The sequence below is a fragment of the Momordica charantia genome, assembly GCF_013281855.1.
Source record: "Momordica charantia cultivar OHB3-1 chromosome 10 unlocalized genomic scaffold, Mcharantia_2.0 BLBB01000010.1, whole genome shotgun sequence".
Lineage (NCBI taxonomy): Eukaryota > Viridiplantae > Streptophyta > Magnoliopsida > Cucurbitales > Cucurbitaceae > Momordica > Momordica charantia.
Genome location: NW_028275158.1, coordinates 8,409,097 through 8,549,975, shown reverse-complemented (window position 1 = coordinate 8,549,975; position 140,879 = coordinate 8,409,097). Strand labels below are relative to the sequence as shown.

The 140,879-nt window shown below is 35.9% G+C and overlaps 16 protein-coding genes, 2 long non-coding RNA genes and 3 other non-coding genes across 27 annotated transcripts; 13 read left to right on the top strand and 8 right to left on the bottom strand.

Annotated features, from left to right (window-relative positions):
• The first annotated feature begins 8,643 nt into the window (after positions 1-8,643).
• LOC111012914 (diacylglycerol kinase 1) lies at positions 8,644-15,246 on the top strand. Of its 4 annotated transcripts, none has more exons than XM_022287229.2 (13): positions 8,644-8,972; positions 9,876-10,083; positions 10,167-10,289; positions 10,453-10,581; positions 11,017-11,102; positions 11,717-11,813; positions 12,690-12,738; positions 13,459-13,541; positions 13,896-13,963; positions 14,213-14,287; positions 14,385-14,472; positions 14,568-14,684; positions 14,804-15,246. In XM_022287229.2, the coding sequence occupies exons 2-13, from the start codon at positions 9,889-9,891 to the stop codon at positions 15,140-15,142; spliced, it is 1,449 nt and encodes a 482-aa protein (XP_022142921.1). In that variant the 5' UTR covers positions 8,644-8,972; positions 9,876-9,888; the 3' UTR covers positions 15,143-15,246. The 4 variants fall into 4 exon arrangements, with proteins under 4 accessions (XP_022142921.1, XP_022142919.1, XP_022142922.1 ...); XM_022287227.2 differs by having other exon boundaries at positions 8,645-8,972; positions 9,879-10,083; XM_022287230.2 differs by lacking the exon at positions 8,644-8,972 and adding an exon at positions 9,143-9,215 and having other exon boundaries at positions 9,879-10,083.
• A 3,417-nt stretch (positions 15,247-18,663) lies between these two features.
• On the top strand, positions 18,664-19,534 carry LOC148208488 (uncharacterized). The gene has a single exon (XM_088117785.1). It carries the CDS (start codon positions 18,878-18,880, stop codon positions 19,142-19,144), a length of 267 nt encoding a protein of 88 aa, XP_087973911.1. The 5' UTR covers positions 18,664-18,877; the 3' UTR covers positions 19,145-19,534.
• A 6,246-nt stretch (positions 19,535-25,780) lies between these two features.
• Positions 25,781-31,826, bottom strand: CNGC4 (cyclic nucleotide-gated cation channel 4). The gene is made up of 7 exons (XM_088119001.1): positions 31,233-31,826; positions 28,832-29,047; positions 28,447-28,760; positions 28,243-28,351; positions 26,709-26,945; positions 26,547-26,633; positions 25,781-26,464 (listed from the first exon to the last, which is right to left on the bottom strand). The coding sequence occupies exons 1-7, from the start codon at positions 31,695-31,697 to the stop codon at positions 25,949-25,951; spliced, it is 1,944 nt and encodes a 647-aa protein (XP_087975127.1). The 5' UTR covers positions 31,698-31,826; the 3' UTR covers positions 25,781-25,948.
• A 4,466-nt stretch (positions 31,827-36,292) lies between these two features.
• On the bottom strand, positions 36,293-39,474 carry LOC111012800 (uncharacterized). Of its 2 annotated transcripts, none has more exons than XM_022287067.2 (6): positions 39,288-39,474; positions 38,695-38,759; positions 38,548-38,577; positions 37,836-38,439; positions 37,396-37,653; positions 36,293-36,642 (listed from the first exon to the last, which is right to left on the bottom strand). In XM_022287067.2, the coding sequence occupies exons 1-6, from the start codon at positions 39,324-39,326 to the stop codon at positions 36,568-36,570; spliced, it is 1,071 nt and encodes a 356-aa protein (XP_022142759.1). In that variant the 5' UTR covers positions 39,327-39,474; the 3' UTR covers positions 36,293-36,567. The 2 variants fall into 2 exon arrangements, with proteins under 2 accessions (XP_022142759.1, XP_022142760.1); XM_022287068.2 differs by having other exon boundaries at positions 36,293-36,639.
• An 11,907-nt stretch (positions 39,475-51,381) lies between these two features.
• Positions 51,382-53,044, top strand: LHCB3 (light-harvesting chlorophyll B-binding protein 3). Its single transcript, XM_022287054.2, has 3 exons — positions 51,382-51,581; positions 51,679-51,840; positions 52,375-53,044. The coding sequence occupies exons 1-3, from the start codon at positions 51,459-51,461 to the stop codon at positions 52,882-52,884; spliced, it is 795 nt and encodes a 264-aa protein (XP_022142746.1). The 5' UTR covers positions 51,382-51,458; the 3' UTR covers positions 52,885-53,044.
• Positions 53,045-54,474: 1,430 nt separating this feature from the next.
• LOC111012789 (uncharacterized) lies at positions 54,475-56,684 on the top strand. Its single transcript, XM_022287056.2, has 4 exons — positions 54,475-54,661; positions 54,835-54,889; positions 56,043-56,192; positions 56,380-56,684. The coding sequence occupies exons 1-4, from the start codon at positions 54,622-54,624 to the stop codon at positions 56,507-56,509; spliced, it is 375 nt and encodes a 124-aa protein (XP_022142748.1). The 5' UTR covers positions 54,475-54,621; the 3' UTR covers positions 56,510-56,684.
• A 439-nt stretch (positions 56,685-57,123) lies between these two features.
• Positions 57,124-57,195, top strand: TRNAK-UUU (transfer RNA lysine (anticodon UUU)). The gene has a single exon. It is a non-coding gene; the product is annotated as a tRNA-Lys (tRNA).
• A 68-nt stretch (positions 57,196-57,263) lies between these two features.
• Positions 57,264-63,405, top strand: CCDA (cytochrome c biogenesis protein family). 2 transcript variants are annotated; one of them, XM_088119077.1, is made up of 13 exons: positions 57,264-57,476; positions 57,558-57,645; positions 58,021-58,155; positions 58,826-58,881; positions 59,384-59,535; positions 59,645-59,730; positions 59,816-59,847; positions 60,393-60,554; positions 61,465-61,537; positions 61,618-61,718; positions 62,521-62,613; positions 62,830-62,876; positions 63,283-63,405. In XM_088119077.1, exons 2-13 carry the CDS (start codon positions 57,558-57,560, stop codon positions 63,353-63,355), a joined length of 1,098 nt encoding a protein of 365 aa, XP_087975203.1. In that variant the 5' UTR covers positions 57,264-57,476; the 3' UTR covers positions 63,356-63,405. The 2 variants fall into 2 exon arrangements, with proteins under 2 accessions (XP_087975203.1, XP_022142907.1); XM_022287215.2 differs by having other exon boundaries at positions 57,267-57,476; positions 59,405-59,535.
• Positions 63,406-64,168: 763 nt separating this feature from the next.
• LOC111012867 (cotton fiber-like protein (DUF761)) lies at positions 64,169-65,976 on the bottom strand. Its single transcript, XM_088118162.1, has 2 exons — positions 65,194-65,976; positions 64,169-64,836 (listed from the first exon to the last, which is right to left on the bottom strand). The coding sequence occupies exons 1-2, from the start codon at positions 65,834-65,836 to the stop codon at positions 64,427-64,429; spliced, it is 1,053 nt and encodes a 350-aa protein (XP_087974288.1). The 5' UTR covers positions 65,837-65,976; the 3' UTR covers positions 64,169-64,426.
• Positions 65,977-73,182: 7,206 nt separating this feature from the next.
• Positions 73,183-76,166, top strand: LOC111012803 (monodehydroascorbate reductase). 2 transcript variants are annotated; one of them, XM_022287072.2, is made up of 2 exons: positions 73,183-73,307; positions 74,363-76,166. In XM_022287072.2, the coding sequence occupies exons 1-2, from the start codon at positions 73,215-73,217 to the stop codon at positions 76,040-76,042; spliced, it is 1,773 nt and encodes a 590-aa protein (XP_022142764.2). In that variant the 5' UTR covers positions 73,183-73,214; the 3' UTR covers positions 76,043-76,166. The 2 variants fall into 2 exon arrangements, with proteins under 2 accessions (XP_022142764.2, XP_022142765.1); XM_022287073.2 differs by having other exon boundaries at positions 73,221-73,307; positions 74,305-76,166.
• Positions 76,167-78,476: 2,310 nt separating this feature from the next.
• Positions 78,477-80,192, top strand: LOC111012775 (uncharacterized). Its single transcript, XM_022287036.2, has 2 exons — positions 78,477-78,728; positions 79,657-80,192. The coding sequence occupies exons 1-2, from the start codon at positions 78,578-78,580 to the stop codon at positions 79,950-79,952; spliced, it is 447 nt and encodes a 148-aa protein (XP_022142728.1). The 5' UTR covers positions 78,477-78,577; the 3' UTR covers positions 79,953-80,192.
• A 1,769-nt stretch (positions 80,193-81,961) lies between these two features.
• LOC148208487 (uncharacterized) lies at positions 81,962-83,485 on the top strand. The gene is made up of 4 exons (XR_015788516.1): positions 81,962-82,150; positions 82,552-82,622; positions 82,942-83,022; positions 83,244-83,485. It is a non-coding gene; the product is annotated as an uncharacterized LOC148208487 (long non-coding RNA).
• LOC111012900 (uncharacterized) lies at positions 83,343-86,356 on the bottom strand. The gene is made up of 7 exons (XM_022287205.2): positions 85,748-86,356; positions 84,945-85,022; positions 84,785-84,819; positions 84,603-84,658; positions 84,047-84,145; positions 83,721-83,811; positions 83,343-83,611 (listed from the first exon to the last, which is right to left on the bottom strand). The coding sequence occupies exons 1-6, from the start codon at positions 86,141-86,143 to the stop codon at positions 83,753-83,755; spliced, it is 723 nt and encodes a 240-aa protein (XP_022142897.1). The 5' UTR covers positions 86,144-86,356; the 3' UTR covers positions 83,343-83,611; positions 83,721-83,752.
• A 1,718-nt stretch (positions 86,357-88,074) lies between these two features.
• LOC111012860 (phytohormone-binding protein CSBP-like) lies at positions 88,075-89,169 on the top strand. The gene is made up of 2 exons (XM_022287156.2): positions 88,075-88,264; positions 88,772-89,169. The coding sequence occupies exons 1-2, from the start codon at positions 88,084-88,086 to the stop codon at positions 89,056-89,058; spliced, it is 468 nt and encodes a 155-aa protein (XP_022142848.1). The 5' UTR covers positions 88,075-88,083; the 3' UTR covers positions 89,059-89,169.
• Positions 89,170-89,308: 139 nt separating this feature from the next.
• On the top strand, positions 89,309-91,838 carry LOC148208486 (uncharacterized). The gene is made up of 2 exons (XR_015786991.1): positions 89,309-89,820; positions 89,917-91,838. It is a non-coding gene; the product is annotated as an uncharacterized LOC148208486 (long non-coding RNA).
• Positions 91,839-108,515: 16,677 nt separating this feature from the next.
• On the top strand, positions 108,516-109,930 carry LOC111012882 (phytohormone-binding protein-like). Its single transcript, XM_022287181.2, has 2 exons — positions 108,516-108,723; positions 108,806-109,930. Exons 1-2 carry the CDS (start codon positions 108,543-108,545, stop codon positions 109,105-109,107), a joined length of 483 nt encoding a protein of 160 aa, XP_022142873.1. The 5' UTR covers positions 108,516-108,542; the 3' UTR covers positions 109,108-109,930.
• On the top strand, positions 109,850-109,922 carry TRNAF-GAA (transfer RNA phenylalanine (anticodon GAA)). The gene has a single exon. It is a non-coding gene; the product is annotated as a tRNA-Phe (tRNA).
• A 14,008-nt stretch (positions 109,931-123,938) lies between the features above and the next one.
• On the bottom strand, positions 123,939-124,620 carry LOC111012916 (uncharacterized). Its single transcript, XM_022287232.2, has one exon. The coding sequence runs from the start codon at positions 124,397-124,399 to the stop codon at positions 124,193-124,195; it is 207 nt and encodes a 68-aa protein (XP_022142924.1). The 5' UTR covers positions 124,400-124,620; the 3' UTR covers positions 123,939-124,192.
• A 424-nt stretch (positions 124,621-125,044) lies between these two features.
• On the bottom strand, positions 125,045-125,117 carry TRNAF-GAA (transfer RNA phenylalanine (anticodon GAA)). Its single transcript has one exon. It is a non-coding gene; the product is annotated as a tRNA-Phe (tRNA).
• Positions 125,118-125,787: 670 nt separating this feature from the next.
• LOC111012884 (phytohormone-binding protein-like) lies at positions 125,788-126,432 on the bottom strand. The gene is made up of 2 exons (XM_022287182.2): positions 126,225-126,432; positions 125,788-126,142 (listed from the first exon to the last, which is right to left on the bottom strand). Exons 1-2 carry the CDS (start codon positions 126,403-126,405, stop codon positions 125,841-125,843), a joined length of 483 nt encoding a protein of 160 aa, XP_022142874.2. The 5' UTR covers positions 126,406-126,432; the 3' UTR covers positions 125,788-125,840.
• A 5,816-nt stretch (positions 126,433-132,248) lies between these two features.
• Positions 132,249-139,468, bottom strand: LOC148208485 (uncharacterized). The gene is given in 7 exon segments (XM_088118769.1): positions 132,249-132,877; positions 132,880-132,918; positions 132,921-135,408; positions 135,410-135,683; positions 135,928-136,459; positions 136,462-137,545; positions 137,642-139,468. Coding segments are annotated over 7 exon segments (6,873 nt in total).
• Between the last annotated feature and the right edge of the window lie 1,411 nt (positions 139,469-140,879).

The window sequence follows — 140,879 nt, the reverse complement described above, 5'->3', positions numbered from 1 at the left end:
AAAACTTTAGAAATAGTCGATCAATTTGGTTTGGATAAATTTGGTTGGTTTTTATCCGTTTGATTCTGTTTATGCAAAGGTCTACACAATGATACTTCACGAACCAAGCTTGAACCCGATCTTCGGCTCGACCTGAACACAAGAATGAACCTGCACAAGAGAGTAAACACTCCGACGCTCAAGTCAGTATAAGTTGGACTTCGTATTTAGTTCGAGGTCAGATTCTCTACTTGAGCGTGAAATGAGGCCCTCTATTTATAGGTGGGGGATCCGACAGTACTCACGACCGGCGGTTATATGTTTTTTCCCATATCGGACCTGTCGGGTTCCAAGTAGGTCGGACCTCCATCAGATCGAACTTCGGCACGTACACTTAACCTTTTCCCCATGGACGAACCCAACCTCTTCGGCAGGTTCGAGGTGGAGCTGGGAAACTTTAATTCTTAAACACCAATAAGCGTCCTCCACGTGTCCAAGGTATTTTTACCCCCAAACATTGGCCCCCTCTTTGTCAGGTTCGATCTCGACCTGGCAGAGAAATTGATAGATTTGATTTTGGACACGTGACGACTTTTAATTCGTAAGGAGAATATGACCGTTGCGGAAGACGTTTCGATCTGCCAGGTTGTCGGAGCACTTGAGTACTTCGCCGTTACAAATTTCGAGGTGATCCTGGCCACTCGTTTATTACACGTGTACGTCGTAGAGGATTTTCCGATTAGCTATAAATAGTTCTGAGACTTCAGGTCAAACCTCATGTTCCCTGAATTTCTGGAGTTCGATCTGAAACCAGCTCGAACCCTTTCGTAGGTCAGTCACTTTTCCTTGTTTTTATTCTTCTTTCAAATATGGTAGTTTTCTTGTCTTCCCCTTCCGGTAGTGATAGCCTAGGCAGCGCAGGTCGGACTATAAGTAGTTCGCCCCCCAAACCAAGTGATTCTACGGAGGCCCCTAGCTCTTAGGTTAGAGTCCGAGCTGGAAGATATAGAAAACTTTAGGTTTTCGGACGATGGAGAGGACAGTGACACTTCCACCTCGGGCCAGGGTTTGGAATACCCTTCTAAAATGGCCAAACACTATCTCGGACCCCTCCGTCGGGGGTTTAAAATTCCGAATGATATCCTCCTCAGGATCCCAGGGGAACGAGAAAGAGCTGACAATCCTCCAGAGGGATGTGTCACTCTTTATTTAAAGATGTTTGAGTACGGCCTCAGACTTCCTCTTCATCCTTTTGCCCAGGAGTTCTTAAACCGAACTGGACTAGCTCCTGCTCAAGTGGCCCCCAATGGGTGGGGTGTCATTTTTGCCTTGGCCCTTCTTTTTTGGTTGCGAGCTCGGGATGAGGACGAGGTCGAGCTACTAAATGTTGACCACTTTCTTGGGTGCTTTGAGGCCAAGAGGATAGCTAAAAAACCAGGTCGGTATTCTATGTGCGCGAGGAAAGGCGCGGGTGGTATAGTCAAGGGACCGACCTCCATCAAAGGATGGGTAGGGAAGTGGTTCTTTGCCTCAGGTGAATGACTGGCAAAGGACGAATCAGGTCGTCCCCTCTATGACGTGCCTGTTTGGTTCGAGAACCTAGGTATGAGGTCGTTATGTTTTCATCTTTAAATCCTTCTATTCTAACTTTTTCATGTCTAACTTGAATCTTTTCTATCTTGTGCAGTGTCGATCAAACCATTTCCCGAGCTCACACAAGCCTCTTTCGACACCTTCAAGTATTACAAGGATCACTTTCCAAGGGGTCGAAAGATCGGAACTTTGGTGACCGACAAACTGCTTCTAGAATCTGGGCTATTAGACTACAACCCCTTGGTGCGCCCGGTTGAAGCTTCAAGGCCAAACTCCGAACTTGGTAGGTCGAGCTCGGCTTTGTCTCAATTTTATATTTGGCATTTCTGACTTTTTGCCTTGCTCGCTTTGCAGCAATGGTGTGTGGATTCACGAGCAGCGTGAAGCGTAAATCCAAGGGCCGTGCTCACGCCCTCAAGGCTGTTCAAAGCATGGAGCCAACGACGCCCGCCGTGGCTCAGCCTGTGGTTCAAGACAAGGCTGGGCCATCTTTAGAAGTTCCAACTCCGGTGATCGAGTTGGACTCTACTCGGGAGCACTCCAGGGGGAAGCACTCAAGGGATGAGTCCGAGGGATGAACGTGTCGCCTCTGCGTGAAGTGAGTGAAGAGTCTCATTTGAAGAGAAGAAAGAAGAAGAAGAAAACCACCTCCTCCTTAGAGACTGGACCTCGTGGCCCCCTGCCCTCAAGCCATGCCGACCTGGTGGACGACCCTGAAGCTCGGATGGAGGGGACGTTCGACGTGAAGATACGGTTCAGAATGGAACCGTCAAGCTCCGAGGTGAAGGACCAGGTGTCTCGCATCTCGGCTGCATGCTTGGATCGCTGTCTCAAAAGAGCATCCAAGTTTGTGAGCGATCCAGGGTCCGTGCTGCAACGGACAATTGGCCACGCTGTCGAGGTAAGATCTACTCTTAAACTTTGTTTTATTTTCCCAACTTGTGGCTTGGTCTGACCTGTGTTTGCCTTTTGACTCTGCAGGCATTCACTGCCTCCATCCTTGGATGGAAGGGAGGCCTTGGCGGCGAAGGAAAGGGAGAACTCCTCTGCTGCCTTAGAGGTTGCCACTACGCTCAAGGGCGAGCTGCTGAAGGCCCGGAGCGAGGTGGACATTTTGAGGGCCGAGGTAGAAGCCAAGGCCGAGTTGCTGAAAAGGGAGGATGAGAGGCATAAAACCCACCTCCGAGCTGCCCACACCATCACTAAAGGGCTGGAGAAGCAGAAGTTCCAACTCCTTAAGGAGAAGGACGACATGCTCCAGGCCCTTGAGGCGAAGCACGCTGCAATTGGGCGTCTCACTGTTGAACTCAAGGCGGAGAAGGAACGCCTTGCCAACGGAGCTCTTCTAGAAGCAGCCTTCAGGCAACATCCAGACTTCGATAGGTTTGCCAAGGATTTCAACGATGCAGGCTTCAAATTTCTGATGAAAGGCATTGCTGCTGACATGCCCCTCCTCCAGCTCAACCTCGGCGATCTGAAGAAGAGGTATGCTGAGAAATGGGCTTCTGGGCCCAACGGCACTCCATGTCCTGCCTCCCTGGTAGAAAAGTACGTCAGAGATCTAGACTCTGACTACTCCGACCTGGAAGAAGACGATGCCTCTAGTCAGGAGCCTAACGAGGTTGGCACTACCCAAGAGGAAGTTCCTTCATAGTAGAGCGGATCTCAGGAGGTCAACCTTCTGGTTCTCAGGGCGAGCTATCCTCTCACCTCGGGAGCAACTGAGATTCCTCGTTGATTTTGTTGTATTTTCTTTTATTATTTTTTGTAAGTCGCAGGGCAGAGCTGCAAGGTCTATAAGCCTTGGCTCTGCCCTTCAATCAATGAATTCTTCCTTCCTTTTACTTCTGTGCATCTAGCTCTGTCTCTTTCTTCCATTACTTTTTCCTTAAGCTTTGAACTTGCTTTTGCAACTCTGAACCATTATATGAATAATTTTACCTCGCACCTCTAATTTGTGCGTTTAAAGGGTTGAGTGTGAGATGAACTCTTTTCTTATCGCACCTTTCACTTGAGGTTTTGAGAGTTTCCCTCTCTGGTCTTTTATATTTCTCCTCGAACTCAGAAGTTCAAAAGATTATTAAACAATTTTGAATTTTTTACATCGCACCTTTAACTTAGACGTTCAAAGGATTGAATTTTGATTCGCAATTGATTTTGACATTGCACCTCGAGCCCGTGGGTTTTGAGGATTGAATTTAATCAATTTTTACACTTATAAAGCGTAAGTCCTATGGGAGTCCGTGACCCCCATTTAATTTCTGATCAAACTCGGAGTCACGAAATTAAATAACTGTTTACTAACAATTCAGTTCCTCCCCTTGAAAATTTTTACAAGTCCATTTTAGGACAATTTTAACATTTCAAGGGTAATAGCGCTTTAGGTGCTCCGCGTTCCATGGATGCGCAAGCACATTTCCTTCCAGATCGGCCAGCATGTAAGTTCCAGGTCGGACTATGCCTTTAACATTGAACGGTCCCTCCCAACTTGGGTCAAGGGTGCCCACATGACTCTGAATCTTCCTTAAAACCAAATGTCCAACTTGAAAGCTTCGAGGTCGAACTCTGGTGTTGTAATGTCTGGTCATTCTGTTCTGATACTCTGCTAAGCGTAGCTGAGCCATTTCCCTCTTTTCTTCTAATAAATCAAGGTTAAGGAGTAGCTCTTCCTCATTCTTTGTTGGCTCGTACTGCTCTACCCTGTCTGTTGGTATGCCGATCTCAACTGGTACAACAGCTTCAGAGCCAAAGGCTAGTGAGAACGGAGTTTCACCAGTAGACTCTCTCGGGGTGGTCCGATATGACCATAATACTTCGGGTAGCTCCTCAGCCCATCTTCCCTTTCTGGAGTCCAGTCTCAGTTTAAGTCCTCGTTTTATAATTTTGTTTATCGCCTCAACCTGCCCATTTATACCCCCAAACAGATTCTTACATCGATTTTTGCTTCTTCTTAGATTATTGATAGGTTGATTTTGGCCGAAAATAGACTCTAATTAAACCATTTATACATCTCTACTAGAGAGCACATTTCTTACCACGATTGGGGTGTCATACATTATCTTAAAGCGTCATATATTATTTTTGTCATTTCTAATCTAAAATGATTAACCATTAGGACACAATAAAAACTTTAGAAAGTCAAATAAAAGTTTTGCAATGGACAAAAAAAAACTTCATCTAAAACAAGCTCACAAACCTTCTTGAAAAGATGCAGAAATGAAATGAGTCTTTCCAAAAAATTATATCAAAGTAGCCTTGTGCACTGAAGTTAGAAGTTGTAAACTAATATGAAAGAAAATTCATCATCATCATTTTTAGGTGATGGAATAGACCCATTTTCTAGTAGTGAAATTGAAATATGCGTCTTTCCAAGATTATATCAAAGTAGCCTTGTTAGAAGTTGTAAACTAATATGATAAGAAAAATCTCGATGGAAATTCTTGCAAACTTCTATTTTATCTTTCACGAAAATAATGTAATTAATATGGAAGATGTAAAGTGGGCCAAGAAGTAATCTAGATATACAGAGGAGGTGTAAGTTGCATGTTTGTATATCAAGAAGATAAAAGAGGAGGAAGATAAGCAAGAAAGTGTATTTCTTACTATTGAATGTACAAAGTATTTATAAGCATCTCAGTCCTTTAAGAGGAGGAGAGAAATGGGTGACTAACTAATCAACCAGATTTAGTGAATCAAAATAATGGTACCAATTACTCCAACACATTAACAATTGAGCCAGCTTTACAAAAAGAGTTGAGATTGATGGAGCCAAATTGATGTCAGAACGAGCCAGGAATGAATCGGGACGAATAGTAATGAAAAATAGGTGAAGAAGCAGGCTGCACGCCATTGGACCGAGGAGGCAGCACGGTGGCGTGCTACCTTAATGTGGGCGCGCGGACGAAGTTTCTGTCTGTAGCGCCATGACGCTGTGCTGTATCAACTTATAAATTCTGCAGTTTCGTGTTTTTTAGGTTTTGGAGCCATTTCAAGTTGTTTTTCAGAGCAGTTTGTGGTAGATGGCAGATAAGGCTCGGGGTATTGGCAGTAGCATTATTGGGATAGATCAAGATCGTCATATTCGAGGTAATTAGATCTTGCTTCTTGTGAGTTTTTCACTCCTATACCTAGCTAAATATCATTGTGTTAAATACTTAGAAGCTATGAGTTTTTGTTAGGATCTCTACAGAGCAAATATCTGTGGAGAGAGATATTTGAGAGTACTTTTATCCAATCTCATTGTAGTGGAACTCGCATCGAGCAAAACACTGTACATTGTTGGGAACCAGTATAAATCTATTCTATCGTTTATTGCTTTCCATATATTTCCCTTTAATTTGTGATTGGCTTAGATAATTGGATAGAATTGTTGAGAGAGAAATGATTTGGCATGCCTAATTAATTCCCGACTGAGCAACTACATGATCTTGAAAGTCAGCTCATGCACACGTTAAGAACAACCTTCCAAATTCAAGCAAAAGGACAAGAGGAAATATACGGTAGGGAGAGAAGCCAAATTTGACCATCCAAAATAATCAAACCAATTGGCCCTGCGATCGTTTCTTATCTGGTGATGGGAAAACTCAGGAGAGGGTTATGGAATTAAACACAAATCTTGACATCTTTAAAGAAAAACAGATGGCCTAAATTAAACTTCCTTTTGGAACTAGTCATAGTCAAACAATGCTAACAAACGTTCCACTTAAAATACTATCATTATTCTCCATGGAATATCTTGCAAACACCAAAAGATGAATATTCATCAATATGGGTCTTGTTTGAGAGCTGAGGGAGAGAATAATAAGAAACCCATGATGTACCACACGAATAGAATTTCGTTACAAAAGTTAGGACCACATATACTTCAATACAAATATAGCTGTATATGTAATGGAGTGGTTGATAACGTAATGGAAGAAACGAAGTTTTTCGAATTTTTTATTTTTTCATGACATTTTTAACTGTTAAGGATCTCACATTGAACATTGGTTTATAATAAACATGGTTACTATTCTCATGTCCAATTGGTTGTGAGATGGAACCTAATGAATATTAATATGGTATCAGAACCCAACAAGCTCAAACGAACATCCAGTCCAAAAATGGAATCCGACCAAAATCGATGAGCCAAAAGAGCTACGATGAAGACATGTTAAGGATCCCACATTTCAATGATTTTTATAATAAATTCATGGTCATGAGCGAATATATGACGTCGTAAAAAACACCACGAAAGCGTTTTGTGACGTTTTTTAACCGTCACGAAATCCGTTTTCTATAATGTTTATAATAAACCTAACGAATACTTTTCGGAATGGACGAATATATGAAATGTCATATACAACGCGAGGAATCCAAATTTCAAGGGGGTGGAACTGAAATTACTAAACATTGTAGGTGCAATAACTAGTTAATCTAAACTTTTTCCAATTTAACACCTATACTACTAGGTCTGCGTTGCTGTTAATGTGGAATATCCAATTTAGAAAAGATTGGGAATGTGAAGCCCTTTATTTAAATATTACATTTCTAGTTCTTAATTTTAATATAATGTAAATGGAAATATCAATGACAATATTCCTTACAGAATCATGAAAGTTAAGATATTTATAATATATATAATAAAAAGTGAAATAAGTTACAAATCATGATTAATAGTTTTTTTCTTTTGACATCAATATTATTTGGTTTTTTGTTTGACATAAAAGCTTTATTAATAGTATTTATGTTTACATCGATATTATTTGGTTTATTATTAATAGTGTTTATGTCTACCTAATCAATAGTATTTATGTTTACGTTGATATTATTTGTTTGGTAAATCACCAATTGTTCCTATAATTTGATGTTTAAATTTCGTTTTAATTTGAGTTCAATTTCAATTTGGTTATTATGATATATAGTCAAATCTCATAGATTGTCTTTATTAAATACATGGCACATTTTTATTTACATGATAACTAAGGTATATTTTTTATTTAGTTGATTGTGTAATTTGACGCAACAGTTGCATATATAGCAATGTGGTCTAAAATAATAGCAAATCTAACACAAACTAAAAGATTTACAAATACAACACGATTTAAAAAAAAAAAGTTCATCAATAAATCTCAACCCTGCACATTTTTTAGTGATAGACGCCTATCACTAATAAACAGCTTTCATTGATAGATACTAATAGACATTCATCACTCTATCGTTTGGTACATGCTTATCAATGATAGTCAGGATAGATACCGACTTACAAATTTGAGATATTTACAAAATCTTATTTTTTAAATTCTTCTACAAAATAAAATTAATTGCCAATCATTACCATTCTTCTAACTGTAGAAGAGTCTATGGCCACCTAGAAAATAAAGAAAGATGGTGAAAAAAATAATTGAAGTTAGGCCTAACTTTTAAAATGTCCATTTTGATCATTGTATTTTTTAAAAGTAACTATTTTGGTCCCTATTTGTAAAATTTTAACACAAGTTATACATATAACATAAATCCTTTAAGATAGAGTCATTGTTACATTTCAAAAAGTATATTGAGTGTAGTTAATAACATTAACGAATCAGAATGACCATTTTTAAACGTACTAAACACTTTGAAAGTAAAACTAAAATGAACAAAAGTTAAATCTAAAGATACCAATATGAACAATTTGAAAGTATAGGAATCATGATGAACCAAAGTTAAACCTAAAAGTACCACCACCAAAACAATAAGAAACATGATCACTAAGGATTACATAGTAGTGGTTATCACGCACCACATTCAGAATCCACGAAAGAAAAAATCTATCCCAAATGACATACTTGATTAATAAAACAATTTACCTATTCAAAGAATGAAGAATAAGAACAAATTTCACCCATGAAACACTTCTTCTAAAGTTACAACATCGTCAACACCGTTTATTTACGGCACCAAAACTCCTCTATTAATAAACAAATCTTGTCTTTCATGGGGCAAAAGACTAAAATAATATTTTAATCTTATTTATTTCATATTTTTGGATATTCGTACGATATATCATTAATAAGATACCATACTAATATTTTATCCAGTGATTCTCCACGCGATCATCTGAAAAAGTAAATGCCTGTTGATGGCGTTGGCGCGAAGACGAGAAAATAAATAATTTAGACTTGAGAGTTAAGAGAGAGAGAGGCGAAGAGGCGAGGCAGGTGAAGGAGAATTCTCCTCTCTTTCTCAGATTTCCTTTTACGTTCGTTGAAATGGTAACACGAAAATCCATAGAAATTTCCTTTCTTCTCTTTCCTGACGCTGATCCTACTTATTTCTTCCGTTTTCGCCGCGGAAAACGACCCACAAACCTTCCCTCAATTGCTTCCGTTTCAAGCTTCATCGCTGAATATCTTGAATCTCTGGAACGAATCCCTTCCCAGGTATCCAAGCTGTCTCTTGCTTTAATCTCCTCAATCGTGTACCCTTTGTGTGCATCTGATTCCGTGATTTTTCTGTCCACACGCATTTGAATTTATGCTCAATTTCTGCTCTGATTCTTGAGTTTGCGGTTCTTTTTGACGTATGTAACGCCTGGAAATTGAAGTTTCAGCTTCCCTTTTCTGGGTGATGGAGGGATTCTTTTTTGACCTTGTTTCACGTCCGCCAAGAACAGTTAAAGGGAAGTATGTCACTAGAAATTCTCTTCTTGCTAGGGTCTGGCGGGATCCTACAATAATTTACCATGGGGTCTGGATTCTTAGCAAGATATTCACCTTGTTATTTGTTACATTCCTGAGTAAGCCCCCAAGGGGCCGCCCTGGGTCTCTTGGTTCTGGTCATATTGACTTAAATGCCCCAAGTTTGAACTTTTGGTCAGGTTAATATCAAAAACCCTTGATGTCTCTTGAGTCCAGGCTATGGGACGGGCGTGAATGCCATTGAGTATAGTGGAACAAAATTCCGACTCCCGATTATTAAAAAAAAAAAAAACCATTCCTGAGTATGTTTCTAGAAGGTGTAAGTGTTGTGTGTTGTAAACCTTGTGGTTTAAGTTGCCTAGGAAAGAGGAAGGATTTTCCAGCTACTCATTCTTGACCACCATAAAAGGTGGTTCTATGATTCTATTCGTATCCCTGGAAATATCAAAACATGAACTCTTCTCTTTTTTATGAAAAGTCAAGGTCTTTTTGTGCGTGCCTAGGAAGTACAGTGATACACATTTTTGCTTGAAATCTTCTAATTTGAATACTTTTCAAAATAGAACTGTAAGGCATGTGGTGTGCCAATCATAAGTTAGTCAAGTCGAGTGCCATATTAATACCTTGTAAAAAATTTCTCTGCAGCAGGCTTTTAGCTATGGGCACTCTCATGTCTGAGATTAACTTGAAGGATTTTTTTATTCCAAACTATATTTTATCCATTGGATCGGAGATGGAAAAAGTTAGCCATCTACCTGTCTGTCCAGTTGTTGTTTTTATTAACTCGAAAAGTGGCGGTCAGCTTGGCGGCGATATCCTTGTCAGATACCGTGCTCTTCTCAATAAGAATCAGGTAATTCAACTGACATTAATGCAGATTTCTATCTTTAGTTCTTTATGGTTATGGACGTCCAAATTTGAGGCCACTTTCTTTAGGTTTTTGATCTGGGAGAGAATGTCCCTGACAAGGTGCTACATCAACTTTATAATAACCTTGGTTTGCTCAAGGACAGGGGAGATCTTTTGGCTGCTCATATCGAGAAGAATCTTAGACTAATTGTAAGTTACTTGTTTAGTTGTGATTTCACTTATATCTTATACTAGTGAGATGAGAATGCATGATGCTCGAGTTCACTATGTTAAAGTTTTAATTGTCAAGACAATGTCGTCAACTATCGCAAATCTCAACTCTTTACTCTTTACATGGACTTCTAATTATTAGGTTGCAGGTGGAGATGGTACAGCAAGCTGGCTTCTTGGAGTAGTTTCTGATATGAAACTCCCTCATCCACCTTCAATTGCTACTGTGCCATTGGGAACTGGGAACAACCTTCACTTTTCCTTTGGCTGGGTATCTTTTCTTTGTTACACTGCTTTTTCATATTTTTTGCTATCCATATGTATAATAGTGTTTCTACTCATTATCTAAAGGCTTATGTTCCTTTTTTGTACTCACATGATAAGAAAAATGTTTTATGGATCAAAAGAATCTCAACTCGAGTATTCTGTTCAGTATTTCGCTTTGAAATTTTTGTCATTAGTGGAAGATGATCTAATGATCTTATGGGGTGTAAACTCCGACAAAAGAAATCGTGTTTATTTCCTAGCAAGATGTTTAGAATCTTCTAATTTTTCAATGTCAGAAGTTTCTTCTATGTAATCAATCACTTATAAGCTGTCACTTTACCAGGCACTATGCAAGTTATTCTTTCTGTGTACATTGCTCATGGTGCTTGGAATACTGTAAGTCTGAATTTGAAAAGAGTAAACTGTTATTAATTCACAGGGAAAGAAAAATCCTGCCACAAACTGCCAATCCGTTGAATCATTCTTGAGTCAAGTAAGGAGTGCAAGAGAAATGAGGATCGATAGGTAAATTACCATCTATTAACACCAAAATCCGAGCACACTTAAGAAACCATACTTGAGACTAAAAGCATGTTTAGAAAAAATTTTCTTTTGTTCAAACATAAATCATAATTATCCAATTATGTACTATTAGTGTGTAGGTTGACATGTTCTGAAAGGTCGTTCACATTTTTATCAATTAAGGTATCTGAAATAATATGATAAGCTCTCAATTCATATCACCAATGCATGGGCTGCTAAGGGAGTTATTTAGTGAATGGAAGCTTAGAAAATTGTTGCATGATTCTGTTAGGGGAGGTGGGAAGGTTTAGGGTCCGAGAATGGGTACAATGTTTGGCTAGTAATTAATGTAATAGACTAATAGTAGGCGTTAGCGAGCTATACTGTTTTGGATCAACTAGTATTATCTTATCTAATAACTTTCTTCTGACAAAATTGTTGAGGAATGCTGCTTTGGCATAAATAACTGTGGATCAAAAACTTTGATGCTCATAATTAGGATAGTGCACATACTTTTAATGGCTTTTACCAAATTTTATTGAACTAGAAAAACTCATTAGCTGTTTAATAAGGATGAAATTGTTATTGTTTTCTTAAGAACTTTTTTTGCATACCAGCTGGCATATACACATGAAAATGCGAGGTCCAAAGGAAGGTTCTTCTGATTCCATTACACGTCTTGAACTGCCCCACTCTCTGCATGCATTCCATCAGGTATGCCAGACTGACAAGCAAAATATGGTAAACTTGTATTGGTTGTTATCTTTAAGGATGCACATCGGTCGGTGACTCGGTCGGCACTGATTTTGGGCTCAGACTGATACTGATCTCCGACCAGTTGTTTATGGAAGGCTTTTGTAACTTTTTTTTTTTTTTTTTTTTTTTTCATTTTTTCCCCTGCTTTTATGTTATGCATATTGAAATTGTCCTGACTTAAGCTCTAGTGCGCATAATCTATTGGTAGGAAATTTATTAAATTCATGGGTATTGATCATTGGAGACAAATAGCTATAAATAGAAAATAAAATAGCAAATTGCCCTTGTACACTTCAAGAATTTACCTACAGGTTGTTATATTTGTTCTTCACCAAATTGGAAAACAGAGTTACCGCCACTGCAATAAAAAGTAAAATAAATTTAATTCAAATAATTGGTTTGAATTGAAATTTAAAAAATAGTTTATAATTGAGATTTCAAGCATCAAGTACTTCTTTTCAAAAAAAGAAACATCAAGTACTTATTACCCCAGTTGGAGTTTGACTTTTAGAATAATAGACTATGAAATAAAACAAGCCTATATTAGGATTTCTTACTTGCTGCGAAAATTTACCACTTATTTGTCCTTCTGTTATTCTTTTGCATCACTAGATATTTTCATTTACGTGTTAGGGTGCCTGAGTTTTATAGCTTTTTACTAGGGTGGATTTGTTCCGGTAAAGCAATTAACTTTTTAAGGGATTTTCCTTTGTGATGACCGAGCAAAGATACAGGATATGTAGCTTTCCAGAAAAAAAAAATATATATTTTCAAATGTGGTTTTGGTATCGCATTGCCTTCTATGCTTCTTAACTTGTTTTGGCTATTTTTCAGGACAGTTGGAACGTATTTCGTGGTGGATTTTGGAACTACTTCAGTATTGGTAAGAAAATTTATGCTTTGGCACATTCTATCACTTCACTGAATCAAGGTTAAAGGCTCTAGATGATACATGTTTTGGCATATAAAATACATTGTTGAAAAGGTTAATTCTCACAGAGAGATGTTTGCTTTGTTCCTGATTGAGTTGAATATCATGAGTGATTTGAATCATATGGCTTCATCTGATTGAGCTTCGGGTTTCGATAAGCCTTTAAGTCTAAGCCTCCAACTCTATTGTTGTTACTTCGGTCATGTATACTTTTATGGTTCCAACAACACATATAATTCATTTCTAATTATGTAGTCATGAGGTTTTTACATGCCTCCATAGATAGTTTCGACTTTTGATCAACCACTGAGTGAATTAAGAAGCAAAAGTGACTTACGCTGTTAGCTTTGTTGATTAAATTCAATCCAAGAATAGCCCTATTACATGACCCTCCTCCTACATTACCAGAAGTGTGATATATATTGTTTAATAAATGATATGGAGTTGAATTACTAGAATGATCCTTTTGTGAACAACATAATAAAATTTGACTGTGATACGGAGTACAATCGGGTCATGCCTTTTGGTTTTGGCTTTTTCTAATAGTATAATTCATTTATGTCACAATCCTTGTACAATGATGAATATCTATTTTAATGTTCTGGCTGGTACATGTATACCTAAAAATGTACCAATTTATTTCCTGAGAGAGTTGCTGAATGTTCTTTGCAGGAATGGATGCTCAGGTATCTTATGCTTTTCACTCCGAGAGAAAGTTGCACCCTGAAAATTTTAAGAATCAATCGACTAATCAGGTACTGAGTACTGAATTGTTTTTCCCTTCAAGCTCGATACTACGATCTGCCAAAAAAAAAAAAACCAATCATTTTGAGTGTTCAAGCTTTTCCACTTGTCAACTGTCACGATCCAAGACCTTTCCTGATTTCTGTAGGGATAAAATATTGTAAAAAATATATTTTATATTTAAATTATCTATAGTCAAGTAATGATCATTTTCCTAGACATTTATCCTCTCAAGATTTATCCATCCTAGATTAAATGATCAGTACCAGTCTGTTTCGATTATCTACAATTTTTTAGTTTAGTATGTCCTCCAATTGTTTTAATTGTGCGTCTTTACCAATTAATCTCTCTTTTGGTTGAGGCAGAAAACATATTTGAAGATTGCTTGTAAACAAGGATGGTTTATTTCTCCTTTATGTCATCCTACTTCCAGGTATGTCTTTGATTTATCTTTATGTCTAATGAGTGTTCCATCCTATGACAATATTGATAAGAGTTATGCAACATTTATAATTACTTTAAGAGAAAAAATCACAGTTTTATCTATATTTCTGGACCCAAGTCATGTTATCTGCCTTATAAAACATATCAATTTCCATGACATCAACTTTCAAGTAGCTGGTTGTTTTCTTTTTATTCTTTTCCCTCCTTTTGTGAGTAAGAATGAGTTGATAAAATGCAGGAATGTAGCAAATCTTGCAACGCTAAAGATTATGAGGAGGGAAGGTCATTGGGAGGACCTCGTGATTCCTCCTAGGTGATTCGGAATAGCTTTTTCCACATTGCTTCTCTATTTTGCTATTAATTATTGATCTCAGCATTGACACTTGGACTCTTTTCAATCTAAAATGCAGTATCAGATCTATTATATGTCTTAACTTGCCAAGTTTTTCTGGTGGACTTGATCCTTGGGGAGATCCAAGCAAAAATAAATCACGCGATGTTAGTACCAATTCCATTTCCACTCTTAAACCATAATTCTGCTGCTTAGATTTGCTGGTTGTAACTAATATTATGCACAAATTTTTGCATTACAGAGAGATCTAACTCCTTCATATGTGGATGACGGGCTTATTGAGATTGTTGGATTTAGAAACGCTTGGCACGGGCTCGTCCTACTAACTCCAAATGGACATGGAACTTGTCTCGGTCAGGTAATTTCAAGCAAAAACTATGTTAAAATAAGAACAAAAATAGCATTGATTTGATTACACTTGATCCGTATGCAACTAACATTGCCTCTTGGCTGTTCCATTTCTAACGTTTTATGTAGGCGAAAAGGGTTCACTTCGAGTTTCATAAAGGTGCAATTAACCATGCTTACATGAGAATTGATGGGGAGCCATGGAAACAACCCCTTTCTGTGGACGATGACAAAGTGGTCATAGAAATTAGTCATTCCGGTCGAGTCAACATGCTCGCCAACCTACCTTGCCGAGCCAAAAGCGTGCATGACCCTTGTTCGACCGTTAGTTACGACGACGACAAAGAAGCTTATAATGGGGATGAGGACGAAGTTGCAGAACATCACGAGATGCTAAGGAAGTTCGGTGCAGCTTCTACCTTTAAGTTTGAGGACACCATTGAAATAGTTCATCACAACTTGAACTAGGTACTGACATCTTTGCTTTTACTGTTTTTTTTTTTTTTTTTTGGTGTAAATGTATCAGAATCCTTTGACATGATTGATGAATAAAATAGTTACTTCAGCTCTAAGGTCCCTCTGTCCAAAATTTCCCTTTCATTAGATGTATGAAATTTGCCAATTAAGATCCCACACCCATCTGATACGTAAATATTAAATTCATTCATGAGATATTTACAAGACTAAGAGGGATGTTATCATAGAAAGTCTATGGTCAAAATTACACTATTGAGATTTTATACATTATTCACATAGAAATTGAACCAAACAGATTAAAATGATTTAATCAAAGTTGAAATTACCAATTACCAAGATCAAAATAAAGAAGTACAGGGATAAATGTCGATTTATAATTTTTTCTTTTTAATATACTATATTTAATTTTTTTAACGTTAATATTTGTACTTACTTTTTCAAAGTACATATTTGTATGTACTCAATTTCTGAAGCAGCTTCTAAAAAAGTTTCAAAAGAATACATACTTGCCTATTTTAAAACCCATTAACCTTTTTTAAAACAAAAATTACCTTTAGTATGTCATTTGGTCCCCAAGTTACACTATTTTTTTTTTCCAATTTGTTTCCAATATTTTAAAGTTTCAATTTCACCTCTCAAGTTTCAATTACAATATATATATATCACTTAATAGTTTAGTTGGAATGGAATAAATGAATAATAATGTGTCATTAAGTATACTATTTTAACGAGTATTTATGTTTATGAATATTTAATATTTACTTTGAATAAAAATTTTAGCAGACTTTATCCTATTAAAAAATGGAACACAATTCTTTCTAATTATTTTATCGTGGGTGAGACATATTTGACCTATAGAAAACAAAGCTTTTAAACGTCATGATATAATTTTTTTTTCGATATTAATAACATTATTGTCAACTTTAAACCTAACTCAACTAGTTAAAATACATATTTTTAATCAAAAAGTCGAAAGTTTGAATCCTTCCTCCCCACGATCTAAAGGTTTCATTGATTTTTTATTTTTGTCTTAATTAAATGATGAAACACAATTTTTTTAATCCAGAGAGTAAACAAGATAATCTAAAAATAATTCTCCAACGTTGTATCAATATTTTTTTTTAAATAAATTAATAGATATAAATTTAAATTATAGAATGTAGCACATGCAATTGTACTCGAAAACTCGAATTATTTTTTGTATTAAAAATTAATAAATTGGTCAAAGTCGTTTGGAAGTTAAAATTAAAACTTGAAACCATCAATCCATCTGCCAACATGGTTTTATTTTTCTTCTTTGGAAGAAACTCGTGGGTTTAAGGAAATTGTGGATTATTATACTATATAGTTCAATAAAGAGAATATTCGCATATTAAAAAAATCTGTGGGCCAAATAGTAAATCCAGGGAAGAACTCAAAAAAAAAAAAAAAAAAAAGAGAGAGAGAAAGGGTAAATCCATGGAAACCAAAAAAAAAAAAAATGGTAAATGACATTCTTAGTCTTAGATGTTAATCTTAATTTCAATTTGATTAATTTATCTTGTAAAATTTTATTACCATTCCTATTTTTTGATTAATGTTACCAAACTTTTCTATCATAATAAAAATCAACCCTGACAAATTATTTATTAATATTTTTCAGGACAGAGTTTATTAGTATTTGAAATTAGTTATTCTGATAATTTAAATTTATGATGTGAAAATTTTCCTACCTCAAAATTTTATCATGGGACAAATGTAGTAATTACACTTTTAAAAAAGTATAAAATTAAATTGAAACTGCAAATAAAATTAAACTATAGAGACCAAAAATCTAATTAAACCTTAAAAAAGAAACTATCTCCAGGGGGGAGTTTCTTGAAAAGAGAAAAAAATGAATTTTTGCTTAAAAAAAGCATTTTGGTTTCGTACTTTCGTATAATCTGTTTATTTATTCATTTAAAAATTATAAATATAATTAATTAATTTTAGTAATATATTTAAAATTCTGCTTAAATTTTATTTTAATCTCCAAATTTTCAAAATTTAGCCAATTATAGTTCTTATTGGGACGCTTATGAGTCATTACACACTTGAGTCACAATTTAATATACATATTTGAAATCATATGGAAACAAGTGAGGAAGAAAAAGTATTAACAAGAAGTAAATAATTATTTTTCAAAAGTTGAAAAATTAAAATATAAAATTTTAAAATTTATATTTCGTAAACAAAAAAAGAAAATTATAAATTTATAAACAAAACTACAACTTGTTAATTAATATAAGCATAGCTCAATGTCAGAGTGAACATAACTCAATGCTAATTGACAAATAGTTCAAGAGTTTGTGAATTTGATCTCCACCCATCAGGTTTTACTAAAAATAGAATTAAGTAGCGATTTGAAGGAATTTGCGTATCAGGTAAATCGTGTTCGTTGTACACGAGTTCTCTCTGTACACGTTATCACCAAAAAAAAATTTGTTTTCCATCTAAATTTTTTATACCATGCGCGATCTATCTTGAATTATTTTTCCCGCAAAAATTTTGAAATCTTTTTAGTATTTTGTTGCTGGCTAAATTAGGAACTAAATTCATGTACCACAAGTTGATTAATAAAAGTTGAGTACCCTAAATTCATATACCACATTATAATAAAAATTAGCTTCAATGATAAACTAATTTCAAATCCATTAATAAAATTTTGGACAAGTTGATTTAAAAGTAAACAAACTGAAATATTAATAAAAACTCATGTACCACATGATGACCATCTTCTCGGGCGAGCTCTACGACGAGGTTCAGACGTAGCAATATGTGATGATGGATGATGAATTATATCATCCATATCTTGTTGTATTACCTCAATAGGTGATAGTTGTGGTAATGAATTTGGTGGATCAATTGAACTTGGTGCAATGACTGAATGAACTACAAGTGTAGGAATCATAATAAAATCTTACTAAAAGAGAGGGAGGAATAAAATCACCTCCAACAATAGCTGGTGGAGGCAGCGATGGAGACAGATGCTTGTGCGACGACGATTGAGTTGAGAGAGGTAAGGAAGAAAGAGAGGATTAGGGTTTTGGTTTAAAAATGAGGGGCGAAGGATATTAAAGATTTCACGTTAAAAAGAAAAGGAACCTAAAATGGTTTATAATAGACCATCTCATTGGCGCCAATTGATTTTAGAACCAGAGGAGGGGTGGAGTGGTGAGGGAACTTGCATGCATCTTACATGAGTTTGGTGAAATTGTGTGCATTGTACACGAGTTCGGTACAACACACATGGTTCATGCTACCAACTTTTGAAATTAGTTTCAAAACTACCATATTTTTGTTTTTTATTGTTTAAATTACATTATTTAAAAAAAAATCCACTTAAATATGGTTGCAAGTTGAAATTTCCCCCCTCAATTGAAGCTATTTAAAGCTAAACCCTAATTGAAAAGCCTAAATTGGTAAATTAACCCAACTAAACTCCTTGATAATTAATTAGAAGCATGAGCGAAGTAAGCAAAGCAAGGAAAAGCCACGCGGTGCCCCATTTTCACAAAATCCAGGAACCCCCCTTGAAAGCACCTGGTTTTCTCCTCCAAAACCATGGCTAAAATTCCCCTGTTTCTCTCTCCTCTCCCCTCTGGTTTTCCTCTCTCTCTCCCCTATTTATAGCCACAATTCCAAAACCCAATACCATTACCACCACAGATCCGATTCTTCCATTAGCCACAAACAGAAACAGAGCAGATGAGCGCAGCGTGCAGGGCGTGGCTCGTGGCGGCGAGCATCGGCGCCGTCGAGGCGCTGAAGGATCAGGGCGTGTGCCGCTGGAACAACGCCATCAAATCCCTTCACCACCATGGCAAGACCAAGCTCAGATCTTATTACCAGGCCAAGAACCTCTCTGCGTCCTCCTCTTCCGCCATTGCCAACCACATCAGACGATCTCGGGAGGAGCAGATGGGGAAAGTCATGGATTTGAGCTGCTTCGGCCCCAGCACTGTTAGATTCTAGAAAAAAAACTCATGGGTCTTCATCAAGTTTTGATCTTTCACAAACCCATCAAAATCAAATTCAAATTCAAATCCCTTTCGTGGGTTGTAGGGTGTGTCTGATCTCTGATCTTTGTGTTGTTTTGGATGGTTTTGGCTTTGAAGTTTGCTAATACAGCTTCAATTCCTAATTTTCTGTTTTGTAAATACCTTTCATTTGGGTTTGTTTCTTACTGCTCTGCCAAACTGGTGTTGCAAAAATACCCAAATTTTTGATTCATTGATTTGATCCGGCCGGGACCAGAAATGGAGTGGGTTTTCTCTAATTTGGAAGCTGTATTATGTGCCGTTTAGCTGCTGTGTTTGAGGTTGGTGTTTTAATTTAATGTAATGTATCTTTAATTTCACGTTCTCTCTAGGCTGTCACAGGTATCAGCAGCCTTTAAAGTAGAGTCTAATGAAACAAAACAATATGCTAAATTTTCCAAATATTGATCCCACCTGCCATTTCAAGGAAAAAGAGAAAAATTGCTAAATCTTATTACATTTTGATGGTAAAAAAAAACACAAGAAATTCACTCCTAGTGGCTAGTATTTAACCTATTCACTCTAAATCTTTTTTTATTACACCAACGAGGTGGCCAATCATCAACATATAAGTATTTCCCTATTCCTATTTTTATATCGTAGGCAACTCATAACAGATGGAATGACTCTGTTGCTTTTCCTTCATTTCTTTTTCAAATTTAAATATAAATTTGGTGTCCTAACTTCGAACTGATTGGAAATTTACGTTAGTTATTCCTAAACAATAAAATTAGAGTCCTCATACATTGAACTGATCGACTAAATAATTGGATTATTTGATAATATTATTCTGGTAAAGGTCCTAATGCATGAAGAATAATCATCACCACCGAGTGTAAAAAGTGTCTTTGGATTGAATAGCATTTTTACTGAGGTAGTATTATTTTTTACCAATTTTTTCTAAATTTCTAATTTTTGCTGACATCATCGTACGTACCAAATTACTTTCACCACCCTTCCACTCATTTTGTTAGATTTCTCTCTTTTTCCATATTTTTTTCCCTCTCTCTTTTTCCATTCACCCAATCTTTCTTTGTTTTCTCTTCCTTCTTTTTCTTCTCTTTTTCTCTCTTCTACAACACTATGGTTTCTCTCATTCTTCTTTTTTTTGGTTTCTCTGTTCCTTCTTTTCTTTGGAGAGGAGAGGAGAGAGGAGAGAGACGGAGGGAGTGAGAGGAAAAAAACTAGAAGGAGAGAGAGATCGAGAGACTTATTTCCTATTTGAAGGGATTAGTTGAAATAATTAAGCAATTTATAGAGTGAATAATTTGAAATATTTTGAAATAAATGTTGTTTACCTAAATAATAATAGTAATAATAATAAAATTTGATTAATTTAAATGAAAGGTAGAACTAAGTAAATAAATAAATTGGTCAAATTCAAATTCACTAACAAATCATTTAGAGATTAAAGATTTTTTTAATTAAAAATTATAAAATTGGAATTAAGGAAAACATAATCTCAATGTCTCTTCAATCTCCCTATTCAAATTTGAAATTTAATCTAAATTTGTTTAAAATTTTTTCTTTTCCTTAATTATTTGAACTAATCACTTAAAATAAAAAATAAATCTCTTATTCTCTTCCTCTCGTTCCCTCTGCTCCCTCTCGCTCCCTCTCGTTCTCTTCCTCTTGCTCGCTCCCTCTCTCGCTTCGTTCCTCTCTCTCCTATCTCTTCCCTATTCCCTCTTCATCTCGCTCCCTCTCTCCCCCTCTCGCTCTCTCCTCTCTCCTCTCTTCTCTCCTGCTGGTTAAAAAAAGAAGAAGAATGAGAGAAAAATACTCGTAGTATTGCATAAGAGAGAAAAAGAGAAGAATGTGTTGGGATTGGTGGAGTCAAAACGACGTCGGATTAAGCTAGGGAAGAATTGGGATCGAGCCGGGACGCGTCAGGATCGAAGCAAGAATGAAAACTGGGGAAAGCGAAAGCTGTAGGCCACACAGGCCGAGGAGGCAGCGCCGCGGCGCTAGGAGTGTTATTGTATCTAATCCTTAACAATATTAGTGAATTACCCACATCTGAGTGGAAGACTGGATGCAGCCCTTAGTGATGAACCAATATAATTTGTTGTGTCGTTTACTTGTGTTTACTGTTTTCTTCCTATTTGCATATTCTTGGTTGTGTTGGATATTTTCTGTGGAATGGGAAATCATTCAGGTTAGTTAATTTCCCAACAACTGGTATCAGAGCTGTAGGGTTGCAGCAGCATGAGAGACAAATATCACGCATACCATTACTATGAAAGAGTTCTGAAGTTCACCGGGGAGCATTTCAGTTTTTGGAAGATGCAGGTAAAGGATCTTCTTATGTACAAGAAGATACACAAGACTTTAGGGTAGAGACCAACAGGGATGACAGACAAGGATTGGAGTGAGATGGATAAGCAGGTCGTTGCGAACATCAGAATGTCGTTATCAATGAATGTTTGTAGTCTGATAGTGAAAAAGACTACAACAAAAGAATTATTGAAGGCCTTGCAAGACAGGTATGAAAAACCTTCTGTCAATACAAAAATACTTCTATGGACGAAGTATTTTAATATCCACATAGAGGAGGGAACCTTGGTGAATTCCCACATTAATGAACTCACCGATATCTTGAACAAATTAGAAGGGATGGGTGTCAAGATTGAGGAGGAGGTGAAAGCTACGAGGCTGTTGACGTCTTTGCCCGACAGTTGGGAGACGATGAAGAACACAGTGTCGAATTCGCTAGGGGAAAATAGCTTAAAATTTTCAACTATTTGTGATGCCGCCTTATCTGAGAAAGCCTAGAGGAAATTAGGGAAAATGTCTGCATCTACTTCAGGAGCAGAAAATGGGGTTGAATCAGCTTTGGTAGCACAGAACAAAGGGAAGGCAAAGATGAGTTACAATGGGAAGCAGCAACAGAGATATAACAGGGGTAGTGAGAGTTCCAGTGGGGAAGTTGAGTGTTATTACTGCCACAGGAAGGGACACATTAAACGCTTTTGCAGGAAGTTCAAAGAAGGTTTTGAGAAGGGGAACAATACTGCAAATGTTGTAACAGAAGAGGAACGAATTGAAGAGTTTATGGCTTGTGTTCAGAGGAACATATCTGTTAGTGGGTAGTAGACACTGCAGCATCAATGCACGTTGCTTCAAAAAGACGTTGGTTCTCATCTCTTACTGTAGCTGATTACGGCTCAGCGAAGATGGGGAATGAGAGTATCTCCAAAGTAAGAGGAATTGGAGATGTTTGTTTGAAGATAAGAGAAGGGGCCGAGTTGGTGCTACGAGGCGTCAGGTATATTCCTAGCTTCATATTTAATTTGTTATCCGCAGGGAAGCTAGATGACGATGGCTACAACAGTGAGTTTAGTGGGGGTTGCTGGAAGCTCAAGAGGGAATCCAGGGTGGTGACAACAGGCCACAAGAGATTTTCTGTTTATGTGTCAGAGTTTGGGTTTGCCAAGGGTTCACTGAGACAGACAATGCACAGAGTAGCTGCAGATGATTCAATGCGAGACCTTAGAGAACCAGCAACATTGATGACCAGAACAGATCAGAAGAATCTGCCATAAACTCAAGTTAAACTGTTAAGAAGTACAAAAAGGGGAAACGAGAATTTGATAGGCCATCGAGTTCATACCTCAGCTGTCAGACGTTCAGGCGAGCTGGTGAAGTCTCATAGGCGAATTAGTGCATTGAAGGGTACGAGTTCTATTTCTAGTGTGGCGACATGCTTGGGTGGGCGTGCAAGCCTAATGCAGAGAGAAAATCTTCTTTCAGAGGTCAGTGGGTTCGATCGAAGAAAGAAGCAGCGGAAACCACTTAAATCAAGTGGGAGTACGTGGCTATGTCTCTAAGTATGGGGGACAAGACCATGTAGAGCTGCCCAGTCTCGGGGCAGAGTCAGACGATGCTTGGGTAGGGCCAAGTAGTGTTGATCAGTTCGTTGATAGAGGAGTTAGAACTGTGCATTGACAGAAGGTGTTAAGAAGTTGATGAGACACTGTTGATACATTGGGAGACAGAGAATTGTTGCTTTGTCTCCAAGTGAGAGATTTTTGGGTTTGGTGGAGTCAAAACGACGTCGGATCGAGCTAGGGAAGAGTCGGGACGCGTCAGGATCGAAGCAGGAATGAAAACATGGGAAAACGAAAGTTGCAAGCCACATGGGCCGAGGAGGCAGCGCCGTGGCGCCGCTGTAGGGCGCCACGGTGCTGCAGTGCTGCGACGCTATCCAAATGAGGGCGCAGGCAGACTTTTTTGTCCGCAGTGCCATGGCGTCGGGGACAGTGCTATGACGTTGTTTCGATGTCCATATAAGTGCAGTTTCAGGTTTAGGGTTTGGTAGCCGAAAAAGGGTTATTGTCCAGCCGTTTTTCACAGGGTTTCATGGCAGTTTCAAGGGAGAGGCTCGGGTATTGGCAGAGGCATTGAGGCTCATCAAGATCAACATATTTGGGGTAAGTGATCTTGATTATTGTGAGTTTTTCATTCATGTTCTTAAGTATTAATTGTGTAAAATACTTAGAAGCTAGGGGCTTTTGTTGAGACCTGTAGGGGATATTTTGGGGAGTGTTATTGTATCACATCCTTAACAATATTAGTGAATTACCCACATCTGAGTGAAAGACTAGACGTAGCCCTTAGTGGTGAACCAGTATAATTTGTTGTGTCGTTTACTTGTGTTTACTGTTTTCTTCCTATTTGCATATTCTTGGTTGTGTTTGATATTTTCTGTGAAAGGGGAAATAATTCAGGTCTGTTAATTTCCCAACAGAATGAAGAAAGAGAAGAAGAGAAGGAAGAGAAAACAAAGAAAGAATGGGTTAATGGAAAATGAGAGAGAAAAAAAATCTAGAAAAAGAAAGAGAGGGAAATAGAGAGAGGGGAAAAAATTCAAGAAAAAGAGAGAGGGAATAAGAGAGAGAAATATCCAAGGTGATGTCAGCAAATATTAGAAAATATAAGTTTTGAAAAAAGTGAGTAAAAAACAATACTACCTTGGTAAAAGAGCTATTCAGCCCAAAAACCCGTGTAGAAGGGAGGTCATAAACATTTATATTATTATTGGGGATAAAACCGACCTTCCATGTGGCAAGCGTTTGAGACAAGGGCCAGACCAGCCTCACCAAGTCTGCCCAAAAGAGATGGGCCCAATGCACTCCTAGTCGCACCAGCACATCTCGTCATCAATGCACGTTAACAACGGGATTGATTGGGCACAGTCAGCACCACCACCAGGTTGGCCATTCCACGACAAACGACTTGAATCTTAGGGCCACTTACCATGTTTGATCGCCTAGTACAACCTATAAAAGACAAAGAGCTACCGCTCTCTGGTATGTTCGGATTCCTTCTAAATACACATAATAGACGTCGAATTTCATTACTAACTTAGGCAACGAAGTGTTGATCTCTGTTTTGCAGGTCATTCACATTTTGGAAAGAATAAGCCATTTAGCTTGTGCAAACCAAATTTGCGTACGAACACATATAATGAAATCAATTTAAAAAAAATATATAATAGTAGAATCATAATCATAGCGACCTTAATTGAAATGCATACTACGTTTATAAATTTTTCAATGAGGGTAGCTAAATTGCCATAACTTACTACTTAAAAATTCTGGATTCCAACCTTTAATCATTAAGGGTATCTTATCGGTGTTATGAAGAATTAAGTCGTAGAGTATTGTGCATAATAACAAGAGCAAACATCTAAAACATAAAGGTAGGAGAAGAAGAGAATCGACACACGAATATATAGTGGTTCTCGACACATGGTCTACAGGCATAGAGAGTAACATATACAAAAGTCAAGAACAGGGGGTCACTGAGATAGAAGTCCATTTTAACTGCTACTAATATGTCTATTACAAGATGGTTAGATAACAGAGTAACTCACTGTAATAAAGGCTTAATAACAGAATATGTGATATAAATTCTCAACGGGTGTTTTAGTATAATTGGCGATAACTAAATTCATAGTTCTCTCACAATATAATACTGTAGCTATCACTACCAGAAAATGGACTTTCAGAGCAGAAAAAGTTGTTGAAAGCCCAAATATGTCACTGAAACTTTTAGTGACTTTTGGAGATTCGTTGCTATGAACGTCGTTGATATACCACATCTTTTTAACTTTCAGCCACATTACTACGGCGTCACTAAAAAGTTGAGTATTAACGTCGACCACGAAGTTGCTAAAGATAAGTATTAGCGAGGCCTCTATGAGTCGTTATAAAAACTTCTTAGTGACTCCTAATTGTGTCGCTAAAAATATTATCAGATTAAATTGATGAGTTATTGAAAGTTTTTTAAAGTGTTATTTCCAACTATTTTCATTCTTTCATTTTTGTTTATTCGTCGTGATCAATAGTAACATATATAAAAGGTTGTTAAAAAATATTTATAATATAATAAAATACAGATGATATTGTCACTTCCAACATAATCCTAACGACTTTACTTTTGATTTTCCATCCAAAAAACCTTATACCAATGGAGATACTTGTCCTTCCTTATACATCATGGATCAACCATTTCCTAAATGAACGTGAGACTTTGTTTGCCATCCTTACAAACCCAACAGAAAATGTGTCGCTAAAGCCCATTTTATTGTTGTGTAACTTGATCAAAATTCTCTCACAATCATTCAAATCTGTACAATCAAGAGAAGAAAAAGAAAATTGAAGAAACCCAATTCAAATTTCAAACACAAAAGAACAGGGGAATTAACAGACTTCCAAGGGAGTTGTTGATGATATCAGAAATCAAAGTGGTCGTGATTGGGCTTGGGAGAAGTAAGCAGCGCCGTGTAGAGGCGGAGGCGATCCTCGCCCAATGAAGAGCACCGCGAGAGGGGGCGGCGCGGCCGAATAAAAGACAGCGAGCTAAGCGTAAGCCGGTGCCGGTACCGCCGCCAGGCAAGCTGGATGGCCACCGCAGCCCAAGTCCGCCACCCGGGGGAGTAGTACCGTGCGCTGCGCTTCACCTTGTCGTTCACGAAGGTGTAGCGGAAGTGCTGCGTGACATACTTCACGTCCTCGGCCTCCAGACCGAAGGCCTCCGTTGTCTCGAGAGTCACGAGAGTGGAAGATGATGGGGGGAGGCGCTCGATGAACGGGCGGCGGAGGCACCATGACAGAAGCTCGTCGCCGCTGAAGTTGCCGGGCCCTAACATGCAGCAGCTTTTCACGCCGTCGCGTAGGACTTGACTGCTTTGGAGGTGGCCCCGTACCACAAACAACATTCTCTGTACTGGGTCTCCCTCCCTCGTTATCTGTTAAAAGATGAATGTTGATCAATAAGCACTATTGCATCATATTTTAACTTCAAAGCGAAATGTTTTTGTTGAAACTCACGGTTTCGCCCTTGGTGAAGATGAGGGACTTGACACGATCACAAATGTTCTCAAGAACAAGATCATCCATATGTTGAAACAAAGGAACCTACGAATTAAAAACCAAAGTTTCACACAAAAACTCTCTATTTTTTATTCATTTGTTTGTCAATTTTGTACTCACCTGCCTAACCAGATCCAAGCAAAGGTGATACTTGATGTCTCGCCGGAGGCCTTCCGGTAGATTTCTGATCATCTCGCACTCGTCAACCCCGCGCATCGCCGCCCACCGCTGCCTCTCGTAGTTCCGAACCCGCTGCCGGAACCCTTGTGGCAGCCGCCTCTTCCTCATCCACCACTCCAAGTTCCTCATCTTCAGCTGCATGGCTTGTTTCTTTGACGTAGTTGCATGCAGAAACACCTTCATATATATATAATATATTACTAAGAAATATATATGATGGCTCAAAATTATTGATTTACATAAATTGTTCAATCTACTCTACTATCATTGCTTTTCTCCCTTTTTTTAGCTTGATGCTCTCTAAAGTATTGGCATGCTTTAAATAATTTCTCCACATAACTTTATGATTCTATAAAATATAGTATTAAAACATTATTAAGGATTGAGAGAGGAAAATTAAATGATTTAGCTCTGTACTTTTCCTTGCTCTTAGTAATGTTTAACATTGATTTTTCTCTTAGAAAAAAAAATTTATACCCTAAACTTTGACACGTTGAATTAATAATTAAAAATAATTGTATCTAAGTAAAACTCTATAGTTAATTAATTTACACTTTTCATGTTCTATTTGAAAACTTTTTGGAAAAAACATATATACAATATTGCAAAATAAAACTGTTTAAATCTGTCAAAACCTCAAGGATATTTTTTGAAGTTTCAAATCACCCAACCTATTTTGGGGACTTAAGTTTATAAATACTATATATTTCCACAGTGTATCTATTTTGTTATGTTTTAATATACTTTATTTTTTTTTATTATTTTTAAAATCTAAAAAAAATTTAGAAACTTATTTTTGTTTTTGAAATTTGACTAAAAACTAATCAATCTTGTATTCCAAAAAGATGAAAAAGATACCAAAGAAATTATCAGAAAGCAAACATAATTTTAAAAAATAGAAAACTAAAAACCAAATCCTTAAAAAATCAAATAGCTCGCGGTTAAAGTTTCTGAGTTTGTTTTATTTTGATTTTTAAATTTTAAAAATATAAGGTCTATTATAGTCCTAATATCTAAAAATAAAAAATAATCATTTTGGCCTTTGCCACCTCATATCGAACTGAATATCTATCTTAGCCTGTCTATTAGCTTTAATAATACACGCCAACATAAAAACATATTTAGTCATATTATCCATCTATAAAATAATTAATAATAGCCGAATAACAACACAAAGACTGCCAAAAGGATAATCTTTAAAATTTTAAGACCAAAATAAAATAAGCCTAAAATTTGGAGATGAAAATGAGATTTAACAAATAATATTAATAAAATTGATATTCATGGTGATTATCAATAAAAATTTAACAGCTTTTTAAATTAGTATTTTGAAATTTTTTTTTTTACATTTATCTCTTTTACTTGTCGAAAATTTAATAGTTGTCTGTCCGTCAAAGATGGGCGGTGATCATAAGTACCACGTATTATTTAAAATTAATATAAGATATTATATGAAAAGAAAAATGAAGTGTACCTTGATATTTCCAATCAACATGGTGACCAAAAGGAGTCCACTGGTGAGTACAATGATGTTGAACACAACTTCCACCCATTCTGTGGTGCTCTCCAAGTTCCCAAAGGTACTGTGTTGTGTTAATTAACATAACCTCTCATCAACTAATTTAATTTTCTCCAAAAACCAAACAAAAACAACACAAAGATCAAACCAAACAATTACCTAAGAGTCATGAGGCCCCAAAATATGGGGAACAGAATCTTCTCCAACCGACTCTGGTTGACAACAAGCTGAACAGTCCATTTATAAGCTCCATAATCAAAATTCTCTGCAGTTTCCAAGCACATCAATTTTGGCTGCCTGTTTTCTGCCCATTCAAATCTTGCTCTGTCTCTTCCCATGTTGGTTGCTCCATAGAATATTGGCTGTTTGCACGACAGCACCCTCGCCCCGCAGCTGCTGCTCCCTCTGCATTGCTCTTTTAGGCACTTTGCTGCTCTCTGAATTCCCAGCAGGTACCAGCATGCTCCTGCACCCTGCATCCCCCATATTCCTCAAAACCGACCGGACCCGACTCGACTCTCGAGATTGCGTATAATTTACTTACGTGGGCAGCAACGAAGTAAGCAATGAGATTGAGAGCAATGCCCCACCAGACAGTGCCGAAGATGTAGCCGGAGAGGTTTTGGAGGCGGCGCAAGAGGCAAAGGGAGTGGTAAACTTTCGGCAAATATTGGAACAAAAATACTATTAACAACACTGTCATCACCATTGTCACTGAGCCTTGTTTCATTATTGAAGGAATTACAACCCATAATAAAACCTGCATGGTTTTACCCAACACAGACCCCATCTCATCATCAATTTTTTCAAAACATATCCATGCCATTGTTCCTTTCATCAACCTTTGTCACACATCTTAATTTCCTTTTTAATTAGTTTTTTTTTATTATACATATACATATATATATATAGATTTATGTGTAACAAAGTAACCCACGTTAGATTTTTCAGTGCATGGATAATTGATTAAAAATATTATATTGTTTTCATTAGATATAAGTCAATCTGACGTAGCTGAATTTGAATAATTAAAAATTTCTTTTAACATAATTATTTACTTGAAAAATTAATTGAAAAATAAAAGTAATAAATGGAGAATTAGGATCAACTCATATCTTTACAAAGTTTCTTGAGAAAATTCACGGAGACAGAAGAATTAAATTGTAGGTAGGGACGGGGAAGCCTTCCTCATTATGAACACCCTAGTGAATAAGCAAGCTCGATTAAAAATTTGGTGGATCGGTCTAATAAACCAATCTAAACTAGGATCAAATGGACCCGTTCACACTAAAAAGTGATTCATATCCGATTCAATAAATGAATGGGCTAGAAGGACCAAAAGATCGGTCCCGACTGGCCTATGAGCCTCACCACTCCTTGTGAGCAGGTTGAAATAAGTGATGAAAAGAAAAACAAAATTGTAAATTGATGGATAGAAAATGACGAAAACACATAAAAAGGGAGATTCATGATTCATATCCTACAGAAAAAGACATCCAAATTTCACATGTCCCTCTGCCCAAAACTCACGGCTTTGAAAAGACCACATTGTATTATTATTCATGTACGCCCACGAACCCCACAAACAAAAATAAAAATAAATACAAATTTTATTCTGATAATATAGTACTGCCTATGTAGTACGTTAAATTACTACTAAACCAAAAAAAACAAACAGTTGAACATGTTTTGTTTCAAAATTTAAGAAATTTTTATTGTTTCATTCATATTAACAAAAATCGTTTGGTTGAAAACCTATCTTCATTCACTTTCAAAGATTAATTACGATTTTGAAATTATTTTTAAATTTTACATTTACTAAGTTTCACAAATAGAATTAATACTAGCTATGAAATAAGATTAAAAAAAAATTACTCATATTTGAACTTAAAACCTTTTTAGTGTCTTACTATATATATATATATATATATATATGACATTAGTGTATAATTCATGCTAATTAGACCTAGCTAGAAGTTTAGTTATTTGGACTACTCAAGAGTAAAATTAATGTTTTTTAAAATGATCCAAATTAATCCAAATTTGTTTCACTAGTTTGTGAAGTCTAGATTTGTTGGACAAACCTATAGATTTTATCAAGGCCTACTTCCTCCAAACCCACCCCATAAAGTTTTCCTAAACTCGACTTGATATTGAGTTAAGCTTATATTTTGCACTTTAGTTTGCTTATTTTGTGGTCTACTTACTATTTTATTTTTTAACTCAGATCCCAAATTAACTCATGTTTTTCTGATGGTTTTTTTTTTTTTACAAAAAATCATGAATTTCAACGATATTCTAAAACCTACCTCTCCTAAAATCTGTCAAAACGAACCTAACTTAGCGCAAATTGGTATACGTTTCTAACCAAGAGACTATGAGTTCCTCACCCAACATGCTGTATTAAAAAAACTCTCTTAAAATCCATTTCCTTATACTCAAACTTTCTAAATGTGCTCCTCAAATATAGTATTCTTTTTTATAACCTGGAATCGATGTGACATTGCGGGATTGCCTGTAGATGGGAAAATCCCGGTCACACATCCCGAAGAATCGAATCGAGGGATGTCCCAATTCAACCACAAGCCCACTACACCACCACCCCGGGTTCTCAAATATAGTTTTCTTGGATCTAAACTCCCAAAATTTGCATCCTACACAGATTTTCTGGACTCCTTAAAGCTTCATTGAAACTAGGCTTACTATTGGACTCACCCTTCAAACAAAACTTAGAATTAATTAAGAAGCTGCTAAGCTAGTGTTATTAATACTCTTGAGTTAACTTGTCAAAATTATTCTTCAAATTTGCAAAATCCACTTTTTTGATACGAACCAAAATTACCCCACCCAACCCACGTTACAAATATCAGTTTAGACATTCCAAAAGATTCATTAAGCATTTTTAAATCGAGAAATTAAATCAGTGTGTGTTGTTGATTAATTACCTGAGGAAGAGGAAGAATAACAAAGAGATCAAAGAAGAAGCCTTTGTTGGAGTTGAAATAGCGCATAGCGACGGCGTGGCGGGTGCCGAAGAAAGAGGTGGAGGTGGCGGCGGCGGCGGTGGTGTTGAAACGGAGCCAGATGTTGCAGAGGTGGAAGGCGTCGGCCATGCAGCGGAGGACGGTGACGGTGACGGCGAGCCAGCCGTCGACGAACACGCACGTCCACGCCTCGCTTATGGAGAGCGTGTACAGAAACAGTGGGTCCACGAACAGCCCCGCCGCGCACACCACCAGGAACACCCGGTTCCATTCTCGCACCCATTTCGCTCCAGGACCCACCGCCGCCCCAACGCCACCGCCACCGCCCCCGCCGCCGGAGTTGTGTTCTTCTTCTTCTTCTTCTTCTTCTGACTCGCTGTCGTCGGTGGCGCGGTGGCGGTCGTCGTGATCTGATGAGGTGGCCATATCGGAAGGAAGAAGGGCGAGAGACGTCTCTCTGCGTGTGTGTGTTGTGTGCAGGGATTTGTTTGTTTGTTTGTTATGGTGTGTTCGAGTGTCAGTTTGGACTTTGGAGTGAAGCTATGATTACAAATTTATATTTCTCAATTATGATTCTTGTGATGATATATATTATATGTTTTTTATGTACAGAGATTTGGCCAAAATCGCATAATTTCCCTCTCAATTTACCACTTTCTCCCTCCTCCCTCCCTAACATAACTATTCCTTTAACATGCAACTCTCTATTTTCTTTTTTAAACTGCCAGTTTTTATTAGAGATATATACTTTAATTAATTGAGGTATCTTCGTGAAGTCTGTATAAAATATATATATATATATATATATATATATATATATATATATATATGTTTTGTTGATACATAAATTTGGCCTATCAAAATTATCAAATTTGTATCACTTTTGAGATTTGACAAAGTCTGCAAAAGAGAGATTACACAGTATTGTGGTAGCCACACATGCTTTAAATCAAAATCTAAGTTATGTTAATTAAGTATGGCAAGAAATAGAATTTTGGCAACATATACTTTGATTACTGAGTATTTGCGCTTTATTTATACTTAAAAATGAGAAAACCTAGTTTCGTTTCTAAGGCAATGCGAATCCATTAAATAAAAGAAATTCAAATCGGAGAAATCATTATTTTTTCGACAACTAAAATTGTCATTTTTTTTCTATTTAAATACTATTTTGGCAATGTGTTTTTAATAATTAGCTTTGGTTCATTCCAGTCGTTATACTTTTAAGATACTTTCAAATTTTGTATATTTTAGTCTTTATACTTTTAAAACGTATGTTTTGGTCCCCTATAAATTTTAAAAGTGATCATTTTTGTCGCTTCATTTTCTTTTCATATCATTTTTTTCAATCACTGTTTTTCATGACATTTCACTTGCAACGTACTCATAAAACTTGCATTAAAGGGATTTTCGTTGTGTTTAAAATTTTGCAAATAAAAACTAAAGTGGTCACTTTTAAAAATACAATGATCAAAACAAGCGTTTTGTAAGTTTGTGGACTAAAATAAACAAAAGTTGAAAGTATAAGGACAGAAATAAACATTTTAAAAGTATAGAGATCAAATTAACCAAAATCGAAAATACAATACCAACCAACATATAATATTCAAACCTATTTTTAAAGTTTAAAGGCTAAAACATAGATTTTTTTTTTTTTAAAGATCCAAATAGAATAACATACTACCAAAATAAGACCAAAATGGGATTTAATTGGAACCTATTTGCAAGTACTTGGAGAATACAACTTTGTAATAATTTTTCAATTTGTTTATTAAGTTTGGTTAGAGCCTATGAACTCAAAAAAAGTGGTGGTTAGGCATATGCATCTCTCCTCTTAGTGTTCACTGAGACAAACATATTCAAATTCAATTAAAAGTTGGGAAGATCTTAGACATACAATAAGTGAAGACAACAAACTCATTAGTATGAAATTTTTTAGATAGAATTCAAAGTAATATCAGGTGGCTTTAAACCCATAATAGTCAATATCGTAAACATTATTGTATACAGGGTATTCGTTACCCTTATATTCATAATAATATTCCATAAAATTTAATTTTAAATTGGTTGAGGGTAAGTCCAAGTTGGACACGCATCAGATTCCCAAAGTGACAACGAGATCTAGGACCACAAACGATTATCACCGTACAACTGTGCAGGCAGATGAGTACATTGCCGCTTTTGTTGTACGACTGACGACTCTGAGCACTGCAACCTGGCACCCACAGACTATAGGTTGCAGGTCCGCAAACAGAGGCGCCACCCCCTAATTGTCGGGGGCATACACCAACAACACTGGTGCCCCGTACAGCTCGGTGCACCCCTACTACCTCAACCACATCGTCCTTTTTCCTAGTTGGCCATCCGCACCTATAAAAGGGAAGAATGTCCACCTTAATGAGGTATGTGAAAAATTTGTCTCTAGAGGTGTCTATTCTATTTTCTTACTCCGGTTACTAACTTGATTGTCGGAGTATATTAGACAGGACACTGCACTGGCATCGAATTTTCTAGTTGTAGGCTCATTTGTTTTCAATCATACTTACCAATCAACAAGAATCTCCCATTGATCTCTATTATTTTTTGACAAGTGAGAGAGTAAGGTAGAAAATGAAATAGAAAAAAAAGATTTTTTTTTTTCAAAAGAATAAATAGTCTTTAAAATTTTGGTGGAGATTAGAAAAAAAGATTAAAAAAAAGGGCTCAAGAGAGAGGTAATTATACCGTTCTTTAAATTTCTCACTTCTGAACACTTTTATCCTATATTTTCATTTCTATATTGTAATACTTTGTTTATCGAAAAAAAAAATCATGTCATTTTTTATTTCATGCGAAAAATATTCTCAAACATATCCCTATTTATTTAAAATATATAATTTCAAAAAGAAAAAGAGAGAAAAAAAAAAAAAAAAAAAACTCTCTTGCGAGTGAGAGAGAGTTAGTAAACGTAAAGGTAATTCCCTTTTTCATATTCAAATTATGACTTCTTATTTGTCATTGGATTCCAATAATTGAAACTAAAAAACAACATAAGCTACATTATTTTTTCCCGAAAAAAAAAATCAATATTATTTTAATTTCAATTCCTCGATTCAAATCTTCAGTGAATCTGAAAACTAATAATTTGTTTTATCTATTCTTCAGCAGCACCTCACTATTTGCATAAAAACAACACGATCAATGCATGGGAAATGAAATAACTATGCATTTTCTCCCAAAAAAAAAACAAATAATAATAATAAATAAATAAATATTTTGGTTAAACTTTTACATTTTTATTTTATTTTTCTTATCTCTAATTGTCAAACGTTGTATTTTAGTTCTTAAACTTTAAAATATTATGTTCTAGTTTCTAAAACTTCACATTAAAAAAAAAAGATCTTAATCATTGTCAGTAAATTTTTCAATCGTTTAACCAAAATTTAAAAATCTATTCCAATAATTGTCCTACTAGACGTTGATTAAAAATTTGTCCATCTAACATGAGCGTAGCTCAATGATTAAGACATATATTTTTCTTAAGATCGGAAGTTCAAATCTCCACCTACATTTGTTATTCGAAAAGAAAAAAAATTATTCACATAACTATCTCACTAATTAATAAAAGATGTATCAATCCGAGTATCTATTATATTCCCTAAGGTTAAAAGTTCGATCTCCTGAAAAAATTAACAATTTATGTTTGGAAAAAAATAGAAACAATAAGGATTAAATGATTTCTTTTCGTTTTTTGTGCAAAGTTCAAAAAAATGTTAGGGAAGTTTTGAAAATTATGAGATACCCTTTGCTAACAAAGAATATATATTATGTCAAGTAAATCCAAATAAAAATTGATAACTGAATGTATTTTACTGATATGAATTAAACAAAAGAAAAAGAAGGAAAATATGATTCAAATGTGTGGGGGAGGAGAAGAGGGGAAGGAAAAAAAAAAGGACAATGATAATAATAAAAAACTAAAATAATATGATTAAAATGTGTGCGAGAGAAGGGAAGGGGTAAGAGTAAGGTAAGGGAAAGGGACATGGTCTGAGTATTTTGGCTCTATTTTGCACACAAAGTTAAACAACTCAATTTCTCTGAAATTTCCTTGCTTTTGTTTGTTTTCCCTAACAACAAAATATGCTTCATAATCCCATTTGTTTCATATCTCTCTCAAAATATTCCCCAACCATAATTATCTCTCTCTCTCCCTAAAAGAATTATTGGAAGTGGAGTGGCTACTGTGTGATATGTACTCAGTCGCTTCTACGACCCTTCGATCCATGATCTAAAAATACGTTTTTCAATCTCCCTCTACAATACATCCAACGGCCATAAAACTATGTTACGCTAGCTACATTGAGTAGTTTGTCTTTTCATAGAAACATGGCAAATGACTATCACAGACACCAACTGAGCTTAACTCGAGCAAGTTGATTTTCGCTTTGAGTTGTCATCATCTACTTGATGCAAAAGGTAGAAAAAAGAACCAGAGTTTCATAGAACAATGTGATCCATATAGAGGAGGAAAATAACAGCATCTTGCTAGATTCACATGTTTAGTTTGGTTGTCAACATAATCATAACTCAACTAATTAAGACATACATCCTTAATCAAAAAGTCAGCGATTCAAATCCCCATTCCTAAATGTTATTGAAACCAAAGTATCGTTTGGTTCGTCTAACCAACTCCATCAATCCTATCTGGAGTTTGATTTCTATAGCACTTTTTTATAAGGTTATTGAAGATCAAAAAAGAGGAACACAACAATATTTGGCCACTATGCTTCACATACTGTTATTGTTCTTCCTTTTGGGATCTTCTGGTAACTTAAATAGCAAAAACCAAACCAGACTTGACAAATAATAGCAAAAAGAATAGCAAAAAGTAGATTAATTTCCACAAATCACATCTCCATGACCTAACTTGACAAATTATTATTTCTTAGACCAAAGCTAAGGCTATGTCAGCTACGAACATTCGGTGATTTGTGCTCGAAAACCAGGATTTGAATAATTATGTCTGGGTAAACTAGAAATGCTAAAAAAATTCTTAATATTTGGGCATGGCAAAATGATGTTCAGAGTTACAGTTTCAGCATTTTACAATCTATATCTCCAAGTTGGGATTTCAAAAAGACAGTTACAAGAGCATTTGCAAACTCATTGGGTCAAATGGAAATCGATTCGAGCCATAAGAACGGAACTTACAACCGCAGTCTAGAGAGGTAAAGGAAAGAGATTCGGTTGCCCGCCCCGTTGCGTCCTCTGTTATGTGTGGAGATGTTATATATGTACAGACTCCTTAGATCACTCAACGAAAGTAGACCCTTTGACTTCCATTTTCCAGATTTTTCCCTTCACTTGGATGACAATTTTTAGCCTGCTGCTGTAAAAAAGTATAAAAAGGGTCATCAAATGAAAGATGATATTGATAAATTAACTTCAAAGATATAGCAACTATTTGACAATCCATAAACACGATGATAATGACGAGATACCAAAAAACAATCACATTCGAAAACAGTAATCTGACTAAGAATTCACAATACCAGTTAATTTAGCTCAAGTAATCAAGAGACATTTTGTCTAAAAGTTGGAATCAAATGAGGACTTATCAGACCATGATGATGATATGCACAAAAATCCTGTCAAATGTCTATTTTATAACCACGAGAATGATATATGCCTAGATTTATTTCACAAAAATTATCCATGTAAATCTGATCAAATTAACTACTACAAAATTAAGATCACTAAAGTGATTTAAATTGTTGCTTTGATCTTCAAACTCATATTCAACTTCATTCTTAGACTTTTCAATTCTTTCATTATGATATCTCATCTTTCATTATTTCACAATCGTATCAGTTTATGTGACATGACAGCAAATAGAATATGTCACATTGGGCAGTCTTTACTGGTTAATCACATATCTTGCATTTTCTTGAGTTATCTCAATAAAATAGATCGTGTGATCAGAATAAAGCAACCCATCCTATGAACAAGTGCAAAAATAATAGAATGTCATCAAATTCCTTCTTAATCCAGAAAATAATGCAAATATAGATTACCATATTTTATCGTCGGTAAAACAAGCATAAACAATTACTACTTCTAAATGAAATCTATGATCTCTTACCTTCAAGCTAACCACACTTCGCCCGCCTATTCTTTGTGGAACCTTATGCTGTGTCCTTTTCTGATCCTTGACCATACTAACAGTAGAAGGGACTCTACCATCACCTTTCTGACTTACAGCAATTCTCCCTCCTATTGCATTCTCCTTTCCAGCAACAGCTATTTTGCATCTTCCAGCCAAAACTCCTTTTTTCTTTGGCCTTAAACAAGCATTTTGCTCGTCTCTTTTCTGTAGTAGAGAAGATTTTGAACGAAGTATCTGATGCAGAACAAACAATGTTAAGTATGTCTCACGACATCGTTGGGAAGGTTTCAACACAGTAATATATTAATATTTTCTCAATACCATTTATTTGTTGATCAAAGTTAGCAAGTTGAGTTGAGGGAAGTACTTTTGATATATAGAAATCTCAATCTCAAAATTATAACAGCTTCCCTCACCTTTGGTTTTGAAGCCTCCATGTGGGCTGACTTAGCATTATAGACTTTACCAAACCTCCTTGAATTGGAACTCACGTCCTCCACTTGAATCATTAATGTGCTTGAAGAAACACTTGAAACTTTTGACTTGTTCATTGCTGCATGAGTCATCCTCGAAAAGCTTCCGAGACCTCGAGCTTTTTTGGGATCTTGTTCAGACATAGAATTGATGATTTTAGCACCAAAACCAGGATTTAAAGAGGAGCATACACTGGAATTACTCGAAGAAGAGTTACGGCCACTTGACTGTCTTCGACTGTTGTTATTAACCTCCAATCTTGATGCTTGTCTAGTGGCATAGCTTTTCCTAAGACTTCTCCTCATATCTGACAAAAGTGTACTAGAATTGCCTAATGGTTGACTTGTTACCATATGCTTGTCTATTGTGAAATCCCGACAGCTGCCTTTCCACTTCTTGTCGTCAAAGTCGTTCCCTCTTGATCTCGAGACAGAGTCGGGAATGTTCGGAGAAGAAGACACCGATAATTCAAAATCTAAATTCTTACCCTCCCCTAAAAGCTGAGAAGATGCTGATTTCAGGTCATGATAGGAGCATTGATGGATCCTGATATGTGTATTAGTTTTTTTAAGAAAAGCACAAAGAACTAAATCACGGAATGTATATACTTTCACATTTATCAGTGCAAATGAACAAATTATCAAGGGCGCTTACGGGTGGTGTGTATAGAACCACTTATCATCACTGCAATCAAAGAGTAAAAGCATATGAAATTAGTATGATCAATAATTAAAAAACTTCATGGTATTAAATGCATATTAATATGATCATAAACCATGAAAAATTATATCAGATACTCACATGTTATGATTGTTGGACTTCCCTTCTAAGGTGAGATCAACCCACATGGGTGCTTCAAATTCTTCCTGTATCAATCAGAAATCAATAAACAAAATTCAAACAAATAAGGCCCAATTGATAATGTTTTTGTTTGTAGTTCTCTACACTATTTACTATTTCCAAATTTGGTTTGAAAATTATGACCAAATTTTAAAAACTGGAACAAAGTGGTTTTTGGGAACCTTGTTTTTTGTCTTTTAAATTCACCTAATATTTCAAAACTGACCACCGTCTCTCCCTCTTAGCATATCGATTCACAATTAGAATCATTAAAAATAAATCAATTTCTATGAAAATTGGGTACTATCTTTCCCCATTGATTCTCAAGCATAAGTAAAATGAAGAGAAACATGATATTTAACAAAATATTAACGAAATACTCAAGAAACTTGATGACAATATTTGGAAAGCCTAAGAAATCAAACATTGAAAAAAATAAATCAATTCTCCGCAAGAAACCCCAAAAAAAATACGAACAAAGAACGAGAAACAAGATTAACTAATTAAACCAGAATCCCAGAATAAAAAATAAATTCAAGAACGAAAGCAGATACCAGAAAAGCCCAATGATCATTGAACTTCATGGGCGCCATTTATCGACGCTGAAATTTTCTGGGATTGAAGAAACTCGCGAGGCGAATTAGCGATTTGTGAGTTTGGAGGTTTTCGAAAGCTTCAAAATACCTCCATTTTCAGGCCATCGTTGAACCCTTCGTCTCCCTCAGAGGAATAAAAATAAATGGCGCCTGTGAATGAAAAAATAAATTTTATATATATAGATACACACTTTTTTTTGGTGACCGTTCGATTTGCAGAGTCTTCTGATTCTGTTGATGGAATGGACGGTGTAGATTTCATTTTAATTCCCGTAGTACGGTCTGGAGATGTTTCAGGAAGTGCGCGGTGTGGCATAAACATAATATTAACAAATTCCTTTTTGACCGTTGGAAAATTCAAACTGCTGGAGGACATAAAATTACGCTATTGCCATAATTCTTGGTTTTCATTGATTAACTTTCTCATTTTATATTTATTCCATTTTGAATTTGATCTCTAAATCACGAGATTTATATTATATTAGTCTTTACATTGATTTTGATAAATTATTCAATAAAAAATTGAGGTTTTATCTATTAGATGTGAATGGTCTACAGAAAAATAGTTTAATAGTTAAGACATCTCTACTTTATGAAAATAATGTCTATATAAATAATTATTTGAATTTAAAACTATGCTTAAGATGGGTTAAGTATCAAGTTTCAAATAACTCGATATTTTTTTATTGAAATAATAAATGTAAAAATGAAAACCATGATTAAAATAGTATCTTTGTTATGCTTTTGGTACTAAAATAGTGAATATTTAATAACTTAGAGAACAATATAATAACTAAAAAGTAATTTAGTGAAGATGTGATTTTAAATATATTTTGATCTTATTCTACTTGAGGATAGTCACAAGATTTTTATTTATTATTTATTTTAAGGGTAGTCACAAGATTTCTAGTAACTTGTGGTTCATTACTTCATTTAATATCAATCTTATTTTTCTCTAGAAACATAAGTATTATTTATTTAGAAGGAAAAAATAGAAATCTTACCTAACACTACAAAATTGTGTATATTTCAATTTGTTGGGTTTGGTAGGGAGTAAGATTTTTCCCAAAGTAGTCATGGGTCAGGTTAGATATTGTGTTTTATTTTTTTAGTACAATAATTTGAGAATATGAGAGATTGAACTTCCAACGTCGAGAAGTAATACATACTAATTACCATTTAACTATACTCATATTGGTTGATATTATGAATGGCTTGTTAAAGGTAATATATAAATTTAACTATAAATATAAAAATAAAATCTATTAATATTTGAGAAGCAAAGCCTATTTAAAAATATAAAAGCTAAAACACAGTAAGTATACAACAAACTTGAATAAAAGTGTACTCTTTTGAAAATGAAAGTAGGATTTGAAGTGAGCATTTTTTGTCGTCTTAGGTAGGGTTGTTAAAACTTGTTGTGGTTTTTGTTTTCATTAATTCGTAATTTCGTTTCAGAATTTTATTATTATTATTATTATTGTTATTTCTTTTTAGAAAAATCATTTTAATTTGGTTAAAATATAATTCTGGTCCATATAGTACTTTATTTGGTTCATATACTTTCAACTTTAACTTGTTTTAATTTATTCTCTGTACTTTAAATGTTCGTTTTGGACCCTTTACTATTAAAAATGGATACTTTTAATTGGTTCCTATTTACAAAAATTTTAACACGAATTCGACACATAATAGAAACTCTTTAATATAAAATCATTGTTACATTTCAATGTAGTGTCGGTTGGAATTATGATTGAAAAAATGAATTAAGGGGCCAAAATTTTGGAAGGTGGAGATTCGAACTCATATCCTCATAGTACTCATGGTCGGATATGAGTACCTTAACCAGTTGAATTATGCTTAAATCGAAAATTGTGAATACTTGTTTAAGTTTAGAATTGATGTCGATAGAATTGAAAATTTATGAGGGTCTACAAGAAGTATTAGAAAAATTTAAAGGAACAAGGGATAACCATATCGGACGACACAAAGGCAGTCTCAGATCACATATGGAGAACAAATTTAGGATGTATTTGGGAGTGATAGAATTAATGATTTTGTGAAAAGATATTTAAGCATAATTTGTAACCACCCAACTTTTTGGACTTAGACTAACTATGGACGTTACTACATGCTTTCAACGTTTTAAATTTAAAAAAAATGGCAACAACATAAATGTCATAGCGAAAATCTCATAAGTAACAAAATAGTTGGAACCTTTATTTGGGATAAAGAAAAAGTAAACAAAACCAAGCAATTTCTAAAAAATAATAATAATTAAATAATAATTAAATTGTGAATAAAAAGAAAACATTATCCCTAAATTTTTAAAATAAATCACTTCAACGTAGTTCAATATGGATTGCGGAAATAAAATTATGTTGACGAGGTCCCAATGGCGCACTCAGCAAACAGCCCGTCACTTGTCTAATATGTCTTGCGACCTAAAAAAAATTTTAGAAGAAAAACAACAAGTATTAAAAATACCCAATAAGTAACCCAGCTAACAGGATCAGACATGCGCACACACAAATTTCATCATTTAATAACATAACTATATGGGACATATTGCTACTTTGTCTTAGTGCTTTACTTGCCTTCAACATTGTCTCAACATAACAAAAAAGGAAAGAAGAAGCTGCTAGTACCAGCAATTCTTCAATCTTTGGAAGAAGAAGTCCCCTTTCTTTTTGCTTTTCTTAAATCTTTATTCGTCAATATCAGTTTCCTTTTTCCTTTTACTTTTCACTTTCCTTTTGGCCAATGTGAGCAGTTAACCCAACCCCAATGCAGACGATACCAACTCTATTATGGTACATAAGTGAGTTTCCTGGGAGATTCCACCCCAACTGATGGTAGTTGGCACCCGGTCAATAGATTCAAGTCTCACCCACCTATGTCCTTAATTTCAATCTAGTCTGTGCATTACAGTAGATGGTTGCCACAATTTCTATATATATTAAAAAAAAACATTTTCTCATTCAAGATCATGCATGAGGTCCCATAATTAAATTTCTGTAATGCAGCAAAACAATTCACACAATAGCCAATTCATAAACAACATTCATCTTATAGCCAATAAAAAACCATGTAAAAATTTCCAACCTAGCCCTAAGGCCATTCCGAAATCAGAGTCACTTACCTTAATAGATCAAAAATTAATTATCGGCTCAATCTACTAAAGTTCTTAACACAACCTAAAGTAATTAAAATAAACAAAAAAATCAAACACAGTAAATAATATTCTCTTTCCTTAAAAAAAATTAGTTTGTAGAGAACTAAAAAAAGAACAAAAAAAGAAAAGAAAAACATAAATTTACTTTTACTTACTATTAACGATGAAATCGGTATTTGGCTGCAAAGGTGTGAGGGAAAACCAAAAGAGAAGAAAAAGAAAGGCGACAACAGTGAGCTAGAAGATGCAGAGAAGAGATGAAGATTTTATTTAGGGACAATGGCACGAATGACTAAAATTAATAATGCATTTTAAAAAATGTCCAAACCTATAAAATATTGCAATAATGGCTAATTAATTTTTTTCGTTAAATTCTAAAATATTTTGTAGACAAATATAGCCTTGTAACCAATGTATATAGGCATAATTTTAGGGATTTAAGGATTTTTAACTAATAGCAAAAACAACGGGCCTTTATTTTAGGAAATCAATTTTATCCAATCAAATTAATGAAATTTAAACAGTTAACTTAAATCTAATTTAAAATTGATAATCAGAATTTGAAAGTTAATTTAAGAAAAAATTATTAAAAATGTGTTGGGGTAGATTTTGAAATTTACCCCTCTAAAATTCCAAAATAAGGGGATAAATAAGATTATTACTAGGTAAATGATAAAATTTACTTTTCACCTTTGACTTGAGTGAGAGAACTTAGAGTTTTAGGAGTCCCCACCTTCTTCCCACCTTTTAGTCTCACGCAACTAACTTCATGCACCCCACAACCATCGTCTTCCTCATGAAGCAGATCCGCAAGCCGTCATCCCGCTGCTCACCTTCAAGGCCACCATCCTGTCCCGCTGCTCACCTCACGAAGCAGATCCGTGTGCCGCTCACCTTCACGCTGCCGTCCACAAACCAAAACCAGACTCGTCACCGCCGCACCCAATCGCCACCACCATCCCCACTGCCTACAACACGTACGATATCTGCTTGATGCGCCACGTCCCAAACTAGATCTATCGTCTCGTCGCCCGACCAGATCCGTCCAAGGCCGATATGATCAGCCGGCTGCCCCAGACCAGATCCACCTACTGCCGCTTCGATATGTTTCCGATCTGCCGCCCAACTTCCATCTTCTAGCATCTCTTCGAGGAAGGTAAGACCCTTTGTTCAGATTTTGCGTATTTTAGTGGTATTTAGGAAGATATTTTTGGTTTCCCTATATTTTAGGATATTTAAAAAAAATACAAGTGTGGGACCGACATATGTCTTTTGTTTATAACTAGATCTGAGAAGTATATATCTAGAACTGCAACATGCTTACTATATTTATATAGCTTAAATTCTAAATAGAATCTATAGTTATGGTAAAAGTTAGAGGATGAACATCTCGACAATGATTAAAAGCTATTGGTATAACAGAACATTATAAGGAATCATGCAAAATCAACTTAGAAAGTGAAAAAGATATATAGATGCAGTAGTTTATATATTTCTTATTTGTTAATTTTTACAGTAATATTTACAAATTAGATTCACTGAGCTAACTGTACTCGTATATTTCATGAAAAGGAAAGGGTCTCAAGATAGTTGAGGAAGAACGTGTTAGTGATGTAATTATTGGTATATACATGTATCAACATTCTACTTATGATATTTGAGTTATATAGTTGTATATACATGGATTGACTTTCGTCTTTTGTTAATTCTGGAATTGGTATATACATGTATTGACATAATTGAGTTTCATGGTGATATACACGTGTATTGAATTCTAATTTTGATTTTTCTTTAATTGGTATATACATTTATTGACCTTTTAATTTTGATAAATTTTCTAATGTTTTAAAGGACGACACAAAGTCTAATGAAGAGAATGAAAGATTGAATAATGAATCCACCGATGAACAGAAGAAAAATAACTCATCGTCAAAAGAAGTTTAAGAAACTGAATCTGATGACGATACACGTCCAAAGGCTACAAATTTAAGAGGTATCACCTATTTTACTAATCGTTTTGATTTATGGGTTGTTAGTTTTTGATTTTTTAATTTACATTTGTTGTAGATGATTTATTAAATGATAAAGAAATAGGAAAACAAGAATACAAAGAATCTATGACAGCATATACTCCTTAGTGGTTAGGTATATATACCAATTGATGCAAATATGTATATACACATTAAAAAGATAGAGTAGAACAATTGCAGAACAATGAGACGAGAGACGAATCGTTGTACACAAATCGTTTAAATTAACTGAAATACAAAACAAAGTAATTAAAATAATTAATTTGAAATCCCTTGAAATTAGAAAAATCATTTTGAATTCAAAACAAAGTTTGTTACTTGGTTAAATATAAGAAAAAGCCAAAAAGACATAGAAAAAGGTATTGTTGGAAAACTACGTTATTTTGTAAAACTCCTAAAATACTCTTTGGTCATTTGTGCCAAATTTAAAACTAATAGACATTTTTTAAAATGGGTGGCAAAATTTAGCCATCCACTCAAATTTTCCTTTTATTTATTTATTTGTTTTAAATAAAGGATGCCCAATCTCCAATAAATTTTCAATCTCTATTTTGACTTTTCAAAATTGGGAGGAATTTGAGATCCCTTCTTCCATCTCAATAAAAAAAATTCTTTTTTTTTTTTAGAGAAACTCCATGTTTTGTTTGTTTGTTTTTTTGGGTTATCAATCAATCTTTTTCAATTTTTTTCCTCTTTTCTATATTACTTTTTTTTCTAATAAACTTTTCATTTTCTAATTCTCTCTTTTTTCTAAACCTTTTTTTCTTATTTAGCAACTTTAACTAAAATAGAATGTTCCTACCCCCTTCATAATTCTTCATGAAAAATAATAAGAACTCGTTTCTTTTACTTACTTTCAAAAGGAAGACTAACTTAAGAAAAATCCTATCAATAAGGAAGTTAAAAAAAAAAGTTGGTCTATATAGTCATACAATTTAAACTACTAACATACCTTATAAGATTACGCAGTGTTACAATCTCCCCACCTAAAAAAACTTTCGTCCTCGAAAGTTGTTAGTCTTGAAAAAGTTCTGGATACACAACTTTCATTTCGTCCTCTTGTTCCCAAGTTGCTTCCTCAAGGTTGTGATTCCGCCAAAGAACTTTAACAAGATATATTTCTCGGTTACGAAAGTCTTTAATTCTCTAGCAAGAATTCGGCTTGGCTTCTCTACATAACTCACGTTCTCTCTCAAACACAGTGGCTTGTAGTCGATGATGTGAGATGGATCTGCCATGTACTTCCGTAGCATGGCCACATGAAAGACATTATGGACTGTAGAGAGAGAAGGCGGTAAAGCGAGTTAATAAGCTACTGGGCCAATCCGCTCCAAGACTTGAATGGTCCGATAAAGCGTGGACTAAGTTTCCCTTTCCTTCCGAACCTCAAAACTCCTTTCATAGGAGCTACCTTAAGAAATACATGATCACCCACTGAAAACTCTAGGTCTCTTCGATTTCATGGGTCTCTCTTCAATTCAAATCTCTCCTTCAATTTTAAAGAAAATATCTGGGAAATTACAAATAAATTTGCACACTCCCTCTCTCTCTCTAAAAAAAAAAAAAACTGAAACCCGATCCGATCCGGACCCGACCCGAATGAAACAGAAATTTTTCGGGTTGATTCGGTTTTGCCTGAAACTGACTCGACCCGATGAAATTACACCCCTACCTATAGTTGCTTGATAACTGTTGTTATAAGCAACTCCATCATATTCAAATGAGTGTTCAACTTCTGGCAAAATCCAACACACAAGCTCGTAACATATCTTATAAAGTCTGGTTTAGCCTCTCAGTTTGACCATCCGTCTGTGGATGAAAGGCTGTACTAAGTTCCAACCGAGTACCTAAAGCTTTATGTAAACTTTGCCAAAAATTGAATGTGAAACGAGGATCTCTATCTGAGGCAATTGAAATTGGCACCCCATGAAGTCTCACTATTCCCTCTAGATACAGCTGTGCCCACCTTTCTACAGAGTAAGTAAGCTTTCCAGGAAGGAAATGCGCTGATTTGGTGAGTCAGTCAACAATGACCCATATTACGGTATAACCTTTAGTTGTCCTAGGCAATCCTGTAATGAAATCCATGATATGTGTTCCCATTTCCACTCAGAGACACTCAACGGTTGCAACAAACCTATCGGTTTCTGTCTTAGCGCCTTCACCTGCTGACAAGCTAGACATTTACTCACAAAGTCTGCTATATCTTTCTTCATGTTATGCCACCAATAGTACTGTTTTAAGTCTTGATACATCTTTGTACTGCCAGGATGTATCGAGAATGGGGAACTGTGAGCTTTAGTCAGTAACTTATTCTTGAGGTCGACATCTTTAGGCACACATAGGCACCCTTCATGCATTTTCCCTAACTCTACTTTCTAAGCGTTAATAATTTTTTGTCTTAAGGTTGGCTTAACTGACAACTGAGCCAACTGTGCAGTAACCTCACCCACTGCAACCACTATCTCCGCACGTTTCAAATCATGGAATATGTGGGTCTGGGTGGTGATCAAGGTTGATGTGTGGGCTGTCTTCCTACTTATATAATTTTGAGCATGTTCTCAAAAAAGAATAGAAAGAAGAAACATAGTTAGGTGCAAAATGCTTAGATTTCTTAAAAAAATTGAAAACGAGAAACAAGAAACGAAAACGTTATCAAACGGGCCCTAAACTACTCAAAGATGTTAGTTTAATCCCTTAATCAACCTCCATGTTGAAATTGAAAGTTTATTTGAATGGACTTATTGAGCTACTTACAAGATGAGTTGAATTTTTGCACATTATTGATACAATTGATTCTATACATTAATATATTAACACATTTGTTTAAACAAAACCAAAAAAAAAATTTACACCGTTCATTTTGAAAACTTTGAAAACGTCCTTGAGAGATGAGCTTAAAAAAAAGACTAATTATGGATTCTACAATTTTATTTTAAAAACTTCTTACCAGCTAAATTTTTAACAAATTTCGTGTTTTTTTAAAAACCAATTATTATTTTTAGATTTTTATACCAAACTCCACCTCAGCTTCAATTCTGAACCAAAAACTTCTTACCAACTAAATTTTTAACAAATTTCGTGTTTTTTTAAAAACCAATTATTATTTTTAGATTTTTATACCAAAGTCTACCTTTGTTTGAATTCTGAACCAAAGACTATATAAAGGAGCAATGCAAAGAAGATTAGGAGCACAAATAAAAAAATGGAGTCAATTAATTCTAAAGTGTTTTTTGGATCATGTACTCTTATACTCATGGGATTTCATCTTATCGTCTGCCAGACAGATGCTAAAAAAGTTGTTGCTAACAAAGATTTAGAGTACTCCATTCAAGAAAAGGAACCAATGGTTAACAAGGAAATGTACTTAAAACGAGTACCAATTATGCATCCAACTATGTTGAGTGAGAGAACATCAGATTCATCACCTCCTCCATCGCGTGCTCCATCTACCATTTCAAAGAAGGAATTGTGGCCCTATTTTGTAATGCATCCAAAGGGCAATCTAATTCCTCCTTCTGGGCCAAGTCAAAGGTTCTCGGACTCATCACCTCTTCCACCGACGAATGGATTATGGCCATTTTTTGTAATACATCCAAAAGGTAACCTAATTCCTCCTTCTGGGCCGAGTCAAAAGTTCTCAGACTCATCACCTCCTCCACCGACGAAGAGATTATGGCCATTTTTTGTAATGCATCCAAAAGGTAACCTAATTCCTCATTCTAGGTTGAGTAAAAGGTTCTCAGACTCATCACCTCCTCCACCGACGAAGGAATTATGGCCATTTTTTGTAATGCATCCAAAAGGTAACCTATTTCCTCCTTCTGGGCCAAGTCAAAAGTTCTCAGACTCATCACCTCCTCCACCGACGAAGAGATTATGGCCATTTTTTGTAATGCATCCAAAAGGTAACCTAATTCCTCCTTCTGAGCCGAGTAAAAGGTTCTCAGACTCATCACCTCCTCCACCAACGAAGGGATTATGGCCATTTTTTGTAATGCATCCAAAAGGTAACCTAATTCCTCCTTCTAGACCAAGTCAAAGGTTATCTAACTCATCACCTCCTTCATCAACAAAAGGATTATTGCTCTTTTTTTAGTGCATCCAAAAAGTAACCTGATTCCTCCTTTTGGGCCGAGTTAAAGATTTTCAAACTCATCACTTTCCCAGCACATGTTCCATAAGTCATATTTAAGAAAGAAACGAAGATCAATTTTTAAATGCATCTAAAATAACTACCTTATCAACCATCTTTCCCATCACAATCCTGTTATTTAGAAATCTCATCACTACTTATAATACAAGTGTTGATAATTGAGGTGCCTTCCTTTACTATAGCCACTTGAATATACATATTTACCTCTAAGTTTGTAATTTTTAAATTATGTCAAAATAAAAACATCTATTTTCTTTTTGTTATCTCAAAAGTTGAATGCTTCGCCTTACACTTGTCCTACTAAAAGCATTATGTCAAATAACTATAATTTTATATTTTAAAAAGAAATTAATAATTGTAATAAATTACATACCATATATACTCGATCTGACCAAAGCGAGACCAACTTGAACAGAGGTCTTGTGCATGAAGTATGCTTTCACAATCCTACTCTTAGTTCCGTTCAACGTCTAACTTAAACATTGAAGTGTGTTAGAACTTAGAATTATCACCCTACTGGTGCGCAGATTTCATTTTGCATGTAGTGTTCATTCAGTGTATTTGACATTGAAGTCAAAATCCAAAATCCTTCATCAAGTTATTATATATTTACATTAATACATCGAAGAAATAATATAAAAATCAGGAGAAAAAAATTATATTAAAATTTTGATTTTTCTAAAAGCCCTATTTATTCATTTAATCACATGGGATTAAATCTAAATTTTATAATTAAAAGGAAAAACATCTAATTTTACCCTAAACTTGGTTGGTGTATCAACTTTTACTATAAAATTTCAATTTCATTGTATTGCTTTAGACCAGAATAAATGTTACAATTTAAACTTTTTTTTTTATTTGATATGAAATTGAGGGAAAAAAACATTAGAGTGGGATGTTTTATTCTTCTTTTTATTATGAATTTGTAAATATGTAAAGTTATTTAATAGTCGATTTTGTATACTAATCAAACTAAAATTTATGCTATGCTTTATCCTCGTTAAATTAATAAGTTCTTGCAGTGTTTTTTTTTTAATTTTATTTTCATTTATTTTGTTGTTAAATTAGTAAGAGAATAAACAAAAATTGAATATATGTTAAAAATTACAACACTTATCTAAATTTAGGCTTCAATCTCGTCACTCGCTTACATTTTTTAGCATCTTCTCTTTGTAGTTTTCAGCTTTCTAAGTTTAGTTTGGTTTATATTTTAATTTTCAGCTTAGTTTTTAATTATTTTATATTGTGTACACCTTTTCTTTTATTAATGAAAATAATTCTTTTCTCCTTTCATCTATTGAAATTTTCTTTATTTATATCATGAACTAATTTTATTTTTCAATCCGTCCATAAATATATTAGCTTATATTCTTGTAGACTGCAATTATTAAGGATCACGACACTCAGCTTCCTTATTGCCTGACTTGATTGATTGAGTTTTATAATTGATTTTTTTATTGGTCACCTAAATAATCACGTGAGTTTTAGTCTGAATGTTAGAATAAAACAAATTTTATCAAAATAAAACCGAGAGTAGCTTAGAAATAAAGTACTAAAACAAGAATCTAAATATAGGATCTCTTGCCCGTTAAACAAAAGTCGAAGCTCAAATTATTTAGGATTCTAGTGTTTCATAGACATATGTAAGTGCTAGTCTAAACTCCTAAACAACTAAAAGAGATGGATTTGTCATGTACTTCCATAGCATGGACACATGAAATAGCCTAAGCTCCAATTATTGCTTGTCCACTGACCATGTGTCTATAAGTTTGACATCAAGATGAGGGGCAAATTGACATTTACATAGTATTAAAAAAAATCGACAAAATATGAAAAATATCACCAGTAGACATAATATTAACATTAATCATTTTAAACTTATTTAGAAATAATGAAATGCTTTTTTGCTAATTTAAATGTTTTTTTACGAATTTTTTTATTTTTATAACGTTTTAAAAAATATCAATCGACATCGATATTTACATCGCTATTTCCATAAAATCTAAACCTCCAACATTGATATCGACAATTAAAACCTATTAAATTTTATAAAAACACCGACATTTTGATTGATATAAATAATAAGAAACAAAAAGTTGAAGATGAAACCAAAATGAAGGTTTAATTGGATGAAATTGCAATGGAAAAGTTAGCCTTTAAAATTGATTCACTATCTTCGATTTAGGAGTAAGAATCGAAGAATTGTTGGATAATGATTTCATCTTTTGTTTTCTATTTTTATAAATTACGTTGGGTTACTCACTCCCTTTAAAATACATTGACTCCTTAATCAAATTCCAAAAACGAAAACAAATATTTGAAACCTACTTTTTTTAATCTTCAAATTTTGGCTTAATATATATATATAACAAAAAGAAACACACACGTTGATGGAAAAGGGAAATTTGTTTTCTTAGTCATATTTACTGACCTCTAAAATTTGGGGGCTATTTATTTATTTTTTTTAAACAAAGAAAATTATCCTTTTTTTCTATATTTTTTTTAATGCAAAAGGGAATTTTTTGTAGGAAGGAAAAAAAAAAGTGGAGTAGATAAGATGTGGATAGAAAGAGATGAGGTGAAGATACTTAAAATCTTTAGAAGGCTTGTGATTGGCTAACACAACCCTCTCATTACCCCCACAAAAATTTCTCAATCCTTCAATTCAATTCTCCACCACCCATTTGTTTCATAATATTCCCCCACTGCGTCCTTCTCTCTCTCACTTCCACCGCAGCCCTTCTCAGAACCATCCACAGAGAGCTCCAATGGCCGCCACCGCCACCTCCACCGCCCTTCTCCGGCCGACCCCTTTTCTCGGCCAGGCCAGAGGGTCGCCGCAGAACCCCCTCAGAGATGTCGTCGCCATGGGGACTGCCAAATACACCATGGTCTCATCTCTCTGTAGATTTCTTTCTTTTTGTGCGACTCTGTTTTGTTTTGTTTTTGGGTGTTGAAGAAACTAATTTTTAAATCGTTGTGAAATAGGGAAATGATCTGTGGTATGGGCCGGACAGAGTGAAGTACTTGGGGCCGTTTTCAGCCCAGACTCCGTCGTACTTGAACGGAGAGTTCCCAGGCGACTATGGATGGGACACTGCTGGGTTGTCCGCTGATCCAGAGGCCTTCGCCAAGAACAGAGCTCTTGAGGTAATTACTAATTTTGTCCCAAATTTGCTTTTTCTGTGGTGAAATTATTAGTAATTTGATCCAATGGTGTTAAATGGGTTGATAATCGGGTCTTCTTGAGCCTTGAATCTTGAATCTTTAATGGTTAAAAGGCCTAGAGAGTACGGACACGGACAGGTTACCACAAACCGGTAGTTATTGGAGTCACCATTTCTTTAATTTGAAGTGATTGATCCTGATCTTTTGAATCCATCTTTTCAAACTATACATATGAATGATAGGATTTCAGAAAAATAAGCCTTTGACTTAGCTACCGAATCCACGCGGCGATTTAACGTTTTGAGTTCAGTTGTGATTCATCATAGCACTAGAACAAGAGGTTTTATGTTCGAAGAGATGTAGAGTTCATTTTTTTTCTAATTGATATTGATAACGATTTATTTGACCATATGCATATTTCTAAACTGTGTCGAGAAATGATTAAATTCACGGTAATCCATTCGCTTAAGCTTTTGTACTCAATGTGATTGTATAACAAAGAGAACGAAATTGCAGGTGATCCATGGGAGGTGGGCAATGTTGGGAGCTCTAGGGTGCATTACGCCGGAAGTGCTGGGAAAATGGTTGAGAGTGGAGTTTAAAGAGCCAGTGTGGTTTAAGGCTGGTGCCCAAATCTTCTCGGAGGGTGGGCTGGACTACTTGGGCAACCCAAACCTGGTCCACGCCCAGAGCATCCTGGCCGTGCTAGGCTTCCAAGTGGTGCTAATGGGGCTCGTGGAGGGCTTCCGCATCAACGGCCTCGATGGTGTCGGTGAAGGCAACGACCTCTACCCCGGCGGGCAGTACTTCGACCCCCTCGGCCTGGCCGATGACCCCACCACATTCGCTGAGCTTAAGGTCAAGGAGATCAAGAACGGGCGGCTCGCCATGTTCTCCATGTTCGGGTTCTTTGTTCAGGCCATTGTCACTGGAAAGGGCCCACTTGAGAACCTTCTCGACCATTTGGATAACCCAGTGGCTAACAATGCTTGGGTTTATGCCACCAAATTTGCGCCAGGTTCATAGACACACATTCAATCTGGTGGGACTGGGAATTCAACAATTTGAAGTTTGTGTAAATTGTTTCTACTTCCTTTTTGGTGTGAATGTGATTTATTAGAAAGTTGAGTAACTTGGATCAATGGACATTCCCACTTGATCGAATGAAGTTTCTTGATCTTACTTCGATGATTGAATTAAATCTAATTTAATTAATATAAATAAAATTAGATGTGTGAACATAGACGAATTATTACGTTGACCTTATTAACTCCTCAATACTTTTCGTTACATATCTAATTCTAATTCAATCTTAATAGTATCTAATTATATTTTAGTTTATAATCTATCCGATTAGTTGGTTCATACATCAAGTCACTTCGTCTAAAATTGACCGTTTGTTCATGTGGTGTTAATAGTGACAAAAATTTAAGGCAACTATAATTTAAAGTTTTTTTTTTTTTTTTTGACTTCAACTATAATTTAAAGTTGGTTAGGTAGATACAGTGTTTAAAATATAAAATTTTGTATTTTAAAAAACAATTTGATAGATTTAAATCTTATTTGGGTCATTTTTAAGTGTACCTAAAGTTTTGAAAAAGATCCAAAATTTTATTAGAATTATATTGTAAATGGATGAAAATTGTAAGGACGAAAATAAAATTTTTAGATTGGTGGTAAATTGGATAAGTGTGAGTTAATAAAAGCTATGAAAGAGATTGTCGTTGAAAATAAGTTTACTCGTATTACAAATAAGAGTGACTCCTTGATTTAAAGAAAATATCATAAGATATAACTAGGCAATTAGGACATCTTGTTACTTATATGAGAAATAAGAGTGACTCCATGATTTAGAGAAAATATGATAATATATAACTCGACAATTAGGACATCTTGTTATTTGTAAGAAAAGGAAAGAGAAAATGTCATAAATAATATACTTGAAATGGAAGAGATGTGAGAACCTCATTCTAAAGAGAGCATAGTCAAGTTACAGGACTTGAAATAGCAGATCTATATTAACCTATTTACCCTCACGTCCAAAAACAAAAATACCTGTATTCCAATAATATTGACAAAATGTAGAATTTTACTTGATAACAAAATAAATGATTTTGTTTTCATTATTTAGTGGATAAATCATTTACGTTATTTTATTTTTTATTTTTTGTTTTAACAAATTAAGTTTGTAAACATTATTTTCATCCATATATTTCTTTATTTTGGACATAATTTTTAAAATTTAAACTAAATTTAAAAACTAAAAAATGTACTTTCAAAAATTTGTCTTTGTTTTTTAATTTTAGCTCAGAGAGGGTATATTTGTCAAAAAAAAAAAATAGAAGATAATAATTTTGGCCATTCCATTTTAATGGTATATCTATCTAAATTAAATTAGAGAATTGAATTATAATTACCCCTTAGCCATTATAGTAATTACCAGATACTTTTGGTTATTTTTCAGAACGAATATATATTTTGGCCATTCCTCTTATCCCAAATTTACGGGACTAATTCGCGTTTGAAAGCAGTTGGGCTTAAGGCCCAATAATGTGACAGGCCCATCTAACATTAATGGGCCAATAAAACAAAGCCTACGTACATAATTACACGTCGTTCAAATTCAACTGGAAGTGTCGATCGTCGTCTGGTTCTGGCATCTTGCTTTTCGTCTTTAGGGTTTTGGTCGTCAATCTCCGCAGCTCTCATCTCTCAGCACTGGCGAAGAACAAGAATAAGAAGAAGCGCAGTGGCGCTACTTCAATGGACCTAACTGAAAATACCGTTGTCGATCTCCCCCAAGGTACCTTCTGCTTTTAATGCAACGAATTTGGCCGCCTTTGTATCAATATAGAATGAGCATTGTGTCCTTCAGATGTTCTTAAAGACAGTTTGGAACTCGTTCTTCGTCTTAATATTTGGTTTCTTTGAATAGTTTAGCAGTTGAACTAATTTATTTTCTCCTTGAATTTACAGCGATGGATGTTTCCGAGTCTGGAGTTCACAAACCAGTTTCTGGCGGTCTCAATCTGTAAGTTCCTTCCTGGGAATTATTGTTGAAGTTTTAATTCAATGGTTTGGGACAAAGGTTCACGCCGATTCATTCTGCATTTTTGTTTTTGTTTTCGAGTCCTGTGTTCTCAGTTTCTCTTTTCTTAGATTAATTGGATTTGTGGCTGCGAATATAATGATCGTAACTTCTGATTGGAGTAGGAGAAAACTTTTGGTTCCATACCTACTGCCTTTCATATTTAGCCATATTATGTATGATAATATAATTTACTGGGTTGTATATAACTTTAAATGCTAATTACATGGCTAAAAATTGTACAAGTACTATTTTCTTGATAAGGAAAAATGTGGGGAAAAAACTCTTCAGTGGTCTATCTTGGTAACCCGAGTTCATCTTTTTCTTTTATTTGATAAATTGTGAGAAAAGCATCTTATTCTGATCATAAATTCTTTGGAGTTTTATTTTTATGCTTTCCTTCTCACCAAATGTGTATGTTTTTTGCCTGAGATTGTGGATTGTATTTCATGTATTAATATTTTCAAAATGACACCATGATAATGTTTTATACACTTAAGGGTAAGGAGAAGTACTTTATTCTGGGTTTCCTTCAAGAACATTTCATATACTACTGTTGTAAGAAGCATCTAATGCACATCCCTCTGATTCAATAAAGACAACAATGAAACCAAAAAAAAAAAATTCAAGTGGCAACAGTAAATCATAAATGGAAGTAGTGCCGAAGTTTTCCTATTATTGTAGCCCTTGATACTTTTCTCTTTACTGTATTGGTAAAATGTAAAATGATACAATTGGTCTGGATTGTATTGAAGATGATGTTTCTCCATATGTGAAAGAACGCCTTTGCATTTCAAGTGGTGTGATGTTCTAACATGTAATGCCTTAAAGATTATGATTGAAACCCAACTTATGTTTTCAAAGACTTTCTTCACCTCCGAATGCCTGCTATATTCTGGCATTTGATCTAGAATTTGTTGAAATCCCAGTCATCATTGACTCTGGAAATGGTTGAGTAGTAAGAATCCTTTAATACCATTCAAACAAGAAGTTTTCTGTTTGATTGTCTATATCTCTCTCTCAATCTCCATTTTGAATGCTCTGCATTTTTCCTGTTTCAGCCACAATTTCTAATCATTACTCTTTGTTGTAACAGAAAGTTGAGGAAGGGAAGACCAATGAAGCGATCACAGAATGTTAGGAAAACGAAAGCCATGGCAAAGGCCATATGTAAGAGCGAGCAGTCAGCCGAGAAAATAATGAAAAATCAGAGCAAAACTACCAGAATACAATCTGCAAAAACGTTGTACGAATGATATATTTAGCCAGCATGATTTTTGTAGAAATATGGCCTCAAATTGTAAAATTGATTTAGTTTTGTCTCCTTTATAGGTTTTTATTTATGTTACTTTCTCCACTTCATTAAGTGCAGCGAACCATGCAAGGTTTTATATTATCTTAATCTAAAATTATATTCGTTGATTCTCTCTCAGGCTCTCTCTGTTCTTGCTCCCTAAGGTCAACTTGCCTATAACCCTACATCTCTTGGTTGACTCTTTCAGTTTCACTACTGTCCCTGCAAAGTTGAAAGGGAGAGTTCTCCCCCAAGGACATAGACTCTGATTTTTATGGAGTTTGGGAAAGCTTAGAGGTGCTCATGGGCTCAGTTCAGTGGTAAATTTATTCCACTCGAATAAGCTTTATTAAATAATGAAATAATTGTTTAAGGACAACGGTCAAGTATTTTCATAATTGTATGATATTGTTCGCTCTCACCATTAAGGATTTCTTTCACGTATTATCATGACTCTAATGCCATTTGTTTAGGGCAACGGTGTTTTTGAGATAATTGTCCGCTCTTATAATAAATCAATGTTTATTTATATGGTGAAAATTTGGATTATAAAAACTTAAAAAAGTTATTAGAAAATAAATAATTCATAAATAATTATTGAATGAAATATAATTAAAATAAATGTATTCATGTTTTAAAATTAATAATAAGTTAAAAGATGGTTTGATTCAACTCAATTTTATTTTAGGCGAATATTTAAACTAATCTAATTCAGATATAGGATTTTTAAATAAGAAATGCGAATGAAATTCACTGTAATCAAGAGGTTGTGAATTTGATTCCCATTTTCACGTATACTTAAAAAAATATTTTGTTATTCAATTTTTTTATTTTAAAATTCGATTTAAGTTTTCTATTATGTAACTTAAACCATTATCACCTAGCCGTCTTAGCTCAGTGGTAGAGCGCGTGGCTTTTAACCACGTGGTCGTGGGTTCGATCCCCACAGACGGCGACAATGAATTTTATTATTTTTTCACCTTTTTATTCCTTCTTATTTGTAAATTAGGGCTCTTGATAGTTGAGAGCAAAATTCAATTCAATTTAAACGTAAAAATTATTTGAAAACTGGTGTTATTTATTTAAGAATACGAAGAATGGACTGAAAATTTTGGAGGCAAAGCCAATCAAAACAAGAAATCATTCTCTCGCTTTCGTTATTTTCTTCCACTTTTTGTTTGTTCTGCTTTGTGGGCAAAACAAAGCTCTGCGAACTACCCAATCCGAAAATCCCAGGTTTGATTTTCTTCCGTCCTCAATTCCAACTTTCGTAGTTCACTCTTCACTTATTTCCGGAGTTCTTCCGTAATTCTGCAGATGAGTTTGGTTATGAGCCATTCTGGTGGTTTGGGCATCAATTCCATCATAATCTCAAGCTCTAAACGTTTATATAGCAAGACGCGAGGTAATAATTTTAATTTGGTTGTCTCTTCCTCTCTTCTGTTCCTTCTAGATAGGATAAATTCTGTTTTTTCTTTGGTTATGTAACTATGGTAGTGGCGAATGTTTAGAATTTGAAAAAGTGCCTGAATGACTGAACCCATAATTTCTAGAATTGGATGCACGCAAGCAAGCTCACACATGGGTAGGAACTAGAATTTTAATCTTACTGAAAATGACATAGGATATACCAGTTGATGACGTTGAGAAGTTTTGGGTTGAATCCGACATAAATTATTTGGTATTGAATGATATTTTCAAGGGGCGAATTTAAAGCAAATATTGCGAGATGAATAGGTGGGGGATGTTTTGATCACGATGTACCCAATTGTTTTGCTAGGTAAAAATGTCATGCCCATGAAATTGCTAGGGAGACAATCAGCAGCTGAGGATCGAAGTAAAGATATTGAGCTAGTGGAGAATAAAAACAGTAGCAGACATTTTCAAGCCATGGCTTTTGTAAATGTGATTTCTGGTAATGTTTCTGCTCTCTGCTTCTGGTGAAAAACTGTTTTTTTTTGGATAAGAAACTTTATATTAGAAAAACTCAAAAGGGGAACAGCCTAAGGGCTGGGGTAGAGTCAACCCCACCCAGAGAAGCTATACAAAGAAAAACTGTTATTTTTCCTTCTTAATCTCTCTCTCTCTATACAATTGTTAGTAAACTTTTTTCTTCTGCATGATTGAGCCATAAATGAGTGAGAACTTACTTGAGATTTGCTTTGTATTTCCTGTTTGGAATTCCAGAAATTGTTGAATCTCTACCTGTAACTTTGAGAAATGGCTTGTCGCCTTATATTCTACAACAGAATTTGCATAGAAGAATCTAGCAGAATTTTATCACTGCTTGAGTTTCTGACAATTTATAATTATGTCCCGTGACAACACATATGATCCTGTTTTGATTGATAGTTTGTGCATTAAATAACTGTTTAGAAAATTAAATAAAACTTTATCTATTGATTATTCATAAGCAATAAAATCTATAGTAATAAACCACCTCATATTATTCTCTCATCCTGTTTTATACTCCCAGTAAAATAGGCTGTACTTGATCTATTTAAGAATTAAGTACATCTGGAGCTTCAGCCCTGTTGTGGTTACTATGCATATTCTTAATTCTATTTTATTCTCAATATCTCCAGCGACAAATTTCCTCGTAGTAGAAGCAGCAAAGGCTGAAACTTTAAAAGATATGTGGGTAAGATTTTATGTTCTTAGCCTGTTTTCTAAAGCAATCTGATCTTGTTCACAACTATATCTACATTATTTTAAGATTTTTCTTCCCCGAATCCATTTATTTAATTCTTTTCTAAAATTCTGAAATTTGTTTTTATGCCAATTACCAAAGCTTCTTGATGAAATCTATGTGTATTTCTATTTTCCCTTGGACATATAGTCATTAGATATTACTTTATTTGTATGTAAGTCCCAATTGTCTATTGTATACTTTGGATGACAAAGATTTTGCTTATTTATTTTTTTTGGGGTGGGTATGGGTACGGCAGATAAAATAATGGTTAAGTAATTATGACTGGAAAAGAAACAAAAGCTTGGTAAGAGGGCCGCTCTTTAGTATTACTCGCCATATTATTTTGCTTGCTTAAGATGTTGGTATTCTGTCAGTTGGAAATGATGGAAACTAAATTAGTCTGCCTGCATATTATGCTTCATTTATAACTGTATATTATATCAGGAACTAGAATTATTTTCCTTCAAGTCAGGAAGGAGCTGCTTCTGTTTACACTTTGGCTGATGGTGGCATTGGAGATTGGTTTGGAAGCTTCTTGTATTCAGCTGGACAACAGGCTAACGTCGCAGTTCAGGATCAGCTATCTGCTCTTAGTTTCACTAGGTTCAGTCTTGTGCTTTTGCTGCCCTTTATTGTTCCAAGTTTTCCAATGATTTAAGTTTGACAGTAAACAGCTCTTTTGCTCTGCTTTTCACCTTATTCCTCTTTACAGTTTGGCAGTAATATTTGGGGCAGGATTTGTAACCAGCCTTTCCCCTTGCACACTGAGTGTTTTGCCTTTGACCCTTGGTTACATAGGTAAGCATTTCATTGACACTGTTTTTCAATCTTGGGTTCTAGTGGGAGTCTTGTGATAATTTGGTGATTCAATGGAACTTTTTAGGAGCTTTTGGATCAGGAAAGAGCAAAGCAGAGGTAAATTACTTTCTAAGTTCCATTTTTATCCTCATGCTTTGCACAGTCGTAGAAATTAGTTTCAAATTGCAGAAATTTTTGAATCAGTTGATATTAAAACAAGCTAGGAATAGACCAGAAAAGGGGTGGCACTGGTGGTAAGTCTCAACCCCTAGGTTAAGAACTTAGCAACGTGAAGTCCATGTTGTCTTTTCGGAGCTGCCTCCTAGCATTAGCGGAAGTGGGCCATGAGCATATTGCTTGAGCAGGACCTTTGACACTCCCGTTACAGAAAAAGAAAACAGAAGTAGAAATAAATTGATTCAATGGTTCTATTGTGCCAAAAAGAATATCAGAATTTAGATAGTGAGCTACAACCAACACCAACCCCCTTCTATCTTGAGAGCATTTCTATTCAAATCCGTGACCATTCTGCTTGACGCTCAGGATGACTGTGCATTCTCATGCGAGATAGCTTCGGTAGAAATTGTTAAACTTTCGGCCGATGGTCTGTCCTTCATCGAGAAAAGACAATTGATTTGAATTTAGTCTCTTCATATTTTCAGGTTGTTGGAAACTCTCTTGCTTTCTCATTAGGACTTGCCACAACATTAGCGCTGTTAGGCATAGCAGCTTCTTTTGCTGGAAAAGCATATGGACAGATCGGCCAGGGGTTACCATTGGCTGCTTCAGGCTTAGCTGTTATTATGGGCTTAAACCTACTGGAGGTACTCATTAAAGCTTGATTATTTGTATCAGGTATAAAAGTGAGAAATGCTTGAGGGAAGAGTTGAACTCTCCCTTCTTTAATCATTTAGCATCTGGAAACTTTTTGACTGAAATTTTTGCTTAATGTTTCTAAATTATAATTCATAACTTCATAAGAATATCAATTCATGATATGAAACTCTGTCCTGGAGTTATTGTTATTATTATTTCTTTTGATGATTAACAACAGGCATGGTACAAAGATTGAAGGGTACTTTTAAGAGGCACTTTGGAATTACTAACTGTTCATCACATTCTGTAGAAAAAATAGTTAAATTTGTCTCATTTTAAATGGTTTTGAGTTTCACTCCTTTGTAATTAGGTTAAAAAACATATTTAGGACATATTTACATTGGAGTAATGATTTAGTACTTAAACTTTAGTACGTAACAATTTAGTTCCTATGGTTTAAAATTTATAATAATTTAGTCCCTACCATAAAAAACTCGTTAAGGTGTAATGAGGTTCCATATGTAGATAGATCAATTTCTCAGAGTTCAAAACGTCTTTTTAAATTATAGGCATTAAATCGTTACATACTTAAAATCAATATTTTACCTTGATAGAATTTTTCAAAGTAGAGACTAAATCATTATAAATTTTAAGCTATAAGAACCAAATTGTTACATGTTTAAGGACTAAATTGTTACAAATGACAAACTATGGGGATTGGATTGTTCTATACTAAAAGTTTAGAGTGTAAACTTTTAATTCAATGAAAGTGTAAGGACCGAATGTGTTTCTTAACCTTTGTAATTACGAGGGTGGCTCGTAGAACTTGATAACTAAGTACTCAAATTGATATTTTACCAAGTTCTTTTTGGTTTGGTCTTCTGATGGATTGGTTCTGTACTTGGTCATGAATTGCAGATAATTGAGTTGCGACTACCCTCATTCTTCGACAATTTCGATCCCCGTTCCGCCGCTGCCAACTTTCCATCAAGTAATTGGCCCCTCCATTTCTTATGACCACTTGCTCATTCATTTAAATGCTCTAACAAGCTTTTAAATCTAATATATTAGGTGTGCAAGCATATCTAGCTGGGCTTACATTTGCTTTGGCTGCATCCCCTTGCAGTACTCCTGTGCTGGCTACTATACTTGGATATGTAGCTACATCCAAGGTGCCTTAAATCGCTTCTTATGCTGATTTGATTTTTTGATCTTAGCTTCAGTAGATCTAATCATGTAAATAATTCCTTAAAAAGAAAAAAATCCGCGAAATTCAAAAAGACCCGTCTGATATCAACCTGTTGCTGTTTTGATTCAATTTATGCTTTTTTGCCATATTATACACAAGGGAGAGTAGGGAATGTGAAGAAAAAAATTTAAGATAGATTCAACAAATGTGTATGCGTCTCCCATAAATGTATATTTTCTTCCATGAAATGAATGGAAAATATGGGATCAATGTAACCTCATTGGTAGTAAGATGGTAGGCCACCTTACGAAGGGCTAGGGATGGTTAGTGATGCATTCCTTAAGTTTTGGGTTTATTACGAACCATGATAGGTTGGCATACTAGTCAATAAAGACTTTAGAGGGAATGAGTTCAAACCATGGTGGTGAGCTACTTAGAATTTAATATCCTACGATTTATCTTGGAAACCAAATGTAGCAGACTGAGGTAGTTGTTCCTTGAGAATACTTGAGGTGTGTGCAAACTGGCATAGATACTCACTGATATCAAAAAACAGACAAAAAAATTCTTGGGTTTATGCTCCCAAGTTAGAAACTTGATGATTTTATATTCTAGTTGTTTTTCGAGTTGGCCCAAGAGTGATGAATAAAACCTCTTTGGAAGTTAGTGGGTAGGGCCATGAAAATAATTCGAGGACCTGCGAGATACTTAATACTCCAATTTTCCAAAACCGATGTAACCCTTTCCTTGAAGTTACGATGGATGACTACTATCTTTTATAACAGGATCCGATTGTTGGGGGCAGCCTTCTTTTGACATACACAACTGGCTATGTCGTACCGCTACTTCTCGCTGCCTCATTTGCTGGAGCATTGCAGGTAATGTGATTATATTATAAAGGAGAATTTACCAGCATATATATATCTCAATAGTTTCAGACCAGCTGAATGAAGTATATAGCCGTCTGCAATGAAGTACAAGTTTATCAGCTGACTTATAAAAAAATTTCCCCTTCGTTATTTTTGATGCTCTAATTCATTATAGATCCTCATTTTCTCGGATTTTGCTTTCTAAATAACTGTTAATGCCTGCAGAGCCTTTTGTCGTTCCGCAAGTTCTCTTCATGGATTAATCCTGTAAGGTAATTCCTTTAAACTCATACATCAACAAACGAGGTTCGACTTCAAAAATTGAAATGGTTCCGAAAAATAGTCACACGAAAAATGCACCCGAACTGTTACACTTACACTTAGATTAGTTATAAACTTCATCATCACTTGAGCTCCCAATTATGGACGGTTACACTAACACTAGATTAACTTTAAACTTCATCATTATTTAAGCTGCCAATAGTGAAGACTAAGACTTTCACTAGACTAACTTTAAAGTTCATCATCATTTAAGCTGCCAAATGTGAACATTTACAGTTACAGTTGATTAGTTTTGAAGTTCATCATCATTTAAGGTGGAAATTGTGATTGTGAATGAGTTGGATGTGTAAATGAGATATTTGAATCTGAATGGGTTTGTGTTTGTTGTTGATGCAGTGGTGCATTACTATTGGGTGGAGGTGTTTATACTTTCTTGGATAGACTGTTTCCAGTCACAATGGCAATGTAGATAACAAAAATACATACATTTATACATACATACAGTTTCATCTATGTTCATATTTTTCTGTGTTTCTTTTGTCCTCACTTACATCGATAAGTTTTTTGTTCATATTTTTCTGTGTTTCTTTTGGCCTTACTTACATCGATAAGTTTTTCCGCAACTTTAAATATCTTCTATTTAGATTTTTTTTTTCCACGAGACATTAGTAATCTTTTTTAGAAGTCAACGGTTTGAATTTTCACCTCCATCCCTAGTTTAAAAAAAAAAAAGTTATCAATTTATTTTATTTACAAAGGAAAGTCTTCTGGGAGTTGGGGCTTTCTATTATTATTTTTTGATTTGGATTTTAAATAGTATTTTCCGAGCCTGATTTGATATGCTTGTTTAAAAAAAAAAAAAGTGGATTTGTTTTAGTTTATGAAAAATCATTTTATTTATGTTTGATAAATTAGATACAGTAACCTTTGTTAACAATTTCTATTTTTATAATTTTACATTTTGAATCTTTTACTCTCTTTTCAAACACTCTCTTAATCATCTAATCTTATCAACATAACTTCAGATTATTAGAATGGTAAACTTCATCTTAATTTTTATGCAAGTATTTTTGTAATAAATAAGTAAATATTAATCATCAATATATATAAGTTCCGACTCAAAAGCCAAATTTGAAGAATTGAAATGAAACGAGGTCAACCAGAACTACATTCAAAATTGATGATTTTTTATAAGAAAATAACACAAACAAAATAAATATCAGAAGTGAATAATTATTAGTGACATCAATGCTGACCTTACCTTATGCAATCCAACATCAACTTAAAAAAGACATTTAATTTTTAATATAAACATCAGCTAAAACCAACACCAAGTTCAAATGTGTACCAAAACTTCAGGAATCTAAAACACTAAATTAAAACCAAAAAAAAAAAAATGAAATCCTAATATAACCTGTCTATTTATAAATTTGAAAAAAAAAAAGAAGAAGAAAAAGGAAATGCGGTTCAATTTCCTCGACAAAACAATTAAATGGGCCAAAGCCCTTGAAGAACTTTCTGGGCCCAAAAGTTCACTAACCTAGTGGGCTCCACGGCCCATCATGTCCTGGTACTGCTTCAGCGACTCCTGCCTCTGCAGCCTCATCTCGTCGTTGAACTTCTTGATGAACGCCTCGACTCGCCGGTTCAACTCATCCTGAGTCAGCGACGCTTCTCTCCGGAGCCTCCCCGAGCCGCCGGGCGACGGGCTCAGCGACGCCTTCCCGCCGCTCCGGTCGTTGAACGTCTCCGACTTCTTCATCATCTTCGACGGCGGAGTCGCCGGGTCCACCGCGACGGCGCCGGCGCCGGCTCTTCGCCCGTGCGAGTCCCACGTGTCAGACTTCCTTAAGTGCCTCGTTAACGGCATCGACCTCCCGTCCGTTATCGTCCTCCACGTGCTCTCCAGCGTGTCGTGCCGCTTCGGCTTCGAAACTCCCAACGGCTTCCCTGCACATTTCAATTTAATTACACTTCTGCCATTGGGGTTTAAAAACTTTTTGAAGGGTAGTTTCGTCATTCCGAACAGAAACTTGGTTCCGTTGGGAGTTGGGACCATTTAATTTTAATTTAATTTAATGGCAGTAAAAATGTGGTTCTTGCTCGACCGACCTTCTGACAACTTTTCCAAAGGAAAACCCACCCCCCCCCCCCCGGAATTTCCATTCCGTTGCCGTGTTCTTGGCTCCGGCGAACTTCGCCGGCGCGATTCACTGAAACTGCCGGATTTTATCTATCTAATTCACACATTTGGTAGAATCGATTCGAATGACGAAATGAACAGAGAAAAAGAGAGAGAGAGCGAACCTTCGGGACTGGCTTTTACGGATTTTCTTTGACCGATTCTTGAAGAAACCGGCGGTTTCTCCTTCTCATTCGAAAACAATAGCCCGACGGAATCCTTCCTGTGCAGAGCGTTGGTTATCGGTCTCGGTGTGGCAGCCTCATCAGCGGCTTTCATCACAATCAAACCATCATTCTCCCCTTTCATCTGTATCTCCGAAACCCTAGGTTGAGGTTCTACACTCATCCGCCCGTACACACCGTTCGATTCGTCGATTCGAAGGTCCGAAATCTTCGTCACCACGTTCTGATTCGCACTGTAACTGTATCCATTCGAAATGTCGCCACCGCTATACACCACATAGTCAGAGGAGATCTTAGCGACCGGCGGAGGAGCGGGCGATCCATCACCGTCCAGCTTCTGCTGGAGCTTAGAAGAGGCGAGAATACTGATGATTATGCAATTGATAATCAAGTAGAGGTAAGGAGGTCTTAACCAGGAGACGAAACAGGTCCAGATGGTAGGGATTTCAGAGAGGAGGAAATCAGTGAGCAGAGGAAGAGAGAGCTTGAGAAACACAGCCATGGACAGAACTCCGGTGGAGATCAGGATGATCTTGAGGGAGAGGATCCATTGGTAGTTGGAGCTGGGAGAGAGAATCGGCATGGCGAAATTCCGGTGAAGTATTAGAATAGAATCTTACCTCTGTAATGGCTTTGCTTTGCTTTAGCTGAGATTCCTGCCGGTGGGGCGCGGCCAGAGCTTTTTTTTCCCTTCTTCTTCTGTTTCTCGATGAGGGCTTTTCTGCAAATAGCCTTTTTATATATAGAGAGAGCTTGTGCCGTGTTTGGCCACATGCCAAATTTTTCTCAAATCATTTTATTTCCCTTTTTATTTCTAGCAAAATAATTTTATTGCAGAAAGATAGCCTTCTTTAAAGAAAAAAGGAAGTAAAATGATCTATTTCTTGAGAATGACTTATAAAGATTAATTTTCTTATGCAAAATTAAAATTACTATTGATATTTACAATAAATAATGATACAAAATATATTTTTCACTATAAATTGGTTTGAGGACCATTTAAGATAAATTCTTGCCGTTTAAATCTTTTTATAAAGAAAGAGTTCTAAATAACCCATCAGAACATAGTTGGTTAAGATACTTACATACAATTGAATAGTCGTGATTTCGAATTTTCTCTTCAGATGTATCTAAAAAAACCACACCACATGTTATATAAAAAAATAAAAATTGATTTCAAATAGGACGTGACATCGAGAGGGTTGAGAGTTTATTAGGTTTCCATATTGGCCACTCTTTGTACTAAAAAAAAATTTATTTAATAAGTATCTCGTGTACTTCTTTAACAAAAACAATTTCATAATTATTTAAGCATTATTTAATAACTATTGAATGTTACCTTTATTAAATTGAAACAATTGCTATATATATTTGAGTTCAGCATATTGAATCATAATATATATCAAATTGCTAATCTACACATCCATCAATTTGTTTGTACGTTTTTACCAATAAAAAAAAACGTCTGATTCTTTGGATAAATACTATAATTAAATAATACACTTAATATTGTAATTTATTTGTTATAACTAAAAATTATAATGTTTAATAAGATTCAATTTGACAATTTTTCATAATATATATCAAATTACTAATCTACCCATCAATTTGATTGTACGTGTTTGCCATAGAAAAAAACGTGTGATTCTTTATATAATACTATAATGAAATAATATACTTAATATTGTAATTTATTTATTATAACTAAATATTATAATGTTGAATAAGATTCAATTATACAATTAAAAATTGCTCATCCAAATAATATTAGTGCATAAAGTATCTCTTATAATTCCAATATTTTTTTCTTGTGAAATAAAATTACAATAATACATAAATATATATATGAAATGCATCTCACCTATATTAGTATTGCTAAGATCTATATAATTTATCGATTAAATTACAAATCAATCTAATTAGAGTTTTTTTGTTCTAAAAAAATCTAACTAGAGTTTTTTCTTTGTGTGCAAGTACAATCTCATTGTAGTGTAGTGGGAGAGGAATATTTAAATATTTGAAAAGATGGAGAGTTAGTTCCCAACGGCTATATTTATTGAAAAATATGACCGTTAATTTCGGAGGAATAGAAGGAAGGGGAACGTGAAGGCCGATCCATTGGGTGGTGGGTCCTCCTGGTCTCCCACGTGCCAATCACGCTTTCGCTTCACAACAAACCGACTTCTCCCCTTCCCACACATTATTCTTTTTTTTTCTTAGAATAAATTTGTAAAAGAATCTACATTAATTACTCCTACCACAATATTCTCCAAAAACTTATCCAAATGTTCAAACCCTTTGCCACCTAAGACGACCCAAGCTAGTATATAGAATAGCTCAGTTTTAATTGGCATATATCTCCAATAAAGAAGTTGTAATTTTGATTTCTCACGCTCACATGTGTAGTACTAAAAAAAATTAAGATATTTTATTCAGGAGTAGTCTATATATGTTTGGGAGAAGAAATCGGATAGCCACGTGGAGGACAACAATTCGCTACTGGGAAGCGACCCAAAGAACATTGTACACACAGTTCTGCCTCGGATCCCTCCGAGGTGGAAGACTTCAGCCATTCTCTCCAAGGATCAAGTCATCATTTCTGGTATGTGTCCAAGTTCGACCTGCTTGAACCCGACATGTCCGATTTCCAATTCAACCAGGGTAACCGCCTGTCGTAACCTAAACCTATAAATAGAGGGTCTCATTTCATCATCAGGTATCGAATTTCTCCTCGAACTTAATATTGAGTCCGAATTGCTTACCGACTTCAACATCGGAGAATTTGCCCTCTTGTGCAGGTCTTCCCTTAGAGTTTCAGGTCGGAGCAAGGACCTGATTCTAGTTAGATCAAATTTGACGTTGTGCAATTCCTTACATAAACAATGTATATTATAAAATTTATTAAGTTTCTTGATCGTCTTTTCGATGTGGAGTTCCTAACATGTTTGGTAATGTTTTCTATTTTTGTTTTTAGAAAATTGAAAATAAAACCGATAATCATTTATTATTATTATTATTATTTTTAAGTTAGAAGTTGAGAAGAGATATGTTAGATAGAGAAAATTTATGTAAAGTAGAGATGACAATGGGGTGGGGCAGGAGTCGAGGATACCCTCCTCATCCCCTTGCAAAAATTTTGGTCACCGTCTCCACCCTATTCTTCAATTTTGAAATCGAAGTCTAGGTCGAAGAATCATTATTTGGGACGAAGATCTTTCACTGGAAAAATTATCAATTTAATAATTATTTTTAGTATTTAAAAAATAAAAGAGTAATAAATATATATAAATTATATCTATTTTTTTGAAAATTTATTATTTACTAGTATAAATAATCAGTTTAAAAAGATATTTAATATTTGATTCATAATTTAGTAAAAAGTTAAAAAACTAAATATTAATCATTCAAAATGGATAAAAAAGAAATTTTTTTAAGATAAATTTTAGAGAGAGTAAATTTGGAAAAATAAAAACATTTAGAGAAAAAAGTAAGATAAAAAAAATTTAGCCAGAGAAAAGGTAACAATTTAAGAGAAAATTTTATAGAAAGTGAAGTTGAGCAAAAGATAGGTTAGAGAAAGGGAAGAAAATTAGAAAGAGCAAAAAAATCTACATTGAGAAAAAAATTTAGACAACAAAAAATCTGATATATATTTTGTTAGAGAAAAATAATAATATAAAGAGAGAAATTTAAAATAGAAAAAGGATAGGGAAAGAAAAGTCTGACATATATTTGCTAGAGAAAAATAATAATATAAAGAGAGAAGTTACACACGAAGAAAATTGAAATAGAAAAAAATTACATAAAGAAAAGTGGGAGATATATTTACTATAGAAAAAATATATTACAAAAAATTATAAAATTCAAAATTTGGGAGAGAGAAAAGTTTGAAAAAATACTAAATATTTTAGAAAGAGAAAAATGAGAGTATATATTAGAAAAAAAATAAAGAAATAAAAATGTATAAAGATGAAAGTTTTGGAGAGATAAAAGTAATAATATTTAAAACAAAAATTTTAGAAAGAGATAAATTTTTTAGAAAGAGGAAAGAAATTTTTTAGAAAGAGAAAGATAATTTTTTAGAAAGAAAAAAGAAATTTGTTAGAAAGAAATATGTCAGAATAAATTTTTTATCAAAAGGAATTTTAAAAAACGACTTGTTTGTGTTTTAGAAAGTTAAAATTTCAAAAACACTTGAAAACAAAAAAAAAAAAGAATTGGCTATGAAAGATAAAAAATGAAAAACGGAATACTTATCAGATTCTTAAAATATCATTCTAATTTTTTTTAAAAAAAGATTTTTTTAATTAATTGAGTGGGTTAATTTTGACTCAAGTTTTGTTTTGGTTAAATTAAATATCAAAATTTGAACACAAATATTTTGTCAAGAAAAGTTAATCCCGACAATTTTAAAGTTTTTCTGATGTCTTGAAGCATCAGGAAAAAATCTTTATCTCTTGTAGTGAACTTGAATGAGTCCTTCACTTAATAATTCTTTTTTTTTTTTTAATTCAACCAATTTATGGGATGTTAATTCCAATTTTCTACATTAGGAAAAGTATATACACGTTTAAACTATTTAGCTATGCTCATTTAACCTTCTTGATTAAAGAGAGTTATTTTCATAATGATTAGTCTTTAAGAGAGTTATTTCTAAGTTTTATATTGCAAAACAATATAGTTAATTTACTAGCGAGTTTTTAGAAAAATTAAAAGATTTCAATACGTTCAACGTTGTACCGTATGGATATTTGGTGGAGCCAAAAGTTTAGGTCTTCACTCCATGGCAATTTATTTGGTTGTTATTTTAAAAGTTTTTTTTTCCTCTCATGTGTTTTCACAAATAAATCTATGTTTAAAGACAAAATAGATCGAAATTTAGGGATAGTAATTTCAATATACACAATAAATTTAATAGATTATTAATCACAATAAATAGTACGAATATTAAGAAAAAACAAAAACCCATTTTCAAAACAATAACACATATATTTGAGATGACCATCCAAATATAAGTACTTAGAGTTGAGTCGCACACGACACACCAGAGAAGAGATGTTGTTTAGCAAAGTCATTGTCGATTGCCAACCGACAAAAGAGGCCCACAGAGACAAAGCCTTGTGAAATTCTTGAACACACACGTCTTCTTTTTTCCATATACCTAAAAATACTTATTTGTGAGATTTTTATTTGAAATTTTAAAACAAATTAACTCTATACGCAAAATTAAACTTAAAACATATGGTCCAAAAGGCAAAGCGCTCTTTTATATGTATGGGTTTTTTTATTTTTTTGGTTTGTTATTTTATGGCTATGAATGTTTCATTTTGGGGAGAGAAGGAGAAAGCCATCTTCTTGGCTTCTTCTGTTGGAATTTGAATGGTGTTAGGGTGGTTTTATTTGGAAATTTTTAGGTTTCTTTTTCATGGGAATGAAGTCAAAATGACGATATTGTTTTAATAAAAAAAAAGTTAGCTAGTTTATATATCCACATTTAATGGTAGGTGTGTGTATATATATAGTGTGTTTAAGGTGAGCTTATACGTGTCTCAACTAAATATAATGAGATGATGGTCAGGTTAGATAAAGTGTTCAAAAGTAGTTTTTTTATCTTTTTTTTTTTTATTTATTTAGAAACGAATGTATCTCCCCAAATTTAGATTAGAAAAGTGTTCAAAATAGTTTTTTTTTTCTTATCTTTTTTTATTTAGAAACGGAAATGTAATTTTTTGATATATATAATTTGGTTAGTAGGATGATTTTTACCAAGTAGCTTTAAAAAAAGAAATAGAAAATATTTTATTGTTTTCACGTATTTTTAATGTTAATAGGTTTAGGAACAAAAAAGTCAAAGGCCGTCGACTTGAATAATAAAAAAAAGAAGGGATATTTATATATATTTTTTTGAAGTAAACTTTGATTTAAATGGGTTGCATTCTCAAATTATACGGGGAAATACATAAAAAAATTATATCTACAGAAATAGATTTCTAAATTGAAAACAATAGAAATTTTATTTTTATAATAATTAGTTTGCAAAACAGATAGTATAAAAAATATTTATCTATCAGTAATTCATGTGGTTCTATCTAAAAGTTAATTAGGAATAAGATAACCCACTTATATTATAACCCCTTGTCCAGTCTCTTATTATTATTTTTAATGTGGATCTTTAATAAAAACAACCCTTCAAGAATCTGATGATTTTTAAAATTATAATTCTTTATTGTGTATTTTTTTCACCGTAAAAAAATAATTCTTCAGCTTTTAAGTTCTAAACTTCTCTATTGAAAAAAGAAAAAATTGTTTGGGAGAAGATAACTATGAGCGTTTGTGAACACGAGAAGAATCTGATTTTTGTCCCACAAGTGCCCCCAAGATTTCTCTTCTTAGTGTATGGCTTAAATAGTAAAATCGCGTCATTTACTAACACATTTTAATAAAATAGTCATTTTTCTCGATAAAAACTATTTTGCAAGGATTTGCAAATCACAATGATTTTAAAATCATTTCTCTTGTTGGGTTAGCAAAGAAAAAGAAGAAATTTAAAATCATAATAGAATTTGAAATAAGGTTTGTCAAAAAAAAAAAAAAATCGTTACAAATACGTTGGATTTGGAAGGATTTAGAATTAAAAGTAGCAAATTCCAAATTTATCCTATAAAATAGATAAAAAATAGATTTTTCATTTTTTTAAAAACAGTAATCACTCCACCTTTATTTTTTTTTTACACAAATTGCGTACTATTTTCTCTTTTGCCTCCTTTCTCCTTACATCTTTAAGGATTACTTTTTAGTCAAAATATAAATTAATTTTATGTTTTGCTTTGTAATGTTTTCAATTAGTTCTGCTCCTTTTATTTCAATTTTTATCACTAATTTGGGTAAAAAAAATTCAATTCCAAATAAATTTGCAAATAGATCGGTAGTTTACCTTTAAAATCTCTCATTACTTTTTTTTTTTTACTATTTTTTGCTCTTTTTTTTAACAATTTTATTAGTGTAAGTATTATTTTGAAAAACAAAAGAATGAGCATGAAAATAAAAAGGAAAATAAATGAAAAAAGAAAAGATAATGTTGGATTGTGGTCTAAGTTTGTTCAGTTACAATGTAGGTTTAGATTTAAAATAATTCACAAAATATATATTTCAAGAGAGAAATTTATTAGTTTTTTTTGTTTTTTAATTTAATTGACAAGTTTTAAATTATTAAATTAATTGAGATTACTATTTCATATTATAACATTATATTATTATTATTTATTTATATGATATCACACAAAATGGTAAGGGCATAACAGTAAAATTTTAAACATTTTCATTTCTCGTGAGCATCCAAACAATAAATTTTAATTTCAACGATTTCAAATTAATCTGGTTTCAGACGCAATTAAGAATTCAATATCATTTCTATCTTTTGAAATCTTAGAATTTGAAATCATTTCTGTCAAATTTCAAATGTCCATAAAAGTTTAGCAACCAACTATTTTTTTTTTTTAATTTTGTAGTTTTATGAAAAGATTTTTTATTTTGTGATTATGATTGGATAGGGAGGGTGGGGTGGTCAAGGGGAATTTGATATATACCATCCTATATTTCATTTTGAAATTTCTATCCACACCGGTTAACTTTATCGCCGTATGTAAAATCGAAACCTTGACAAAACCATCACATTTTACAAAACCATGGAAGAATGTTCCTTTTTTTCCCCTTCTTTAATCAACATGCCATTGTCATGGGCCCATGGCTTTGCTACATTATTATACATGAAAATTTCTGTTGAAGGAAAATAAATAAAAAAATCTCTAGCTAGAAATAAAGGATGAGCACCTGCTTCTTTAGCTGTTACCAACTACATTCTTTCCTTCTTCACAATTCATTTTGATACCTTTCTTCATCTTTTATTCCTCTTTCACTTAATTGTCTTAGCTTATAAAAAGAGGCAAAGTTTATGTCATCAGATGTTGTGTACTGTATTTTTTCCTCTCAATAAAATCACACATTTTCTTGCCTCTCTCTTCTGCAAACTTTTTAATCTTCAAGTCAAAACACAGGTACTGTTGTTTTCCTACTCTTTCTTTTCCTAAATTACTCCGTGTTCCATGTTAGTTCGAACGATACCCAAAAGTATAATTCAAATTTAAAAAGCAAGTTTATAGAGATAATTTTTTTTTTGTTGTTATTTAAAACTTTGATATCTAAGTCACCGTTAACTCTTGGAAACTTAAGTTGACATACTATGATAAATTTAGTAATTTTTTTTTTTGATAATAAATGTTCTGATGACTTCTTGGATTGTAGGTCTTGTTTCATGGGTATGGATGGATATTAAATATCTGAGATCAATATTTGGGATAGTTTAAATGTCTGGAGTATTAAATATTTATGTTTGGGATATGCAGGAACAATCAATGTTTGAGAATTAAACGTCTTTGTTTATTTGTGAGTGAGAGTTTTATTTTTTTAATCAATTAATTTGATATAAGTGAATAAATGAATGTTAATAAATTATCTAATATCAATTGTAACTTAAAAGTGTACTAAAAAGAATTATAACTTAAAATTAGTAATATTTAATATATTATAGCTAAAAATCAAATCTTTCAAACCGTACGGTTAAGATATGTTGTTCCTCCTTTGAAAGTAGAGGTTGAATCCCTCATCTATGGTTAATTTTTTGAAATCGTGATTTTTTATTTTTTAGTACAATAAATTTGAGGGAGGAAAAACTCTCCAACCTCAAGAGAAGAAATAAATGTCAATTACCACCCAACTATGCTTACGTTGACTGAAAATAATCATGATTATTGTTAAATCTCTCTAATACCAAAAGAAATCAAAGTCTCGGATTAGAGTAAATATAATCTTTTAAATTGTAATTTTCAACACAGTCCCTCACGAGTCATGCCTATACACGATGAAATATTAGATTTGTTTGTGACATCTATAACAAGTAGATTAAATAAGAAGATAAAAGTATCAATCATAAATCCTACCTCATTAAATCACAAATTTGATCCTTTAATATCTTCTTGATTAAATTTTATTAAGTCAATTGAGAAGTTTGAACTCAACCAAAGAGAAGCGTCTCTCTTGCACATTATTGTAGGGAGAGAGGAATATGGGGCAGTTCATTAGTTCAAAACTGGCAAGCATTTGGAGCAGAGTTGACAAAAGTTTGAACTACTACAGAAACTTTCAACAAAACTTGCTACTCCTAAAAAATCTATCAAGAGATCTAAACACCCAATTAGAAAAAACCGAACAAAGTTCTTCGAAAGGAAGCAACGACAAATGGCAGAAGAAAGTAGACATATTGATCGATGAAGTCGAAGACATCGAAAGATCAGTAAGAAACTGGCAGGGCCTCTCGGTTTCTGTTTATCTTTATGGAAGGCTAGTTGGAGAGAAGATCAATGAGGCAAAAGAGTTGCTCGAAGAAGGGAACATCTACTTAGGCAAAAACTTCAAATATGTGATTCTTGGAGGGGGAGTGGCAGCAGGATATGCAGCCAGGGAGTTTGTAAGAAAAGGCGTGAACCCAGGCGAGCTTGGGATCATCTCGGGCGAGTCCGTGGCACCATACGAGCGTCCCGCGCTCAGCAAGGGATATCTGTTTCCAAAGAACGCGGCGAGGCTTCCACAGTTCCATGTGTGTGTAGGGAGTGGAGGGGAGAGATTGGATCCCAGTTGGTATGAGGAGAAAGGGGTGGAATTGATCCTCAACACAAAGATAGTAAAGGCAGCCCTTGCTTCAAAAACTCTCACAAGTGAAGATGGGAGAATTTTCAAGTTTGAGACTTTGGTAATTGCAACTGGCTCAGCTGGGATCAGACTTGGGGATTTTGGTGTAAAAGGGGATGAATCCAAGAATGTGTTGTATTTTAGAGATTTGAATGATGCTGAGAAAATTGTTGAAGCAATGAAAGCAAAAAGAAAAGGGAAAGCAGTGATAGTTGGAGGTGGATACATTGGACTTGAAGTTGCAGCAGCCATTAGGCTCAACAATTTGAGTGTCACAATGGTGTATCCTGAGGCGTGGTGCCTGCCCCGGCTGTTCACGAAAGAGATAGCCGAATTCTACGAGGCGTACTACGAGTCGAAAAGGATCAAAATCATCAAAAGAACGTCGGTAATCGAGCTCGAGGCTGATTCAAACGGAGAGGTAAAGAGGGTGAAGCTCAAAAATGGGATGGAGCTAGAAGCTGACATTGTTGTAGTTGGGGTTGGAGCAAGACCTGTGACAGAGCTATTCAAGGGGCAGATTGAGATGGACAGAGGAGGGATCAAGACGGACGGGTTCTTCAAAACAAGCATCGACGATGTGTATGCGATAGGCGACGTAGCTTGTTTCCCAATGAAGATTTACAAAGAGATGAGAAGAGTTGAGCATGTTGATCATGCAAGAAAATCAGCAGTGAAAGCTGTGGAGGTGATCATAGCACAGGATCAGAAGGTTGTTGAAGAATATGACTACCTTCCCTACTTCTACTCGCGAGCTTTCGACCTCTCGTGGCAGTTTTATGGCGACAACGTCGGGGAAACGTCGGTGCTGTTCGGAGACAGAAATCGGGGAGCAGCGAAAGAGCGAAAATTTGGGTGTTATTGGATCAAAGATGGGAAAATAATGGGAGTATTCTTAGAAGGGGGGAGTGTTGAAGAAAACAAGGCCATTGCCAATTTGGCATGGATTCAGCCAAGAGTTGGGGATTTGGAAGAATTGAAAGAGAAAGGTCTTTCTTTTGCTTTCAACTTTTGGGATTTCCAACTCCAAATAAATAGTCTCTAAACTAAACATCTCAAACCAACATCTATTTATCTTCAGCATTTGCAAATACTTGTAATTTCTTCTCTTGGTTTTTTCAAACATGGGTGTGTTGGTAATTTCAACTTTTATTTCTTTTTGTGTTTTATTCTTTTTCTATTCCAAAATAATACAATAATAAGTGGAGCTTTACCTCTCATCTCATCTTGGTACCTGAACTTTTAAGTTTGTTTTATTTTGGTTATTGAATTCTCAAAATATCTATTTTAACCCTCGAACTTTGAAGTATTAATTTATTTTGACCCTTATAATTTTATGATGTCCATTTTAGTTCTTTAATTTTTTTTTAAAAAATAATTATTTTATTCTTTCTATATTATCTCACTATCTAATATTTACTTATCCAATATGCTTAAACTATTATAGTTTGCATGTACGTTGGTATTAACATGTCGGTATACATACTCAAAACTATATTATTAATTTGTTAAAAATAAAATAAAGATGAGAGCTAAAATAATTATTCTTTAAAATCCTAACAACCAAAAGTAGCCATTTAAAAGTTCTTGGACAAAAATGGAGGGTAAATTGCACAAATCACCCCTAAATTATGGTGGTTGCAATTATACCCCTAAACTTTTAATTGTAAAAATTAAACCCTCAAACTTTGATAAGTGAAAAAATTGAACCTGGAACATTTAGCAGTAAAAAATAAACCCTCAAACTTTTATGAATGATAAAATTGCACCCTTAAACTTACAAAAAAAAAATACATCTGTTTTACTCTTATTTCCTTCAAATCTCTATTTTCTCTCTCAGTCTCCCATAATTGATTTTTGTCATTTAATCTGGTAGAAATGGAAATTGTGGAAAACTTGTAAGTTGGGAGATAATCACAATAGAGATTGATTCAATGGCGAAGTATTAAGAATTTTGTTTTCTTGGGAGTGCAACAAAATTCCAGGAAAACAAAATCATAAACCCTCAACGTTTTCAATTACACAAGTAAAAAATTACAAAGAGAGTGGGTGAGACAAATGTTGGGGTAAACCGAATCTGTTTCTCAATTGAAGAGGTGAAATTTTATGGGTATTCCTATACTTCAGTATTCGTTAAGAGAATTTGTGTTAAACACAATCTGGATTTCAATATTTAGTTTTGATTTTCCCTCTAATACTCATTTAAAGGGTTTATGGAGAGAAACAGACTAAAATAGATGTATTTTTTTAAAGTTTAAGGGCTTTATTTTTACTATTAAAAATATTTACGGGTGCAATTTCACCACTTATGAAAATTTGATGGTTTATTTTCTACAACTCAATATTGAAGGGTTCAATTTTTTCACTTATCAAAGTTTGAGGGTTTATTTTTTACCATTGAAAGTTTAGGGGTATAATTGCAACAACTACCATACTTTAGGGGTGGGTTGTGTAATTTACCCAAAATGGAATAAAAAGAAAGTTAATGTTTAAGTTCAGAAGACCAAAATAAAATCTAAACCAAATAATAATAATAATTAATAATGATAATGTATATGTTTCTTTTGTTAGTTTCAAATTATTTTTAACTAAAATATTTTATTTTAGATTAAATGACAAGTTTAATTTATGAATCTTTAGATCTGTGTCTAATACATTTTAAACTTTAAAATGTATCTAATAGGTTATTGGACTTTTAATTTTATGTTAAATAAGTTCGTGACATATTCAACATGTTTAAAATTAATGAATCCATCCGACATAAAATTGAATTTTTTTTTATCTATTAGAATCTTGAACTTTCAATTAAGTGTTTTGTAAGTTGGTGAATTTGAAAAGGATGGAAAAGTTCATCGATCTATTAGACACAATATTGAAAATTTAGAGATCTATTAGATATTTTTTAAAGTTTTTACAAACCTATTAGGCACAAATCTTAAAATTAAAAAACATACATATTCTAACCACTTTAGTTAGGCTCACGTTGACATTTATAAATTTGTTGTTTAAACTATATTTTGGCTAATAAAATTTTATACTTATTCTATTTTATTTCTTAAACTTTCAAGACAATTCTTTGAGACCTCGCCCACTAACCAAAATGCAAAATAGACCAATCTTTAAGATCAAAATTGTACCTTTTTATTTTAATTTTTGATTTCGAGATAAAAATACTTTCAACAAATTAACAACAAAAGTTTAAAAGTTCAAATTTACATAGATAATCGAACAATGTTAAATATAAAATATATGCAAAAGTAGAGATTCAAACTTATGACTGAGTTGCAGCGTCCTTTTAAGAGTTGGGCTATTAACTCTAATATACTTCCTTTCAACCGTGATAAAACTGAATAAGCATAAAAAGAACTGTTATTTTTATCTAATTGCTTTTCTAAATATCTCTCTTCTTTTTTTTTTTTGGTAAACTTAACGCATCAAATCGTGCCACGTGGCCTAAACGAATGGTTCTTCGATTTGCATTTTCGTGATATACTTACTAGTTACTACGACCGGCCACCGCCTTAGTAGTTCCCGAACGGACGATCGGAGCCCGATATTTCTGCCCGCCCCCGGTTGATAAATGGCTGACGTCGCCGGACACCGCCGTAGTCGTACTCTGAAAGACGGCTTCCACCACCCTGACCTGCGGATGAAGATCATCCAATTTCTCACCGGTGTTGGCAAGTTCGCCGTGGACTCCACCATCTTTAACTCTCTCATGGCCGCCACCGGTTCGCTTTTCCTCTCTCTTCCTCACATACACACACCCACAGATCATTTACGAAGCTTTTTATGATTTCAATTTTTCATTTACGTCGAAAACCCTATGAGTATTTACGAACCCTGATCCCCAATGCATACTGGTTATGATCCAGCATCGTCTTCAATAGCCCTAATATTTTGTATAGATCTTCAAATTTTCTTCTGAAAGATTGGATTCCTTCCCTCCCCGCTGCACCATGGGAAATCGATGCATTTGAGAGTATGTTTCTTTTGTATTCGATTAGGAATATTGGTGGAAGAAAATTGAAGTTTGCATATTGCATCAGCATATGTTAAGTATCATTATTTTATAAATCAAATTAAGCATTTGAATTTTGCTTGGCCCGAATGCTAACTTTTCGTCCAGCAGCTCCAAGACAAGCATCAAGTTTTGAATTCCCCTTTTATCGATTCAGTTTTTCCTTTGTACAGACACCCAAATGTCGAAGGTTTTTATTATGCAAGTTCTAGGTTAGGTATTTATGTTGGATTCTGATATGCAATGGGAGTGTAAAAAAGCATGAGATCTTCTGGTAGCTCATTATGCAAGTTTTAGATTATGTGCAAGAATTTCGATTTTTTAATTCTTCTTGTACTGACGGGGATGGTTCGACGTTGGTTTTGGACAAGAATAAACCCAAATCAACCTGCTTACACCCCTATATGTTGATAAGTTGCTGCCCTTTTAGTTGGTTCTGTCTAAAAGACAATGTACTCATTAAAACAGAGAAAAAACATTAGTTTTGTACTGTTTATCTGCTTTCTTTCATGTCTTTGCATTGCAATATTTTCCTGGCTGAAATGATCAACCTCCTGGTTGTTTATGTAACTTCTGCTTACAGAATCCTGAGTTTTTGTTTCTCATTTTCGGGTTCTTCTCGTGCTTGAGTGATGTAGGTAAGAATAAAGTGCATAAGATTATTTGGCAGGGAGGATTGAAGGATATACCCCATTCATCCTCTTTAAATGATAAAAAACCAGAAGAGCTTAAACTAGTGATGGATAAGAAGATGCAGGCAGAGATGGAGGAAGCAGAGGAACGCAAGAATAAAATGAAGCAACACCATTGTACATCTGCAAATATCGTTTATGGCTCTGAACCTCTGAAGAAGTTTCCAGGAGAAGGCGCCAAAGGATCGGCCAATACAGTGCAAAATGACAAGAAAAGGATCTTCATCCGTTCTCGACTGTAGAGAATCGGGTTCATCGCCGTTGTAGCAAAGCAAGAATAATGGATGCCTTTCTTGAGAAAGGTATGTAAGCTGTAGATAGAGTTGTTTGATGTAAAAGTTAGCTTGATACTTTTGATCATGTCTAAAGCTATTCATCCAATATTTACATGGATGGTGTTCTTAGCAAGTTGCATACAAATCCCTCGCCTGTTCTCTTAAAACATCGGTATATGAGATAAAATATGTCACATTGGTGTCAAACTAACTATTTTGAGACTCGGAAATATGATTTAACATTGTGCACGAGAATTAGTGTGTAATTTGCTGCTATCCTTTTTAACAAATAGAAAAAGTTACTCAGGATTATAAAATAAGAATAGCCAACATAGCTTAATTAACACTTCTCTCTCGATGGGTTCGAATTTTCTCACCCTACTTGTACTTCAGAAGAAAAAGAGAAAAAAAAAAGAGAAAAAAAAAGGCGCAATAGAAAAGAGATGAATAGAATTTGTAACTTGGGTCTTGATAGGACGATAAATGCAGATATGAGTGACCAATTTTGAGCATCTACCAAATTTATGTTTACCAAATCTATGTTATTAATTGCTTTGCTACTACCTAAGAAGGATGGGGATTTTTTTTTAAAAAAAAATATATTTTCTTAAAAAATAAAATTTGATGTAGTTTTGAAACTAGTAACAAAAATATGGTGACAAATAGTGAATGGATTTTTTATTTTAATAATGTTTTAATTCAAACTTATTCCAAATATATATCCACCTCTAAACTATTTCTAGGAATAAGGTTTGGAAAATTATAGGTTGTCTCGACCTATGCCACTTCATGGTTTTTGAGTTGCATGGCGTCATGTGTGTGCGTTTTTTTTTTCTAATTCTAGCATGTCGTCTCTTATACCTAAGTGGTATAAAATTATCACTTTGGTACAGTGATGGTTACCCTACTTTTTAGTTTGAAGGTCCTGAGTTCAAGTCTCTATTATATCATTTTTTTTCTTTTCTTTTTTAGTACAAATATTATATTGAAATTATTTTCTTTTTTAAACAAATTTAAATAATGTTACCTATTAAAATTTATAAGTAGGATAACTGGGTATAAACTGCAATTTTTTTAGGATTTTTTTTTTTAAATCTACCTTACTTAAAATTTTTATTTTATTTTATTTACATTATTTTAAAACTTTATCCAAAGACGCATGACAAACTTCAGTGGCCCATAAAAAATCATGTAAATTCGCTTTAAAATTCAGACATTTGATTTGATAAATTTGGATAAGGATATCTATTCATCATATAATCAATCAAAATATTAATCAACGTTTCTATAAAAAAAAAAAAATCAACTACCCAATTTGACTTTAACTAACTGTCTAAATCCCCTAATTTTTAGATTTTATATTTTTTCTAAAAATATCCATTAGATTGGTATTTTGTCTATATTTTCATTGACATCTCCAGAAATTGAGATATTGACAATAAACTTTGGAAGGAATCAATTAAGAAAGTTATTTAGGCACCATTGGATAACATTTTTATTTTAAAAATTTATGCCTTTTTATTCCTCAAATTTTTTGCCATGTTACTTATCATTCTTAAGGATAAACAAATTTTGAAAACAGTTTTAAAAGGTAAATAACAAACCAAAAAAAAATATATAGAGGATAGCTATAGTGTCTCTATAAGTTAAAATTTTAAAAATTAAAAACTAAAAACAGTCTATTTTAAAATTTGATTTAGAAAGATTACTTTCACCTATACTTTTATTTGTTTTATTATATAATTTTCATAAACATTTTTAAAATGTAGGCCATATTTAATTTTCAAAAAGTACTTTTTCTTTTCTTATTTTGTTTTTCCCTGAATCAGAATTGAAATACTTGGCTCGCAGCCGTTAAATATTGAGAGAAATGCAAAATAGAAACGGTTTATAAAAATTAATTAGTTGTCGGTGGTAAAAAACAGAAAATAAATACTTTAAAAAACAAAATGAAGATCGTAAACCTATAAATACAACCAAATTTCTGAATATTGGACGCTGGAAGCTTCCGTCCTCTCTTCTGTGGGCACAATCTCGAAGAGCAGAGCACCGAACTATGGCGGTGTGGACGGCCGCGGCTCGCCGTATGGTTTCCTCTCACAAATCAGTTTCTACGCCTCAAATCGCCTCTCTAACCCTAAACCGCGGTCTCGCCGGCGGTGGCGGTATTTCCTCCCGCTCTTTCTATGTTCATAGTTTGTTTCTTATCTCGTTACTCCTTCCCTAACTGATGAGCAATTCGCGCCTAAACTGGATCATTTAGGGATGATTCGCTCACTAATTAGACTCGTGTAATTCGAAGTTTACAATAGTATCTGAGATTGCTATGTTTATCCCATATTATGAATTTAACACAAGTTACATAAACTGATTTTTATAACCTATTCATTTTTGTGAATTCAAACTCGGAATGAGTTTTTCTAAATTCAAGCAGCTTCATGAACTTCTGATTCATCATGTTTAAATGTTGGCCATATCTGGTTATCAAACTCTCGTGGTGAAGTAATTGATGAACTTGAATTGAATCTGCGAGTAATTTGCTTGTTCTGCTTTTGTAATCTTGCAGAACATCATGGATCCCCGAAGGTGAACTTTTGGGAGGATCCTCTTAATCCAACCAAATGGAAAAGAGAACATGTGAGCATTTTTTTAGTTTTTGAAATTGAGTATCATCCGTCCCTGTTTAAATTTCAAATGCTAGTTACTCATTCTACTCATGTCACTTGAACTCTGATTAATTCGTATCTTTCTACGAAGCACGAACTGTTTAGTTTGCATGTCTAACACGTGTCGGACACTCTAACACTTGTTTCACCACGTGTCACCAAATACATGTTAAAGATATTAATCAGCCGTTCGAAATATTTTCGAAATAATTATTAGACACATGGAGAATACTTGCATTGTCTTTGAGAATCACTGCACATCTTACTAAAGATATATGTACATTTTCCAGTTTGTGACTGTGTCTTTGACTGGAGGGGGTTTAGTTCTTTATGGGGGCTACGAGTTCTTCACCAGAGGCAAGAAGGAAGAGGTATGGCTTCTTTATGGATAATTGGATATTGAGATCAACATTGATTGGATGTGATTATTAGCTTTAGGAGCTACTAGCTACGCGATGAAGATCGGTAAAGTTCCAACATGTTTGCAGAAAATGTGTTCTGTTCCGACAACATCAATGGTGTTCTATTTTTCAGATTACTGCTAAATGCCATACACATGGGCGCTCTAACTTGCCTCTGTTCTCTCCTGCAGAAAGTTGGAGGTGGAGCACGCTAATCTCTCAAGTTTTCGAGACCATTCCTGGAAGTATCTAAAAATAAAACAATCCAGAATCGTCTCTTTTCCGATATGTGGAGGAAAACAAGTAGAGTAGTTCATGTTCTAGTCCATTAGTCTTGATAAGTTACAGAGTAAAGATTGTACATAAGACATATTTGTATATATAAAAAAAAAAGGTATGCAAAGTGGAGGCACAGTTGTTTCAGAATTGGAAATTTCTGGCTATGAAAGATAACACAAATATACAAAGATTTGCAGTGTCAAAACTTACTTTAAACTGGCAAAGCCAATTGAACCAACTGATTCTTCCCAATATTAGTTGGCCTTCTGAGGTATGCTTCCTGAAATTTAGACAAGAAATGACATTGAAATGCTTCTATTCATATTCTAAAACTTAGATTAATAATTTCCACCCGAATAGACTCGGTCGACGAAGTCGAAATCACGAACCAGAGTGAAACGGCCAGTAACTCGGTAAGACTTCAGTCTACATCTTTTACTTCTGCTTCTATGTCAACCACTGCTGCAGAGGTTTCCTTCCCTACAATCACAAGATTTAAACAAATATATATTATGCATTTTATTAGTTGAAAATGATAAAAGAATATTTTCATTTATGTATTTGAAAAGTTGGAAACCAGACCAGAATTTAGTTTTACTTTTAGATTTGCATACAATGTTTCTTAAAAATGAGATACAAGAACACGACCAGTGAAGTGTAGTAGTTATGAAACTACTAAATATTTCATGTCGAGCGGGATTCCAGCCACGATTACCTTTTTTAGGAGAAGTGAAGTTACTGAAAGCCTGTCCAAAGGTGGAAGAAGTTTTGTTGGAGAACTTCACAGAATCCCTCACAAACTTGTCATCTACCACTGAATTAGAAGAGGAAGAATTAATAGACACAAATGAATTAGAGTTCCACTCGAAGCAAGTATTCAATGTTCTAGAAGGAAAAGAATGAAAAAAGAAACAAACTGAATCATGATAAACATTTTTTTTTTTTGACCGCCTGACCCTACTACATTTGGTTAACAAGGAAACTCGTAGGATATTAAATCCTAGGTAGTGACCACCATGATTTGAACTTATTCCCGGTAAGTCTTTTGCTATTTACATTGGCCCTCATTGACTTGAGCCATCCCATGATGATTAACCATGGTAAACAGATTAGGAAATGCTAAAAATAGTTTATAAACCAAAGGAAGTAAACGGTCTGCAAGAATTGCTTATGAACCATACGGCTGTGAGTTGATAATCGACGCAACGGTTTTGAAAAAGATAAGAATTTAGGAACTTTATATTTAGGATATTTAAGAACTTGGGGTTTACCAGAGAAAGGTTGGCTACAGAAAGGGCACAGTTGCAGCTCTTCATTGAGAGTTGATCTGCAAAATGAAAGAAAGTCAAGTGTGTACATCAGCTACCAATCCAAACCGAAAAATAGGATGAAACGATTGAGAAACCTCGATGAACAAGGTCGAACTTAGATGAGTTCTTTTATGAGCTCTTACTTGAATATTTGAAAATCATTTCCACAGTTAGGGCACTGCAAATGCAAAATATGAAGTGTAAACTAATGTACTTGGAAAACTGATCCAGCAAATGCTGTTGATATGAAGTTGCATAAGCTCAAGATTTTAGATTGAAAAGGCAAAATATAGCAAGCCATACAGTGCCTTGGACTATATCTCGTCCCGCCCACCAGATAAAAGCGGCCACTCCGACAATTGGTACGAGAACTGCAACAAGCTGAACAGACATATCTTATCAGATCAAACCAAAGCTCACAGAAGAAAAAGAAAAATTCATCTGCAATCTCTTTCTCAAGTTTGAGGTTAACAGAGCCCAAAAGCTAAAACAAAATTACACTAAGAGACTTCTCAAGGATCAAAGATAAATGATCAATTACAAAAGAATTTCATAGTAAACACCTAAAAGGAGGCATTGAAGTCAGCCACCCTCCAAAACTCTTCCCAAAGTACCAAAAGTTCTCCTATTTTTCTCAAGCCAAAAATGATAGCGGAGAACACCCTCAGCTAAAGAGACCGCCCTCTAATACGAAAACGGAGGGTGTGAAAGCACCTCTTCCATCATACACGACTCGACAACCCCTACTAGAAACCAAGAAAACATTGGAAAACCTCAAGAAAATGAAAAACCTCGCAGATATTTCTTTGAGAAGAGAAGGGGAATCCCAATTCGGAATCATCCATGAGCACTTCCAAACATTGCTATAAGTTCCTTCTTGAGAGGAACGGCCACATGAACATTGAACAGGGATTATATCACCATTCAAATGCTCTCAGTTCATAAGGGGGCTCTAGAAGCACGTTAGAAAGCAGGGTAATCCTAAGAATCAGTAAAATCAGAACAGCACAATACAAGATGCAGCAAATCAATCATATTCGACTCCATTTTCCAAATAGAAATAACTCATTCATGAGATACTTAAGAAGCAAAATAGAAATACATACCCAAATGGAAACAATGGCATCCAAAACCCAGCCAAGCTGCCCTGTTACCGAAAGATAAGTTAACCCAACAGCCAAAGCAATATTACCCAAAATCCTTGCGGTTGCCCCATCGTCTCCACCGCCACCACCGCCGCCACCGTTAAACCCAAAACCCTGATTAAACCTTGCCACAATTAACCCTCTCCTTCCCTTAAACCCTAAATCCTTTCCAAAAATCCCTTCGTTACCACAACTCCCGCCCAGAAATGTCAATCTCCATCCGTAAGCCCTCAAGCGGAACCCATTACGATTGCAGAAGCCAACCTTACGAGCCGGAAGAGGACTGAATCTGGTGGGCTTCTTGCAGAAATGATCGTGCAGGATGTTGAAGGTAGAGAATCTGATGATACTTGTCATTTGGGAATTAAAGAAATGTCACGAATCAGCTTTTTCTTAATGGGTTTTGATCAAAATCTAATCTCTCGTGCGGATTACCCCGGAACCCAATTGTCTCTCCAGAAGAAATTCATGGTGGATTATCTGGTGTGAGAGTGAGGTGGGCGTATTTCTTTGCTGTTCCGTATACGGCTGCCTCGTTATCCAGTGGCTCTTGTTGGTCCATTCCATGTACAGAAACAAAATGAGGTTGGAATTCGGAGATAATATCTGTAGTTAAACACGACGGTGAATCTGATTACTAAGATCTTTAGAAAGTTAAAAAAGTTTTTAGATAAAAAAGCAACAGTGTGACTGCTAAATCCAGTTTAATTCCAGAAATGGCGCTTCTTAATTTTCTAGTTTTTATTATGTAATTTACTTATTCAATACTTGGCAACAAAGTGGACATAGCTCACTTGGGAGAGCGCTGTTATTTTGAAATTTTGCCATATTTACAGACGATGAGAAGGGATAAATTTATATGTAATGTTGTTCAAATTTCGGACATGTGTTCAAGGACGAATAAGTAGAACCTATTAGGCATGTGATATTCCAATAGAGATGAGACGTACATAAATGAACCGATACTATATAGATGTACCCTCTTGTTCGACGACTCAATTATAGGGAAGAAAAAGAGTGTATTCAATAGAATCCATTCAAATTAGATCTTGTAATCTTTAACCAAAATCTCCTTTTAATTCAAAAATCTAGTTGAAATCATATTTTAAAATTCGACCTTAACTGAAAATTTACCAGAATCAATATGAAATTTAGTTAAAATTTAAAAAAGCTTAATCATTTGAATTTCAAACTTCAAATCCCGTATTTATAATATTTCATTTTCTATTTTAAAACTGTTTTCGGTGATTTTCAAAATATGCCTAAAATCAAATTGAAATTCCAATTTCAAAACCTAGGATTATCTAAAGTATTTTATTTTATTTTTATCTTTTATTTTTTTTAATTTTTTACAAAAGACATAAATATTTTTTTCAATTTTATTTATTTATAGAACATAAAATTAGGCTGGACCAAATATGGTGTCTACCATCCTCGCTTTGTGGCTGAGCCTAAGCTCAGACACTCTAAAGACAAGGAGGAAGGGCCCGTGACTTTATAGGGAGAGCTTAGCTTGACTCTGACCTAGGGAAGATTTTGATCGGTAGGAAAATTCACTGACATTCGACGAAAGGACAATTTTGCTATTAGAGAATCTTCCCATTGTCGATAGAAAATTGTCACTCCAATGATCCCCTTATATAAAAGATAGAGTCTCACCTTCAAAAGGTACGCATTTTTTGCATTTCGTATAAGCTCACATCGATACTAGCTTAGACGTAATGTTGATTTAAGCTTGAAGTTTACATGGCCGAACACTACACCGCTTGCATCTACCAGCCGGTTCATGTAGGACACAACTGTTGACCAAAAAAAACATGTATCAACATGTGGCTCTGTATGTGGTAACAGAGCTATCTACTGGCCAAAAGAGCTCTACCACGTTTAACCATCTAACAATCAAAATTAAATGACGAAGTCTATGAGAGTCGAGTCACGCTGGTGAACTAGGGAGGGCTCACTGAGAAGCACTCTTTACTCATCACGACTGACGCTCCCGTATTCTGACCAAAAGAAGTTAGTCATGAAGATTCCAACTAAGAATAGGAAAGGAAAGGATGAGAAAACATACTCTTGATTTAATTTCTTTGTATTATTTAATTGCGTGTTATTAATGCATGCATTTAGTTTGCATGCTAAAATCACGAGACACCTGCAACACTGCCAAATAAGAAACAATAAAAACAAAGACCATGCATGTTTCTGAAACGACAATTGTACTAAAACCAAATAAGACATCTCACTATATATAGAGCAAAAACAAAACCCATGGAACAAAATTTACAGGCAAATTCATCATGGTTAAGCAGGCAAAAGCTGAAACAAAAGTTGGGGTTGGAATTGAAACCCTTTGGAAAGCTTTGGTTGAAGACTTGAGATTTATAATTCCCAACTTCATGCCCAACACTGTTGAAAAGATTGAGCTCCTCCATGGAAATGGTGGCCTTGGCTCCATCTTCCTCTTTCATCTTGCCCATGGTCAGTTCATCTTAATTCCTACTTCCATTTTCGTTTGGAAGAATAAAATTTAGATATGATTGGTGAGGACTTATATGCTGTTCACTATCTAAAAATTGACGGTGCTGATTATTTTTTAGAAAAGTTGTTTGTTTTTTATCTCTCTCTTTTGCTCACGAATAGTTTAATAGCTTATCAGATGTTCATCAGTCAGGATCTAACTATTAACATGGAGATGATATTCCTAATTTATAATATCCAACTTCCTCTTATTTAGTCAATGAATGAAGGACTTTGATCGCATTCTGAACCATTCTCACCTCGATCAAAAACCATCGACACCTAACAAGTATGCTGCCCATGACATCTAAAAATTGACAGATGATTTAAAAAAAATGGTTTGTTTTTGCAGTTCTCTCCTTTAACTGTCAAACATTTAATGGCTGATGATACAAGATAAGTCTTCCCCACGGAATCTAAATATTTTCTTCATTTGAGAGAGTTTTGAAGAAGAAGGATGATTTGCAGGTGTCCAGAAGGAAAGGATTGTGGAAGTTGATGAAACAAAGCATGAATTTGGGGTAGAAGTGATGGAAGGGAATATATTAAAAGCAGGGTTTTCTTCTTTCACCACAACATTCAAGCTTTCTTCCATGGGAGAGAAGGGAACCCTAGTGGATATCAAGGTTGTTTATGGGACTGAAAGAGATGATGGAGATGAAGATGAAGAAGGCCACATGGTGGAAATGGCAATTAGTCCAGCTCTTTCTTTTTTTCAACTCTTGGAAAAGTTTCTTCTCCATTCATCTTCTTAAAAACTTTTATTGTCTTCTTACATGTGTTTTCTTGTCTTTATATTTAATTATAACCTCTCACATGATCAAGTTTGGAACATAAATATCACTATTACAAAATAATTCAATATATTTTAAGGTGTGACTCCTTATATATATATATATATATATATATATATATATATATATATATATATATATATATATAGATATTTCTCATCGATGTATGTGAACTTTCTTTTAGATTTAAATTTGTTATGGGTAGTTTCTGAATAGGACACGTGTTCGTCCCTTCGCGGACATAGGCCCACTGGGAACTAATTCTTAGTGGAGATGTCGTCGAGCAGAAGGCGTGTCTGCTCATGACAGGACGAATACCCCAAACGGTTACGCCCCATACGTATCCACAACTGGCGGCGCGGCCCTGGGCGACATGCTCAGGTGACGCAGGCAGCGGGGCTATTCTGCACTATCGGGGATGCGCACCTCTCTGTCCTACCGTACCGCGTGCAACGTCCCTGCCACTTCCAACCGTCGTCCTTCTTGGTCGACCCTTCAGGGCTATAAAAGGAAGGGCGATCCTCCACACAAAGTAAGTGAAAAACCTATCATTAAACTCTCTAGTGTCTTATTCCTATTCTTACTCTGATTACTGACTTGAGCGTCGGAGTATATTAGGCAGGACACCGCATCGGCATCGAGTTCTTTGGTTTCAGGTATGGTGGATTCATCTTTGAACTGCTCATCCGGAGACCACGTGGCCTTTAACCAAAAGGGAAATTGGTATAGATAACCTAAAAAAGTTTACACCTTGCTCAACTGATCTCAATTAGAAAAATTAACTCAATTGACCTAATTTTAACTTTTATGACATTTCAGAGAGGATGTAATGACGAATATACCCCCGAATTAATTAAACTACAACCAATCTGGTATGGCAATAGTTCGAATCACGTAGGTTGGTGTAATTAAAACCATGGGCGAGTTCGACTTGATTCATGACCGTGAATTTATTAAAGTACCACCAACTTATTAATTCCCCACCAAATTTTTGTACTATCATTTAATATATACCCACACATTCTCACAGATTGCAGAGAATAAAAGTATGTTTCAACCCTTATTGTCCTCATGCACATCTTTCACGTTTTTTTTCAAAAACTTCCATACCTATTCCAACAATTTTCACATCTTGAATACCTTAAAGGAAGACAACTTTTCATCTTTGACATCTTGAACGAGGTTAGTTTTTGATTGGTTCATAATATATGATGTATATGGTTAGAGTGGAGAAATTTCTGAACTTTTATGTGTATTTTTGTGGGTCAAAAGTTCCGTAAGTCAATGATTCATGATCGTGTTTCTCGTTTAACGGCCGTGGTCAATGTTTGTATGATTAACGGTCGTGGTATTAGGTGATTTCGACCGTGGTTGCATACAGATACCCTTGATCGCCTCACAGCCATGGTTCGTTTTGTTTGATTCGCGACCATGGTTGTAGGTTACCTCGGCCGTGGTTGTTTGATTCACGGTCGTGGTAGCATGTTCCCTCGATCGTGGTCCTTTATTGTTTGATTAATGACCGTGGTAGCATGTTCCATCGATCGTGGTCTTTATTGTTAAATTCATGGTCGTGGTAGCATATGTTCCCCCGACCATGGTTTGATTCATGGTTGTGGTAGCATTTTTCCTCGACCATGGTCCTATATTGTTCGATTAACGGCCGTGGTAGTATGTTCCCTCGATTGTGGTTGTGTGTGCCCCCAGCCGTGTTTGTGTTTTATATTATAGGTCGTGTCTTAAACTATCACGGCCGTGGTGACTTTAATTACTAATTACTTATGTGTTATTCTTATTATCCATGCAGGATGCGTCCACTATTTGTGATCTACGATGACAAGTGGAACGAGGCTGGTACAATTTACGAAGGTGGCGTCATGGGTGGGCTAGATGTTGATGAAACGATAACATATGTCAACCTAGTAAGTGCCTTGCACATGCTTACTAGAATTGATCCCTGACCAATTTGATCTTGTTGTAGAGTGTGTATATAGATTTGATTTTCACTACGAAGTCCCGAACAATCTGATATTTGATGATACCAGTTTGAGATTCTATTTGAATGGCCCTCCCGATCCATCACAAGTACCCTTGTACATAACCGTCGTACCTAAAGCATCATATAGTAGTGGGAGCAGGAGAGGAAATAATTTTTTCGAAACTCATGCATCGTCTTCATTCCCATAATACCCAGGATAGAATGATCCATGTTTCGGCCATTCTATTTCTATTGATTCTCCTCTGGACGATGTCGGTCTCCCCTCATTTGTCCCACAGATTACACCATTGATCGGTAACGTTGTCCCATGTAACCTAGACGGCGACGAATCTTCATATTATGGTCAATTGTACGAGAATGAGGTTGAGTACGAATTTCGGAGCGATGATGAGTATGATTATGACGAATATCATACCGAGGATGGGGTTGAGAACACTGGTGGGAACGAGTATGACAATGGGGAGGATGATGAATATCATACCGAGGATGTGTTTGAAAACCATTATGAGAATGAAGGTCAACATGTTCATGGGTCCCATACAGTGAGTGAGAATAGTCGTTTCACGTCCGATGCAAAATATCATAATTGTCAATGAGTCTGACTATGTAGGTGAAATTGCTCTTAAGGGTATTTTCCGTTTGAAGGAAGAACTACGCTTCAAGCTGTCTGTGTTAGCTATAAAGCTTAATTTCAAATTTAAGGTTAAAAAATCGACGAAGACATTGTACACCGTTGGATGTACCGAACAAGGTTGAAAATGGAGTTTGCGTGCAAAGAGTATCCGAGGTGGTGACTCATTCATCATTTCGAAATTTAATGATGTTCACAAGTGCAAATGTGAAATACTGAACCATGACCACAGGCAAGCTCGGAGTTGGGTGATTGGTTAGTTATTGAAGTCCAATCTGGAGGATGTCAGCCGTCAGTACAGACCTAAGGACATTATTAACGACATGCGAAAGAACTATGGGGTGAACATTAGATATGAAAAGGCATGGCGGGACAGAAATGTTGCCTTGAATTTGCTTATGGTAAAGCATTTTAAGGTTGTTAACGCAAGCACTGTTTTTGAAGTGGAGCTGGAGGAAGATAAGTATTTTAAGTACGCGTTCATGGCCCTCGATTGCTGTATTAGAAGGTTCTCCAGTTGTATCCGCCCAGTGCTCGTGATAGATGGTGCACATCTCAAGGGTAAATATAAATGTGTTATTTTTATTGCTTCTTCTGTTGATGGCAACAATCAAATATATCTTCTTGCGTTTGAAATTGTCGATCAGGAGAGTGATCAATCCTAGACTTGGTTTTTGAATATGGTCAAGATTTGTATTGGAGAGGTTGATGAGTTATTATTCGTATCTGATCGACATGTTGCCATTACGAAATTTGTTAAGTAGGTCTTTCCTCAAGCGACTCACGGAATGTGCATGCAGCATTTGTCCACGAACCTTAAGGACAATTTCAAGGACGATGCCATACAAGAAATGTTCATATTAACAGCAAAGGTCTGTCGAAAATCATAGTTCAGGTACTATTTTTCCCAACTAGCAGGATTTCTAGAAGTCCAAAGATACTTGGAAGGAATCGGTTTTGAAGATGGACTTGTACATTTCAACTGGGTTTGAGGTATGACCAAATGACATCTAATATTGCAGAGTCTATGAATGTAGTCCTCGTCCATGCACATTATCTGCCAGTCACTGCACTTCTTGAACATGCTCGTGCGCTCTTACAATGCTGGTTTTACGAAAGGCAAACCTACGCATCCAGTCGCGAAACCATTCTTACTTACTACGGTGAGAATAAGATGAGTACTGCAGAGAACCTCTCTCGTACTCACTCCATCACACCCATTGACCACTATGAGTTGGAGGTGAACGATGGACTAAAAAAGGTGCGTGTGAATTTAAATGCAAGAACATGTGGATGTAAAGAGTTTGACTACTTCCAGTTTCCTTACTCCCACGCTATTGCAGCGACCACCTATCAGAACGAGAACATGTACATACTATGCTCATCTGCATATACTCTCCAAACTCTCATTAACGTATATGTCGAACTTGTGTACTATCTCGACGATGAGGAGGATTGGATTTTACTTGATGACTTCGTCGACCTTAAGGTGAAGCCGCCCAAATTTGTTTCGCGTGTTGGGCGACGTCGAACTGTACGAATTCCATCTGTTGGGGAGACCCGCCAAGTCCAAAAATGCGATCGGTGTGGCAACATGGGACATAATAGAAAAACATGCCACCAACCACTAAGAACTACAGATGGAGACATGTAAAACATTAGCTGCACTATTATCTGGATTTTGGAAAACGTTGTACTCTTATTCACTTTTCTATTATTCAACCGAACCACTTGATATATTTTTCATTACTCTGCAGACTAACTAGGTCAAAATATATCTAAACACACTCGTGATCATACTTAGGGTTGAATAGTCACTTTCTGGAAAATTTCATGGTTGTGAGTTTCTCGATCACGATTGTGGTCATGATTCAAATAAACGAAGGTCGTGGACATTCAACACCACGACCTAGAATTTTCAACACCACGGCCTTTAATAAAGCTGTTAGACTAATAAAACGTATCGCAAGTACTTGATCACCGGTGGTGAACTTGCAACGACATAAATCCGGTCGCAATTCGAGCTTCTTACGCACGAACATGACCAACGAATCGACTACCTGTGAAAACCAACAATATATTTAATTTCGGTTGGAAGTGAAGGTACGAACACCACTAATATAACCAATTTCAGGTATATATGGAAAGCAGTCGTACCTCGCACAAACACCATTTTTTGTGGTGTTAGAATATCTCGAAACCATTGTTTGCCTCGTTTTGTGTAGCATGTCTTCCACTTTGATCGTGGGTTAGTGGCATCATCCAGCCAATTCTGAAATTTGGAGTCTTGTTCCTTCGAGATTGTAAACCATGACCTTTCGTTTACCTCCAACCTTAACTTCGAAGGACCCACGAAGCTTCCACGACGTTTTCCTCTTTCGTTCCCCCTGACGAGGTGGATGAGGGTAAAATGGTTGGGATAGAACACGCACGTCCTCTGAATAATCATGTGCCACGTCGAATGAGCTCTCTGGGAATTGTGACTGGTCATCAAGGAGCTCATCTAATTCCGTGTCCAAAAAGTCATTGAAGACTTGGTACTGTAAAACAATATAGTCACTAATTCAAACTGTAGTTACTGGACGTTGTGATTGGACGTCGAGCAAATCTCCGTCACTGGTGCCATCTCCATCTCCACAAATGTTTTTTCGAAGAACCGAAGTATCAACTGGTAGACCCTATATGCAGCAAGCATAATGTCAAAGCACATCTAATTGAGATATAGAAAGCATTAATAGAGTATGCATCTTAACTAGACGACGCAAGAACTTCCGAATGCTTTTCAAATCACCTTCCGTTCCACACTGGCAAGCCGCGAATCCATGGTAGCCACATGCTCAGTCAAAATCTTCAAGCCAAACTTGCATTTGCACCGATGCTTCTTGCCACTCTTCGTATTCCTCTTACCTCTCACATCTGTATCCATGGTCGAGACATCAGGATAGTCATGGGTGGCATCGTGCTGCATGTCACGACCTTCCATTGCAGGCAACACTTGCTCGCTTGCATGTTCCTCGTCAACGAAGTCATCACTGGATGGTTGATCGAATTCCCTTTTCATGAACCTCTCATCCACTTCCATTTTGAATAGTCTTATAGCCACTTTAACCTGTACACAAAACATACTACTAAGGGCACGTTATATGAAAATAAATACCATATCGATGTACTACTAAAGGATCTTACCGATGTAAACTAGAATATCTTCTTCTCCATGACAACCCACGCAGGTGAATGTCTGCACTTCCACTTAAGTATGTGTGGGACAGCATCCGATTTTATAGGATGTGCAACCCGCTCGGTCAAACAAGATATTGTTTTGTATCCCCAAACCTGTACTAACACCACGTGGGACAACATCACATAAAATGAACAAAATATAATATAATGTAAAACTAAAACAATAATTGCAAATACCTGTAATGCCTAGGGAAACCGTACAAACTATACGTCTTCCTCAACCCCCCATCTTTTCCCTTCTTCGTCAAGGCACGCTTCAAACTTCTTATAGGCTTCTCGAAAGACATTTCAGCCCAGTTATAATTACATCACACCTCTAGGTCATCCACAACTCCTAAGAGGCTATTATCCAGCTTCAAAGTCCTATCCCTCCCAAACAAGACAAGCTCCCCGAATAATAACATCAATATCTTGACCGCATCAAGGTCATCCTCGAACCGCATCACCATGTACTTCGTCTCGAACTCATTCAGTAAAATATCGAATTTGTCATCGAAGTACAACTTCCTAAGCCTCTTAGGAGAAGTGTCCTTACGAATCAACCATCTACTATATTTATGGCCCGTGATCAGACAAAATTCTCTAAATCCAAATGATACTCTATTACCAAGCACGTCCATAGTAATTACATCTACGCTACTATCCTCCAACTCCCTAAGCAACAGGTTGTGTATAAGTGACCCATTAATTATGAGCTCTATGTCTAGCAAATGGTCGAAAATGGTCTTCCTAAACATACTAAGTTGTCTAGGGGTTAGTTTACTTTTAATAGCCTTGATCGTGCTCCCTATGTTGGATAGACAGGTCAAATTGGCTGAACGATAACTAGTGGGAGGAATCTTAGGTACCATATCCATTTTCTAAACCTGAAATACAAATACGATATATATAAAACTTATTATTCAGCAAGTCAGAAGCCAAACAAAGAAAGGAACAGATGAAAATGATAAAATAAGAGAAAGGAACAGATGAAAATAATAAAATAAGAGTAAAGAAACACGCATTTTGTCCAAATTCACGGGCTTACCATGGCCTAGGTCGTGACCGAAAATTATGGCAAAATCCAATTCCCGTGCAACTTGAACGAGGATATTGATTTTGTCGAAATTATCGGCCAACGAGATCGTGGTTTTTTAACGAAGCATTGGTTCTGGGTAAATTAATTAGTGCGTTAACGGCCGTGGTTCAACCAAAATTTCGAAACCCTAAAACCCTCATTCTTCCACTGCCGAAAACCCTAAAACAGACAGATAACTCTTAACGAAAACCCACACAAACCCACGCAAGCCCAAAATGTCAACGATTTCTGCCGCAGAAAATATAAACCCTAAAGACTTAAATCAAAATTTCAACCACAATCGCAAAGAAAGACAACAAATCATAAACGAAAGACACCGATTTCAAGCCCTAGAAGTATCGAAAATACTAAATAGGTGGCCATGGAAGGAATGAAAGGACGAATAATGAAAAAAATGGAACAATGAGTAGAAAAAAAACTTCTCTTGCCATAAAAGGGATGCAAATACCAAATAAAATGTGCTAACCTCGAAGTTTCAGATATGTGAAGTGATTCGGAGCACGAAATTGCAAGAAACTAGTAGAGAGTGAAATTGAGAAAATTGAGGCAGAGTAAATTGGATGGGCGAAAACGAAAACGAAAATGGAAGAAAAGAAAGGAAGATGGAATGAGAGGATACCAACGATTAGAATATTAACTTAGGGGTATAATGGTCATTTAATTCACGGTCGTAGTCTTAATTTTCACGCCCATGGTAAAGCTAACAATAACCACGATCAAACCTCGCCCATTAGATGTATTTCATTAACACCACAGTCGTGATCTTAATTTCACGGCCATGGTAAAGCTAACAATAATCACGGTCAAACCTCGCTCATTAGATGTATTTCATTAACACCACTGTCGTGGTCCCATTTTTTCATGGCCATGGTCAAGCTAACACTAACCAAGGTCAAACATCGCCCATTAGATGTATTTCATTAACACCACGGTCGTGGTTGTATTTTTCACGACCATGGTTAAGCTAACACTAACCAAGGTCGAACCTTGCCCATGGTCAAGCTAACAATAACCAGGGTCAAAACCTCGCCGTGTTAATTCGATCACGCCCGTGGTTTATGGTTCGTTTGCTACTTCTCATTTGCTTTCCAATTGAGGCTAAAATAGTAATTTATCCCTTCAATATTCTATTCCAAATAATAAATTTGGTAAGTTGAGTCAATTTTTCTAATTGAAGTCAATTGAGCAAAGTACAAACTTTTTTAGGTTACCTATGCCATTTTCTCTAACCAAAACTCTCCATCAACAAAAATTCACTTTTGATTAATGAATTTTCAAATTTGTTAATATTTGGTCAATTTTTCATCTGTGCTCCCAAACATCTACTTTTAATTTTTGTTCATTTTTGTACTTCCGAATTATTTATTTGGTCTCGATACTTTTTATTTTCTTCCTGTGATTTTACTTTTTATATAATTTTTCTCAACCACGATAGTTTAATACAACATTTATACATATGCCAATAAATTTTTTGAAATATAATCTAGCTTTAATTTATATTAAAAAAATTTTATTGGGTATAGAATTTGTGTTAATATTTTACAGAAGCTCACTTAGAAATAAAGATGAAGGAATTATAAAACACGACTTTGAAATTTCAAAAAATTAAATTTGCCTATTTTGTGTTAGGTAAATGACCAATTCAATGATTTACATGAAAGTGAGCTTATTTTTGTTCATTTCTGTACTTTCGAATTATTTATTTGGTCTCGATACTTTTTATTTTCTTCCTGTGATTTTATATTTAATATAATTTTTCTCAACCACGATAGTTTAATACAACATTTATACACATGCCAATAAATTTTTTGAATTATAGTCTAGCTTTAATTTATATTAAAAAATTTATTGGGTATAAAATTTGTGTTAATATTTTACAGAAGCTCACTTATAAATAAAAATGGAGGAATTATGGAAATGACTTTTACATTTTCACAAAATACATTTTATAGATCTTTTTAAGGTACATTTCAACATACATTTTATATGGTTCACCATCGACAATGAGTAAACCAACAAAATGAAGAAAAAACAGCTATAAATAGATAGCAAGAACAAAAAAAATTAGATTCTTCTCCGATCATTTGAAAAAATAAATAGATAAAAAAGTGTCAATATATGAATTAATTATTTATTACATGTAATTTGAATTAATTTTCTCATTTATTTAATATATTTAATTAAAAAAATAAATATATTTTTATTAGGGAAGAGAATAAAGAAAAAATATACACTGTAGTAACTTGGCGAGTGAAGTATTTACTGTAGCAAACTTGAGTTTATAAAACTATGAAACAAATGAGGGAACCAAACACCGCCTAAGAGATATATCATCTCCAAGTGACAATCTTGCTCCAACATAGCTGTTTATGCAAAAAATGTGACGAGGTATGACCTGGTCGAGGTCGGCCATGCGGAAGGTCAGCATGACTGCGAGAAGAGCTTGGCTATCCTTGGAAAGAGATGACCAACTCAAAGGGTCAAGGTCGACTGACTGGGATGAGCTAAAGTCTCAAGAATGAGCTGAAATGCCACTTGGCGAGGAAGGACGTGCACAAGGGAACAAACACTCTGACGTTCAAGTCAGTTTGAGTTCGACCTCGACATGGAGATCGAGCTAGAATACGATACCTGACTGAAGAGTGAAGTGCCCTATTTATAGGCTGAGGTACCCGACAAAGAATTCGACCAACGGTTGAGCATGTCGGGACCAAGGTCAGCCTGTCGGGGTTCATATGATTGTCATCAAGGCAGGGATGAGCTGAGATGAAGCTCTTTCTCTAGGCGAGGATGAGTTATCTGATGGCAGCTCTTCCTCTAGTCGGGGATGAACTGAGATGAAGTTCTTCCTCTAGGTAGGGATGAGCTAAGATGAAGTTCTTCCTCTAGGCGGGGATGAGCTGAGATGGAGCTCTTCCTTTAGGCGAGGTTGAGCTAAGATGAAACTCTTCCTCTAGGCGGGGATGAGTTGAGATGGAGCTCTTCCTCTTGGCGGGGATGAGCTGAGATGGAGCTCTTCCTCTTGGTGAGGTTGAGTTATCTGATAGCAGCTCTTCCTCTAGCCACGGATGAGTTAAGATGAAGCTCTTCCTCTAGATGGGGATGAGCTGAGATAAAGCTCTTACTCTAGGCGATGTTGAGCTAAGATGAAACTCTTCCTCTAAGCTGGGATGAGCTAAGATGGAGCTCTTTCTCTTGGCAAGGTTGAGTTATCAAATGGCAGCTCTTTCTCTAGCCGCGGATGAGCTAAGATGAAACTCTTCCTCTAGGTGGGGATGAGCTGAGATTGAGCTCTTACTCTAGGCAAGGTTGAGCTAAGATGAAACTTTTCCTTTAGGTTGGGATGAGCTGAGATTGAGTTTTTCCTCTTAGCGAGGTTGAGTTATCTGATGGTAGCTCTTCCTCTAGTCGTGGATGAGCAAAGATGAAGCTCTTTCTCTAGGCGGGGATGAGCTGAGATGAAGCTCTTCCTCTAGGCAAGGTTGAGCTATCATCGTTTACACGTCGATCATCTAGCTTGGTCCTTGAGAACATCTCGGAGATTTCCGTTGAGACGCGGATATTGGATGGTTTCGTGCGTGCCATAGCTTTCTTTGGTAGGAATGACTTACAATGTTTTTCCCACAGACGGCGCCAAATGTTTATGCAAAAAATGTGATGAGGTATGACCTGGTCAAGGTCGGCCACGGAGAAGAGCTCGACCTACTCCAGGTATGATCGCTGGAAGAGCTTGGATATCCTTGGGAAGGGATGACCAGCTCAAAGGATCAAGGTTGACTGACTGGGATGAGCTGAAAGTCTCAAGAATGAGTTGAAAGGCCACTTGGCGAGGAAAGACCTGCACAAGGGAACAAACACTCCGAGTTTGAGTTCAACCTCAATATAGAGACCGAGCTAGAATACGATACCTGACTGAAGAGTGAAGTGTCCTATTTATAAGCTGAGGTACCCGACAAGGAATCCGACCGGCAGTTGAGCATGTCGAGACCAAGGTCGGCCTGTTGGGGTTCATATGATTGTCATCCGAAATTTGACTAAGTATGGAAGGTCGTTCCTCCCTTGAATGATCTTTAGGGAAGACCTTCAGGTCAGAGACCTGAATGAGATCGGCCTTTAGGTAAGGCTGTGTTGAAGTCGACCTTTATGGAAAATATTCAGGTCGGTCATTTCAGGTCGGCCACCAAAGGGATGATCTATAGGTCGGCCACCCAAGGGAAGACCTGCAAAGTTGGACATTTTTCTTTCCTCCACGTGGCAGTACGATTTTCACCCCCAAATAATAGCAATGAGAGACGACTTTTTGCCACTTGGACGCCGTCTTTACTTCACCCAACTAAAAACAATAATATTTTTAAAATTAGTTTCAAAATAATTAAATTTAAATAATTAGTTTGCTTTTTTAAAATTATAATAAATGTCTCTAATTTTTATACCTGTCCATTTTAGTAAACCTTTAAGGTGTGAATCAGTCATTGTTTTTTATCCATAAATGTTTTTACCATCGTTAAAAGTTGAATTTATTGTAGTGTCAGCTAATTGTTTCATGTTGTTTCATGCAAGTTTCCACGTCAACTCATAAACTTTATGTCCAAAATATCATTTGAACAACAAATGATATTTTTGAAACGTCTGCGAAAGGTCGTGGTAGTATTGAAATTTTTTTAAATGATAAGAGTATTTTTTCAACAAATGCAAAGTTTAGGAGTACTTTTTTTAATTTAGCATGAATTGGAATATCGTAGAATACAAAAAAAAAACAATTATTTTATTTCCTTCATTTTAAGGACAAAATACTTAAGAGTAACAGTCGATCAGTTTAGAAATAGTGTTGTTATTATTTTAGTTACTTTACTTATTCATTTGTTTGTCAACTAATTAAGCGGGGATAGTTCAGTTGGGAGAGCGTCAACTGAAGATCTGAAGGTCACATATTTGATCCACGTTCACCGCAATTTGTTTTATAAACTTCCTTGGTCTTTCCTTATCCACGCACACCCAACCCAACTATGTTGTCTACAAAAAAAGACTTCCTCCATCATACTGCTCTCAAATCCTAGTTTTAGGTCTGGTCGCACAGCTCGTTTGGCTTTCAAGTAAAAAGATAACAGACGCTCTCAACGGCGCAACCAATGTCACACTCGATCATTATCAAATCGACTCTAATCTTTTTTTGAGGATCTCACCAGAGCGACTTTTCGAAAAAAAATGTTTTTATTGCCCAAACTTAATTACAAGTGTTGCATGTTGGAATTTTTAACAATATGGGGCCACACATGTATTAAGTTAATGTGTTTTTTGCTATTTAATTAGACCGAGATAAGTGATCTAATTATGTGTAAATTTTGGTTTAATGGAGTAATTATAAAATGGCTATGGGGAAGATGTATAGATACCATGAAATAATTTCCAATTTGATGAGGGGTCAAATTGGAAATATCAAAACGTTGTAACCAACCAGTGGTTTTTGGTCGGTTACATAGGGGTTGTGGTCCCCAAGTCAGATCATTCCTCACGTCAGTTTTCTCTTATCCCTCCATAGAGAAGCTTCTCCCTCTTCTACTAATATACAAAGTAAAACCAGAGGAAAATGTGATTCATCTAGACTTAGAAGATCAAACCCGTCAATCAGCATTCAATTATGGATCAAGGTACGCTTCCGCTTCTTAAGTGTTAATTCTCTTGCATTGAAATGGGAAATCGATCTATGACTTTAAAGTTTTGGGTTTCTTTTTTCCCAACAAGTAGTATCGGAACCATCCCATTGTTAATTCTTGAGAATGTGTAGAAATTGGTTTTAAATTAGGGCTATTTTGATTTTCTATCATGAAAAATTTGTTTATGTTTAAATTTATGGTGTCTTTGTGGGTTTACTTTGATGCCTCATTTGCTGTTTAATTACTTTTGTAATTATTACTGTGGAATCCTTCATGCCTTTAATTCTAGAAAAGGAGGTTAATTGCTTTGTTGTTATAATTCTGATTTCGGTGCCTACTCTCAGCAAAAGTAGAAATTGGTCCTATTTATCTTTGCTGTCTTTGGTTGAATGAATTCATCTATTTGCCATGTTGGGTGTGTTGCCCTAAACTCGTAGTTTGTATTTTGTAAAAACAATGTCTATTTAATAAAGTTTTATTCAATAAATTTTGTTGTTGAATCATAGCTTTGCATTGTCCAAAATCCAATAAACTAAACATCCAAGGTTATTTATGATGTAGTCGGGACAATATATATACTGGGTATATAATTGATATACGGGGTATATATTTGATATACCCCTGATATATGAATGGATAATGTCCCGTGAATAACCTAAAGGGTCTATTAGTATATGGATAAGGTTGGGTACCTTATACTGACAACACTATGGATACGGCCCACTCTGTAAAGGTTACAGACGACTCGATCCAAGTCATTCGTGTGGAGACATGCGAGTGGGGGTATCCTATACAATGAGTTTGTATAAGACCGGACCGCGAAATAGGCAATCTTTAGATGTAACACCGTTAACTAATAGATTGTTATTTCTTAGGATGACCAGACAACTCATTCTCAATCCTGAGTGAGTTATGGACTCCTGCCCGTGAGGGCTCGTCCTTTGATCTGTATGGGTGAGAGTGGCCCGAGTCGCCGACTCAACATTCCTACCATTTTGGGGACGAGACCGAGTGGGGAGCTGGGAACATAACTTCACAAGATGGAATTCACTCCTCCCCTACTTTATGGGAGTAGGTGAGTGTTCCCTTAAATGCTGATTCTGGGACTTGAACAAGGGGCCCCACCCTCTCATTGGCCGAGAGGGACTTCCGGTTATTGGTTGGACCATAATCGGGTTGTTCATTAGAGGAGCAGTGGTGTTTAAGGAGTAAGATGTAACTCAGGGGTAAAACGGTAATCTGACCCAACTTGAGTTATGAACACTCGTGAAGGATTGACTCGTCATTAATGGTCCTATATCCATGGACACGAAAACATTCTGCAGTGAGAAGAGTGCAACTGCAGGTCTTTAGTGGAATGACCCGTAGTTAACGAATCTAGATTAACTCGGTCAATGAGTTTGACCGATTAATCTTGCATCGTTGGAGCTTCGGATCTGTAGGTCCATTAGGTCCCCTTGCTAGCTCATAACGGGTAAAACGAGGATCAAGTTTTTGGAAGAATTTGAATTGTTCAAATTACTTAAGGGATTATATGTATATTGATACATTATAATATATAGTTAATTGTAAATTAAAACTATATATTATGAGAGATGTTATTTGAATGAGATTCAAATAAAATTAATATGAATAAGATTCATATTAAAACTATAGGTTAAAAATAATGTGCATAAGATGTACATTAAAACTATAGGTTATACGAGAGAAATGTTTTAGAATATGATTCTAATTTTATAATAAATAATTATGTGTTAATTATTTATATATATATATTTATTAATTATTAATTGGATTAATAATTAATTATATTAATTAATTAATTTGATTAATTAATTATATATATATATATTATATATTATTATTAATAATAATATTATTATTATTAAACTCCCCTGCAAAATTGCAGGGGTTGCAAGGGTGGGAGGTTTTGTGACGTGGGGAGTTGCAGGGTGTTACAGAACACAAAAAAAAAACTCTCATCCGATTTTCTCTCATAATTCTCTCAATCTCTCCCTCTCTTCGATCAAGGTGCTACCACAAGCACGATCCCGAGACCCAAGAGGATAGCGAGGAAGACGTAGTGGTGGTGTTCGTGGGAAACCGTAGAAGAAAAGTTCTTCAAAGGTATTTGGTTTCCTCTATATTTTCTTTCTTTCAATTTCGGTTTTGTATCCCAAAAATCAGCAACCAAGATCCGCTTCCGCTCCGAGATTCACATCCCTTCATGCCAAAGTGCCGCATTAAAAAAAAAAAAAGTCCAAACATTAATTTGAAATTTGGTCTTCCGTCTGTTATAAAGGTGTCGATAGACCATTTTGGTGTGGGTATGATGGATCTTGCAGTGATGTGTATATGCAATGGCTTATGTGGAACTTATCTTTAATTTTGTCGAAGAGTCCATTTTCGTGTGGATTTTGACTTAGGCCATTGCGGTGCAATAGTAATGCTGGCAAGAAAAAAAAAATTTTGAATGAAGGCATTCGTTGGTGTTTATTGAGGTCTTTGTTTTTTTTTTCTGTCAGTATATTGATAATCAATATTTTTATTATGAATTTATAGTCATAACTTAGTTTTTTTTTTTATAATTATGGTAATTATATTGAGTTATGAAACTGAATTTTCTTTTATATATATTATGTGTTTCATAATATACATTTTTAATTAAGAAATTCATAAATTCAAATTTTTGGTGAATTTAATTTTGTGGTTAATAAAATTTTGTTAAACATATGATTGAATAATTAAAATTCGATGTCACCAAAGTGACCTCTCTTGTGAAGATTATTCATGAATGTGTTTAATGTTTAAGTGTTTGTATATTTGTGCAAATATTAATGGGCCCAAAGGAAGGTTGATATTAGCGTGAATTACAAACATTTTTTGTTCTGATAAATGTGTGACAATTATTAGGTTTCTGGGCATGCCAATAATAAATCGATCCAAATATAGGTTTGTTATTTGCCGTGCGTTTATTGTCAATATTTGATCACTACGCCAAGATGACCACTTACAGTCAATATTACTGTCCAAAGACTTGATGTTGATGTTGTGTTAGGTATCTTGTGAAGGGATTAACTATTATTTGAATTTTATGATTATTGTGACTAATTGTTCAATATTAACAATTAATGATGTGAGCATTATTGTATATTTAACTTTGTTTTCTTATCAGCTACTATTGCTACAATTTCTACTATTCTCAACAATATTCCTATTCTTAATGGTTCCAACTTAAAAAATTGGAAGGAAAATATGGTTGCATATTTAGGCGGCATGGATTTGGACTTTTCATTTAGGATGGAACAACTCTCTCCTCCTTCTCATAGGAGTCTCTTTGAGAGGTGGGATCGCTTGAACCGCTTAAGTCTATTGATCATAAAGCGCGGTCTTCCTAATGCATTTAGGGGTGCGTTATTCGAAGGAATAACAAATGCCAAAGATTTCCCGGCTGAAATAGAAAAATATTTTGCTAAAAACTATAAGGTTGAAACAAGCATGTTTTTGCAAAGCTTAATTTCAATGAATTATAAGGGCAAAGGAAATGTTAGGGAGCACATTATGGACATGTCTCATCTTGGATCAGAACTAAAGACACTTAAGGTTAAGCTATCTGATGGGTCGCTCGTGCACTTAGTTTTGCTCTCTCTACCTACACAGTTTGACTAGGTTAAGGTCAACTATTATTGTCAAAACTGTGAATGGACTCTAAATGAGCTCATTTATGATTGCATGGAGGAGGAAGAGAGATTACTACAGCTATAGATAGACAATGCTCATTTGGCAAGCATCACCAAAGACAAAGAAAATAAAATTCTACAACTTCTAAAGGTCCAGTTTCTCAACTTTTGTGGACATATAAAGAAGATTTGTACCAAGTTTCATGCCTAGAGTGTGAAGAAAAGGTACACCTCTTATTTGGTCTGTTCTTCAGTAAATCCAACTTCAGTACCTTGAAACACGTGATGGTGAGATTTTGGTGCAATTACTCACATAACTGTTTCTCTGTAGGACTGCCTAAGTTACCGGAAGCCAACTTATGCTAAAATAAACATTTTTGTTGGTGGTAGCAAGTTGGTAGCAATAGAGGCCATAGGCATTTCCGACTGTTCTTAAGTACCTATTTTATTTGAATTTTAACGACACCTTTTGTTGTACTATCTATAACCGAACTTTGGTTTGTGTTTTCTATGTTCGTAAATACTGTTATTGAGTATTTTGGTAACAGTTTTTTTGTTTAGTCTTTGAATTCAAATATTGTTGGCATGATTTTCTCGATCCTTTTGCAACTAGAATAGACCAAAATAAAGTGTTTAGCAACCTAATGGGTATAAGTTTTTATGATCCCACACTTAAGGAATTTTTTAAGAACGGCACAATTTTTTCAGATGTTGAGTTTGGGGAGAGAAATAAGGGTAAAAAACATTGTCCTTTATAAGGAGGAATTTGTTTCTATTCTTATTGTTTGCTTTTCGCAGTGTGCAAGTTTCTATATTTGTCACTGAAGATTAAGCATATCACGATTTTAAACTAGACAATGTTGAACAATTCCTACTACAGATGAGGTAGTTGGTCCTCATGAGCAAACTCAACAACCTCCAGAATTAATGCCCTTTGAGATGGTCCACTATAAAAAGATCAGAAATATCCATTTTGGATAATTTGATTAGCTTTCTTAAGGAACAATGAGAATCATATATGATACTATGTAAATGTCATCAAGTTATTATCTCGTTAGGTCTTGAGATAAAAATTGTTGATAATTGTACGTATCACAAGTTCAGTGGGAGTAAGCATAAAGGAGACTAAAGTAATTTTTTGACATCCTTGTCACTAAGAAAACAAACTTAGTCTCGATTAATGCCCAAAACAATCTAGAAGTTGAGAAAATGGAAAAAGGTTCCTTGTTCATCTACAAGGAAACTATTGTAAGCTTAAGTATGTGGTATTGTGTACATTGTTGGGATGTTATGCAGATATTTAAGTAACCCTGATATAAATATTTTTGGTAAGCAGCCAAATGGGGTTTTAAGGTATTGTAAAGAAAAAAGATTATATGCTCACATATAAGAGATCGGAACAATTTGAGATCATTGGGTATTCCGGCTCTTATTTGATGGATGCCAAAATTGTGGTAGATCCACCTTAAGATATATTAAATGGTATCCAATCACATGGAATCTAGCTACAAGTTTTTTGTCACATGGCTGCAAATTGTAGAGGGTGTTGAAAGACCACTCGAATTTACTGTGACAGTAAATAAGCTATATTCGATGAACATTAGAAATTCATAAATTTCTAATTGTGAAGGAAAGAGTGCATAGTATACACAAATCTATAGAGTATATTGGGACAAGCTCCATAATAGCAGATTTGCTTGTAAAAGCATTACCACCCCTAGATCTTTCATCTTTCGTGAGCATATGACTCATATGGGTGTTACTGGAAATGAGGAAATTATGTTTCAGTGGGAGTTTATATTGCTCTATGATTTATTTGGACATATTTATTATGTGTTTTGGATTTTTATTAGAAATATGAAAATTAAGTTCATTATACTTTGCCTCATTAGGTTAAAGATTTTGATCTCACTAAAGTAAGAAAGGACCAGATGGAAATAGGCATGTATAGATGACATTTCATGTAATTTCCATGCTATACATCCATGGTTTGATCTATGTCATTTAGTTATATTGGTATTTGTGACCAATGATGTGTTTAGTTACGTTTTATTGTAACGAAAACTTCTTTGATCCTTATTAATGTAACTGACGAGGTTGTTTAAGTTTACTCCTTTTTACGATAGCAATTCTGGAGCGCATAAAGTCAAACACATTTGTTAAGTTACATATGTGGCCCAGTGGGAGATTGTTGGAATTTTTAACAATATGGGGCCACACATGTACTAATTTAATCTGTTTTTTGCTATTTAATTAGACCGAGATAAGTGATGTGTAAATTTTGGTTTAATAGAGTAATTATAAAATGGCTATGGACAAGATGTATAGATACCATGAAATAATTTCCAATTTGATGAGGGGTCAAATTGGAAATATCAAAACGTTGTAACCGACCAGGGGTTTTTGGTCGGTTACATAGGGGTTGTGGTCCCCAAGTCAGATCATTCCTCACGTCAGTATTCTCTTATCCCTTCATAGAGAATCTTCTCCCTGTTCTACTAATATACAAAGTAAAACCAGAGGAAAACGTGATTCATCTAGACTTGGAAGATCAAATCCGTCAATCGGTATTCAATTATGGATCAAGGTACGCTTCCGCTTCTTAAGTGTTAATTCTCTTGCATTGAAATGGGAAATCGATGTATGGCTTTTAAGTTTTGAGTTTCTTTTTCTCAATATTGCACCCCTTGAAGTCTTTTTGAGCGCATGTTTTTCATATCGACTTGATGTTTATTATTAGCTATGAATTCAAACTTTTTGGTCACACTATAGGAATGAGTTTCGCCTGAAGCATCAGACGAATCAAAAGAGCTGGAAAGAGTTTGAAGAAAAGGGATAAGAAGGAATAAAACTCTTCATTTAATATCTTTACATATTATTTAATGCATTGATGCCCAAATCACAAGGTGCCATAGTATCACTCTCCAAAGCCTCGAACGCTGCAAAAAGAAAGAGTAAAGAAAACAAAAACAAAGAGACAACAAACAAACAACCATGCATGCATGTGTGAGTAAAAGATAAGAATTTGGAAGTGATTTGGTGTGTGTCTAGTTGTCATCTACACGTGCTGATCTGATCTAATCTTAATTTTATGAACAAAATATATTAAAGTGATATATATATGTTTGTTTGGAAGAAATTAAAATTGGAAGATCGTCAAGGCATGGTGAAGGAGAGTAGAGCTGAGGCAAAGCTTGGGGTTGGAGTGGAAACCCTTTGGAGAGCTTTGGTTAAAGACTTGAGATTTATAATTCCAAAGCTGATTCCAAACACAGTGGACAAAATTGAGCTCCTTCATGGGAATGGTGGCCTTGGTTCTGTCTTCCTCTTCCATCTTGCCCCTGGTATGCTATTACTATCACTCACTTCTTTTCATCTTAATTAATTATTTTGTGACGTTGTTGCTTTGAAAACTGAGATTTGCAGGTGTGAAGATTATGAAGACTCAGAAGGAAAGGATTGTGGAACTTGACGAAACAAACCATGAATTTGGGCTGCAACTGATTGAAGGGATTCTGTTAAAAACAGGGTTTTCTTCCTTCAAGACAACGTTCAAGCTTTCTTCAATCACACAAAATGAAACCCTTGTGGATATCAAGGTTGTTTATGCGACTCAAAAAGATGAAGATGATGAACATGACGAAGCCCACATGAAGGAAGTGGCAACTAAGCCACCTCTCTCTTTTCTTCACCTCTTGGAAAACTTTCTTCTTCATTCATCTTCCTAACAACTCTTCTTTTTCATTTGTCTTTCTCTTCTTTTTCATTTGTCTTTCTTTAATGTGCATTTTCATCTTTAGTTATATTATATTCTCGCACATGATCAAACCATTACAAAACATTTGATGTATTAATTTCAAATGATTCAAGGCTTTTAAGATATACCAAGCTCTTATAAAGATAAAACAAAGTAAGATATCGAAGGACAACATTAGACAGGTGAATAAAACTACTTGCTGAAATAAAATTAGTTCGAAGTATAAACAACCAAAAGCAAGTAGTGAAGTTCAACTAAAACAAATCACCTTTACACAATTTGATAAGAAACGTTACAAAATTTAATTAATTAATTAATCAAAAATTAATTGCATATGCAGTTAATCAACTATAAATAACTAAACAGCATAACAAATAAAAAAAAACAGCATAACAAATAAAAAAAAACAGCATAACTTTAAAAAGATATAGAGAAAAGGATTACATTTTAGCGATATTATTTTACTGAGACAATCCTCTTACAGGTGAAATCAAATAATCTATACCGATCTTTTGAACGATATTCATTCTTTTGATAGATTCATGATCAAATAAAAATATTTTTTTTTTTTGCAAGATTAAACCACTCACTGGATATCCCTTACGAAATCTTAATAACATAAAATAGATTGATCCATGCAAAATAACAATAAATTTGCCTGTGTATCTACATGTAAACATTATTTAATTTACTAATTCACCAATGTATATTAAGCGGGGATAGCTCAGTTGGGAGAGCGTCAGACTGAAGATCTGAAGGTCACGTGTTCGATCCACGTTCACCGCAAATTTTTTTTACTTAGGAAATATTACTATAACATCAATGACAGTAAATTTAGTGCGGAGGTAAATTTGGAATTGTATCTTTTTACTTAGGAAATATTACTATAACATCAATGACAGTAAATTTAGTGCGGAGGTAAATTTGGAATTGTATGACAACCATGGAGAGGTGAATAGAATTACTTGCTACAATTGAACAAAAATTCAAAATTATAAACAAATTTAGTTTGAAAAAAAAGAAGACTGAAAATTTCAATACAATTTTGACAATGTTTATAATTTATATATAAAAATAAAAGAGAAATATAAAACATAAATAGAAATGAGAAATAAGAAATAGCAATTCGGTCCTAAGATCACTTTTTCCTTTTCTTTTTTAACAGTCGGAAATGTAATAAAATTATGAAATTATTGAAACAACTTCTTCAGAAGACTTCTCATATCCTAGAAAAAAGAGCTTGGATAAATTCGGTATAAGAAATTGTACATCACTTGTCACCTAATTTTATTATTTATTTATTTATTGACAATACTTGTCACCTAACCTACTACTTAGACAAGTTATCAACCAACATGAGACTATGACGCATATATTTTCCTAAAACAAAAAAAGAGTTAAAAGAGCTTTAAATTTTAACTCCATAAATCAGAATTCGAGTTCGACCGCTGCAGTCTCGTTTTTACTTTATCAGAGTGGTTTACTTTTTTTTTTTCTTTTTGAGTTATGTTTGGCAAATGACATGTGGGGTGGGGGATCGAACTCACAACTTCTTGATTTGAGATATATGTTAATTACCGTTGAACTATGCTCGTTTTGACTTTGTTAAATGAGTACTGAATCTTTATTATAACTTTAGTAGAATTAATGGGTTTTACGTCTAACTATGTTTCTTGTTTCTCCTTCCTTGACAACATTCTCAAAATTGTATAAAAATTTTAGAAACAACCAAAATTTATTTCTTGTTCCCATTTTCAATTTGTTCCAAAACCATAAATAAAAATATTGTCTTATCATACTTGAATTCTTGGATATTAAGGTCATACAATTCATTGTTCTTATTTTTTTCGTTCTCGTTTCCAATTTGTTTAGAGCATAAATGAAAATATAGTTTTATCCTTCTTGAATCCATAGTTGTTAAGGTCATACAACTCTATTTTTCTTTATTAAAAAGAAAGAAAATAGAAATAAGAAACGCTAACGTTACCAAACAGGTCTATAACATTTTGGTCCTTACTTTATCAAAAATTTAGTCCTTGCATTTTTTTAATTTTCATTAATGTAGTGACATTTATAAATGCATGTTGGTTGGCAATATAGATTCTATTTCTTGTTTTTAGATTTGATTAAGTGAATTTGTGTTTGTCAACATTTGAAACATTTGCTTTTTAAAACTGTTCTCCAATTTTGTGATCGAAAGCATGGAAATTCTAAAACCAACCTTTTTTATCTTTGTGTTTTCAAATTTTGAACCTTAAACTTTAAAATTAGAATTATATTAAAAAAGATTAAAACTTTGATAAATATATTATTTGATGTTATAAACCTAAAAATAAAATATGTACAATATAATATATTATAAGTTATACAACATTATAAAATAATAATTATATAGGATTTATAACAAAAATGTTAATAAATTAATTAATATTATTTTAGATTAAACTAAATATTTAGTTGGTAATTTACTAGTTTACAAATATATTGTTAAATACTGTTGAACAATTTTTTGAATTGAAATTTAATTTTAAAATCTCCTACCAATAATATATTTGACGTTTTTCTGTTTTCTGATCACCACCCAAATAGCTCAAATGTATTAAGCAAGAAACGAAAAAGAGAAGACATATTATCCATTGTATTATTCTACGACGATACCAAAATTTGACTTATAGATGAATCTTCTTTTTTGACCTAAAATTATAAAACGTCATTCATTTCTGTATTTGATTTCATCTTCTAATGTTTTAAAAGTTTTAATTTGAGCTTCAATTTTTTAATGTATTACAAAAAGATCTTTCGACAGTAATTTCTATTATAAATGAAAATTTTAAATTTTCAATAGCAAAATTGAAAACGTATACCGACATTGAAATCAAATAAATTATACATAACACTCTTAAGCGTGTCGGTTTGTTTCAAGATTTGTTCAGGCAAATTTGTTTCTAGATTTATTATAACATTTTCCATAGGATCGATGGCAAGAAAATAATAGTCTAGAGTTGTCAATTATATTTTTTGTAGAAATGACAAATTAATTCGTAATATTTAGATTAGCCTCATGAAAATTGTATATATTGATGAGGTTTTTCCTCGTAGATAAACACTAATAGAATTTTAGCTTTAGCTAGTTGGGATTAATAAGAAACTACTGATTTTATTTGGTGGATCGACTTATGATCCACTAATTTATCCACTAAATTAGTGGGGACTCATATAGCTTATGCTAGATTAAATCGTATTTTAAGTAGTATTAATGAACCTTTTTGAAGATGCATGAAGAACAATTTATTGGAAATGACACAGCAAAATAAGTAATATCTTTCTTTTATTACTTATATTTTACTTAGTATTAATGTAAACGTTTTAAATAATTAATTCATTTGTTTGTAATAACGTTTTAATTAATTTATTTAGTTAAAACGTTTTCATGCTATTTCCTTAACTAGACTTGTTCTTCTCCAAGAACTTACAAAATAAATATTTTGGAGAGATCTCGTTTTTACAGGGAGTTTAAAAAAACCCAAACTTCTTTTTGAACACGTTATTCAATTCCATTCCGCTCCACACACACCAGAGTTAGAAATTGTATTAATCTTGAAGAGCAAACGACAAGTAAACGATTTAACACTATTGTTTGGGGGAAAGAATACCCTGGACCCGTGGAGGACAGCCATTGGTGCCCCAAGGTGACCATGAGTCATGCTCCAGCTCGGACCGCCGAGATCACCACCACTAGCGTTGACAGATACTAAGTATGAGGGCCGAGGTGAACCTGGCCGAGGTCCGACCTACCGGGAAGCTCGGTGGGGGCCGATGTGAGCTACTGTCAGCGGCGTGATTATCGGGTGTAACCGTCGGTCCCGAGATTACCGGGTGTAACCGACGGTCCCGAGATTACCGGGTGTAACCGTCGCGAGATTAGCGGGACTACCACCCATAAGTAGAGGACTTCACTCCACGATCAGGGACGATGATTTCTGACCTCGAACTAAACTGGGAATCCGACCTATACTGACTTGATCGTCGGAGTGCTCACCTTTTTGTGCAGGTCCGCCCAAGTATTCAGATCGGTCCGGAGGCCGAGTTCGAGCTGCAATCTGAAATACACTGTTGTGCATATCCTTGCATAAACATTTGGTGTCGTTTGTGGGGACGACAATATAAGTCATCCCAATCCTTTTAAACCAATACGCGAGCGAAAATGGTTCAACCAGCAAAGTCGACAAATACGGCAGATCGAAGGACTCTAGCTGCCAGCGATGCCCACCAGAGGGAGGGCGGAGCAGCAGTGGTAGAGGGGAAAGGTCACGACGGCCTAGCAACAGAACCCCTCCGCAGGTCGGCACGAATCACCGCGCCTATTCTACCACCTGCGCACCCCCCAAGGACATCCAAGGCCACCCGTGGCCGAGGTGGAACCTCTAAGAAGAGCGCCCGGGGTCCAGCCCCGGCCCCGACAAGTGAGAACTTGGATGCACTCCAGAGAGAAATGGAGGCAATGCGCACGAAAATGCGGTCCATGGAGGAAATGTATAACGAAATGATATCAGCTGCAGGCACAGGGTCTCGATCTGAGAACCGAGTGACGCGCGTTGGCATACGCGAGCAAAGGGGTTCCCACCTCGGCCCAATCGAGGAGGAACATCCCGAAGACAACGAGAGCGAGGGACACACTCGCCAGAGAGGAGACCTCCGTGAACACCTCAACAGAAAGAGAGGCTCATCTCTCCGAAAAGGACAGTCACCATCCCGCTCACACAGGAGCTCCAACCAGCAGGTTCAATCCTCTCGCAACCCAGCAACTCCTGCAGGAGTGATTACAAGGGAGGAGTTCGACCAGCTGAGGGGCCAGCTCGACGCTCAGGTGGAGGCCTTAAAGGCCAAATGTGAGCAGAAAGAAGGTTCACTGAACGATGGTGACTTGGGAGAATCGCCCTTCACCTAGGACGTTTTGGAAGCACCGATCCCTCCGAAGTTCAAAGCTCCTACCGTGAAGCCTTATGATGGGTCGAAGGACCCCAAGGATTATGTTGAGGTCTTTGAAAGCCTCATGGATTTCCAAGCGGCATCAGACGCAATCAAATGCCGCGCCTTTCAGATCGCGCTTACTGGCAGCGCGCGATTGTGGTATCGGAGACTGCCAGCCAGGTCGATCTCGACCTACTCTCAGCTGAGAAGGGAGTTCCTCGCCCAGTTCTCTTCTCGGCATTATGACAAAAAGACAGCGACCCATCTCGCCACCATCAGACAGAAGGAGGGTGAGACGCTGCGAGAATATGTCACCAGATTCCAGGAGGAGCAATTGAAGGTCGCACACTGCTCCGATGACTCGGCCATGTGCTATTTTCTCACCGGTCTAGCCGACGAAGCCCTCACGGTGAAACTTGGAGAGGAGGCCCCGGCCACCTTCGCCGAGGTGCTCCAGAAGGCGAAGAAAGTCATCGATGGACAGGAGCTCCTCCGAACCAAAACCGACCGACCAGAACGAAAGATCGGCCGGGGCAGAAGTGGAAAAGATATAGAAAAGGCAGATCCCAAGTCCAAGGACAAGGGATCCTTTCCCAGCGGTCGAGCTGAATATCGAAGGGCGGAGAATGGACCTACCAGGAGCCGACCTTACGAACGCTTCACCCCGACCACGATTCCAATTTCCGAGATCCTAACGAACATCGAGAAGTCTGGAATGGAAAAATTACTCAAGCGTCCTGAGAAGCTTCGGGGAGCCCCGGAGAGGCGCAGCAAGGACAAGTATTACCGCTTCCATCGGGAGCACGGCCACAATACGTCGGACTGCTGGGAGTTGAAGCGCCAAATTGAGGATCTAATTCAAGATGGCTACTTCAAGGAATTTGTGGGAAAGCCCAGGACCAGCTCGGTAGAGAAAAAGGAAGAGCGGAAGCGTTCGAGGACGCCGCCCCGGCGCACTGACCGACCTGCGGTCATCAATACCATTTTTGGAGGGCCAAGCGGGGGTCAGTCCGGACATAAAAGAAAGGAGTTAGCTCGTGCAGCCAGGCGCGAGGTGTGAATCATCAGGGAGCAGAGGCCGACCTGCCCAATCACCTTCGACAGTACAGACTTAGAGGAGGTCCACCTGCCCCACAATGATGCACTTGTGATCGCTCCCTTGATTGATCATGTGGTGGTCAGGAGGGTGCTGGTAGACGGAGGCGCATCTGCTAACATCTTGTCCTTACCGACCTACCTCGCCCTGGGATGGACGAGGTCGCAATTGACGAAAAGCCCGACACCGCTGGTTGGGTTCTCTGGAGAATCGGTCATCCCAGAGGGTTGCATCGACTTGCTGGTCACACATGGGCAGGACCAAACTCAGGTCACCCAAATGGCCGAGTTCGTGGTAATTGACGGTAGATCGGCCTATAACGCCATCTTTGGGAGACCTATCATCCACTCATTTCGGGCCATTCTCTTGACACTTCATCAAGTTTTGAAGTATTCCACCCCCAATGGCGTGGGCACGGTCCGAGGAGAACAGACCGCTTCGAGGGAGTGTTATGCCTCCGCACTCAAAGACTCATCGGTCTGCGCCCTCGAAACTCTCGCCGGTAGGGATGAGACGCTCGAGTTCGAGGCCGACCTGCCGAGGAGGGAGTTTGCCGCACCCACTGAGGAGCTCGAGCTTGTTCCTCTGCTTAGTCCCGAGAAGCAAGTAAGCATAGGAACCAAGCTGGGGGCCACCGACAGAGAGGAGCGCAGAAAGTTGGCAAGGCGAGCAGCTCGGTTCGTGGTCCGAGGTGGAGCATTGTACCGACGCGGCTTTTCCCTGCCTCTATTGAGATGCCTAACCCCTGAAGAGGGCCTGTACGTCCTCAGAGAAATCCACGAAGGAGTGTGCGGCAATCACTCAGGCGCCCGGTCGCTGTCAGCCAAAGTGATCCGACAAGGATACTATTGGCCGACCCTCAGCCAGAACGCCAAGAAGTTCGTTAGAACTTGCGACAATTGCCAACGCTACGGAACCATAATCCACCAACCTCCCGAGCTGCTCACCCCCATCTCGGCCCCGTGGCCATTCGCGCAGTGGGGGGTAGATATCATTGGTCCTTTCCCTTTGGGCAAAGGCCAGACCAAGTTCGCTGTGGTTGCTGTGGATTACTTCACAAAGTGGGCTGAGGCCGAGGCGCTCTCCCACATAACGGAATCCAGAGTCACGTCCTTCGTATGGACAAATATCATATGTCGCTTTGGTATACAGCAGGCCATTGTGACAGACAATGGGAAGCAGTTTGACAACGCCAAGTTCAAAGACTTTTGCAGCAAGCTTGGCATAAGTCACCTTAGCTCGTCCCCCGCACATCCGCAAGCAAATGGGCAGGTGGAGGCAGTGAACAAGATCATCAAGCGAGGCATCAAACTTAGACTGAACTTCAAGAAAGGCAGGTGGGCCGAGGAGCTACCAGAGGTTCTATGGTCGTACCGGACCACCCAAAGAGAATCGACGGGTGAGACCCCGTTCTCCCTGGCCTTCGGCTCCGAAGCTGTAGTCCCGGTTGAGATCGGCATGCCATCTGACAGAATAGAGCATTACGAGCCTACAACAAATGAGGAAGAGTTGCTTCTCAACCTCGACTTGTTGGAAGAAAGAAAAGCAATGGCCCAGCTACGTCTGGCGGAATATCAGGGCAGAATGGCCAGGCATTACAACGCCTGCGTTCGACCTCGGACCTTCCAGGTCGGACATCTGGTCTTAAGGAGGGTCCAAACCCATGTGGGTGCCCTTGACCCGACCTGGGAGGGGCCGTTTGAGGTCAAGGGCATAGTCCGACCTGGGACGTACATATTGGCCGATCTGAAAGGAGACGTCCTCGTGCACCCGTGGAACGCGGAGCACCTGAAGCGTTATTATCCTTGAAATGCCAAAAGGGTTTTCAATGGATCTGTAAAAACTGTTTCAATCGGAAATGTGATGATTTAATTTCATGATTCCGAGTTCGACCAGAAATTAAATGGGGGCCACGGACTCCCACACGATCACATTCCAGCAGTCGGTTAAAATTCAATCCTCCAAAACCTAAGGGTACGAGGTGCGATGCTAAAACCACTGATGAACTTAAAATTCAAACCTTCAAGGTAAAGGGACGATGTGAAAAGTTCAAAATGATCAAGCCTCTGAACCTGAGGGTACGATGTACGATATGAAGAACAGCTACGGACTTAGGATTTTAGCCTTTTAACGTTTTTAAGTTAAAAGTGTGATGTTAAAAAATCCAGAGTTGGTGCAATGCATTGAACACTAGACAGAGATTCAAATTCAAACTTTGAATTATTTTAATTGAAGGCGCGACCTCAAAAGTAAGAGGTGCGAGGTGACATTGGCTGCAGTTCAAAGAAAAAGCAAAGAAAGGAAAGATATTGCCAACACCAAAGTAAAAACGAACAAAGCTTCTTCATTAAATGGAGAGCAGAGCCAAGGCTTATAGACCTTGCAGCTCTGCCCTGACACTTACAAACAAAAAAAAAGGAGAAGAAAGACAGAGAAAGGCCTCATGAAGGATGATCGCCTAAGAGACTGCCTGAGGAGCGCCCTCCTAAGTGGTGCCGACCTGGTCCTCTTCGAGATCGGAGTAGTCAGAGTCCAGATCTCTGACATACTTATCCACCAACGCTTGGGGGCCAGGGGTGCCGCCAGGCCCAGACGCCCACTGCTCGGCATACCTCTTTTTCAGACCACTGAGATCGATCTGAAGGTCAGGCATGTCGGAAGCAATGCCCTTCATGAGCAACTTGAAGCCCGCGTCAGAGAAGTCTTTGGCAAATCCATCGAAGTCAGGATGTTGCCTAAACGATTCCTCCAATAGGACTCCATTGCTGAGACGCTCCTTCGCCGTCTCCAGCTCGGCAGTCGCATGCTTCGGCTCCTCATCCTTCGCTTCAAGCGCCTGGAGCATGTCGTCCTTCTCCTTCAGGAGTTGGAACTTCTCCTTCTCCAAGCCCCTGGTGATAGCATGAGCAGCTCGGAGCTGGGCCTTGCGTCTGTCCTCTTCCTTCTTCAGCAGCTCGGCCTTGGTCTCCACCTCGGCCTTCAAAATTTCCACCTCAGAGTGAGCCTTCAGCAGCTCATCCTTCATTGTGGAGGAAGCAGCCTCCAAGACAGCAGAGAACTCCTCTTTCTCCCTCGCTGCCAGAACTTCCCTCCCATCCAGCTCGGCCTTTACAGCTAGAGCCGATTGAATGGAAGCAACAAACGCCTGAGGAAAAGCACCAAGAAGAAAATTAGACCGAGCTACCTGTTAGGTAAATTGAACAAAAATGGAGACACCAGTCTTACCTCAGCGGCGTAGTCGATGGTCCTCTGCAGAACGGACCCTGGGTCACTTACAAATTTGGACGCCCTCCTTAGGCAGCGGTCCAAACTTGCAGCCGAGATGCAGGACACCTGGTCCCTCACCCCAGAACTTGACGGCTCAACTCTGAACCGTGTCGTCACGTCGGACGTCCCCCCCATCCTGGCTTCAGGATCGTCCACCCGATCTGCGAAGCTTGCAGGCAGGACCCCACGAGCTCTGACCTCCAAGAGGGAGGTGGTCTTCTTCTTCTTCCTCCTTCGCTTCAGAGAAACTTCCTCTCTCACCTCCTCGCCCAAGGGCGAGACGTCCACCGCCTCGGTCTGATCCCTGGGGCGCTTCTCCCTCGAAGGACCCCCAGAAGACTCCAGCTCGATCACTGGGGCTGGATCTTCCGAGGCTGGCCCTACCACAGCAGGAGTGGCAGGTTTCGAACTATGGGCGGCCTCAAGAGCATGGGCTCGGCCCTTGGACTTGCGTTTCACGTTACTCGCGAACCCGCAAACCATGGCTGCAAAACAAAAAAAAATCAGCACAAAGTTAGAGGAAATGGAGGGGACAGCAAGCTCGGCATACCTAATTCGGAGTTCGGCCTTAAGGATTCAATAGGACGAACTGCAGGGTTGTAATCTGGCAGCCCGGACTCAAGCAGCAGCTTGTCGGTCACCAAGGTTCCGACCTTCCTACCCCTCGGAAAATGTTCCTTGTAATATTTCAACGTGTCGAAGGAGGCTTGCGTAAGCTCGGGGACTGGTCGGATTGAAACTGCGCGAAGACAAAATCCGAGTTAGACCTGAATGACAGGAAATAAGATCACAAAAAGTAAGAACTACTCCGTACCTAGGTTCCCAAACCTAGTGGGAACGTCAAAGAAGGAACGACCTGACTCGTCCTTTGCAAGCCATTCCGCAGAAGCATAGAACCACTTCCTCACCCTTCCCTTGATGGAGGTCGGCCCCTTAACTATACCGCCTGCGCCTTTCCTTGCGCACATATAGAACCGACCAGGTTTCTTAGCTATCCTTTTCGCTTCGAAGCACGCGAGGAGCTGGTCTACGTCCAACAGCTCGGCCTCTTCACTATCCCGAGCTCGTAGCCAAAAAAGGATGGCCAAAGCGAAAATGACACCCCACCCATTGGGGGCCACTTGAGCCGGAGCCAACCCAGTCCAGAAGAGAAATTCTTGGACAAAAGGGTGAAGGGGAAGCCGGAGGCCATACTCAAACATTTTGAAGTAGAGAGTGACCCATCCCTCTGGAGGATTGTCAGCTCTCTCCCCCTCCTCCGGAATCCTAAGGAGGATGTTCTCAGGGATAGCAAACCCCCTACGAAGGGATCCGAGGTAGTGCTCAGGTATCCTAGAAGGGTATTCCAAACCCTGACCCGAGGTGGAGGCATCACTATCCTCCCCGTCATCGGAGAACCTAAAGTTTTCTATCTCCTCGTGCTCGGACTCTAACCTACGAGCTAAATCCTCATCGGATCCTAAGTTGCTGCTAAAAGAGGACGACATGGCAACTACGTTCGAAAGAGAAAGTGAGGGAAGAGACCGACCTACCAAGGATTCGAGCTGCCTTCAGATCGAACTCCAAGAATTCAGGAAACGTAAGGTATGACCTGAAGGGTTGGGGGTATTTATAGCTCGTCGGAAAATTTCCCCATCGTACATGTGTAATCAACGAGCGGCTAGGATTCTCCCGGAGATCCGAAGCGTCGGAATATTCAAATATTCCGATGATAAATCCACCGCAACGGTTATGTTTTCCCACGAATAAGGAGTCGCCACGTGTCCGAAGCAAATCAAATGAACTTCTCTGTCAGGTCGAGATCGGACCAGACAGAGAGGGGGCCAATGTTTGGGGGAAAGAATACCCTGTACACGTGGAGGACAGCCATTGGTGCCCCAAGGTGACCATGAGTCATGCCCCAGCTCGGACCGCCGAGATCACCACCACTAGCGTTGACAGATACTAAGTATAAGGGCCGAGGTGAACCTGGCCGAGGTCCGACCTACTGGGAAGCTCGGTGGGGGCCGATGTGAGCTACTGTCAGCGGCGTGATTATCGGGTGTAACCGTCGGTCCCGAGATTACCGGGTGTAACCGACGGTCCCGAGATTACCGGGTGTAACCGTTGCGAGATTAGCGGGACTACCACACATAAGTAGAGGACTTCACTCCACGATCAGGGACGATGATTTCTGACCTCGAACTAAACTGGGAATCCGACCTATACTGACTTGATCGTCGGAGTGCTCACCTTTTTGTGCAGGTCCGCCCAAGTATTCAGATCGGTCCGGAGGCCGAGTTCGAGCTGCAATCTGAAATACACTGTTGTGCATATCCTTGCATAAACAACTATGATTTTGTCGAAATTGCTTTCAAGACAATGAGTTTATCCACGACCCTAAAAGCCTCCTTCGTTCTTGCACAAATGATTAACTCTACTTCCTCACTTAGCTCCAAGAGGTTGGGTGGAGGTCCTAGTAGAAAAGTTATAGATTATCTTTTTGTACTGTCTTTACTTCATTTTCTTCATTGATTGTGTTTATCACGTGAATGTTTCCATTTTATTCTTTTTATTATTTGTTGTTTTTATTTACTTTTTTAGATCCTAATCTTTTACTTTTTCATCAGACATTTTAAACAAAATTAAAATATTAAGGATAAAATTGCCCAAGTGATGGAAGATAATTTTTCTAAAAGAATGCACCTCAAATTTACCATTTTATTACTATTAGTTTAAAATAGTTTTATCATATTTATCTCTTTTAATTTATCTAATTTTATCTATATTTCTAAATACTATTTTTCAATTTTTACAAATTTCTCTCCTGGATTTTTCATCCCTCTAATTTTCTCTAACTTTTCCTCTCTTTTTAAATACTATCACTCCCTCTTTACAATTTCCAAATAAATTGAAATAAATGATAATTTGAATAAGGAACTTAGACAAGTGGAGGAAAATAAAGTAAAAAGTGAATGAAAAAAAAATAATGACATGACTCGAAAAGATAGATGAGAATTAGTGGACTTTTAAGAGATTTGGAGAGAGAAAATGAGAGATAAATGACAAAATTATCCGAGAGAATGAATAATATTGAAGGACAAAATAGAGAGATAAAGTTTCTCCATACTTTACGTTTTATATGTAGTATAGATAAGTCCTAAATTTTAATGAAAACTAATATAACTACTAAAATGTTATACAAACGTATAGGTTTTTTTACCCGATTTAACAAATATCTATTCTTTGATTAATAATTTTTTAATTTATTTTTTGGTAGATACAATTTTAATATTTTACTAAAATTTAACAAAAACATTCACATGACAACGGCCAAAGTTATCAAATTTTATTTTATGTGGTATCTTTAATGCACTTTTTGCTATGCAATTAATATCTTACTATAATTGCATATAGTACCGTATGAAAATAATGGTACATCTAGCTTAACGTCAAAAATGGTCAATTGGCCGTCCTATTAATAAAAAATAAATTATATTAAATCACATATGTATTTATAAAGATATTATTATTTTTTATTTTTCAAAAATACCACAAAAGTAATTTTTGGTTCGTCTCGTCTCATGTGATGATCAATTTTAAAACCTATGCACTATTTTTTGTAATTTCCTCTGAGATCTTTAAGTCATTTTCAATTTGACCATCTTTTAACTTGTAATTTTATATATCGTGGATGTATTATTGAAAATTCTCACTGTGTTTCATTAAATGATTGTTTCATTAATATATTTCGACATGTGGGTATGCCAACTTGAATATGTCGCTGAAAAAAATAGATTTTATTGGTAGTATATTGAGTTTTAAAGATGAACAAGTTATTTAAGTATTAGAAATATGCTAATAAATAATAATTTAATAATTGATCAACGTTTTCATGATAAATCTCTTTCAAGGAATAATCTAATTTAAGAAAAAATTTAAGAATTTTAAAAGACAGTTCCACTTTCAATTGGTTGTGTTTTTGTCTTTGGAAGACTTTCACGAAGAGATTACTTTGAAAAAAAAGATAATGTAGAATATTTCACCTTTGTAGAAATCAACGATTACTCTATTTCTTCTCAACTAAAAACACCAAAACTTGGTATAAATGGATCATAATTCATCTTTACCTAAAATTTTTAGGTTTTATACGTAGAATTGACCCATCAATCTTTGAAATGATAATAAATACATGTTTGAAAGTGATTTTGACAGGATCAAAATAATGTTTATCGTTTCTTAAAATTATCGTAAAATATTATATGATAGATTTGCACTTTTGTTATTCTCAAAATTACTTTTATTAAAAATAGTATTATTTTAAAATGATATATTGATAATTTAAATATATTGTCTTAGATATTTTATCCACTTAACTAGGCCGGGAAATGGCTACGTCTCTGCACAAGAAAAGGTTATGTATTCTACCACCGACACTACATTTTAAGAATTTCTTCGGGATTTTTTTTTTTTTTTTTTTTTGCTCTAATTCAAATTATAAATTTAATCAATCACATTCGATAATTAGGCCCACAATCCCCACTGTAATTAAACAAATTGAAAAGAAACGAAAATGAAAATGAAGTTTAGAGGGGAAATTGGGTGCATTAATTGGAATGCTATTTATATAAATTAATTAAGTGCTATTCCTTTAACTGATAACCATAAAATTTATTATTTTATTTGACATCTAATTTCCAAACTTGCCTACCTGTTGTGCCCATATTTAGTTATGTCATTTTACATTGCTTTTCTAAGGGAAAATCCAAAAGTCTAGTTTGGCTGCCTTGTGACCAAAGAATATTCAAAGCTATGATACTTTGGGAACATAATCTAATTAAATCATTCCTCAAATTTTATATATAGTTAAAAAATTTTAACGTTATTGGATCCCACGTAGTTTTAAAATGAAACTGATGGTAACACCTAGTGACCACACCAGGATAAGAAATCATATGACCGTAAAATAAAGAAAAGAATTCCGCCCTCATAATGACGTGGTCCAATAATGTCTTACTTCCTCATTTTTCTCTCTTTTACAATGTCTCATCATTTTTTATTTCTCTTTTTTTAACGTTTTTTTATTTCCATTCACAAAATCACAAGCAACTCTTTTATTCATTTGTTTTTTTTTCTAATGTATCTTTCTATATTTAAAAAAACACGAGGAAAAAAATGAATGGAAGGACAATTTTTCTTTTTAAAAGGTTCAACTTTCTACTGCATCTACCTTTGCATTTTGAAAAGAATAACAAATTTTGTTTGTTGCAAAGAGAAAAATATAAGTTTTTTTTTTTTGTAACAATGAAGAAAATATATTCTTTTTGAAATATAAATATATGGTATTGACACGATATAGTAAGAAACATACAATAAATTTGAAAAAAAATGATACAGTAAATTTGAACTAAAAAATACAGTAAGAGATTAAAAAAATGAAGGTGAAGCAAGAGAGAAAAATGAGAGAGATGAGATGTGATAGCGAGAGAGAAAAAGAAGAAGAGAAACCTTTATTTTATTTTTTATGCTATTTGGCCAAATGGGTGTTAATAAAGGAGCAGTGTACTCCTGAATCTTCGGTCGCAAAGTTTTTCTCTCTAAAATAAAAGCAGGCAAGAAAAAAAAATACTTATTAACGCAACAGTTCAAAATATAGTTTAAAATATATATATATATATATATATTATATATATACATACCCAAAAAGAAAGGGAAAAAGAAAAAGAAAAAAGAAAAAAAAAAGTTATCTGTAGGATTTAAGAAGAGCGCCACAAGTGGAACAAATGATGGCCTTCCAGAAAGTGGAGTACATCGGAATCCGGCAGAATCTGGTGGAGGTTTCCATGTCCGCCACCTTCGCTCCCCGTCCGCACCGCGAGCACGTGCCGGCCACCGGCCTCGTCCGCCGTACCTTCCTCTTCTGGTCCACCAGAAAACAGAAGCACACCATTTTTTTCTGATCTCCCTCTGAAAACTGTGTGTCTATTTTGGCTCTCTATTTTGCTACACCCACCATCCATTTATTCCATCAATTCATTGCAATGTCAAATACCCACTCTGCCCTTCCATTTCATTCATTGCAATGTGATTTTGTATAACTTTATCCATTATTGTTATTTTCGCTTATTAACTTCATATAAATCATTAAGATCAATAGATTGAAATAAAAGGATCATTTTTCGAATGTAAAGTGTTTAACCATTTTTTAAAAAGATAATAACAATTTTTTTTTCCTCTGAAAATGAGATACAAAATTAATAAATGTATTGATATTGTATTTATTATAAAAAGAAAATATAGACAAAACTTGCAACTTTTTTTTTTTGGTTGAAATTTGGAATTATGAATTTAAAAATCAAAATTGGGAAGATAGAAATTACATTAAAAGAAAAAACAAAATATCTTCCATAAGTTGAGAGAAGAGGAAGAAAACGCAAAAAGGAAAGAGATTGAGAGAAAACGTGGGCTGTGGGCTGTAACACGACGGTTTTCTGAAGGAGACGGCCCAACTATCCAGGCCCATATTCGTTTCCGGGGATTTCTTTAATGACAAATGAAACGACGTCGTGTGCTTGATGTGCGTTTTTAAAAAATTTGCGGTGAACGTGGACCGAACACGTGACCTTCAGATCTTCAGTCTGACGCTCTCCCAACTGAGCTATCCCCGCTTCATTTACATTAGTGAATTAGTAAATTAAATAATGTTTACATGTAGATACACAGGCAAATTTATTGTTATTTTGCATGGATCAATCTATTTTATGTTATTAAGATTTCGTAAGGGATATCCAGTGAGTGGTTTAATCTTGCAAAAAAAAAAAATATTTTTATTTGATCATGAATCTATCAAAAGAATGAATATCGTTCAAAAGATCGGTATAGATTATTTGATTTCACCGGTAAGAGGATTGTCTCAGTAAAATAATATCGCTAAAATGTAATCCTTTTCTCTATATCTTTTTAAAGTTATGCTGTTTTTTTTTTTATTTGTTATGCTGTTTTTTTTTTATTTTTTATGCTGTTTAGTTATTTATAGTTGATTAACTGCATATGCAATTAATTTTTGATTAATTAATTAATTAAATTTTGTAACGTTTCTTATCAAATTGTGTAAAGGTGATTTGTTTTAGTTGAACTTCACTACTTGCTTTTGGTTGTTTATACTTCGAACTAATTTTATTTCAGCAAGTAGTTTTATTCACCTGTCTAATGTTGTCCTTCGATATCTTACTTTGTTTTATCTTTATAACAGTTTGGTATATCTTAAAAGCCTTGAATCATTTGAAATTAATACATCAAATGTTTTGTAATGGTTTGATCATGTGCGAGAATATAATATAACTAAAGATGAAAATGCACATTAAAGAAAGACAAATAAAAAAGAAGAGTTGTTAGGAAGATGAATGAAGAAGAAAGTTTTCCAAGAGGTGAAGAAAAGAGAGAGGTGGCTTAGTTGCCATTTCCTTCATGTGGGCTTCGTCATGTTCATCATCTTCATCTTTTTGAGTCGCATAAACAACCTTGATATCCACAAGGGTTTCATTTTGTGTGATTGAAGAAAGCTTGAACGTTGTCTTGAAGGAAGAAAACCCTGTTTTTAACAGAATCCCTTCAATCAGTTGCAGCCCAAATTCATGGTTTGTTTCGTCAAGTTCCACAATCCTTTCCTTCTGAGTCTTCATAATCTTCACACCTGCAAATCTCAGTTTTCAAAGCAACAACGTCACAAAATAATTAATTAAGATGAAAAGAAGTGAGTGATAGTAATAGCATACCAGGGGCAAGATGGAAGAGGAAGACAGAACCAAGGCCACCATTCCCATGAAGGAGCTCAATTTTGTCCACTGTGTTTGGAATCAGCTTTGGAATTATAAATCTCAAGTCTTTAACCAAAGCTCTCCAAAGGGTTTCCACTCCAACCCCAAGCTTTGCCTCAGCTCTACTCTCCTTCACCATGCCTTGACGATCTTCCAATTTTAATTTCTTCCAAACAAACATATATATATCACTTTAATATATTTTGTTCATAAAATTAAGATTAGATCAGATCAGCACGTGTAGATGACAACTAGACACACACCAAATCACTTCCAAATTCTTATCTTTTACTCACACATGCATGCATGGTTGTTTGTTTGTTGTCTCTTTGTTTTTGTTTTCTTTACTCTTTTCTTTTTGCAGCGTTCGAGGCTTTGGAGAGTGATACTATGGCACCTTGTGATTTGGGCATCAATGCATTAAATAATATGTAAAGATATTAAATGAAGAGTTTTATTCCTTCTTATCCCTTTTCTTCAAACTCTTTCCAGCTCTTTTGATTCGTCTGATGCTTCAGGCGAAACTCATTCCTATAGTGTGACCAAAAAGTTTGAATTCATAGCTAATAATAAACATCAAGTCGATATGAAAAACATGCGCTCAAAAAGACTTCAAGGGGTGCAATATTGAGAAAAAAGAAACTCAAAACTTAAAAGCCATACATCGATTTCCCATTTCAATGCAAGAGAATTAACACTTAAGAAGCGGAAGCGTACCTTGATCCATAATTGAATACCGATTGACGGATTTGATCTTCCAAGTCTAGATGAATCACGTTTTCCTCTGGTTTTACTTTGTATATTAGTAGAACAGGGAGAAGATTCTCTATGAAGGGATAAGAGAATACTGACGTGAGGAATGATCTGACTTGGGGACCACAACCCCTATGTAACCGACCAAAAACCCCTGGTCGGTTACAACGTTTTGATATTTCCAATTTGACCCCTCATCAAATTGGAAATTATTTCATGGTATCTATACATCTTGTCCATAGCCATTTTATAATTACTCTATTAAACCAAAATTTACACATCACTTATCTCGGTCTAATTAAATAGCAAAAAACAGATTAAATTAGTACATGTGTGGCCCCATATTGTTAAAAATTCCAACAATCTCCCACTGGGCCACATATGTAACTTAATAAATGTGTTTGACTTTATGCGCTCCAGAATTGCTATCGTAAAAAGGAGTAAACTTAAACAACCTCGTCAGTTACATTAATAAGGATCTGAAGAAGGTATATAAAATGTAAGTATTCTTATGTATTTTGTGAAAATGGAAAAGTCACTTGCATAATTAATGAAAGACATTATAATTTTGTATAATTATTTATTTTAATTATTTATCTTCTTTTTAACTTAATAGTTTTTAAACAATTATTATTTAAAAGGTTTTCACCTTGTAATAAAATGTAATTGTCAAATAAAAATAAGTGAAATTTAATAGTAATGTTGATGATAATTAAGTAATATTTTTTTTAGAATAATTAAGGAATTAAATTTACTTAAGATAGTAAATAGTGAAAAATTAAATAAATGGTTGATAACATTTTTTCTATGGTAAAATTTATGTTGAATGAATATGTATATTCTTGTTTAAATTTTGATAAATATTTTAAAAGTATTTTAATAGATAATTGAATATTTATTTTAGAAATTAATCATTGGAAAAAAAATTGGATGGATAAATATATTAAAAATATTTTGTATATCCTTAAAATGATATTTTTCTAATTTCATAAGAAAATTGACTTTTGTAAAATAATTTAAATGTATTTTAATTAAATAATTAGTTTATAAATTATATTTTTTTTAAAAAAATTAAAACTTAACCAACCGAACACAAGTTTAATAAAGTCAGTTTAACAAAATACAAAACACAGACTTAACAAACACAAACTTAATAAGCTTATTTACTGCGCCAACCAAACCCACACCTAACAAACTCAGACTTAATAAACCAAGACAAAACAACGAACCAAACACCCCTTCATGCGGTCAACGACATTTTTATTTTATAAACTAAATCCAACTAACTATTTAAGTAAAATAATTAAATCTAAAAAGGTAGGAAAAACATTTTTGGACACTTTTGCCCTTTACTAAATTTACAAATTACAAATTATATCATTAATATATTATTACAAATATTAAATTAATTATTAATTATCCATACTATAAATGCATGGAATATAAAAGGTTAGAATGCAAAAAGTTTTCCAACAACATAAAATTAATTTTTTCTTTAATTAAAATTCATACTAGAATTTCAAGAGTTTTAGAATTTGAAAGGCTTTTGTAACCTTTTATCCTCTACTACTATAAAAATAGGCTTTCTTCTACATGTTTTTCACAAGTTTCAATACTTTTTTATTCTTAGTAACTTCAAACATCTCTCAAAGATGATTCAATCATGAAAACATCTCGAGATATTTGTGACATATTCATGAAGTTGCAAGGGAGGCATATTAGGTTTGTGACATTACCATTCCACAATTTTACAAAGTTGAATAATAGTATATGTCGCAACGTCATCACGACGCGGAGCGGCCGACGTCATCTCCTGACAGGTCTCTTTCGAGATTTGGGTTTGGAGTCGCCACCAATCATCTACGAGGTGTGATTGGTCACCTATTTTTAAAAAGTTGGTCTACGAAAACAGAATTTTGGTTCGGGAGTCGACTGAGTGTAGGGAAGGTGTTAGCACCCTACGACACCCGTTCGAAATCGGTACCATACTTTGTCAACAATTATCCTATTATACTTTGGTCCAAAAAGAAAAATATTTTGTGTTTGATTTTTAAATGTCCCAAATTTATTGGTTCATATTTTATAATAAAATATGAACCAACAAGCATGAGTGGCGCAAAGACCATTAGAAAAACAAATAATCACCTCGAGAATATTAGAAAGATCCAATTTCTGTCATTGGGATTTTCGAAATAATTATTTAGTAGAAAAGAAAAATTAATAAATAAAAAATAATTTTAGTGTAGGGGCCATCAAGACTTGAACTTGTGATGTAAGAGTCCATAAATAAATTACTTACCCATGTGCCAACATCCTAAAATATTACTTAATATTTTATATAAATGTTTTAAAATTTGAAATCTTATAAAAACGAAAGTTTTTTTTTATATTAAAAAAAAACATTTTATCTAAAATAGTTGTTTGGTAAAATAATGATATAAAAAAACATTAATTTAGGCAAAGCAAAGACTTGAATCAAAGACATGTGAATTACTCCTAAGTAACCTACCACAATGCCAACACCATATGATACAACTTAGTATTAATTATTATCATACAAATCTTTATTTAAAAAAATGTTTAAAATAATAATAATAATAATAATACTAAAATGAAAAATAATAATAATAATAATAATAATAACAATAATAAATTTATTTTATTTTAGATTTGAAATTCCTCTAACAAACTTCTTTAAAACAAAAAAAACGTTTAAAACAAACTTGTTTTTAAAATCTAAATAATCAAATCATATTTAAAACAAATTTATTTTAAAAATAACGAAATCATATTTCTTATTAAAAATAATCAAATCATATTTCTTACTTGTTTTTAAAATTTAAATAATCAAATCATAGTTAAAACAAATTTATTTTAAAAATAATCAAATCATATTTTAAAAAAAATAAATTTTAAAATCTATCAAATCATATTTAAACAAATTTATTTTAAAATATATATATATCAGATTTAAAACAAGCTTATTTAAAACAAATAAAAAAAATCAAATCATTTCTAAAACAACCATTTTCTATACCACGTACTGCAGTGAGGAAATTCTGGGTGTGCCCGCGGGTCTGAAACCGTGAAGGAGCACTCGAGGTCGGATTCAGGTGGTCGGTGATCCGTGCGTCGGTTGTAGAACTTTGCGCTCGACTACTGTGGTGCAGGTTGGTTTGAACTTGTGATCACCGGGGGACGTGTGTAGTCTGTGTATCGGCGGGGTTGCCGGCCTGGGTGAAGAGGAAGAGAAGATGATGATAGAGAGAAAGAAGGAAGTGAATTCTTCTCTGTATGGGTTCTGTCCGTCTTTCCTCCCCACTGCAACCCTCCTTAAATACACCTAAAACTAACGATAAAAAAGAAAAAGGGGAAGATAAGAGAGAAAAAGAGGGAGGAGAAGAAGGGGAAGGGATACACGTATGAAGGAAAAAATCAAAGGGGAGAACTGTTTTTTTATCTTAAAATCAATTTTAAAAAAACCAATTATTTTCAAATAAAATCTAATTTTAAAATTTGATTCAATTAACACTTTACATTAAATTTTATAATAAAGTAAATTATGTTATTTTAAACTAAATCAATAAACATAAAAAAATAAATAATAAATAATAAATAATAAATAAATTAGTAATAAATTAAAAAAAAACGAAAGCGAGCCGGACCAAATACGGTGTCTACAGCTTGCCTCCCTTTGTGTATTCTTGCAGAAAAAGGGTAGATAAAGGCAAAAGACAGAGTATTGGGAAAGCGAGGAAAAAAAAACAACGGACCTGGCTTGACACAGGCTTCGACCACGATCTATCGGGTTCGATTTAACCAACAGAAAACTAAAAAGTGACGGACCTGGCTTAACACAGGCTTCGACCACGATCTATCGGGTTCGATTTAACCAACAGAAAACTAAAAGGCAACGGACCTGGCTTGACACAGGCTTCGACCACAATCTATCGGGTTCGATTTAACCAACAGAAAGCTAAAAGGCTACGGATCTGGCTTGACATAGGCTTCGATCACGATCTATCGGGTTCGATTTAACCAACAGAAAGCTAAAAGGCAACGGACCTGGCTTGACACAGGCTTCGACCACGATATATCGGGTTCTATTTAACCAACAAAAAACTAAAAAGAAACGGACCTGGCTTGACACAGGCTTCGACCACGATCTTTGATCGGGTTCGATTTAACCAACAGAAAACTAAAAAGTGACGGACCTGGCTTGACACAGGCTTCGACCACGATATATCGGGTTCGATTTAACCAACAAAAACTAAAAGGAAACAGACCTGGCTTGACACAGGCTTCGACCACGATCTTTGATCGGGTTCGATTTAACCAACAGAAAACTAAAAGGCAACGAACCTGGCTTGACACAGGCTTCGACCACGATCTATCGGGTTCGATTTAACCAACAGAAAGCTAAAAGGCAACGGACCTGGCTTGACACAGGCTTCGACCACGATATATCGGGTTCGATTTAACCAACAAAAAACTAAAAAGAAATGGACCTGGCTTGACACAGGCTTCGACCACGATCTTTGATCGGGTTCGATTTAACCAACAGAAAACTAAAAAGTGACGGACCTGGCTTGACACAGGCTTCGACCACGATCTTTGATCGGGTTCCAACATAAAACTAAACAAGCTTGCTTGAGCAAAAATGAGTCGTCATAAAATTCTCTGCCATAGGGCTTTTTGGAGACTTATCCAAGGCAAATGCATGAAATGACGCATGAAACGGTGCATGAAATGTGCGTTTGATGCATGATGATAACAGGAAAATTTGTCTTGGATGCAAAAATAGAGTGAAATCACTTGCTTTTATAAAAACTTGGGATTGTTCAGATAGCTCGATCACCGCATTTCGCCTTCCTTCAAAAATCCTTTTAACTGGATCGAGAGTAACCAGAACAAATGGGACGACGACTTTGCCCTGATAACTTTGTAATGTCGTACTTGCCCCAATGTTCCAGAGAACAAAATGTCCCTCGGGCTTCCTGTGCCCTTATGTTTGATTTCGAGTAACGCATAGCCTTGGAGACGTGAAAAAGCTACCATCCTTCGTATATAGAAAGAGACGAATGGAGACCAAACTTTATAAATGACAAGAGACACACGTCTCAAAGATGTGGTTTAAATTTATAGCCTATAATAGAGAATGGATACACAAAACTACCTTTCAAGCATAATACTGAGATCAAAGTGAAATTTTTTGAAATACATCATAAACTATGCATAATATTTTCGAACATGATCTGAGTTGACTGGATTTAAAAATTCAGTGCCATCCATGTTGGCCAGAACTAGTGCTCCTCTGGAGAAAGCCTTTTTCACCACAAATGGTCCTTCATAATTCGGGGTCCATTTGCCTCGATGATCTTTCTGTAATGGGAGAATTCTTTTTAGAACTAAATCTCCCTCTCTAAACCTTCTTGGGTGCACCTTCTTGTCATAGGCTTTCATCATTCTTCTTTGATAAAGTTGTCCTCTGCATACTGCCGTCAACCTCTTTTCTTCTACAAAGTTTAGCTGCTCATAACGTCTTTGGACCCACTCAGCCTCTTGTAACTTAGCTTCCATGATAACTCTCAATGATGGAATTTCTACTTCAATAGGGAGAACAGCTTCCATACCATAAACTAAAGAAAATGGCGTTGCCCCAGTTGAAGTACGGACTGAGGTGCGGTAACCATGTAAGGCAAATGGAAGCATTTCATGCCAGTCTCTGTAAGTTACAGTCATCTTTTCAACTATTCTTTTTATGTTTTTGTTGGCGGCTTCTACTGCACCATTCATCTTAGGTCGATAAGGGGTTGAGTTGAGATTTTTTATCTTAAACTGCTCACAGAGCTCACTCACAATTTGTTGTTCAAATTCCTTGCATTATCGGAAATTATGGTTTAGGAAGACCATAATGACAAATAATTTCCTTCTTGATGAATTTGACTACAACTCCTTTTGTCACATCTCGGTAAGAAGCTGCTTCTACCCATTTAGTAAAATAATCTATGGCTACCAAAATGAATCGGTGCCCATTTGATGCTTTAGGTTCGATAGGTCCTATCACATCCATGCCCCACATAGAGAAAGGCCAAGGAGCTGTCAAAGTATGCAAATGAGAAGCAGGAGCATGAGTCTTGTCCGAGTAAATTTGACATTTATGACATTTTCTTGCATATTTAATACAATCTGTCTCTATAGTCAGCCAGTAATAGCCAGCTCTTAAAATTTGTCTAGCCATCATGTGTCCATTTGCATGAGTGCCACACACTCCTTCATGAACTTCTTCCATAATCCTATTGGCATCTCTTCCTTCGACGCACCTTAGGAGAACCATGTCATGGTTTCTCTTGTACAGTATCTCTCCGTTTAAGAAAAACTTCATTGCCAACTTGCGAAGGGTGCGCTTATCATTTTCTGAAGCATTTGGTGGATACTCTTTACTCTTTATATATTGCTTGATGTCATGAAACCAGGGGTTACTGTCGGGTTCTTCCTCAATGCTCATACAAGAAGCTGGGACATCTCTCCTCCCAACTTTAATCGGACGGACATCCTCATTGAGTTCTAAATTGAACATCACCGCTAATGTTGCCAATGCATCTGCTACTTGATTATTTTCTCTTGGCAAATAATCAAATGAGATTTCATCAAATTCTTGTGACAATTCTGTTATGAGTTGTTTGTAAGGCAACAACTTAATGTCTCTTGTTTCCCATTCTCCTCTTAGTTGATGAATTACTAGCATAGAATCCCCAAAAACTTTAAGTTTCTTAACCTTCATATCAACAACAGCTTGGACGCCCATCGAGCATGCTTCATACTCGGCCATATTATGTGTGCAGTCAAAACATAATCTAGCGGTAAGAGGATATAGTTCCCCTTTTGGTGATATCAAAATAGCCTCAATCCCATGACCTAACTCGTTAGAGGCACCATCAAACATCATGGTCCAAGTTTGTGGGTCTAAACTTTCCTCACTTGCAGTTATGGTGGAGATATACTCATCTGGAAAATCGAACTTTACCGGTATGTAGTCATTTATAGGTTGTTGAGCTAGGTAGTCGGCCGAAGCACTCCCCTTAATAGCCTTTTGAGTCACATAAACAATATCATATTCGGACAAGAGGACCTGCCACCTTGCAATTCGACCCGAAAGAGACGGCTTTTCAAAAATGTACCTTATGGGGTCCATCTTTGAAATGAGCCATGTGGTATAATACAACATGTATTGTCTTAGACGTCGAGCAACCCAAGCTAGAGCACAACAAGTTTTTTCTACTTGAGAGTATCTAGTCTCGCAATCGGTGAACTTCTTACTTAAATAATATATAGCCTGTTCTTTCCTGCCTGAATCATCATGCTGCCCTAGTACACATCCCATTGAGTTTTCAGTCACTGTGAGATACAAAATAAGGGGTCGTCCTGGAGTTGGTGGCACAAGAATTGGAGGGTCTTGCAAATACTACTTAATCTTATCGAATGCTGCTTGACAATATTCACTCCATACCCCATCGCTGTTCTTGCGGAGCAATTTAAAGATGGGTTCGCAAGTTGCTGTTAAGTGAGATATGAACCTTGCGATGTAGTTGAGTCGTCCTAGAAATCCTCTGACTTCTTTCTGCGTCTGTGGAGGTGGCATCTCTAAGATTGCTTTGACTTTATCCGGGTCAACTTTAATGCCTTCTTGGCTTACTACAAAACCAAGGAGTTTTCCAGTGGTTGCCCCAAATATGCATTTGTTGGGATTGAGTTTCAATTTGAACTTCCTCAATCAATCAAACAGCTTCCTTAAAATAGTTGTGTGCTCCTCGCCCTGTTTTGACTTGGCAATCATATCATCCACGTAAACTTCAATTTCTTTGTGCATCAAGTCATGAAAGAGAGTAATCATGGCACGCTGGTAGGTTGCCCCAGCATTTTTTAGCCCAAATGGCATAACTTTGTAGCAGAAAGTTCCCCATAGCGTAATGAATGTGGTTTTTTCACGATCCTCAAGTGCCATCTTGATCTGATTGTAGCCTGAGAAGCCATCCATAAAGGAGAAGGTTGAGAACCCAGCAGTATTATCAACCAGCACATCGATATGAGGAAGCGGGAAGTTGTCTTTTGGATTTGCACGATTCAAGTCTCTATAATCAACACACATTCTTACTTGTCCATTTTTCTTTGGTACAGGGACAATGTTTGCCACCCACTCAGGGTAATTAGATACCGTAAGGAACCCTGCATCGATTTGCTTCCTTACTTCATCCTTTATCTTGATCAACATATCTGGCCTCATTTTCCGTAACTTCTGTCTCACCGGCTTGAAATCTGGGTTGATCGGCAATTTGTGCACTACGATGTCTGTATCTAAACCAGGCATATCCTGATAGGACCAAGCAAAAAACATCAGCATACTCATGAAGTAACTCTATCAACTTTTTGCGACTCTCTGAAGACATATGAGTGCCTATTTTAATCTCTTTGGCTTCGGCTTGTGATCCCAAGTTAAGTGTCTCAGTTAATTCTTCATGGGGTCCCAACATTTTTTCTTCTTCTTCTAGCATTCTCAATAACTCAGCAGAGGGCTCGTCATCTATTTCCTCATCAGATTCAATATTGTATATAGGTGTATCGAGCTCGTATTTCGAATCATTATCGCATTCAATCTCAGTATTACTGTTTAAGACATAATAAAGGAGAAAAGAAAAGAAACAGAAATAAATGAATAAATTGGCCCAGAAAATAGTAGAGGAAGGAAACAAAGTGAATGAACTCAAACTTTATTGATATGAAAGAATTATAAACAAATAATGGGTCTGGATGGAATGTACATGAAATAGAAAATTAATTTAATTAATTAAGAAAATGAGGGGAAGGAAAAAAAGTGGACAATTACTTTTATTTATTATTTACAAAAGACGGTAGCTCTATCACGCTCCAATTGCTCAGCTCGAAACCGTCTGGACACAGGTAGACAAAAGGTCCGACTTGCTCTCTTTCTTCTGTCACTGCTGCCACTACAGAGCTCTCATCGTACTCTTGATGGATTGTGCCGGCACTTCTAAAAGAGTGGGTGAGAGGTGGAACAATCCTCCTAGGGTAATCACGCTCCTCATTCTCAAATCTTGAGAGGCGTTTTGCTTTTTCCAGACTCCGCACTCTAATGATGTCGCCTCTACTTAGTTTATACCCCAACCCGAACTTCTTTGTATTCTTAGCCATCCTCAGCAGTTTGTCTAAGCTCCCATTGTCTCCTTTAAAGGCGGTCTCTAAAAGTCGTGGCTTGGGTCTTCCAAACTTCCCATGTAAAGTTGTTGCATTTGCAATCTCGAATGATTGGAATGAAGACTCAAAAGCTTTTTCTGCTGCTTCAACGTATGGCATCGAAGCAAGCCTTGAGACTAGAATGTCTTCTTGTCCCGATATGATCACTAACTTTTGGTCAACCGCAACTTAATTTTCTGATGTAAAGTGGATGGAACTGCTTCTGCCGAATGTATCCACGGTCGCCCCAGCAAGAAACTATAAGCTGATGTGATGTCCATAACCTGAAATGTTATGTCAAAGGTGCAAGGACCTATTTGGATCGGGATCTCAATATCCCCAACAACAGCACTGCGAGCTCCATCGAAAGCTCTTACTATCACAGTACTAGGTCTCATATGGGACATATCAACGGGTAACTTCTCTAGCGTGGATCTTGGCATTATGTTTAAAGAAGATCCATTGTCCACAAGGACTTTTGCTATTAGGAAGTTTTTACACTTAACTGAGATGTGGAGAGCTTTGGTATGTCCTGTACCCTCTGGTGGTATCTCCTCATCTGTAAAAGTGATGGAGCTAGATGCCGTTATATTCCCCACAACGTTGCTCAAATTATCCACTATGATGTCTTGTGAAACGAAAGCTTGTTTCAAGGCCTCCAACAGTGCATTCCGATGCGCTTCAAAGGATAACAATAAAGATAATATAGAGATCTTTGCGGGTGTCCGACCTAATTGTTCAATAACTTTGTATTCACTTTGCTTCACTAGTTTCAGAAACTCTTGAGTCTCTTCCTCGGACACGGGTTGTTTAGGACTTACATCCTTTACAACAATTGCCTCCACCAGTTCATCATGGACATCCTCGTGGAGTTTGGCCTTCCCTTTCTTATCCTCTTCCACTTTCTCCTTCTTCTTCTCACTTGCTTTCTCTTTATTCTTTTCACTAGTAGTTTCATTCACGCGCTTTAGCAGGCTATTCGGTGTATAACATCTCCCAGTTCGTGTCAAACCTCCCACTCCAGTGATATTGTCAACTGGGAGTGAAGGAGATGATACATCTTGCCCTACAGTTACCTTGCACTCATATTTCCAAGGCACTGCTTTGGAACTTTTATACTCGAAAGGAGCTGGGACCGTAATAGTGATTGGTTTCCGACTGCAGCTAGGTGCATCTGGCTTTTCACGGTAAAAGATGGTGATGGGTTTTGGATTAAGAGAATCACTTGAGCCCTCAGCAACCAAGATATCTTCCACAACATTTGTCCGTTTCTTCTAGTGAGAATTTGCAATAGTAAGGATTTTTGCGTCTAACAACTCTTGAACTTTCATCCGAAAATTGTTGCATTGCTCTAGGGAGTGACCTTTTGCCCCAGCTTGGAACGGGCACGTTAGACTTTCATCATACCCTTTATACTTTCGGCATAGGTATTCCACTGATATATATCCACTGCCCAAGAGAATTTCGAATAGTTCCTCCATAGGGGTTGTAATATCGGCAACCTTACTCTTCGACTCGATCCCTTGGCATTCGATTGCATTTATTTGGACATTCTGATGATTCGGCAGCGGCTTCTTACTTACATCAGGCCCATTTTCTTTTTTAAAGTTCAACCAACCTGCCTTGGTCAAAGCTTGAACCCTGTATTTCAATGCAGTGCAGTTCTCTGTTGAATGCCCTATGGCTCCTGCGTGATAGTCACAACGAGCATTTGCATCATACCATCTTGGGTATGGTGGCTGGATCGGATCTACAGGTACAGGTGCCAGCTGATTATTTTGAAATAACTGAGGCAGAAGTTCAGTATAAGTCATGGGGATTGGGTCAAACTGGGTCTGTTTACGTGCCCCTCTATTATTCTGCTGCCCTTGAGTATAGAATGTATTATGCTGCTGACCCCTAGGTTGAAAATTTTGACTGGCTGGGGTAGGTTGGAAATTTTGACTGGTTGGGGGTCGAAAATTTTGGGAAGAATAAGGGGAGTAATGTGAAGTTGCATTATTCACAAATGGTTGATTATACCCGTATGGTGTTGGGTAATAATACGGAGTGTATCGCGGTGTCCGACTGTACGGTTGTTGTTTCCAAGAGTGTCGGTCTGCTCCCACCATTTGCACCTCACCTTCCTTCTTCTTGGAATGACTTGTCTTTTTTGCGGCCAATGGCTCATCGGCAGTACTAGTTATTCGCCTATGTCTAACCCCGTACTCGATCCTTTCTCCGATGGTCATAATATCAGAGAAATTTGTGGAAGCGCTTCCTATCATCCGATCATAGAAAGGATGTTTTAGGGTATTGATGAACATGGCAGATAGCTCCTTATCTGTTAAAGGAGGTTGGACTTGAGATGTCGTGTCCCTCCACCTTTGAGCATACTCCTTAAAGCTCTCTGTACTCTTCTTCTCCATCCTCTGTAAATCTAAGCGATCTGGAGCCATGTCTATGTTATGCTTATATTGTTTTAGGAAGGAGTCGGCCAGATTCTTCCACGAGCCAACATGAGAGCTATCTAACTGCATGTACCAACGAGAGGCCGGACCAGATAAACTATCTTGAAAGTAGTGTATCAACAATTTGTCATTTTGGACGTATGCTGCCATCTTCCTACAGTACATTATAAGATGATTCTTAGGACAAGAAGAACCATTGTACTTCTCAAACTCTGGCACCTTGAATTTTGGAGGGATGACTAAACCAGACACCAAGCACAATTGTGAGGCATCGATGTTGCCAAAAACGTATGTCCCCTCTATTGCTCTTAATCTTTCCTCCAGAACTTCGAACTTCTCGTTACTAGGGGCATTTTGTCCGACTGGGTCTGTCTTGGCTGGGAGATCGCCTAGGTTAAGGACTGTAGGGGGTGACATCATTTGCTCGGGCTCTCGAAAAATGATGTAGGTTGGGATTTGCTGAGCTCCCTTAACAAAGGGATGCGGATACTGACCAACCGGGACGTCATACAGAGGGTTGTACGTTGTATATTGTGGCATGAAACCCTCTGCCACTGGCCTAAGAGGTGAACCGTACCCAGGTGGATAAGGCGGGGTTTCTTGCGGCTCATGGACAGGGTTGCTAGATGTAGCAGGATCTGCAGCCGCTTTGCCTTTTTCCAACGCGAGGAGGATGACATCTAACTTTCCTCGCAACTCCTCGATATCTTTCCTTGTTTTCTCCTGCTCGGCTTTTTGATCTTCCATCATTAATCTTGCCCTACGTCTGGTACGGTAAGTGCGATGTGGTGCCAGTGAGCGAGCTATCTTGAACAATCCCTTTTGTTTTTTAGAAAAATATAAGACAAAAAGAAAGAGAAAGAAAACCATAAATAAATAAGTTCGTGACTTTATTATAAATTGGATAAATAAATAAATGAAGATTACAAGAAAACAACAATTATGCCAAATTTGAACCCCAATGCTTAAATCATGGAATTGAAAGTACATTAAAGCAGAGTGTCAATAAAACTGTCCCCAATGCTCTAGATCTCGTCGAAGTTTGCCCAAGAACTTGAGTGTGCTTTTGCCATTCGGCTGTGTAGGGGCAATGGCAGATGTGAGAGCTCGTGCCTCTTCAGCTAAACCATCTGCCCTACGGGCTGCCTGTCTGACTTGGGTGAGTACATGTTCTGAATTATGACACAACAATGTGTTATCGCGCCTCACATGGTCTAATTCATACTCCACTTGGTTGTATTGTTCCTTGATATAGGCATAATCATGCATTAACCCATCAGCAGCATTCTGGGTTTTGTCGAGACGGCTTGAAAGCGCCTGAACAGTTTCCCTTAATCTTTGATTTTTTTGAGCATATTGAGCTAACTGTACTTCTTTCTCCTCCAGCACAATGGCTTTTTCACGAAGGGACATGATTTCTGTTTGTAGAGAAGACATTTGTTGTGATATTTGATTGTCTTGCGCCCTCAAGGCTGCTTGTGAGCTCTCTTCGTACTTTCTTCTGTTAGGGTCCCGAACCTCTACTTCTAGCGGTCTGTTTTCTTTCCCCTGGCAACCGACCTCCCTTCTTGCCTGCTGTAATTCCAGCTCAATGTTTCAAGGTATATTTTGATTGAACCCTAGTTGTAGTCTTTCTTTAGCTGATGTGGGGTTCCCTTCTCGCAGCTTGTATTCTATCCTGCGAACCTTCCGCTGAGTGGATTGATTTGGGCTCATTTCAGAAAGAATTCTCCTAGTGGGAACCTCTAGCTTTCCTTTGCCCTTGTCGGTTGGTAGGAGAACCACAGTTTTTCCTCTACTCGAATGCCACTGTTCATATCCTTCAAATATATTATCGTGGTAATTGCCACTTTGGATTCTGACAATCGTCTTCCACGCCTTTACGACCTCCTGAATTTTGTTTTTGCAAAACCCAATATCATAGGCAAATTCAGAGTTTCTTAAGTCATGTGTGGCGGGGATAAACTGACGTACCCATATCTGACGCAGTACCATTAATGGGGCATAAGATACACATCCCCATGGACCCAATAACGGCAGACTGTGAAATTTACCACACCTATACATCATAGGTTTGGTTGACATCCATCGGGCTTTCCACTCTACGTCTTCTGGCCTTAGTCCTGCAAAGAAAATGCTCCACTCTTCTTTTCCTGGG

Coding starts and splice junctions, on each gene's coding strand:
- LOC111012914 (XM_088119040.1), top strand. CDS start 9,160: ATGGAGGGATTCTTTTTTGACCTTGTTTCACGTCCGCCAAGAACAGTT. Junction 10,582..11,016: donor TTCACTTTTCCTTTGGCTGG/GTATCTTTTCTT, acceptor ATTAATTCACAG/GGAAAGAAAAATCCTGCCAC. Junction 13,542..13,895: donor AGAATCAATCGACTAATCAG/GTACTGAGTACT, acceptor TGGTTGAGGCAG/AAAACATATTTGAAGATTGC.
- LOC148208488 (XM_088117785.1), top strand. CDS start 18,878: ATGAGCGCAGCGTGCAGGGCGTGGCTCGTGGCGGCGAGCATCGGCGCC.
- CNGC4 (XM_088119001.1), bottom strand. CDS start 31,697: ATGGCCACCTCATCAGATCACGACGACCGCCACCGCGCCACCGACGAC. Junction 29,048..31,232: donor TTATTCTTCCTCTTCCTCAG/GTAATTAATCAA, acceptor AAAACCATGCAG/GTTTTATTATGGGTTGTAAT. Junction 26,634..26,708: donor GCTTGGATCTGGTTAGGCAG/GTGAGTACAAAA, acceptor TTTAATTCGTAG/GTTCCTTTGTTTCAACATAT.
- LOC111012800 (XM_022287067.2), bottom strand. CDS start 39,326: ATGGCGCCCATGAAGTTCAATGATCATTGGGCTTTTCTG. Junction 38,760..39,287: donor ATGATCATTGGGCTTTTCTG/GTATCTGCTTTC, acceptor TGATTGATACAG/GAAGAATTTGAAGCACCCAT. Junction 37,654..37,835: donor TGGAGGCTTCAAAACCAAAG/GTGAGGGAAGCT, acceptor GTTCTGCATCAG/ATACTTCGTTCAAAATCTTC.
- LHCB3 (XM_022287054.2), top strand. CDS start 51,459: ATGGCCGCCACCGCCACCTCCACCGCCCTTCTCCGGCCGACCCCTTTT. Junction 51,582..51,678: donor GGACTGCCAAATACACCATG/GTCTCATCTCTC, acceptor GTTGTGAAATAG/GGAAATGATCTGTGGTATGG. Junction 51,841..52,374: donor CCAAGAACAGAGCTCTTGAG/GTAATTACTAAT, acceptor ACGAAATTGCAG/GTGATCCATGGGAGGTGGGC.
- LOC111012789 (XM_022287056.2), top strand. CDS start 54,622: ATGGACCTAACTGAAAATACCGTTGTCGATCTCCCCCAAG. Junction 54,890..56,042: donor GTTTCTGGCGGTCTCAATCT/GTAAGTTCCTTC, acceptor TTGTTGTAACAG/AAAGTTGAGGAAGGGAAGAC. Junction 56,193..56,379: donor ATACAATCTGCAAAAACGTT/GTACGAATGATA, acceptor ATTCTCTCTCAG/GCTCTCTCTGTTCTTGCTCC.
- CCDA (XM_088119077.1), top strand. CDS start 57,558: ATGAGTTTGGTTATGAGCCATTCTGGTGGTTTGGGCATCAATTCCATC. Junction 61,538..61,617: donor CGCTGCCAACTTTCCATCAA/GTAATTGGCCCC, acceptor CTAATATATTAG/GTGTGCAAGCATATCTAGCT. Junction 62,877..63,282: donor TCATGGATTAATCCTGTAAG/GTAATTCCTTTA, acceptor TTGTTGATGCAG/TGGTGCATTACTATTGGGTG.
- LOC111012867 (XM_088118162.1), bottom strand. CDS start 65,836: ATGCCGATTCTCTCTCCCAGCTCCAACTACCAATGGATCCTCTCCCTC. Junction 64,837..65,193: donor CGTAAAAGCCAGTCCCGAAG/GTTCGCTCTCTC, acceptor TGAAATGTGCAG/GGAAGCCGTTGGGAGTTTCG.
- LOC111012803 (XM_022287072.2), top strand. CDS start 73,215: ATGTTGTGTACTGTATTTTTTCCTCTCAATAAAATCACACATTTTCTT. Junction 73,308..74,362: donor ATCTTCAAGTCAAAACACAG/GTACTGTTGTTT, acceptor ACATTATTGTAG/GGAGAGAGGAATATGGGGCA.
- LOC111012775 (XM_022287036.2), top strand. CDS start 78,578: ATGGCTGACGTCGCCGGACACCGCCGTAGTCGTACTCTGAAAGACGGC. Junction 78,729..79,656: donor CTCTCTCATGGCCGCCACCG/GTTCGCTTTTCC, acceptor TGAGTGATGTAG/GTAAGAATAAAGTGCATAAG.
- LOC111012900 (XM_022287205.2), bottom strand. CDS start 86,143: ATGACAAGTATCATCAGATTCTCTACCTTCAACATCCTGCACGATCAT. Junction 84,659..84,784: donor AATGATTTTCAAATATTCAA/GTAAGAGCTCAT, acceptor TTCATTTTGCAG/ATCAACTCTCAATGAAGAGC. Junction 83,812..84,046: donor CTTCACTTCTCCTAAAAAAG/GTAATCGTGGCT, acceptor TTGTGATTGTAG/GGAAGGAAACCTCTGCAGCA.
- LOC111012860 (XM_022287156.2), top strand. CDS start 88,084: ATGGTTAAGCAGGCAAAAGCTGAAACAAAAGTTGGGGTTGGAATTGAA. Junction 88,265..88,771: donor CCTCTTTCATCTTGCCCATG/GTCAGTTCATCT, acceptor GATGATTTGCAG/GTGTCCAGAAGGAAAGGATT.
- LOC111012882 (XM_022287181.2), top strand. CDS start 108,543: ATGGTGAAGGAGAGTAGAGCTGAGGCAAAGCTTGGGGTTGGAGTGGAA. Junction 108,724..108,805: donor CCTCTTCCATCTTGCCCCTG/GTATGCTATTAC, acceptor TGAGATTTGCAG/GTGTGAAGATTATGAAGACT.
- LOC111012916 (XM_022287232.2), bottom strand. CDS start 124,399: ATGGTGTGCTTCTGTTTTCTGGTGGACCAGAAGAGGAAGGTACGGCGG.
- LOC111012884 (XM_022287182.2), bottom strand. CDS start 126,405: ATGGTGAAGGAGAGTAGAGCTGAGGCAAAGCTTGGGGTTGGAGTGGAA. Junction 126,143..126,224: donor CCTCTTCCATCTTGCCCCTG/GTATGCTATTAC, acceptor TGAGATTTGCAG/GTGTGAAGATTATGAAGACT.